This window comes from Chiroxiphia lanceolata, chromosome 3, assembly GCF_009829145.1.
Source record: "Chiroxiphia lanceolata isolate bChiLan1 chromosome 3, bChiLan1.pri, whole genome shotgun sequence".
Lineage (NCBI taxonomy): Eukaryota > Metazoa > Chordata > Aves > Passeriformes > Pipridae > Chiroxiphia > Chiroxiphia lanceolata.
In genome coordinates this window covers 35,208,247-35,351,784 of record NC_045639.1, presented here as the reverse complement: position 1 = coordinate 35,351,784, position 143,538 = coordinate 35,208,247, and the positions used below count along the sequence as shown (strand labels likewise).

At 39.3% G+C, this 143,538-nt stretch overlaps 5 protein-coding genes across 12 annotated transcripts; 2 read left to right on the top strand and 3 right to left on the bottom strand.

Moving 5' to 3' along the window:
• Positions 1–10,235: 10,235 nt before the first annotated feature.
• Positions 10,236–40,905, bottom strand: MEMO1 (mediator of cell motility 1). 2 transcript variants are annotated; one of them, XM_032683248.1, is made up of 9 exons: positions 40,772–40,905; positions 28,809–28,890; positions 23,326–23,394; positions 21,267–21,379; positions 19,803–19,914; positions 18,687–18,829; positions 17,449–17,525; positions 12,266–12,370; positions 10,332–10,951 (listed from the first exon to the last, which is right to left on the bottom strand). In XM_032683248.1, exons 1-9 carry the CDS (start codon positions 40,830–40,832, stop codon positions 10,820–10,822), a joined length of 894 nt encoding a protein of 297 aa, XP_032539139.1. In that variant the 5' UTR covers positions 40,833–40,905; the 3' UTR covers positions 10,332–10,819. The 2 variants fall into 2 exon arrangements, with proteins under 2 accessions (XP_032539140.1, XP_032539139.1); XM_032683249.1 differs by lacking the exons at positions 18,687–18,829; positions 28,809–28,890; positions 40,772–40,905 and having other exon boundaries at positions 10,236–10,951; positions 23,326–23,383.
• Positions 40,906–48,797: 7,892 nt separating this feature from the next.
• On the bottom strand, positions 48,798–55,134 carry DPY30 (dpy-30 histone methyltransferase complex regulatory subunit). Of its 2 annotated transcripts, none has more exons than XM_032681943.1 (5): positions 54,982–55,134; positions 54,455–54,527; positions 54,327–54,374; positions 52,363–52,505; positions 48,798–49,090 (listed from the first exon to the last, which is right to left on the bottom strand). In XM_032681943.1, exons 2-5 carry the CDS (start codon positions 54,488–54,490, stop codon positions 49,018–49,020), a joined length of 300 nt encoding a protein of 99 aa, XP_032537834.1. In that variant the 5' UTR covers positions 54,491–54,527; positions 54,982–55,134; the 3' UTR covers positions 48,798–49,017. The 2 variants fall into 2 exon arrangements, with proteins under 2 accessions (XP_032537834.1, XP_032537833.1); XM_032681942.1 differs by having other exon boundaries at positions 55,005–55,126.
• A 3,927-nt stretch (positions 55,135–59,061) lies between these two features.
• Positions 59,062–98,654, top strand: SPAST (spastin). Of its 5 annotated transcripts, none has more exons than XM_032681938.1 (17): positions 59,063–59,569; positions 63,625–63,708; positions 64,955–65,038; positions 70,585–70,680; positions 77,351–77,538; positions 78,532–78,665; positions 78,993–79,086; positions 82,350–82,424; positions 83,500–83,571; positions 84,085–84,160; positions 84,468–84,559; positions 86,123–86,202; positions 86,996–87,038; positions 87,678–87,757; positions 89,613–89,683; positions 91,564–91,604; positions 93,019–98,654. In XM_032681938.1, the coding sequence occupies exons 1-17, from the start codon at positions 59,161–59,163 to the stop codon at positions 93,139–93,141; spliced, it is 1,842 nt and encodes a 613-aa protein (XP_032537829.1). In that variant the 5' UTR covers positions 59,063–59,160; the 3' UTR covers positions 93,142–98,654. The 5 variants fall into 5 exon arrangements, with proteins under 5 accessions (XP_032537832.1, XP_032537829.1, XP_032537827.1 ...); XM_032681936.1 differs by having other exon boundaries at positions 63,622–63,708; XM_032681940.1 differs by lacking the exon at positions 70,585–70,680.
• Positions 98,655–102,728: 4,074 nt separating this feature from the next.
• On the top strand, positions 102,729–121,645 carry SLC30A6 (solute carrier family 30 member 6). 2 transcript variants are annotated; one of them, XM_032683018.1, is made up of 14 exons: positions 102,729–102,797; positions 105,434–105,520; positions 106,137–106,221; positions 107,702–107,744; positions 109,983–110,048; positions 110,445–110,525; positions 111,962–111,997; positions 112,838–112,932; positions 113,633–113,681; positions 115,608–115,727; positions 116,024–116,126; positions 116,435–116,482; positions 117,061–117,129; positions 118,841–121,645. In XM_032683018.1, exons 1-14 carry the CDS (start codon positions 102,795–102,797, stop codon positions 119,231–119,233), a joined length of 1,278 nt encoding a protein of 425 aa, XP_032538909.1. In that variant the 5' UTR covers positions 102,729–102,794; the 3' UTR covers positions 119,234–121,645. The 2 variants fall into 2 exon arrangements, with proteins under 2 accessions (XP_032538909.1, XP_032538908.1); XM_032683017.1 differs by having other exon boundaries at positions 118,736–119,907.
• A 1,924-nt stretch (positions 121,646–123,569) lies between these two features.
• QPCT (glutaminyl-peptide cyclotransferase) lies at positions 123,570–137,466 on the bottom strand. The gene is made up of 7 exons (XM_032683020.1): positions 137,167–137,466; positions 133,194–133,340; positions 130,566–130,847; positions 127,943–128,116; positions 127,012–127,111; positions 126,433–126,549; positions 123,570–125,236 (listed from the first exon to the last, which is right to left on the bottom strand). Exons 1-7 carry the CDS (start codon positions 137,275–137,277, stop codon positions 125,091–125,093), a joined length of 1,077 nt encoding a protein of 358 aa, XP_032538911.1. The 5' UTR covers positions 137,278–137,466; the 3' UTR covers positions 123,570–125,090.
• Positions 137,467–143,538: the final 6,072 nt, after the last annotated feature.

The window sequence follows — 143,538 nt, the reverse complement described above, 5'->3', positions numbered from 1 at the left end:
ATGTCAATAATTACAGTGTCTTTTTTTTTTTTTCTGTTTCCACTGAAGGGGTAAAGCTGTGATTGGACAGCTAACAGAACTGCCATCAAAACACTGAGATTTCAGGGTACTAAAAAAATGAAAGATATCTAAATTTATCTAAAAAGACCATTTAGATAAATTAAATGTTTTCAAACTGGTTGTATCTAATGACACAATACCTACTCCACAGGTATTTCCACCACTGGCAGAAGCTATATCAGAACTGGCTGAGATTACCTGAGAATTTGGGGCGGTGACCAAGGTCACACAAAACTGATCAAGGGTAAATGGAGTGACGAGCTTAATAAAGGGGGGGCAGAGGAGCAAAACAGCTGCAGACCAGTTGGCTGAACCTCAGTGCCCAGAAAAACACTGTAAGAACAAACCAGGCTACTTGCAAACACATGACAGGTACCAAGCAGATGAGTGATGGCAAATGCAGATTAATGAGGAACGAATATTTCAAGCTTTTTAAGGTTCCTTCTGTGAGACAATAGCAGTGGAAACCGTCATTCTACACAAGCAACTGATGTGCTTTGACTACAGTAAAGCTTTGACATTTTCTCACGTGATGTGCTTCTAATGGGAGGTGAGTTGAGCCAACATGACACCATCATAAGTGCAGTTCAGAATTGGTTAGAAAACTTGTTTCTAAGAGTCATTGTCAGTAAATTTCTGGTCAAACTGGAAGGATGCATTAATCGCTGAAGCCAGCCTGTGGTACTACACTGTATCTTCATTAATGGATACTGAGTTCCCAAAGTACAATTATTAAATTTGCAGATCGTTGTTAGGGTAGAAGGGCTTCCAATACACAGGAGACAGCCTAGGAATTCAAAATGATCTAGCCAAACTGGAGAAACTATCTACAAAACAGAAGGCAGTTTGATAAGGACAAGAAAAAGTGCAAATCTGGCATGGGTTTCTAGATGAGCAAACATTTGACAAGGCAACACCTGGCTACAACAGTTGTTCTGTTGAATTTAGGTGTTAGCGTGTGTCACAGTGACTTGCTGCTGCAGGAAGGGTGAGCATCATCCTAGGTCACACCATGCCGTGGTAAGATGTGTGAAAACAAGAAGTTACACTCCTCCATGTTTGGCACCAGTCAAGTCTCAGCACAAATGAGTCATTTGGGATGCTACAGTTTGAGGAAGTGTTGTCCAGCAGCCTGGAGGAAAGCAGCAAAAAACCTAGTCATGGTGTAGAAAAGGATGGAGATAATTCGGGTTGTTCCTGCCAGGGAAGGGAAAAATGAGAGGAGATGCAATAAGGTTTTCACAATCAAAACCAGCAGCTGCAAAGGAGAAGGGCGAGTTTAACAAGTCTACTGGGATAGGAAAACAAATGGGATTAAATTGCAGAGAAGAGATCCTAACATAAGTGCCCCCCATGCCAGGGGACGGGGGGTCACCTTGGAGAAACACCTGCCACAGGCAATTTACGTTTGTGCATCTTGAATGAGAGATGGGGTGACAGACCTCCCAAGCGTCACATGATGTAACACCACTATCTCTCCAAATGCCTGCAGGCAAGCAAAGACCGTGACAGATGTGGTGGAGGTCATTAATGTCTTTCTACTACCAGAAGGAAGTAAAGTATCATAATTTCTGCTATAAAGATGAGGAAACTTCAAGCACAGATCCTGCTTGGACAAAAGTTTGGCCTTTGGTCAAGCATGGAGCTGGGCAAGAAGGCCAGTGCACTCTCATCCAGAATATGCAACCCTGTCACCAGGGATCTGGTGGAGCAATTGCCCAGTTGGAATATGACTTTCAATAAAATTATCAGGGTTCATTTTTGTGTCAATGCTTTGTTGCTCAGGGAAATATTTATGAAAAACATTGTATTTCATTTACAGAATAGTTTAGAAACAGTTTAATCCCTTTCATGAGGTGTATACATAAGAGAAGCCTGAAGATTTCACTGCATTCCATTTATCTGGAAAATTGATGTATCCCTCTTACTCTCCAAGGGGGTCTTTTTCCCCCCTGTACATTTCTTTCCAGAGTTATACATTGCAGAAAATGAGGTATTTGCCTGTTACGCCGAAAGGAAGAGGGCAGTTAAAATCAGACTTAATTCTGATTTGTAGATGGGAGGGCTAAAGCTCTGACCTCCCCTAAAAAAAAACTCAGGAGGGCAGAAACTGAGAGCTATTCCTAAAATATTCTTACAAAGCATTTTTGTGGGAGCCCAAACCCAGCTTTCAGCAAAGGAAAACAAGGGCTGACAAAAACCTCGTGATCTGAAGGAGCTGGACCCTTCTCACAAGACCTGTTAAAGTTCTACCTCATGGATCAAGCCTGGCTCCAGCAGAAATCAGAAAGGACTTTTGAGATGATTGTATCAAACCATGTCTAAACCCCTGTAATCCCTCTATCCCCCATGTAATCCTACTAGAAGAAAAATTAACTATTTAGAAATTGCAGTAAAAACTTGTGTAATTCCATAATTAACATAACCCGTCCCCTTCATTAACATGTCCAACCTCAGATGCCTTTAAAATAGTGTTCTCGTGTTCAATAAACTATTCCAGTTCCCCCATACTGGGATCGTGTTTAGCTTTTATTTTTCAGACCGCCACTCATTTTGAAAGCTTGTGACGAAAAATCCCCCATGGCAGTGACTGTACAAGTACCTAACTGCGCTGTATCAGTGAGACTGCAGCCAGCAGATTTAAGCGATGCAACTATCCACATCACTTGGTGTGCCCAGGTGTGATCTTCCCCAAAGGTCAAGAGGGACATTAAAAAACTGGGGGTAGCCCAGAAGGTCTGGGGAGGGGGGGGAAAACGGCCCAAAATGGTTATAGGGTTGGAGACTTTGGCACGTGAAGAAAGGCTGAAGGGACTGGGTTCATTCAGCCTAGTGAAGTGAGGGCTGAGGGGGATTTCATTCCTGCCTTTCAGTGATAGACATATAGAGATGGTGAAGGCACTCTCTTCATGAGCAGTCGCTGTGATGGACAGTTAAGTAGTTTCAGGCCAAATGTTGTCTCCAGACACAAGAACTTCTCTATTGTGAGACTGACTAAAGGTTGGGATGGGCAACCTGGAGGTATAGGGAAATTTCCCTAGATGGAACACACTGGGCTTTGTTTGGCAATGCCCTAGATCACCTAACCTAAGGCTCTGCTTCCAACATGCACAGGTACAACTGCTCTCTCTGGCCATGGTCAAGCTGGGTTTTTCCTCAGTTTTTGTTTCTCTCAGTACAGGAAGATGCTGGAGACTCCAAGAGACACTGTCTCTTAGCTCTGTTTTACCTTTTCTCCTATGGAGATACAGCTCGGCACTAGCAATAGCTGGCAGCAAAAGGGCATCTTTAGCATCCTGTCAGCTACACCCATGCAGAGCAACTATATACACAACACAGGCAGAGTAGCTACACTGTCCATTTTAGCAGGCATCCTCCTGTTCCTGGAGGCAGAGCTACACCAGTGCTAGGTCTGCAGTGGCATGTCCTCAGGAAGGACTAGTGATGGCACACGAGGAGGTGTCAAGGCCTGGATGTTCCCCGGTGACAAAAGCAACTCAGTAATGGAAAGTGAAGAACACAAATTCCAAGATTTCTTCCCTGCCCCAACTCTGTTCCAGCTGGAGATCTTGGGGAAGGGGGGGGGGCAGAAAAAAGTAGACATTGTCTCTTTTCTATTTTTGTCTTTTCCAGCCTGACTTTTTAGACCCTCACCTTCTGACTTCATTCTGGAATGCTGCTTAAGTATGAAATAAACTGGATCTGGCCTGAGATTTCTCTCCCAGATAAAAGAAACTCTAGTCATGGAAAAGCTCATATGTCAAGGAAATAGAACCTCCTTTTTTAAAGAACAAAACAATCCTGTAAAATTAACTGAAAGATCAGATAAACAAAACTTCTGCTTGGGGTTAGAAAGCGTGGACATTTGTCTCCAGATACAATTTGAGTGCATCTTCATCTCTGGTTTTGTTCCACTGCACAAGCAGCTAGTACTATCCTCCCACAGCCTCTCCCTAGGTTACAAAAACCGAGACCTGGCTCCCTCACCACTTTCTTGAGTGGTTCCAAATCTCCTTAACAAGTTTGATGTCTCCCATCAACTTCAGTGAGAGCTCGATCAGACACACTTATTTTTTCAAAGCTTGAAAAAATATCTATCTGTGCAGAGGTAGGATGCTCTAAGGTACATGGTCCAGTGGTTGCCTCCCCCTCCTCATGGGTGGGAACCCTCCACTTGCCAGGCCAAACCAAAGCACATGGACCAAGCTCTTGGAGTGCAAGGCTGGGAGATGTCACAGAGGATGCTCATATCCCTCCTGCCATCCCCAGCTCAGGCAGGGCAACAGCTCTAGCTACTTTCTTGAGCCCACGCTGCTGAAACCCATCAGACCATTGCCATCACCCTTTACACGAGCAGGAGCATGTGCTGAATGCTTCCCAACCATGATGCCACTTGCAGTGGAGCTTGGGAGAAACCCTTCCTTCCCTTTCCTCACACAGCTTGTAACCCAAACCACCACCCTGTCCTGAACTGAAGAACACCTTTCCTGAAACACCAAACAGACCAAGCACAGTAATTTGCACAGGACTTGCAAAACACAGACGGATTAAAGCAGAGCAAGTGGGCCTGGGCCCGGAGGCACAGTGGGAGCTGCACCATCGCTTCTCTTGGAGTGTTTGGTTACGAGTTTTGTCAATTGAAATATTTGTATGTAACAGATGCTGTTGCCATTTTTCCTGTAGTTTGTGACAGAGGTAGCTCAGGAGGTGATGATCTCCAGTGTGACTTATAACAGTTTGCATTTAAAACACAGTATTGTAGAGTCTCCCCAGCAGAGGGACTGCTGGAAAAGCGGCTTTTGGATATGGCCACAAAGCTCAGAACACACTAGAAAACGAAAGGCTGTATCTGATCTTTTAAAAATAAGAGCAACTGCTACTCCTGGAGGCCAGAGGTGCTGCTGCTTCCGCCGGGACGCTCACTCAGGTCTGTCCCGGTGCCAGCGCGCTCCGACACTGACATCTAGTGCCGGTCAGCCCTACCCCTCCCAGCACAGCTTTTCCCTGTTCCTCACAGAAACATACTTTTTTAAAATATTTATTGGGGTTTGCATTTTTTAATTACCCTGAGAATACTCCTGTGGTCTCCATACAGTACAGGTTTACACCTAACACATCTGTTATCCACTTAACTGGAATTATTTTCCCACATAATCCCAGTGCTTTGTAGTTGGCTTGGAAATATGTGAGGTACATGTCAGTAATGCATCCCATTGCCCTGCTGTCCATCTGATGGATGCAATGCTGGGCCCATACCAAAGCTAAGAGCTTATATAGAATAACTAAATCAGTTTATTTTAGAACAGCTTGAAAGCACCATTTGGTTACATCCCAGTCCTCTGAACAGAACATTCCTTATAATGCAGAAATGTGCTTTCTCCCTGAAAGTAGTTCTGATGCCAGTCAGCATTTCCAGACCAGCCATTTATAGCAGACATCTTACTGACGGATTATTTGTAACACAGGCTCTTTGGACTGTGATCATAAAAAAGTAGTTTTTATCAGTAAAAAAAAAAAAAAAAAAAAGCATGAATTCCAGCACTGATTCATCGCAGCTGAGCTTAAAGGCTCACTCTTCAAAAATCTTTATAACAATTGTGGAGACAAATGGAAAGTCATTTAAGTATCAGCTTACAAATCCCAGGGGATGCCCTTCCCTACCTGCCTGCACAGACCAGCAGCTCAGACAAGCCTCTGCAGCCCAGGCACTAAGATGCCAACACTCCACTTTGTGCTGCAAGAGTTCAGAAGAACAATAAACGCCTTTTACTAAGAAAGGGACTTCACCCAAGAGCACTACTGTCCTCAGTATCATGAAGCTACAGTCACAGGCTCAGGAAAGTAATTCCTCACTGCTTTAAAATTGACTAGAAAAAAAAAATCTGTGTAGTTCAGGTTTAGAGAGTTCCTAGTTTGAGGTTTAACACAATGTTTTATTCCTCTTGTCATTTAGGTACTTATATACAGACCAGATACTGTATCACTGAAGTCTAAAGTTTTATTACTGTCTTCATTCACAGCAGATTTGAGGCCCTGTTAATTCCTTTAATGAGATTTAAATACAGCTACTAGAATGAGGATGCATTTTTATCTGAAAAGAGTAATTATATAACTTTGTTTCCACAAGGTTTGAAAAAGGTATCTAGAACTATTTGTAGGGAATACATATTTATATTAGTATCAATGGAGATCACAGGGCTGGGATAATTATTTACTTCTCTTAAATCCACCAAGAACCACATCAACTTATTAACCTGGGGGGTAGGGGTGTCAATCTGTCACCTTTGAGTAAAGGCCAAGACAAAATTATTTATCTTTATAATTTAAAGATTTCAGCATAGGATTTTCACCCTTGAGTTTCAACAAACTGAGCTACACTTGACAAAATATTCCAGCATTTTTCCTCTTGGAAGTAGCAATAACAGGCTGCCCACCACTGCACCTGGCTGACAGCTGCACTGGGCAGTATTTGGCAGCATGCAGCTCTCAAATAGGATAGCAGAACAATTGCTGACATCAAATTTGAAAAGCAAAACTTTTATTCCCCATCTATGACCATTATCCTCATTCCTCCACCCTTTCCAAATGATCCAAGTCTCTACCAACACATCCTCCCACAACCCACAAGAAAACAAAAGGACATGCTTTCTCAATTTACAGATAATAGCACCACAGCATTTTCGTTCCTGGGGTACAAGCAATGGGAGAGATGTCTCAGACCCCAACAGCAATGCACGTACTAAATAGGTACTAGAAAGACATGAAGAATTCAGTGCTGAGTTTTCAGCTAATGCTGGAATAAAATAACCACCAAATGACATCAGACATCTGGAAGTTGTCTGTAGTGACAAACTCTTTTCAGAATTAGAAAAAATCAAATAAAAAAAAATGAAATTAAAAAAAGCTCTAGAGACGAGAGATTTTGCATTACTCAGAATAAAGTAATTTCATCCCCACAGACTAATTTCAAGTCATGTTTTGCAACCATCTATTGAAAAGGCCATGTGACTGCACTGTGGGTTCTGATGTTTCAAAAAATCTCACAGCTTTAAGGTGCAATACACTGGATCCTGAAATTCATTTTTGATTCACACTGAAAATCTTTTCATAGACTAGTTTCAAGGGGTAATTTTGGAAAGCTCTTCACTGAAGTAGGAAGGCAAAAGGTCATTTATACAAGGGATTTTAAACATTTCACCATGAATATAAAACTTTGGGTAGTTTTTGAGAGTGGATCAGATGTTAGCACACTGAACTCAATCCAAGGAAATAGCAACTGCAAATCATGGTGATTGATACCATTTCAAAGCCAAGCTTCCTTTGATGCAGAGGAGAACATTTTTCCTGAGGGAGTAAGGGGACAATTACAAACATAAAATGGCAAAGCCCTACATCAACGACCGAAGCGACATTCAAAAGTACTGGAAGGCTCTGTGTGCAGGAATCAAACAGAACAACTCCACCCCCATTTCAGCACTTGAAATGTCAATTCAAAATTCCCAAGTAAAGTCTACAGCAACATGCAGAACCCCTCAGACACAGCAATGAGCCCCTGGACTGGGAAACAGGAAGAGCAAGAGCTAGGCCTAAAAATGCAAGGGCAAACTTGGCATTTCTGAAGTGCCAAGTGCCTTTCTCTAAGAAAGGAGAACTGCACTGGAGTACATGTGCAGTTCAAAGAACAACACTGGATCAAAGCTACTCAAGTCATGATCTTTAAAATAAATAACAAATATAGCCAGACAAATATAGTCAGGATGAACTGTGGAAGGCTGAGAGTTGGAGCAGCTACACTTAACTTGCTCCACTCCATGAGGGGCTCGTGTTCTTGAACTTGGCTGGAAGCAAGAGGTGGCTCCCAGTGCCTGTAGAAGCATTCACTGTCCCGCAGAGGGATGCTGCTTCTGCCTGTGCTTCCTCCTGCTTCTGTTGATCTAAACACAAAGCCGTGGAAGACCCACTGTTCCATTTCAATGTCAAAAACGTTATACTGAAGAATTAAGAATTCAGTAGATAGTACTTGGAAAGAACTTTTTAGACTGTATTTAAAGAAAATAAAATCTATAAAGCTCCTTTGTGAACATGAGAACAGAAAAACAATGGAGTATTTTAATCAACATTTTTGCACATTTAACATTTCTCTAAAATGCCAACATTTTAAAATGAGAATCACATCCCTGTCTGGGTTTACTGCACCAGAAGTGTGGCTAAAGCTCAGTGATTCTACGCATAGAAGAAACTGCCACAAAAGGGAAGAGGACTGTGAATATTCAATATTGTCTAAACCGAAAACTCTTTGTCCCAACACACTATACTCAAATGTACATTTAAGTGAGAATAAAATGTGGCTAAGTTAAAACAATAGATTTGAGTGAAGATTATCTGCTTTTCCTCCTGACACATCTTAAACTAACACACCAGGAAGTCAACTCCTTCCAAGCTCACATAAAGGGCAAAAAAAATCTGAGTTCTTTGAAGTCGGGTATTTTCTGCTTTCAAACAAACATGGTTTTTACAACAAATCCTTCTCGGTTAGAGCAGATTCCACAAAGCTTTAAATTTCTGAGTGAGCTTCTGAACAGTCATGCTGGTTATTACTAGTAGGCACAGAAATTCCCATTTTAATTAGAAACTTTATTTTGAAATAGATTACACAGTTTACATGTGAAGTGCTTTCAATATAAGATATTTCATAACATTGTGTTGAGCAAAATGGTTGACCAGTTTCCTTGAAGCTCTTCCAGTTATGGTTTTTTCTTTTTCATTAAAAATATCTTACAGAACCAAGATGCAACTTAGGCATCTGTATTCAGAAGCTAATTACTATATTTACCTTAGGGAGAAAGTTAACTCTTCTAATTAACTATGCGTTTCAATGATGTTAAGCATTTGGCATAAGACTGAAAGAAACTTGACCCCCAATCAAACTTGAATTCACCAAAGACGTTTAAAAAAAATTCTTCCTGATCAAACTACTTTGTTAATAAGGCACAGTCAGACAAATATTTATAAAGACTGTCTACTAATTCAGTTTTACCTGTACAGCCTTCTTGCTGGTCTGTCAAAAGTAATCTCAAAGTTGTTTTCCCTGTCTGCTGCTGAGACATTTCAAGAACAAGGCAGAGCAATAAGGCAGCTAAAAGAACCAGTATGCAAAGGAGTTTGGCATTTGGGATGGATTCTGAACATTTTCAAAGTAGTTCATTTTATAAATGGAGCATTCACCTGCTATTATTAAAATGGTCGCCAACTCTGACAAGAAAAAAGAAGTGGTACAAGCAGAGGGTATTTAAATAGGAATAAACAGGATGTCTGGTATGCTTTCAGCTAAGACCTCACAGGCAGCAATTCCCACAACTTTCAGAGATAATCTAAATTGAATTCTGAAATTCCCCTCTGCCACTCAGAAAAGCTGAATGTACTAGGTTTCTTGACAGCAGGTGAAATATCAGGGAATGAAATCTCCATTTAGATAATGAGTCAATACTGCATCCTACTTTGCATTTCTTATTAGAACAAAAGGAAGTCTTCAGGAATGACAAATGAAATAATTACATCATTTTTTTGGCTGGAAGAAAGTTCAAGAACCTTTAAGATGTGATAATGTTTAAAAAAAATGAAACTATTTCTATCCACAGTCAAAGAATAAAAAATAAAAATGAAAGATAAAAAGAGAAGTCTGACTTTCCCCTCCCAAATAATCTTTGCAGAATAATTGCTTAAGCTTAGCACTGTATGGCTTCTGTGGCCTCTGAATGCCAGACAGATACTCTAAGAATTACCATTTTCAAGCTACTGTTTGTTTTCAAGTAATTTCAAACAAAAATACTGCATCTATTTCACTTCAGTAATCAAACTTAGCATAAAAATCATTAAAAGTATTTCTGATACAAATTTGTATCACATACTAAAAGATATTACTACATAGATAATTGTGAAAAAAATTAAGACCATACAAAAAAGTTATTCAAATTCTTTTGCTGAACTCATAGTGCAGGTTTAAGATTAAAAAAAAAAAATCTGTAAATGAAGTAGTCAAGAAATGTTGAATACAAAATACATTCTAAAGTATTTTACAGAATGGCTGAATTATCAAGCACAAGAACTGAGGATAAAGAATGTTAATGACAAGCAGCCACATACAGAACACAAAGCAATAAGTTTAAATCAGACTATTTTGGTTTGTGTAGCCCTTTATTAGCAACTAAAATAGAAGATATCTGTTGTACATCACGGGTAGTAACTGACTATATTGGAGTTTTATTATATTCTAATACAGGATAATTTATAAATGCGTTGTTTTCCTTTTTTTTTTCTTTTATTAAAAAGCTTCCACCCCCTTTTTCCGTTTACAACTTGCAAAACTATTCTGAAAGCAGAGTATATGTGCACAGGTCTGCAAAGAGTGCAAATTTAGGATATGGTAAATGCTTTATATGTTGTATTTGTAAGGACAGTCTACCACCATGCCTTCACAGCCATTATCTCTTCCCCAAAAAACAAAAAAAGAAAAAAAAAGGCAAATAAAAAAAAGCGCACAAAAAGTTCTTATACCAGCCTTCCTTCCATTGTCCTAAACAAGAAAGCATTTTTAAATGAGTTGAAACTAAGGAAGGACTACACCTACTAGAAAAGAACAGAGTTCTATTAGTTTGAGGTTTCAGTATACTCAAAGACCAGGGACTGTATCTTTGTAAGGGCTAGGCTGGGACCCCGTATACAGAGTGTGTGCAGGTGCCATCCCTGAGCATTCAGTGGTTCAGTGGACCATAAGTGCTCCAGCTGCATAACTCACTGAGCTGTCTTGCCAGTTTCGACACTGGCTTGACTGAGCGTAATTCAAAAATGAAAAGCTCATATTCATTCCATTCTTCTGGAGCTCGTTGATAGCCTAAAGAGAGGGGGGGAAATAAAAAGGGGCCATTAAAAATGGTATCAGTGAAATTACAACATTTTCTAGTTCTCAGTCTTTTCCCCCTGTTTTGGAGGTCCTCATAAGCTCATAATATAAGCACCTCCCCGTAATTTGTGGAACTAACCATTTGTGTGCGTTTTCGTTCACTGACGCTCCCCCCCACTGCATTATATACATTCATGCAGTTCTTTGAACCAATACTAAACAACCTTTCATAATAGGTCCCTCAGAAACAATGCTTTCAGTTCCATGGGGAGTTGATATAGACACAGAGATGTAATAGAGAAAACCCCAACACTATTAACACTTTTTAGATTGTATTTCTTCCATTAATGAAAAATAATGTACAAGGATAATTTATTAAAGCGTGACAATTGGTAAAAGTGAATAAACAGAATTTAGCTCTGATTCACTGCAAAACTAATCATTATCTGAAGGTAAGAGTTAGGTATATTTGCAGAGTTGTCACAGTACTAAATTTTGCGTCCTCAGTATTGATACTGCTCTTACAAGCTTCACTTCAAGAGGTTCCTCTGTATGTTCTCCATACAGACTACATTGCCAGTGAATTTTAAAAAAGTTAACATGCTTCCTGTTTCAGATTTGATTTAGAGTAAAAATAAGTGAGATTCAATCAGCAATATGACAAATCTGCAGCACTCCAGCAGTGATGTAAAGTAGCTGTGGACCAAATTTAGACAACTAAGTTAAGCCAGGTTTATGTCTGCACTGCATCACCAAAGCAGAATACAGTAAATAGAAAGTACCAGTTAATCTGAATTCTAATTGCTGTTAATTTACGAGTTAATGGTGCACTGCACTAATACTTACAGAGGCAATCTCTCACCATATTTGCAAAAGTCAAAAATGTTGCCAGACATCACAAGGCACTCACAATAGCTAGCTAACAGCAATACAGAAAAAATATATACGTGTTTGTAAGTACTGGTTTGAAGAGTAAGTATGTACTTTTTCAGGGAGATGGATTTATTTGTTCATTTTTTTTAAGGCCAAGAGAAAGTGAATGATTGCATTTCATTGAAATTCAAAAGCAATGTGGTGTACCTCATCTCCCCTAGGGAACTGAAAACTCTCAGCCCTTTTAAGAGCTGACGTCTGTCTATATGCAAGACATGGAAATTGGAGACCAAATTGAGAACATTTGGAAAAATAAATTAATTCAAGGTTTGTCATTTTAGAAATAAGGAATGCTGCAGCAATACTGTGTTTTAAACAAATGTAAGCATTTTTCTAAAAGTTACATTCTTCAACAAATCAAAAGTTACTTACATTTAATAACACTCCAATAGGATGTCTTCCACATATTGTATTATGGTATTTCTTCAAGTAATTGCTAAAAGATACAGGATCTAGCTGCTCTATAATGCTCATACCCTGAAAAAGAATCGTTAGCAATAATTACGTAACACATTCATAAGCAGATGTTTATATATCACCTATTTATTACAACAGAACAGTTCAGGAGGAAAAACCCTTCACTTTGTACCGAGGATATCAGGGAAACCTCAGCATGTGAGCTCTAGCTTGCAGTCATCTTGTTTCCATCCCTTGCCAAAATAAGAGTGCAGGAGCTCTTCCAAAGCTGTCCATGATCCACAGATCTGTGAAGCTATCTTTGCAGATACCAGTGAAGCTCATGCTAAAAGAGCTCATTCCGCAGACTAGCTGATCCCCACTCTCCAAGGGTATCCTACTTCCATAGGATTTGGTACAGTTACAACCAGACAAATTTACTAAAAGGGCAAAGCAGGAAGAAGTCATGCCTTCATCTCCTCTCCCTGGTAACAGAGCAAGCTCAGGGCCAACCACTTGCCTGGGACTCCTGTGAGTCCAAAAACCCTGGATAAACTATCGATAAGCACACATGCAATTCACACACAGAGCAAATGTAATGTATCCTAGACATGTCAGGCATGCAAGGCAATTGTTCTGGGCATGGGTTGGCCATCTGCTCAGAACATAAAAAAGCAGATCCAGAACATCTCTAAAGTACTATGAAGTTGTTGCACCACAAAAATGTAAGAGCCAGGAGATGATGCTTCCACTTTACATGAGACAGTCACATATATACATCCTTTTCTCCATCCACAGCAAGACCCATGATCCCATGGAGTCACACTAAGAATATCAGCACACATGTGGAAAACAAAACCTTCCACATACACAAACATTTGCATTCTTAAAAGCAAAAAGAATCCTACAACTCCAGATACAGCCTACTCTTACGCCATCCCACAGAGCAGATCAAACATAATGAAAGTAGTTTAAAGCAAGTCTGAATCAATTATTGTTTGGGTTACATCATGGCTTTGCTATTTTGCCTGTATTAGACTCCATCCTCTTACTTTTTTCCTTCCTCTGAAAATGATGAATTCCCTTCACCAGGTAAATGAGCTCCACACACTCAGTAATTCAGTACACATAGTTGTGCTGCTTCTGCTGGTAAAACAGGAAGGTTTTCCTTAGAGACTGGAAAAAACATACACTTTGCATGGGAACAATGGGAGGTTGATATCAGAAAGGGAGTTAAATTTCGCCTAAGATTTCTGCCATTCTCCCAGCCCCTGTCCCTATTTTTGGGAAAATGTGGGTGATAAAAGAAGTAACCACAGTGCAGGAAGCAGTCAGTCTGAAGTCTCCACCTCAAGAGCAAAACCTTCCAAACACTCTGCAAGGGTGTTGGCTGATCTGGCAGACACACTAATTATTTAGACTGGATCACAGCTTACAATGGAGGAGCTGGAGATTCCCAGGAGAGTCAGGGAGAATTTCAAAACAGCAACCATAACCACCACCTTTGTGTACTTTTAAACAGAAACAGATGTAAGATGAATTCATAGAGAAATAAATTTTATGGAAAAACAAAACCAAATTATGCTGACCAGTTGTTGGCAAGAGCTCATGTTTGGACCCCTGGCTGGTAATTACAGCAGTTAATCACTCCAGATCTACAGAACGTGAGTGCCAAAAAACTAACAGTAGGTATTCGCTAACTAGCAGTGATCACACAGATACCATTGCATTTCTAGAATTTACAAAGCATGTCTTTGAACTACCCGTTTACTTGTAAATCATACGTGTCAACACATACGTCCTGCTAAAGAAAGCAGAACCAAACCTGACTACATACTCAAGTGAAACTAAACATGCATAAGGTGCTTACTCAGATACTGAACAGTTCATGAGAATAAATTTTATCTCTTTGTAAATCCTTTCACAACCTTTCCAAAAAATGAAAATGGCTGCTCAATTGAGAGACTTGTTTTATAGTTGCAAGTCACTGGAACATACTGGGCAGAGGCATTTGAGCATTTGTCTCAAATGAATGGACACGGGTTTATGAGAATGCCTAGTAAGCCTATTTCAATGCACTGTTCAGCACTGCAAAACATTTAGAGCTATGTAGTTCATCCCAGAAAATGCTAACAGAGTTCCATACATTACAGACTGGAGAAAATCCATAGGAAATGGGTTTTAACAAATATCCTATAAGTAGTCAGTTGTACTGAACTTTTCAATCTTTTGGATTTAAAAATTGTTGTGGCAGAGAAGCAAAGACTACCAAGCTCATTTCTCAGCCTAAAATGGTATTGAGGAACAAAGGAAACATTTTTTGTCAGGTTGTATTTTTCTAAAAAGCAGAATTATGAAGCTACTAATTTTTAGTATTTATAACAACTCAGCCAGGCATGGCTTAGAACAGAGTTAAAACACATGACAAAACCCACATGATAAAAACGCAAACACAGTTCTGCAGTTTATCACACGGTTATTATGGCATCACATAGCAGTTGCATACCTCAGTTACCCAGACACTGTTAATAGCATCTACAATATCATAGCACAGTGCACTTAATATGATTAAAACCAGTTACATTTCTAAATATCATCCCTTAACAGGATCAAGCATCTACAAGCTTACCAAAATTACAAAAAAACCCAAAACACCCAAACCAACACACAAAACCTCCACCAACCTATAGGTTTATTTCACACTGTACTCCACTAATCCTCTGGTTGGTTAAATTAAAGCTTATTATAAGTCACTTCAGCTGCTTCTTCACACTTAAAAATATAAACTAGTAGCCCTCTAATGGAAGTAGAAACAAACTTGGTCTTAATACCATCCAGTCCAACTATCTTTGCATGTGTAGTCACTCAGACTGGAAGATAAACAACCAACAGGAAAATTACTGGTTGGACACAGCAGAAACCGCAGGGATCTGGGAGTCAGGCAGAGAGTCATTGTCTTGCATTATGCTCAGGTTAAGAAGCCTTCCCAGGCTGGAGCACTGTGGAAGGTCCTGGCATACTGCAGCAGCGCTGCAGAAGCCACCGGAATTCAGCAGTTCATTAGAGCTACCTAAGAAGCCACCAGTGCAGAGCATGGCTCCTGCACAACCACTGCTGGCTGTTCCTGCATAGCTTTCCTCAGTGACTGCATGGTCAGTATTCAGGGTAACAGAATCCTTCCATTGACTCACGTGAGGCATAACATTTCCCATATAAATAATATGCTCATATAAAATGAGCAATCTGGCAGTGAAGATTGAAGAGAGCTGTCTGCATTTTCTAGGTAGTCATAATCAAGAATAATTACACTTCAACAACATCTTACAAAATACTCCCCCCCTGCCTTTTATTTAAAAAGATGGTAGTTAGCAGGTTATTCTGTACAAACTATTGTAGACAAGCTACTCAATAACTCTTCGTTTGAGGATTCTTCCCTAAGGTACCCCCTATTAACCATGAAGTTTATTTACTTCTTTTACTGTCACTTCACAGAGTGCATTGTGGTGACAGTGCTCATATCAACAATTACCATGGAGAAACTGATGTCTGCCTAGTAATATTTACTACTCTGTATTTTTTCATGCTGGAGTCTAATGGCTCTAACTTAGAATCACAGCAAATAAAATTTCTCACCATGGTTACCAGCTTAGTAAAACTTCAATACCCAAAGTGTTCACCAGTTTTTATGCACTAGGTGGGAAAATCATTATGCACCTATATGCAAGGTTCAGTCCAAATAAGGAAGAGACCACTATCCTTCCACAAGGGCATTTCCAAGGCAAACTGATTTCATCTTAACCCAGAATGCCTTCCTGCTTACAAAGCGTTCAGCCTACTGCTTTCCTAGCTAGGTCCAATAAAATTAAGCCAATTTTAGTACTATAAAAATACTTTTTCAAACAGTAGACATGATTTTCCATGTCACAAAAAATGTAATTTCCTTTTGGTTGAATAACTACCAAAAGAAAGAGTTGGTGCAGCAATGCCTTTCCTAAAAGTAATTAAATGCCAAAGTCCAGTCTTGAAGCTTTAACCACAGAAATTAACAAAGGGAAACTAATGTTTGCTAATGCACTGTAATCTGCTCTCCTGCAAAAACATTCAGAGCTGCAAATTCTGGGATTCTGTAGAAAACCACTTGTATTGATAGAGAAAGCCATCAACTGACTACAAGAATTATTAAAAATGAGATAAACAGAATGAAGGCAAGTTATTTACTGTTCCTATTCCAGTAATGAGTAGTGGAAAAACAAAGATTAATATGGATACACAGAGAAAAAAACTTAAAAGATCCCTCCAGCAGATAGGATTTATTCCTTCAAGACAAGGAAAAAATTAATATGCCAGAAACAACAACAGTTCTCTCTTCTGACAGATTCTACAGAAATTACATAAATGATGCAAGCAGTTCTAAAACAAATTTTAAGATTATGTATTTCCAAAAGAATTACTTTTATTCGGTGCCTTAAGTATAGTCTTCAACATTAACCTTTTTTTAATTTAAAAATAAATCCTTGGCTCCTGTGATTGCGAAGGAAACACAACATAATTGGCATCATAACCTTTATGTATTTAGCATTCCTCTCAGCCTTTCACCAAACACAGAATGAAGTATGGTCTACTTCTCTTTCCCACCATGTACTACAGAGTAAGGGCCAAGGGGAACACTCCTACCAAGTATGGTGGTGACTCATTTTCCTGATCAGCGCAATCCCCTACAGCCTTTCCTCCTCAAAATGGACGTTGCTGAAACCTTTAGCACAATCACAATGCTGTTTCCATACGCAGGTATCACAGCTATCAAACCTGAACTGCCACAATACTCCATGCATGATTCTTACTGACTCTCAAAAACATAAGAAGGTACGCGGACAGGAATTACGTGACACTAGGGCATTTTAGGTAGGTGAACATGCATTTATTCTCATAAATTACTCTTACTAGATTATACCCACAATATAATTGTGTGCAGTCAGTAAAATGGAGGATACTAACTAAAAACGACAGCTAAGTTCTTATTGTGCTAAACAAAGGAAAATGATACATTCAATAAAATAGCTAATCTATAATATTTTGTTAGAGAAATTTCTAAAGTGTTCAAAGAAATGTAATGTACAGGAGAAATTTGTTAGTTAGTTCCACCAAATCTGAAAACTTACCATTTTATCTAGGTGCTCAATGGATCTATAAATTTCTCCTTGGGATTCATCATAGTAACTGTAACGGAACCTCTGACCTTGAAACAAAAATCATGTATAAAATAAAAAAGGGAAAAATTGTAGCTAAAACACTCCCTAGTACTTACTAAATATTTGAAAGTATAATATTTGTAAACTAGTAATCTTCATTTATTTTATACGTTTTAGCTCCACTGAGAAAATTCTAGGGCTATCATCAAGTAGCAGCCCAGAAACAAAGTAAAAAGAAAATACAGGATGGGTAGCTATATTCCTAAAGAGAAACCTACTACGTAGAACTGACACTGCAGTATCATTTATTAATTGCCTGTTATTGCCTTGGAATCCAATTCTATAAATTAAAAAGTAAAGCAACATTTCATTTCTCTATCCTTCTTGGCCAAGTCAACCATGGAGTCAGGCTACTTCTGCTTGCACAACAATACCCACAGTAAATGAAGGTTAAAAGAAAAAATTTATGATAATTCAATGAACAGTTCTAGATGGTTCATTAACCACAACAGAACCCAGGTCATGATATATACTTCCACCTACTCCACAATTCAAAGATGAGTAAAATATGCACTTAATTATGTAAGTTGACCAAAGATGACAAGGAAAAAAAGAAAGAAGGTCTGTTGCGTAACATATCTTTCTGAAGCAGTCCCTTTTCCAGCTACTACCACACTTAAAAGAAAAATAAAGTGTTAAAGGAGGACAGAAGTCAAGGCTTCTGGAGTCTTTTTAGCTCTGCCACCAAGATGAACTGGGATAGCTCTGGTGAGCTGGCATAAATACTCCATCTGCTATCTTACCCAGCAGTAAAACATACAAAACTTATTTCCGTCAGAGGAATGTGGCCATGTCCAGTGAACTTTTAGCTAATTAGTTTTGCAAGTTGTTTGAGGTGCTTAGAAGAAGAGTAAAAAGAGCAAGCAACTTCAGACAATTATTACATTGCAACAGGAAGAAGATGCATATAAACCCACACACCTTCACCATTTATTTCCCCCACTATACTGAAAACACATTATCACATCAATTTTTTTCACCTATCGTTCCAGATTTTAAAAAATCCTTTTATTAACCTGACAAAGGCATTTAAGTTTCAAAAATACATGTACAAGAAGTTAAAATGTTCAATGTTTAAAAAATACATTATTTGAAAATAACTGCAAAAGATTCAACATACTGTTATCATGAAGAGATATGAAACTTACCCCAATGGCAAAAGTCAGAAGAAACCACAAAGAGGTTACTAGGATCAGCTAGGTATTTACTGAAGAGTTTTCCAAATTCCTGCTCTTTTGACTCACTCAGTGCTCCGACCAACACAGGAATAATAGTAAACTCATCCTTATGGCTTATAAGCAAAAGAAAAAAGGTTGTAGTTCAAGTAACATCTGAAGATTTTTCAGGGCTTGCTAACTGAAAGTGCAGAATGTTTTAAAAGGTCACTATTGATTTGAAGATAGTAATTTGCTAAGGTCATACTAGGATGTTGTTTTAGAACCTCAAAGTACTTAAAACTTCAGAAAACAACACACACCCCCAAATGCAGTATTTAACTTTGCTGCAAAGTGAAAACACCAGGTAAACAAAAAGAAAAGACACAGTGAAATCAGAATTAGATTCAACTTGTATAGATGCTGCATGTTGGGTAATTCTCCAAAGTATATGAAATGTATATGAAAATGCTCAAGCTAAGTACCCAGGTGTATACTGATACTCCAAGGAAAACTCAAAATACAATGGAAGAAATAATAAAAATAAAAAGATGCGACCTGTACATGTGGGAACAACCCCCAACACAAATTGACAATTTTTCTCTAATGATGACAATTTTTATTTCATATACAGATCTGAAACAGCAGGTGTAATCAGAACCCTGATTTCAAAATTAGTATTAAACCTCTGAACAAACTTAAAATCCCACAGAAAACACCTATTGGTATTTGAAAGTCTTGCAAAGATGCCTTGCAAAAAATGGGGGGGGAAGGGGGGAGGAAAACGGCTACTGAGAAAGAGTTAATATAGACATGCTTTCATGAATCTATTTTAAGTCAATGTAAACCTCTCTATAAGAGGTGTTATAACTTCATCATTCAGGTGTTTGCTCTGCTCACTGTTTCTATTACAACAACTTATCCTAGTCTCTGACCCTCTCCTTACCAAAATTTTTACTGGAGTGGGGGGGAGTGTAAGCATTATATACCATACCAGGTACTCTATGCCATAAAATTCATTATTACTTCCTACTGCACTTAATATGTAGTTCAAACATTTAATGCAATGCACATAATGCTCATTCTTGTAGAAGTAATTAGCCCGAGTACCTTTCCATGGCTTTAGCAGTATAAGGCAAATGCATTTCAATACTGTGTTCATCTTCATCTGTCTGTAGGGACATACGCTCAAACATTCCAGTCTTCCACAATTCTCCATAAACTGAAACGAATTAAAAGATTAATTTTTACTACTTTATGTTTCTGAAAACTGCTACAAGTGAAAAAGCAAGCTACAGTGCATCTTTATAAGAACACGCCCACTAGAACAAACTACTTGCCTCCAAAGGGTGTCATCACAAACCACTTGTTTCTAAATAAATTCAGGATTAAAATGATATTCAAGTAATTAAGATACAAATGTAATTGATTCAGTTTACAAAATAAGTATGTTAAATCAGTGAACTTGTTAGTATATTGAGAAAAGTCTTGTATCATAACTGAAAATCCAAGTAATACAAATAAAACATGTTTGAAAATATACATAAATTTGCCCAGTCACTGAATTCTTATTTTCACAAACAGCACCATCATATATTAAAAAAAAATTGATCAGTGAAGCCATTGCTGGATGTGTTACTATTTAACACAATTTATTATTGACCAAATCATGAAATCTAGAGACAGCCAAAACTGGTTAAGTAATCCACATTTGCAAGTTATCTTTTCTATTCTCAAGTGTGCTTGAGAGTATTCAGAGTCATTTCTACATTTTGCAAATTATCCACTGCACGAAAAATTTGATGTAGGGTTGTGCCTCCTTCTTTACTCCTTTCATAAAGGAGTTCTACAAAACCCAAAACATTTCTTACCTAAGGAAATTTCTGCAGGCACTAGGTAGAAAGCCTGAATTATCTTGCTTAATCACAGTTACGATGAAACACAATATATCTGCGCTAATTAGCCCTTCTGAAAAAGATACTGTATTATACAGGTATACCTTGAAATGCATAAAAGTCAAAATATCAAATTTATCTTCATTGCACCTTTAAGCTTACTTCCAAAGACTGGTATTTCATGGACTAATGATTTTTAAGTTCTGCAGGTACTTTGCAAGTTAAAAAGTCACATGCAATAATGCATGTTCCTCTGTTATTCCTCTATCAGAAATCAAACTCGAACCAACTGAAGTACCTTTTTCCAGCCAGAATACTTCACAGAATAATGGAGAAGGTGTTTAGTGAGATATTCTTTGACAGTAACAATTTTTAATTTTTAAAATTCTTTTAAAGATCACTTGTCAAGTGATCACACACTCAAAATGGAAAAGATAAGCAAAAATTGAGAATTCTTTACTTATCAGGAGCAAGAGAGATATTATGGTTATAACACGACAATGCCTGCCACAGCCAGGATCTTTCAGTAGTTAGCTTTGGTTGCAGTAAAACCTGATTTGCACTTGTGTGCCACTTAAAGCAAGGAAGTGCTCAACAAGCAAGTCCTCAGCACTGTAGTACCACAGTTAATACTCAAGCCTCAGCAGTCTTCAAGATGTAAGCTTTATCATGCACTTACTCTTTTGGTCAATTCGGAGATCATACAGAGGTGTCCTGTAAATGTCCACACTGGAAAGTGCACATCGGGAGAGGGGCACGTGATGGGAAGGCCCAAGAATGAAAATTTTTCGGCTACAACAATTAACACAAAAGCCCACAGTTTAGATAAATGCAATTGTAGAGAGACCTAGCTTAGAGTAACAAGTTTAAGAAAAACATAGAAAGCAATACTTTCTCAAGGCTACAACTGTTTTACTCTGCTATCTGTAAGATCACAGATCAATCCATGGCTCAACCTTGCTCAGTATCTCAGAAATTATCATGAGATCAGTTCAATAATGCTTCCTGTAGCCTTAAATCTCTTAAGCAGGTTATACATCACAGGGCACTCAACAGCTAGAAATCTGTCTAACTGGATTCATTTGGAGGCTGAATGATGTCATACAGCCCCTCAGAACAGATTTTTTGAATTCTCTCCTTGGATCAACAGAACCTTCAGCTACACATCACTACACACCACCTTCAACAACTATAGGAATGCGACCTCAAACGATTATAGGTTTATCATCTATTCAGAGCTTTTCACTTATTTAGTTGATTAGTCTCAGTTCAGATTACACCAAATTAAAGTAATTCTCAAATGCTGTTTTTAATCTATCTGTTGCATCAACAACAGGGACTTGGACCTGCACATTCATAGCTTTAGCTGATACTGCAACCTTTCACACGTCATCATGATGTTATTTCATCAAGTCCTCAGTTCCTGGCTCTTGATTAGATGCTTAGGGTCTCCTGCCACAGGACTTACAAGAAAAAAGAAACAAAAAAATATAGGAAATTCAGCTTTTCCGATTCAGGATATCATCTTTTTTCTGGCACTGAACTAAAAGGATGGGAAACATGTAAAGTTGTGGGGTTGTTTTTTTTTCCTTTACACATGGAGTGTATTAGCAAGGTATACTAAAATACTATAACTTTCTGCAAAGCTAGTGAAAAGAAAATATCCAAACATGCAATAATTCAGCTCAAAGATGAATTCTAAACATTCCATGTGGTAAAACAGCAAATGATCCATAAAGTTCAACTGACTTCATGTCACTGAATGAGGGGAATGCAACTTGTTCTGGAAATTTTAGAGGAACTAGGTTTCTCTAAAACTTGTGTCTCACCATAAATTATTTTCACATAGTTTACAACAGTTTAGAAAGAATTAAACCCATTGGCTTTGGAGCATATTACAACATGTTATCTCATGAAAAACTAATAAACCTAGCCAGTTTTTATTTAGCATTGCAAAATACATACTTTGAGTAAATACTGAAGGTATATTAAATTTTTGCCATTAAAAAAATGTTGCAGTAAGCAGAACATAACAAGAATTATATTAACCTAAAATAACTGGATTCATATTTTCAGAGGCAGGCACAGACTACAGTAGCATGCTGGAGGTTTTTTTAATTTTTCTTATTTTAAACTTGCTAGAAACAAAAGTCCACCGAAAATTACTGGAATGAGTAACTGTTACTGACTTAAAATATTATATAAACACATGAGTCACTTTCTCCATAGAAGAAGAGAAACCTGGTAGTATTCAGCCCATAATCCTGCACTGAAAAACCAATGCAGAATCACGGTCAAATATTTTAACAGACTTAAAAAACAACCAAAACCTCCCAATGACAACAAAAAACCCCAAAATTAACCCAAAAACTCCAAAAAACCCCCCCAAAAAACAGCTTGGGCTTTTATAAAAGCAGTGGAATGTCAGTAATATACTGTTATTACCTGCAAAAAGGACATCTTTAAGCCCTCCCTTGTTATAATTACCAATAATTTCAACAAATTTTTGAAAATACTGCTTTACATTTTCTATTTCAGCAGTACTATATTTTTTTATTTTGTAACATCCAATTTGAACATTTATGATGTTAAAACCCAAGGGACCCATAAAAGTCTAAAAAAAGTACAAAATTAAAACCCGAGTACTTCAAGGTGTAAGAATGTAAAAAGAACATTCAACTTCTCAGAGAATTGCAACGACATTGTCTCCTGCTTTGCAAAGAAAAACTCATACTTACGTGATATTAGGATCCACTTGTTTGTAAGCATGGGCTGCACAAGATCCACAATACGTGTATCCTGCGTGGCTGCAAATCAAGGTGTATAAAATGTTAACAATGTTAAATATCGCTTAACATCTTAAATATGTTGATACTGGTATTAAATATTAATATCTTGAATATTTTTTGTCCCCAGTAAGCTAGAAATAGTAAGAGTGATCTAAAAGCCAACTCTTGAAAGAGCAGGAGAGCACTGCTGTAGTACTGATCACACAAGTGATATATTTGTTGAAGAACTATCAGTGACCGTTTACCGACCCATTAAAGAACGATCAATGGCCATTTGACAGTAAATAAATGTCCAAAACACAGCCCCTTCCATCACTCTTAAAGGACACTGGTGTGCAGAGTGCACAACTGCACATTATCAGAAGCTCATGATAACACTAAGTGTGCAGTCATGGAACAAGGGAATAGCAAACTGCTGGAGAAGGCTCTTCCATCCACATGGCAGTAACTGAAAACGATGACAGTAGAGGGGTCTGGCAAGGAGAGAACTATATGTTACAGCAGATAAACCAGAGAATAAAAATGCTCTGTCACAGAAGAAGAATACATGAGCAAGAGAGTGAATGGGCACACAGACAGAAGTGGAATGCAGCATGCTAGTTTTTACTGCAAACATGATACATGATTCATCATTTCCTATCACTCTGGTCTGGGGTCTTTCTTGACCTCTGTTCCTGTTTGCTCTCCAAAATTATTTTTAATTATTCTGACTACTTGTTTTAAATATCACATTAAAATCTTAAGACCCATTCCCTTCAAAACTGTTAGAAACCAGTGAAAATTCACTTTACACCACTAAAAGCATTAATTCCAGAGAACATTCATTTCCAAAGTCCAAGGTCAAGTGGTGCAAAAGAGCTCACAGTCACTCAGCAGTATGCCCATGTCACATCATCCCCTTGAGCTCATCTAGAGCACCTGCAACTCCAGGTCAATAGTTACTGCTTATTTTGAGTTGAGTATGTGCAGCAACACAACTACAGCTTTCCCAAGTCTCTTTACACAATGATACTGAGAATGATACATACTGCATGTCCTGGGACATACAGGATGTTCGAACATACAAGTTCCCTGTTCATAGCACAGGAGGATTTTATACGTATGTATGCTCACCTGCATCTATATTCATCCACAGAGTTGATACATGGAGCAAGCTATCCTCAAAATTACCCTGGGATTTTACTTCAACATGACTTAATCCACTCATTCTAAAGAGCTCAGAAGTAGCAAGGTATGCCACTTGACAATATCAAAAGAGCCTGCTGAAAGGTTTGCTCTGCTACAGGCTTCTTCTGTCTTCCACAAAAATATTATCAGATATATCCCACTTTACAGGTGGGGGAAAAAAAAAAAAAAGGTATGGCTAACGAAAAACTTTGGTGAGATCACAGGATCTAGCAATTCTGGAAAAAGATCCCAGCTTACATAATCTGCAGCTGAAAGGTCTCTTTCCTGACATTCCTGCAAGAAAGATTAAGGCAAATGTGGGACAATGTCTTCCGGAAATTCAATACTATTATGGAATACTTCAAACATGATGTCAACGTGTGCTGGTTTAAAGGTAAACCGGCAGGGGAAATGAACCCAACTCAAAAGACAGATTATAAGTCAGAATAACAATTTAATAATATAATACAATAAATACAATTTTACAGGCAAACAATTGGGTTTAACCCACAAAACCCAAATGTATAACCCAGCACCCTGGGGCATAAACAGAGTGGTGTTCATTGGGTCCCCTGAGTCCAAAGTAAAAGGAGAGGAAAAACCTGTTGGTGAGAGTGCTGTGTCGAGAGTGGTGATTGCAGTCTGGTTGAAAAAGTGGTGGTCTCAGTCTAGCTGAGAGCGGTGGTCACGCTCCTTCTCTGGATCCCACAAGTGGTAAAAAAGTCCCAAGACTCCAAGATTATATATATCCTCAGGTTCAGGCAGGAAAGCCCAGTACCTCCCTCAGGGCGGGGAGTTCCACAATGGGTGTGAGGACAGGAGCATACTCCTATCCTGCAGGCCTCTTAACACCCAGCTTATAGCCTGAGGAATCAGGCTGCTCTGGGCAGGTGGTGTAAGTGGTCTATTGATAACAGTTCCTGAGAAATGGTATGGAAGGCTATAGAATACACAGAATTGTATTGATGGCTGTGGCATCCCAGATTCGGAGCAGCCAGGACTCATTCGTCTGTTGCGTGAACTCTTTCCGAAGCTCACGTGGAATCATAGAATCAGCTGGGTTGGAAGGGACCGCCGAGATCATCAAGTCCAACCCTTGATCCACTACCTTGATCCACTAGCTGCGGTTAACTAGACCATGGCACTCAGTGCCACATCCAGTCTCTTTTTAAAAATCTCCAGAGACGGAGAATCCACCACTTCCCTGGGCAGCCCATTCCAATGCCTGATTACCCTCTCTGTAAAGAAATTCTTTCTAATATCTAACCTAAACCTCCCCTGGCACAGCTTAAGACCATGCCCTCTTGTCTTGCTCATGGTTGCCTGGGAAAAGAGACTAACCCCCAGCTGGCTACAACCTCCTTTCAGGGAGTTGTCGAGAGTGATGAGGTCTCCCCTGAGCCTCCTCTTCTCCAGGTTGAACAGCCCCAGCTCCCTCAGCCTCTCCTCACAGGACTTGTGCTCGAGTCCCTTCACCAGCCTAGCTGCCCTCCTCTGGACCTGCTCCAGGACCTCAATATCCTTCCTGAACTGAGGGGCCCAGAACTGGACACAGTACTGCAGGTGTGGCCTCACCAGTGGTGAGTACAGGGGAAGAATCACTTCCTTGGACCTGCTGGCCACACTGTTCCTGATACAGTCCAGGATGCCATTGGCCTTCTTGGCCACCTGGGCACACTGCTGGCTCATGTTCAGCTTCCTGTCAATCCAAACTCCCAGGTCCCTCTCTGTCTGGTTGCTCTCCAGCCACTCTGTCCCCAGCCTGTAGCATTGCATGGGGTTGTTGTGGCCAAAGTGCAGGACCCGGCACTTGGCCTTGTTGAACCTCATCCCGTTGGAATCAGCCCAACTCTCCAACCTATCCAGGTCCCTCTGCTTACCCAGAGATAGAGACTGAGTGATTATTTCTGGCTCTGTCTCCTCCGGTGGATGTGAAGGTCCTGCCTCTTTGTCATCATTCACTATACAAACTGATTTAGTCTTTGATTTCCTTTTCTGGACATGGGGGACTGCTATTGCTTTGGGTTGTCCTTCTGGCTCTTCAACGGTTTGTGTGGACACGGTGCCGGTTGATTTATTTCTTTCTCCCTCTGACTCAGCTGTGGTTTGGGTGGACGTGGTGCCTGTGGATTTGCTCCTTCTCTCCTCCCCCTGACAGCACTGTACCATGTCAAGTAGTGTCCGGTAGGCAGTGGTCGGGGCCCAGCAGGTTGCTGTGAGCTGGCCATCTCTGGAGCTGCCAGAGCATTTTCCCTTCACCAGTCTTATCATGCTAACAGGATCCTGCAGTTGTTCAGGGGTGAATTTCCAGATCATTGGAGGAGAAAACTTCTCCAAATACTGGCTGATGTCCTCCCACTTCCCGTGCCACTCAACATTATCCACTCCCAGGGCAGGCGCCCAAACAACCTCCCTAGAAGGCCCTGTTCTAACCCTAAACGTGGTGTAGACAGTACAGAGCAGACAAAGCAACACTAACAATAACATTATGCTGTCCTTAACATCAAAAGGGAACTCAATATTTTCAAAAACTGTTGTAGTAGGTCTGAAGGGGAAGAAGGAGGTGAAAGGCTGGAAACAACCATTCCCTCCTGTTCCCCCAAAGGGCTGGGTGCGATTTTTAATGAGGCCCCAGAGGTAGCGACCCAAACCAGGACAGGCAAACAAGACTGAATACACATTCACAATGAAACTCACTGCTTCTGATATTATGATGACATAAACATAGTATATTAATAAAGCAATTTTGATCCCTCTCCCTGGTCTCAAAGAGAGCATCAAAATAGGCAAATAGTTCCCCATCTGTGGAAATATGAACAGGCTCAAATACAACATCTATGTGAATACATCAAAGAACATGGTGATCAGGGAGTTTCTGTAACCAAATAGACAAATGCTTAAAATGAAATTGTGATTCTGACTTCTCTCTCTGCCCCATGTTGGGTGCCAAAAATGTGCTGGTTTAAAGGTAAACCAGCAGGGGAAATGAACCCAACTCAGAGAGACTATAAGTCAGAATAACAATTTAATAGAATAATACAATAAATACAATTTTACAGGCAAACAATTGGTTTTAACCCACAAAACCCAAATGTATAACCCAGCACCCTGGGGCATGAACAGAGTGGTGTTCATTGGGCCCCCTGAGTCCAAAGTAAAAGGAGAGGGAAAACCTGTTGGTGAGAGTGCTGTTGCAGTCTGGTTGAAAAAGTGGTGGTTGCAGTCCGGTCAGGAGTGGTGGTCTCAGTCCGGTCAGGAGTGGTGGTCACCCTCCTTCTCTGGATCCCACAAGTGGTAAAAAAGTCCCAAGACTCCAAGATTATATATCCGCAGGTTCAGGCAGGAATGCCCAGTACCTCCCTCAGGGCGGGGAGTTCCACAATGGGTGTGAGGACAGGAGCATTCTCCTATCTCACAGGCCTCTTAATACCCGGTTTATAGCCTGAGGGGTCAGGCTGCTCTGGGCAGGTGGTGTAAGTGGTCTATTGATAACAGTTCCTGGGAAATGGCATGGAAGGCTATAGAATACACAGTTTTGGGTTACACCCACACAGTGATGAACTGGTCCCAGCTGTTCTAACTAGGACACAATGCTATGTTAGCACAGGAAAACCATCATATTTAAGGTGCTTTTTCTAGTGTTTTCTTCCAACTCATAATTAATTGAAATGACCAACATACTTTTCTCATTACATCTCACCTATCTTCAGGAAACTGAATTCTCCCTAAGTAGTTCATACAATCCCTATTCCAGCTGTGGACAAATAAAAAACCCAAAGAAAACCAAACTAAAATAACAAACCAACCATTTTGGAAAACTGAATAATGTTTCATTACTTTTTGTTTTAGGCTTTGGTAAGTTTTGATTTGGGGGGCAAGAGGGGTGCAAGAGTTTTGCTTATTTTTTGTGTTTTTTTTTTTTTTTCCTAGTAGGTGTAGCTGTCCTACTCTAGAAGTCCATTGAAAGGGCTGTCACCTTTGAATAGCACTCCATCAATACACTTCTTACCCATCTTACTGGATCACAAATGAATATTGTGTCTGCAGTCCATCAGTAAAAGGAAATTAATCATACATCAAAATGTGCACGGATTTCTTCCATTCTATGGTATATTCAAAATGCTTATTAAAAAACTACACAACATTCCTTTCAGCTAAATACTAGTTTTTACCAATTTTGAAAATCAATCAAAACAAAGGAACAAAAAAAAGCATTTAACCGATCAAGTGTTAATATATATACTAAAAACAGATTTCAAACTTACGGTGCAATAATGGCTCTTGCAGGTCTTTTTGTGGACTGTACTTGAGAAAGCCACCCTTCTAGTTGTGCATTCAGCTGGGGTCCTGTGAAGAGACCAGGAAATACTGAAGCCACAGAAGAATCTAATATATCTCAAGAATTAATAAATAAAGTTTAAAAGTCCAGCAGATTTAAAAGTCATCTTAAACATTAAAGGTTGGGTTTAAATGTAAAAATAACCAAACAGAAAAAACAGCACCCCAAAAACCCCAGTGCAACAACAAAAAAAAAACCCAACCCTGCAATGTTAGAGGTTACAGTAGTAAAATTTCAATCTCCTGTTCTAGGAAGTTCATTTACTGCACATCCAAACACACACTTATTGTTTCTTGCTCTATGGGGACTAACAAACACACCATTTCACCACTAGAAAGGATGGCTGCTGATTTCAAAAGAGATGGTAACAGATGACTGACTCCTCTGATAACCATATTTGCAGAATTCAGAAGTAAAAGTTAAGATGACCTACACCAAGGGAGCCCGATACGGGAAGATGACATAATACAAAGGCCTTACATATTGACATGATAGTCAATGGCTACAGTAATAAATTCTTTACTATTATCAAGCAAGTGTAAGAGCAGAATACAAAACACACTGTAACCTGGAAAATCTGTAAATACACAGGAAAAAGCTAAAAGTGAGAAGACACCACGTTTATACTAACGCCTTCACTTCTGATCAATCAACATATACTACAAGTACATGAACACCTTGGCAACATTAACTTTGATAATTGGTCAATCCAGTATTTAATCTTTTTAAAACTAAATTTAAAAATACCTCAAGAAGTGTCAAATATTTTCAATTCAAGCATGACAGGTGATAAAAATGCCTTTAGAAATACAACAAAGAAACCCAATCAAACCACATTTTGATTATTTCCCATCACAAGAAAACTTTCTGATGTAAAGCTTGTCCTGAACAGGCAAGTCTCACAAATACAGTGCAACATTCATTATATTAAATAACACAAAGCAAGCTTTCAAGTAAAACTCATGCAGCTACTATTGTTAGAAGTAAAATACCATTAACAAAGAGAAAATAGATGTACTTTTTTCAGCAGACACTATGCTTTTGACAAAATTACATGTCAGCAGAGTTTATCTGTAAAGTTTGGTGCAGTCAGACACTTTTCTTCTTCCATGCACATTGTAGATTTTTCTATCTTCCCCAGGCAGGGAAACTACCAGCTTCCTGTTAAAGTCGAAAACAAATTAAGTATCTGAAACAGTTTCACAGATATGTTCCAAACAGTTCCAATCTCAAGCTGACAGCTCTCCAAAAGGCTGACAAGAACTACAGAGAGCCAGAGCAAAGATGTCAGCTTTTGCAGAATCCAATCAGTCACTGACCAGGCATAGCCAAAAAGCCTTCCCTAGAAAACCCGTGGGTGAAGGGTGGGGGTGTCAAAGCCACTGGTTTTTACACAAAACTTAAATCCATGTGCTTCCTGAGAAAGGACAACTTCTGTAGTTGTGAAGACTCCTATCTTGTTACATGAAGGTGAACTAATGCAAAACCATTTCCCTAAGCCTTCAATCCCTTGAATGCCTTAGTTACTGTCTAGAGCTCTAACAAGACAAAAGAGTGACACTGATTAGCCACTTGTCACTCCTGTAATACAGTGATTTTGTGAAATGATGAAATTGTTACAAAAAAATCACCACACATCGACTTGGTTCTACTGCTTCTGTTGCTTGGGGAAATTACAAGCAGCAGAGACATACTATAGAGATAAGGATAATGACATCTTAGAAAATGGAGGCTGTTGTGGAAGCTAAGTAAAAATAAAACGATCTCTCTATTTCCATCCTCTTTCTAAGCTACTAGGAGACTAACAAAACAGTACTCTTTTACAGTATTACCATTTTTATGTTATATACTTAAGCGAAGACACGAATCACCTAAAAAATTTTACTTCCTCATTCTCCCAAAATATGTAGAAGGGTAAGATACTTTCTGAATTAAGTTCTTTAGGAGGACACAGCTGGTTTTGTTTTGGTTTTTTTTTCCCCGAAACACTTACTACCCAGACTTGAACAAAATATTACTCTGCACCACCTGACCCAATCTCCTCAAAGAAGAGGATCCACAGGCAGCACAACAGCAGAAGGGGCAAAACTTGCCAGGCAAAGAGTGACCCTCTTCCCCAACAGGGCACTGTGCTTGGCCTTCCTCCATCCCTTCTTTAGCAAGGATTTTTGATTAAGGAGGTGGTTAAGGCGATTTGTCTTTGGTTGAGACAAATCAGGTAACTTGCTAAACAGTTTAAAGGAAATTTCATGATTGGTCAAATCTGCCCAGAACTTCTGATCTTACAGTGTAATAGTGGAATAAGATGTCCAGGTTTGCTCAGACTGCTATTACAGGCACACACTCTAACAAAGTAACATTTTCTTCTTAGAGGCAGTAAAATAACAGATCTGTATGACTCATGGGATGAAACTTCTGTCAGGATTTGCTTAAGGACCAAGTAACAACATCTGCTCTCAGATTTTTTCCCTTTAATGCAACTACAAGGTGTCTTTAAATAATTAACTTCAACCTAATGTAAACTTCCAACTTATACTTATCTGTACTATTTTAATAAAATACGTAATCAAATCTCTCAGAGAGAGAGAATGAAGAGTACAAAAACCCATCTGACCTTTTAGCTAAAGGGGGGGTGGAAGAGGGAAATAATCAAACAGCACCCACATGAACTGACAGGAGTGTGGCCTCCCTGCAGGTTCCTATGCTTACAAATACTTTAAGGGGAATACTCTAGAACTGTAATTTTCTTGTTACTAAATTAGCATCAACTTTTTCTTGAAGCACTCAGAGAAGTTTTTCTTCCAATTTCTCAAACATGAGCATGCTTAAGGCTAAAGTCAAAATATTTGAATTGGATATACAAAATATAAATAAACCCACACTATCACAGCAGTTATGCTCTGCCATATGGAATTGTATTATAGGAGATGAGTAGCTTCTTCACAAAGCGCTCTATAAGTAAATTTTTGTCATATTTAAATTAAGTTAAACTGGAAAAGTAGTATTTGCAAATAATCATCAAGACAACTGCAGTAAATATCCATCTCCTAAGCTGACCAGCTTGGACAATGTATGGCGTTGCCACCCACATATCCTCTTGCTGTGGTGGTGGGAAGTAGAAGAGGTCCCACCTCCTTGAGCCTCAGGTAGAAGGCCCAGCTTAAGAAAGCTGATAGGAGAGCAAGAGGGGGTTTAAGACTAACCCAGACAGGACAGAAAACCTTATGGATGCAATTTCTGGATGCAACAATCAATACACTTTAGCATCAATACTGTAAGATCAGACCTTTTATTGACAACAGGAAGATGAGGCAGCAAAATATGAGCTTTACTGAAGTACATAATATTAAGATCTGCATTTCAATCCTGTGAAGTCAGGTATAAATACAGTCACGTAACTGAAGATTTCTGACACTATTTGTGGGTATTTCACATCCTGTTTTATTTTGAAAACCAGCAGAAATTATGCCAAATTTTACAATAATTGCAAGCACATACCAGGTCTCCACTAGGCTTATTTTTACGATCAGCATTCTCTCATCACAAAGCTCTAGAGTAAGTAAGAAAGAATCCTTCCACGTTAAATGCCTGCCACTGTGAATAATAACACAAAGACGTGGTAGTGACATGGTTACGTTCATCACCAATTTACAGCTGTCATGGTCCAGGCTTTGTGGGTTAAGCCAAATGAGCACATTCTTTCCACAGCCAACCTCACCTTATCAATGAGGATGAAGTGCTTATATGCCAAGAGAATTGGCATTACACTAGGTTGAGATGTGGGAGGGGGTTTAGACTAGGGAATTGGATTTTGAGGATCTCAAACCATGACAACAATATAATGGGAATTTGCTCCTTTTCCGGCAGCCACCGTTACTTGTACAAAACATACATTTTAAGACTGGTAGGAAAAACTCAGTGTTTATTCTGAATCCTCAGTCTCAGTGAACACTTTTCTTACTGAAAGAGGATAAGCCTCAAGTGAAATTCGGAGCAGCACCAGGGAAAATTGCTCAGGTCTCCCTTGGCTGCACATGTACAGCACTTGCATCAATCCAAGTAATGCTGGAGCACAATGACACTAGTGCTGCAGTCCCCAGCCTTCACAGTTATACTTGACAGCTTTTACATTTCTCCTCCCCTACAGGAGCAAACACCTTTTGCTGAGTCTTCCTCAGCAAAATCTTTTAACTACCTTTATCAATAGATGAGAGAGTTTGCACCTCACGAATGCTTCTAATAAATATTACAGCATATGTGCTAAGAAGTAAGTCTTTATTCTTTTAGAGTGTTAGAAAAATCAAAGCAACAATGAAACTCCGGGGGCTGGCATGCAGTTAGTTTAATAACCGGAACAAAGGGAATTCTTCTCTCCACAGTTTTGAAGGGGAATTCAAAATTCAGTTGTTAGGCAAAATCCAATATGAAACATGATAGAGGACTAACCAGTTTCTCAGTTAAAAATGCAGAAAGTATAAGGATTTTTTCAAGAACACAAACCTCACTTGCAAAAAAAAAAAAAAAATCTGTTTCTTAACACAACAAAAGCCAAATCCTTGAATAAGAAAAACATGTTTTAGCTATGCAAAGACTAGGATTTCTCAGGAATAGAATGTGATTTCCAGCAACTCGTGCTGATGGGCACATTCTCTACTGCTAGCATATACTCTCTTGCAGTATTGATAAAATTAGAAATCAGACTATAAGCAAGTCAGAAATTTACCTAGGTAAACTAGGACCAGGGGAAAAAAAAATTAAGATACAAATAGAGATTACACTGATGCTACATAAATTCCTATTTATACACATTGTCATATGGAAATAAAAACACCAGGTAATGCTTGAATGGGGGGAAAAAACCCCCTGAAGCTACAACAAAGACATTGAAACAGACATCAAAATCTGCTTTGGTGACAGTTCTTACTTGCATGTCCCAGTTTTCCAATATTCCACTAGCTCTTGAATTTCCTTTCCTGAAAGTTAATAGGAAATTAAAAGATCAAACTATAACATCACTCATTAAGAATATCAACCAACATGCACCTACCTAACTTAATAAAAAAACTTAGCAGCCGGGTCATTCAGAGATCCAAACAAATGACCTTCTGTTTCATACATCTGAGAAAGAGATTTTGGCTCCAATACATGCTAAATGTAAATGGAATTTGTGAAAGTATTCACTAAGTGATACTTGCAGGTCTATTTTAATGATACCAGAACTACACCAAATGAAAGCTCTTTTTCAATTCCAACTGTACATTAAAGTTGAATCTACATTCTTTCCATGGAGTATTTTGATTTTGACTGTATTTAAGTGATTCAGGTAGAAATAATAGCCTAGAAACAGTATTTTGAATTATTCCAGTATATTTTTGCAGCATACAATGCTAAATAATACAGTCTGCATATTAATACTGTGTTCCATGTTTAATTCATGAGAGAGTCAGCAATGACACATCCAGTTTCCCCATAAAATGCCTAGAAAAGTTAAATGACCAAACGGAGAGAGATATTACATTTGGTATTTAACACTGCAAAGCAAATACTTTATAAATTTGTAAGACATTATGATTAGTCGTTCACAGATTGCAAGGTAAGCACTTAAGTTAACAGTTGTATTTGTAATGCTTCGGCTAATGTCACAACATTAAGATTTCACGATCAGTACATTAATTATTCTGCTACTGCAGAAAGCTCCTTTCACTACAGCAGAGATCATAGAGTCATTCCAGTTGGAAAAGACCTTTAAGATCATAGAGTCCAACCATAAGCCTAACACTGCCAAGTCTACCACTAAATTATGTCTCATTTCAGTGATCCTCACATGCTTTTCCCATGTTTTCCTGGATCCATTTATCTGTGACCATCTACAAACAACATGGTGATTCACCACTTTTATATTACATTTATGAATGAGCAGTGATGAGTTATTCCAATGTTGGGGAACATGCCAGGGGTTCTCGGCAGACCAGAGGAAAGCACTTTCATAAAGACTCTTTCATGACATAGAGAACATCTTCTTCAACCCCTCGTCTGCCTTCGTAGTCTAACCACACACAGTCACACACGTTACTCCCTTCTAATCACTTCAGCAGCTGCAGAGATCCAGATCCAAACACTACAGAGAAGGGTTTCTACTCTAAGTTAAGGTAGGATGCAGACATTGAGGGTCAGCAAACCCAGCAGCAGTGTTTGCCCTCAGAAACTGCTTACAAGCTTTCAGCGACATCATGGCAGAGCAGAAACAGATGTAACTAATGTACACACTTTAATGATGATGAGAAGTTCCAGCTCATGCCAACAAGCATACAAATGAGGGGATTACATCACTATTCATTCAAATGGTCTTCAGGGACCCCAAGCCTCAGAAGGTACAAATGAAAACATCCGTACTATTTCATAATCACACTGCTATTGCACGTTGAAGCTGCCTACCTTGGCATCAGAAAAAAAAATCAGGATTTGGTACAAAGGTAGCAAAAAAAAGCATTAATGCAGATCTTACTGGGGATTACAAAGGAGTAGAAGAGATCGCAAACATGATAAAATAGTGGCCCACTTTGAGGGAAATTTAACTTCTAAACCAATCATTCATGGCACACAATCCGCATAAGTTCTCCAAAGCATTTTACTTTCCAGCTGATCTACCCATCATCATGCAGACCTCTGCCCAAAAGACAAGGTCTAAATATCCCTGCCTGCATGACAGTCAGTTATTCCACAGATCTGGCATTTCTCGTCCAAACAAGTTAGAAACTCAATCCTTACAAATGGTAGCAACAAGATGTCACTGCCCACCTCCTTTGGGATTCTTTTACTGACAAGCCAGGGCAGCAGAAAACCCTGAACACAAGTATATTATTAAGTTTAAAGTCTCTTCAAACATCTACTGACCATTTACTTGACTGCTCATTAAAAAAAAAAAGAAAAAGCTTTGAAGACAAGAAGTGCAATGGTGTTTCAAGTCAACACAGCAATTACTCTGCCAACTCACATTTGCACTAATAAGCTTATGGAAATTAAGGTTCTCCTAGTTCAAACAACTCTGTTAGCCTGTTAGCACAGGCTAACAGAGCACATCTCTGGCCACTATGGCTTGGTCAGGGAAAACAGAGAAATAAGCCATAACTAAAACAACAACAAACTTGTTTTGCAGGGCAAGTTTCAGATCATGTAGTACTGTTATTTATACACACCCCCTCAATTTGATTTTACTCCTGTGACCTGGAAGAGCCTACTAAAAATCTTTGTCTTTTGCCCGTATCAGTGCCGTATAATAGCACTGACTGGGGAAAAGTTGAGACAAAAACTCTTATCACACACTTTCATAAAGAGCAGTACAGTATTCAGTTAGCACTTCCAGGAGCCAGGCAAGGCATGCCAGCTGCCAGCCAATGAGCCAAGTTAAGCACTTTAATGTGTGACATCTCACTTGTAATGGCATGCTAAACAGGAAAAAAAGATGCACATAGCTAATGTTTATTTCCATTTCAGGAGCGTATGGATTGATTCCCCACAGAACTGCCCAGCACTCACTGAATCTACTTACACTGAAGACTAAATCAGGATAGAGCATCCACACCCTGTCCTGCAAATAGTCCATGCTCAGGATAGCATGTTATTCCCATCATATTTCAGCTGCTCTTTTTGTATCTAGGAATGTATCTATCCTGCATTCAAAGCCCTGGAAAATTATGCCATTTTTGTTTCAAGTTGTCCTTAATCTTCCTCTTCCCCCTGCTGGTCAAAATCAATTTCTCAAGAGGTCTGGACACTAGGTGGTTGAATTAACGCAGCAGGAGTGGGACTTTCTTCCAAAAATAAATCTGCATGTAATATTTTTCACTACACAACAGTGTGATTTTCTGTTTAATTTTCTCAACAATCTATATGACAGTAGTGAAACAGGGTGACGTTTTCATTTACTTGGTATGCTTTTATCTCATTTTTACAAGTGTTTTCAGTGGCCACCGTGCACCAGGCTGCTAGTCCACAAAAGCAATGACATGTCACAATCCATTTTTAACTTTTTTTAAAAGCAGACATATTGATGCAAATCACAAATGAGGTTGTCTAAACCAGTGGCCTACTATCAGCAACAGGTATGTCACTATTTCAGTTAGGAAGCTCAGTTGTAAAGGTTCTCATACTCAGTGCTGCTGCTAAACAGGAGGAGGAACAACTGAGCAGACTTCATTGTTAAGTTTGTTGTCAGGCAAATGCTCCTGAGGTACACGTCTTAAGTTCATTAAAATGCTGCATGGACTGATGTGGAATGAAAATGAACTTCCCCACACCAAAAATGCTAGAGGAGAACGGAAGACAATAATTTTGGTTAAATTCTTCATCCTGAACTCACCTGCAGAAACTTCTTAAGGAACTTGCTTTTTAATTTTTTTTTTGTTACAATAGCACACTATGAACGAAGAACAGTTCAGTTAAATGGGCAGTTAAATGCTAACACCACTGTGAATTCCATCGTCTACTCCTTGCCACTTTCTCAGCTCCCTTGGGTAGGTAGTAGTGAGCTTTCCTCCCTGGGACCCACCTTTCTATCTAATAACAACAAAGTTGTTTACTTAGATGTAACATTCTAACATGTGAACATGCCTGGATGTACATAATTGCACAGCCAGTCTTACCTGCTCTACAGTGTTAATTAGCATCATACAAGTAGGCGGTGTATTTGTATTAGAATGTAGTTCATGTTTGTTTTCCAAGGAAGAACCTAAGCAAGGCATATCCCATAGCTGGATAAAGTTGGGGAGCAAGAGTCTAATTTCAACTGAAGCAATTTCTGTCCCATAGAAACGAGCAGTCTCTGAAGACAAGAAGCGGTATTTCTTCTAAACCCTCTTACCTACATTACACTGACCATCCATGAAGAGTAGTAGCTCGGTCTTGGTTGTGGCTTCACCTCTGATACTGCTTCCACTCCTGGACTGCACAGGAGCCACCTAATCCAGTTCAAGGATATCCTCTGGTCACAAAAGCTGGTTTGCCTTCTGGATCCATCATTTTTCTTCCCGGCTTCGGCTCTTCTTTCCCAGGGCTGACTTCTGAAGCCAGATCTCATAGACTTTTTTTTTTTTCAGCATAGCAATTGGTGCTTCACTTTTCAACCCCCTACCCAATCCAGCATAGCTCAGGTACCAGGTATAAACTGCCACTTAACAACCTCATCCTCACACAGCCCCTTTAAACTGTAATGATGTAATAATTTTGAATATCCTTCAAAAATCATGTTTCTCAATACCCTTTCAGATGGGGTCACCTTAACTACGAAGCAGGATAAGGGTAGCCAGGGCATCTGCTTGCCCTGTGCAGTCAAACTCAGCTCTGCAGAAAGAAAGCAGTTTTGAAGAAACAGGAAGCTTAAATGCTAACCAGTTTATATATAACACAGCAAATCACTTCTGGGCCGAGACAGTAAGCACAAAGAAAGGAGGAGGTAGGAGGACTTGAAAAGACAATCCCCAGAGAATCATGGGAATGCAGTGAAGAACTACCACAATTCAAACTCTAATCCCTGCCTCAGCTCCATCCTTGAAGCTATGCAGCCGGAAAGTAGATGGTAAAATCCACTTTCTTCAAGTAGTACAATCCAGGAGCCTGTGTTACAATTTTGACATAGCAGCTGACATGTGAGCTTGGTCTAAAATACAGGAAGATTTTAAGTCTATGATGAGCACATACCCTCTTGGTCCCCATTTGTTTTCTCTTGAGTTTTGATGTACCCTCCTAAATGGCACACAAAAATTAGCTTTCAAGCAACAATAATGAGTAGTCCTTGTCTTACTGAACAGACAGAATTCCTGCTCTCATGTAGCCATGTAAACAGCAGAAGACAGTTCTAAAGCAAGACACATAATATTCTTTTCTTGTTTAAGGAAACACATTTCCCAAAACTCTAGCTTATGCAACATCAACCACTTACCCCCACCGCAAACACTGTAAGAGTTACAATTTAACTCATAAGTACAGTTGTCATAATTTATTACAACATGATTCAGTTTGTTGGTTTTTTTTCATGCAGTGTGTCTGGGCAACCATCCCACATCTCCTCAGTAAGCAAAAGGCCATTGCTTTTCTCCCAAAAGCAATGGGAGAAACATGCTTTTGGATGTCCTATCACAAACAACTAGTACTGGCCAAAATAGTCACATAGACTTACCAGGGTATAGTCTAACAAAATCTGACAAAACAGTCCCACACAGTATCCATGCCCCTTTAATTATTTTTTTTTTTAAAAATAAAATTCTTATTTGAAAGTATCCATCAATAACTTGGCATGAAGTCCAACATCAAACAAACTTCAAAATTTATGTGTAAGGTCATGTAGCCATTCCATATTGCAAATAAGTTTTCTGCATAAATGAAAACATAAATAGCAGAAACAAGCTAGTGTTACCACAAAACTTCGATGTTTTGGTGTCCTTGCATGTCTTTAAACTTTTGACATGGGGTTTTTTTTGTTTTCTGTAAAGAGAGTACCACCTACCTTTCTAGACCATTGGGAAAAAATGTAATTGCAAGCTGTAAAAACCGCACGAAGATTTGAGACCAGTTTTCTAATGGACACAACCGTTATGTTTGTAATATTAAGTTCAGAAGGAAAACAATCATCCTCTATTGTCTCGAAACTGCCTAGCCACCATTTGAAGCCCAGCTATTTATCTCACAATTCGCCTCTTCCTGTGTTACCCTCCTCCCTGTATTTCTTTTCTTCTCTTTCAATTTTTGCCTCATACCTCATTCATCCATTTGTGGAGGAGAGAGGAAACTGCATCTATTATATATAGCCAAGAAAAGTGTATGACTTCTCACATCTAATTCTTCTTAAACGTCATTTTAGGATCCTGAATGTCATGCTTTATTGGGGTTTTTTGTGCCACTCTGAACTGCTCATTACGACAGCCTCTTGTTCATCTAGGCTCGTTCACCTGCAGTTTTGTAATCATCTTTACTCCCGGGGCCAGTAAAAGAACATCCCTTACAAATCTCCTTACAAACGGCTCTGAAAAGACAGACGTGCATCCTTTCCACAACTGCAATTCTGCCCCAAAACCCAACAAAACTTATTTCCAAACATGCGAGCTACCAAGACATTATTACAGGTTTCTGCCTCTTTTGGGGGGGGACGCTGAGGGGAGCGGTAGCTCTCCCTCCAAAGCACCGCGTCTTTCTTCCATTCTCCTACAAGTACCACATGTTTAAATGGACAGAGCCCACTCTGCAATACTGCTTAATAACTTTTCCCTACTGCCAGAGAAAAATCTCGGGAAGAAAGACAGAAGGTCGTCTTGGACTAGAAGAAGCGAAGTAAAATTTCCTTATTTTCACACCTCTTCACCTGCCTTCTAACCGTGCGAAACACCCCAGACGCGCGGTATTTCCCCACGGGGGGGGAAAAAAAACAAAAACAAAACAACAAAAACCCCCATAAGAGCACATGGAAAACACTGAGATCCGTCCGTGTGCTCCGACACCAGCGGAGCGCAACACTCGGTGCGAGGCACAGCACAGGGGCTGGGCTCCGACACCGCCGCCTCACACACGGGGCTGCGGCGAGCCGCGGCGGCTGCCAGGCAGGGCAGGCACACGAGGAGCACCGGGGGGAGGCGACCCAGCCCTGGCCACCACCAAACGCCCGTTTTCCGCCGGGAAGGGCGGCCGAGCCGGGGGGCACGGGGGTGTGCTCGGGGGGCACCGCGGCTCCGCCCGCTCCCAGCCGGTAACCGCGCCCGGCCCCCCCGCCCGCCATGTGCCGGCGGGGGCGGAGCCGGCGGCCCCTCCCCACGCCCGGTACCGGCCACGGCCCCGGCGGCCCCAAAGTGCTGATTCAGCGCCCGCCGCCCGCGCCCCGCTCCCCGCGCCCGGTGGCGGTACCTGAGGCCGTGTACCAGCTGCCGGCGTGGCTGGCCTCCCGGCAGAGCACCCGGTTGGACATCTTGGAGCCGGAGCCGCCTATGGTGTTCGGGGGGGACGCTGGGGGACGGGCCCGCCCGCGGCGGCGGCGGCGGCGGCGGCGGCGCTGCTCCCCCTCCTCCCCCGGCACGGCCCGGGCCCCGCGGGCGGAGGCGGCGCTGCCGGGGCGGCGCGGGCCGGGGGCGCGGGGCCGGGCACGGCCGCGGGGGGGGTCCCGACGGGGGGACGCGGGGACAGAGCCCGAGGCCGCCGCCGCCAACTCCGCGCCTGCGGGTGGGGGGGCGCGCAGAGAAGGAGGCCGCGGCCGCAGCTGGGTTTGGCCCCGCTCGGCTCCCGTGGACTAAGGGCCGCGCGGGCGCCGCGCCCCCATTGGGCACCAAAGCAAAAGCCTCGCCGCGATTGGCCGCTCGCACCCCGGCGGCCCCGCCCACCGCCTTGACGAGCCCGGCACCGCCCCGCGGGGGAGCGGGGCAGGGGGCGGGGCCAGGCGGGACAGCCGGCCGTGGATTGGGCGGTGCGTTGCCGTGGCGATGGGAGCCGTGCGCGCTGATTGGCGGGCCGTGTCTCCGTGGTGGCGGGGCAGATTCCGGGCGCGGGTCAGGCGAGGGGAGCGCGGGGGGGCCGGGGGGATACCCGGCCAGGCCCGCTGGGTTATCCCGGGATCTCGCGCCTCCGCCGCTTCCCCGGGCCCCGCACGGACCGTGGGAGCTAAGGGCTGCAGGGACAGAGCATCGTTTTCCAAAGGCATCGCTATCCCCAGAGGGGACAGGGCGTTTGCTGGGCTGAGGCTCCCTATTTCTGAATCAGGATCCTTCCCGACGCCTCCCTGCCCGTGCCATGGCGCCCGTGGCGCCGTGGCATGGAGCGAGGGCCGCGGGAGTGCAGCCGTATGGAAGTCTCGTGTCCTTCTCAGCCTCATACTTCCTCACCCTTTTAATTTTATTTTTTTTAATTGGTTTGGTGAATGGACCGCTGCCATGGAGACATCAGGCGTGGCCCGAAATAGCTAACGAGGCAGAACTGGAGAGGGGAGTGTGGCCAGTACTAAAGCGGGGAGGGAAAAAGCAATTTTAGCCGCTGATATGTGAGATGCGAGCAGGAGGGAGAGGAGCCACAACGGGAGGGATGAGGGGCCGCAGCCATCAAGGTCTGGAGGCGGAGTGGTGCTTTGTGGGGTGGAACTGTATGGGCCAGGTCAGGAAGGACATCCTTCGCCTGCCTCTTTGTCATGGAATACTTAAAAAAGTCCTCCAGGCAGTTATAAATGCATGCAAAATACAGAGGATTTCTTTTGTTTTGGTTTTTTGTTTGTTTGGTTTGGTTTTTGTTTACTTGGGTTTGATTTTTTTTTACGGTAAAACAAAGGAAACGAGGGACAAAGGCATTGTTTGCAGTATGTCTTGAAGATAAAAAAAGACTCCTTCTTCAGACATAATGGCTGACTTCTTTTTTATCAATGAGGATCCTCCTCTGCACTCCCAAGCTGCCTCCCAAGGCAGCTGAGGGGCACTAAGGACTGGAGTGTCCAATTAACAATGTTTGTAATAGGTTGTCATGAGGAAATGGGGGCTAACTATCTGAGCAAATGTCTAATGTTTTCACTGCTCTATCTATCCTCACGGTATTCCATTGTTATTTTACAAATAGTGTTTTGAAAAAGGTTAATGCGGATTATAACTGCTGCCTAGACTGGAAGAACTATCCTACCTGACTGTTTTAACATAAAACTATATTGGCAGTTGTAATACCCATTTATACTTCTCAAACCTTTTACATAAACTTCAGTACTGAGAGTAGTTCCTGAACTGATCCTTCAGTAAACTAATCCTTCAATAAAGTTAACTAAATGCAGCAGAGGATAAATTTCACTCCATGGAGAAAAATAAATGTTGTGATCATGTACTTTAAAAATGGGTCATGCCAGGACGTATTCAAGTTTTTGATGCGCCACTGTCCCACAGTCCACCAAAAACAGTTTGAGGAGGCTGCTAGGAGGAACATCTTAGGGGAAGTGGAGGTTAAAATTATTTTTAATTATCTGGTATTCCTTTCTTTTATTTAGAAGAAGGCCTTTCATTTTCTCTGAGCATTTTTGCTCCAATGAGATTAAAAAATAAGAATTTCTGAGTGGTAATCTAGATGGTTTAATAAGTAAAAATTCTTTATAAGTATTTTCTTCTGGGTTTCCTACCTTTATATAGTGTTTTTTTCTTCTTCAGCTTGCCTTTTAAAATTTCTTAAATATTTTTCTTTTCTTGTTACTGTATAACAGACTTGATTCCTTTTCTCCTTGTGCTTCCTTTTTAAGCTTCCTTCTCGCTTTCCTCATTAACTTTTTTTTTCCCTTGTGTGTAGTTTTTTCTCTCCTAGATTAGGTGTAGATTAGGATGAAGTTTTTACTGGATGGAACATGAACATAGTATCCGTGTAGATGCACAGGAACAGATGCTCGGTGTTAGCAGGTTACAGAAAGCACAGGCTTTTTTTTGCTAATCCTTAAGTTGTGGTATGTGCCATAAACACCATGGCAGCCTGGTGAATCCCCGTCCTTCTCTGTTACTGATTAGCGCTCTCAATACAGAGCCCAGGGAAGCTGGAGGACATCCTCCTCAGTTTCTGCATATTCCTGAGAAAGCTTGTCATCCATAGTACTGCAGGAGGAATTTCTGCTGTTTCCACCGGCAAGGGTGAAAATAGGATTTTAATTTGAACCCTATCACTGGTGGACATAATACCATTGAGCAGTGTTTAGTGATTTATGGGTTTATTTGTTTAAATTTCTAACAATCACCTCCCGATCATGAACTGTTTCTGTGTTTCAGGGCTGATGATGTGTTCCCTCAGTAGCAGATAATGTAAATGAAAGAGGCAGAAACAGACAAGCAGTCAGCTCTTCAAGAAGCATTTGGACAATGCTCTCAGGCACATGATGTGATTCTTGGGGATGGTCCCGTGTGGGTCCAGGAGTAGGATTTCGATGATCCTTGTAGGTCCCTTCCAACTCAGGATATTCTGTGATTCTGTGTTAAGTAGAAGATGGCAGGGCTGGGCTTCCTAGTGCTCGGGACGCGGAGGTATGGAAGGGTTCTAGCCACAGACTGAGAAACTAGGCTGAGCTTTCAGTGCAATGCTGTGAATCATGGGTTAGGTTGGGAGATCCTCCTGCTTCGTCCGTAATTCTTCCAAGCACTGTTTGTATGGGGAGCAGTAACAGGAGCACTTACCTGTTCAGAGCTGTTAGCTCTGTCATTTTTCTCTGATGTGCAGGGCAGAGCTGACACAATGCATGGACAGTCCCCCAAGTCTGCATAACCTTGAAGTACAGATCACTGCTACATATGTGTGTTTGTTGGCAGTTTGTTCCTTACCTGGAAGAAAAGCATGAAGGCAAAGGGTGCCAAGAGCGACTCACCAGTTAGCGTGTCCTTAGCATGCAGGGTTTTCCTCAAGTAACCCCCTGTGCCCATCTTGGATGACACATGTTTTCAGCTGGCCCAGCTTTCAAGGTCTGTTGCTCTCTCGGTTTTTGCTCCCATTGTCCTCTTGCACGTGGTTTATTTTGCATTCTTTCCTATCATGCTTTTCACAATGCCCGCTTCCTGTCCTCCCCTTCTCAGGAAGCCGTTCACTGTTACTTTAGGTTTTTCTCTTTACAAACTGTCATTTTGCATCTGAGGAACCTGCTGTTCCAAGCAGTCCTTCCTTCTGCTGTTAAAAACAGACACCCGCCGCCCCAAACTTCATTGTCCTTACAAGGGAAATATTTCCACTTCCTATATAGTGTAATAGCACCTGAGATAATATCAGTGGGTAATTATTCATCTTGTAAATACTTCTCAACCACCCAGCAGCCTTTTATAAATTTAGGCTTGTCTCGGAAAACGAGTCTATTACGCACAATTACAAAGCAAACTTTGAAGAGAGCTAAAAGCACATTGGGAATAGGAATATGACACATTCCTAGTCACTGTTGCACTAGCACTGATGTAAACTGCCCCATAATTATTCATGGCACATTTACATTTGAAGTCCTCACTTAAAACTGTATTTGAATGAGGAACATGAGCAGACACGGTGCTGATCGTCTTTTCATCATGGTAAAATGCCTGTTTCTGTAACAGCTGGCATTCTGTACTTCTGTGATCTAGGCTATGTAGTCACTCTTAAAATGAATCCTGACTATGAAATAGAATAGGAAACACAAGCTAAGGCTCAGCTAAGAATAATTTGTTATGTAATTAGTACAATGATAAGAATATATCAAAACCTGTACTCTCTCAAGCGTGGTAGGCATAGGGATTCTTCTCATATTTCCTTTCCAGCCTACTGGTTTCAACAGCTTGTATCTCTCAGAATTTTTCAGATTTTTCATTTGTTTGAAAGCAGCTGTTTTATTTCTAGAAAGTCTGTTGGGGAGAGAGAAGTTCTTTTGATCAGACTGCATTTACAATAGTGACAGCACTTCAATAAAATGGATAGCTCAAAGACATGTACTGACTTTGGAGAAAGTCCTTGATAAATTGGAGATGCAAAGAAAAAAAAGATTTGGCAAGTCAAACTGTATTTTTAGGTGGTAAGAGGCTTCAGAATATGAGGATGTAGAATCCTTTGATCAGAATTGCTTTTAGTGGGAAATCCTTTCTTCTGTCACTGTTCCCTTCAAGGTAAGAGATAATGTTCTCGGTAGAAGCAGTTAAAAAGGCAGATTTCAAAATACTCCATATGACTCATATATAATTCTTTCACAGTTACTGAATAGTAACTTCTGGATATTGGAGATCTAAAATAGTCATCTTGCATGGTATACTGTGGTATAAACCAGGTATTCCATTTTATTTTCTGCTCAGTTTTACTGCTATTTAGAGCATCTACTGACTCACCTAGGGTAGTGTGGAGAAATAAAAAAAAATAATTGTTCAAAAACCAAGAGATAATGGCTTTCAGCTATTTAGCAGTGGCCTGTCATACATCTGAAGTTGCCATTTTCAAATATTTCTTTAAGCTTTTTCTCTACATCTATTTTTACTCCCAAGTTAAATACATTTATCTTGAAACCTTCAGAGCTGCTGTTTCCTGTGGAAAAATAGTACTTCCTTGTTTCTGGATTCAGTTGGGATAGCAAGCATCTTTCAAGTCTCTTCACAGAATTTTCATTGGTTTGTAGTGGGGAACATTTAAAAGAAGTAAATGCTTTGAAAATTTGGACTTTATCATTATTTTTGTAACTGAGAACTGGACTATTCAGGTATGATCTGCTTATTCAGATAGTAACTTAGTACTTGTTCCTGTTACAGAGTATTCCCTGTGCAGCAGCTCTCAACTGGTGAAGCCAGTTTAACAAATAAAGGAAAATGGTTGCACTTTTCTTGTTGACTTGTCATACCTTTGCAGGAAGATTTAATTCTTAGGACTGGTGAGTTCACTGCTGCTAGTAACATTTAAACTTATTATCTCAAAGAAGGCTGCCCAGAAAAGCTGCTGTAGTAAAATCTTCTAACATCATCCCCTTGTGAACATGGCTTTTTCATTCTCTTGAATTAAATCTCTAGACTGGGTGGGAAAACAACAGCAGATGACATGATGTACCAGTGATACCAGCAGCTGAGTAGATGGCATGCTGCTGGCAGGGACAGCTTGCCTTAGGACTGGTACTGATGCTTTGAGATTCTAGGTTGGTCCAAGAGTTGTGTAGAAAGACAGTATTTCAAATTTTGTGCAGCTGCTTGACAAATGTTACTGTGAGAAGTTCGATTTCTTTGTATTCTGAATTCAGGTATGATGATATAAGAAAATTGCTCTGTCAAGGGAGGATTAATAGTGGAACTGCTTCTTTTTGTATGGTCTTGCACAAATTTTCAACATAGAAACTGGGGAGCAGCTTAGATTCCCCCTGCTTTTAACAATTCTTTAACAGTCTTGCAAAGTTGTTATTTATGAAAGCTTGAAATGCCATTTTAGCAATAAAAATAGCAGTACCAAGTCTTTATGGTGTCTCCTTGTCTGCACTTAAATGTTATTACTCATTCCAGAAAGTCAAAACACTGTTGTTAAAATCCTTTCAGTATCTTTTAAAGTGTCATGGTTTGATGGAGACTGCGTTCACCACAATGCAGTAGAATTAGTAATCTCATTCCACGATTTTGGTACATTTTCCAAAATAAAGTTTTTTAAGCTCGATTTTGGGTTTACAGACTTCTTTCAGCTTTTACTTGTTCCCCAATTTTACTGCTTTTAGACTGCACTAATTCAGTGTTTCCCTGTTAGCATACTAATATATATGTAAAATAGTGAGAGCCTTCCTATTAGGAGTAATGACAAGACCTCAGTCCCTGCAAGTTTGTAGACAATTGAAAAGTTAAATTTTTTTCCTCTGAAGAATCTTTCTTCTGGCCACTTTTACACCCATGCATCTAAGGTATTAAAAAAGAAAAGCTATGTTAAGAAAAAAAATCTTCAGATTACCATAGGAAAGTCAACTACATGTCAGAGAACCAAGGAAAATAATTCTTATTATACTGCAAATACAGTGTGTATCTACAAACCGTTACAGAAACAAGTCAAATGAGAGAGCCAAGTCTCTCTCATGTGAATTTATGCATAATTACAAAAAAATATGCAGCCTTTCATAGCACATGGAGAAAAACCAACCCTTGCAGCAAAGACTTTAATTTAAAGGTTTTAACTGCTTGCTATATTAAAGCAATTAGTTAAGAAACACTGAATGGAAAGGATAATGGTAAGATGGCAATATTAAAAATATTTTAATAAAAATTTAGGATTTTGATTAATTTAAGTACTCTTGGAGGCCAAGTTTGCCATTTCTGTGACTGTCAAAAAAAATGTTTATTCTTCCAGTCTGTGAAAAACAGGGCTATGCATAATCTGGATTCCAGTATCCAGTGCTAGCGAACGATGTTATGTATGGTCCTTGTTAGAAGTGTCAAAAAACAAAAATGGGAATTCGGAGGGCTGTCAATAACCTAATGAGTCAATTCTACAGTCATAATATTCTTATTTTCAGAGCTTTTATACTATTATTTGACAAAATAGTCTGTCTTAATTCTATCTTTTTCTTCTGATCCTGTCTTCTGCTGCAACTTATTATATTGTATCCTAAGGTTTGTGGCCTTTAGCTCTACTGAGAGTACAAGAAAAATAAACAAAGGGTCAGAAAAAGAGGTTATGAAAACATTTGGGAAGACCAAACAAAACCAAAAGACATCAGTAAATCCAAGGGGAAAAAATAAATCAGATTACTTGGTATTTTACCACTTAGATTAGGATTATCTTGGACATGAGAAAAAGACATCGCCTCTTCAGCCAGAGGACGGTTGGTTACTGGAACAGGTTCCCTGGCGAAGTGGTCACAGCACCAAGCCTGTGAGAATACAAGGAGCATCTGGATGATGCTCTTAATCATATGATTTAGATGGTCCTGTGAGCAGGAGGGAGTTAGACTTGATGATCCTTATGGGTCCATCCCAACTTGGTGATTCCATCTTTGACAGAGAAAAATCACTCCACCTAGGAGTAGCAGCACAGAGAACTGAATTACAGAACTTTTATAAGTTACTTCAAACTTTATTCTGTGTTTCAGCTAAATCCAGCACACCAGTCACAGGAGATCAATGACAAATGCTGAACAGCACATCTCACTAATGCCAATGTGTGAAATGCTGGCCACTGTCTGTAGGTGATCTATTCAGCTGCTGGATCTAATTGTTTGTTTTAACTAAACCCATTTCCTGGTGTTCTGAAGTAAGTCCTCTCCTCCCTACTTAATCAGTACTTCCTCAAAAGAAATTCTAACTGTTCTTCATTTGTTTGCTTTCTGTTTAGGCATGTTGTGTGTGGCGGGATGCTACATAAAAATCCAGTTAAGTCTATACATTTTCACCCATGTGATTCTCATCACAAATTGTTCCCCATATTTCCATGCCCTCAGGTGACGTAGCCCCATGGAATGATTCAGACTTTCATCCAGCAGTGCAGTTTCAGTACTTTATTTTGAAAGTCTCTTAATACCTAGTTTAAAACAAGAGAACAAATTAAATGTAAAGTGTTCTTTATTAAATAACTCAAAAGGTAAAGCAAACTGTGCAGTTAAGAAAGACAACAATGTGGCCAAAGGATTTTTACAGCAGAAAACAAACAGCGGCGAATGAGCATTTCAGTCTAGCAGCCAAACTGTCCTCATTTTTATGGAGCTAATTCCGGTCTTCAAATTGTGACTTGTTTTTTAAAAGATATGCTGCTAGAAATTCAATGGGATTTGGCGGTCTGTAAAGAAAAAAAGTAAATCAAAAACAATTATTTTTTGTTACATGAAATTAGGTAGCTGAAGAACTAATCACCATCCCTTAAAAGAAACATAACTCCTCCCAAACACTTACAAGCATTGATTTAGGGATGACTGACTACCTAGAGTGACTCTGAATTTCCAGTTTATGTCTAATGAGAAAGTTTTTAAAAAGGGGTCTTAGTCTCTGTTGGTTCAATATTACTAAATTGCTACGGTTATATACCTAAAACTAGGGTATAGTCTGCAAGTATAAATACGGTATGTAAATGATTAGATGTGACATGCATTTGCCTATTTCTTTGACTCATGCTATATAAAGTAAAACTGAATCTGTCAGTGCTTTTTTGCTTCATTTTCTTCAAGCGGTTATTGAGTAGCTTTGTGCATTAAAGTTGTTTTCATGGTTTCTGGCAACTGAAATGAACACAACAAAACTTTAACTTTGAGAAGTGCTGTAACTTGCAAGCAGTCAATAATAAACACTTTTGATCACTGGCCTTAGTTTGTAATTTTTTTTTTAAAAAAAGCTCCTCCAGCTACAGTGCATGAATCCTGCTAATCTGGATTTTGTCCACAGAATAAATGACAAACTTAATTTTTCCACACTGGGTCAGACAAAAGGTCTGGCAGTGAGCAAATACATCTATAAAGAAGCATAAAAAATGGAAGAAATGCAGAGAGATATTTTTCTGGCCCACCCTTTTGGCTCCCAAGCATGTACCAATTTCTGAGCTACCACCCTTAACAATCCGAGTGGATTCCTCTACAGCTTTGACCAGTTGCCTCTTGAGCACAACTAAAACCTTAATGTCCTCAACCTAAGGCAAAAAAAATTATGTAGCTTAATTATGTGACCTGTGAAGGATCAGCTCCTTTTGTTCCTTATAAATTTGCTACCTGTTTCACTTTATTTCATTATTGTATCAGAAGACATAATAGTCCATCCCAACTCATCATTTCTACACTGTTGTGATTGAATGATTCCTGATATATTCTCCCAGAGAAGTCTTTTTTCTAGATATCATTTATTCAAGTCACTCTGTAGACAGACAGTATTCCTTCTGACCACCTTGTCACTCTTCTTATTTTTTCACATTCTACCAGAATACAGGAGAGTTGGAATTACACATAATATTAAAAATACAAGAACATTATAAATTTAAATAATGACATAATGCTTGTTTTTTACCCCTTCAATTTCTAAGTACTACTATCCAGAATTTATTTTTTACTAGAGCAATGCATTGACATATATATGTAACAGCTTAAAAAAATGTTTTCATACAGGTAATTGTCAACTCAGAATCTAACATTCTGTCACTAGCATTTGTCACTACCCTCCTAGGTCTAAAATTTTCTGTTATTGGGATTCAATCTTTCGCTTTTTGCCATAGTTTCAATTTTTCTTAGCAGTCTTGAAGGTTTTATGAAATTCCTGTGCAATTACTTGCAATTCATCAACTTAGAAAAAAAAAAACCAAAAAAACCAACAGAAACCAAAACACCGATACCTGGTCTGTAAAACTCAGTCTCATTAACAAATTTTATCAGCCTTTTCTTCAAATTGTTATAAATTATACTTTCCATGATTCTAGTGTTGATCTTATTTCACCATGAAAATTCACTATTTACTTCTACCCTCTATTTTGTCCACTGACTTCTCCATCCATATGAAGACTTTTCCTTTAATCCCACAGCAACTAACTCTCTTTAAAAGCTTTTAGTGAATGGCTGTGTGAGAAACTTTTTGTAAATTTAAACAGACTGTATCATCTGCATTCCTCTTTATATGTGCTTGCTGACTCCTTCAATAAACTCTAAGACACTTACAACACCTGACAAAAAATTGTGTTGACTCCTCCCAAATACTGGCTCACTATCCTGCATAATTTCTACTGAATTCCAGACATAGCCATCAGACAGACTGGGCTGTTCCCTGAATATTTTTATATTCCTTAGAAAAAGAACTTGGCATCCATTAGTTACTTTCCACTTTGATTTTAATCAGATTATACAGCAGAGCTGATAGCTCAGTTTTCTCCCTCCCGAGGGGTTATTATGCTCCACTGAACAGCCAATTTGACCTGCCAGTTTGATACTGTTGGATTTTATACCTACACATTCCCCAACCTCTTCTATCAATGGTCCAGTTTCACTCATGTGATGAGTCCCCATAAAAAAAGCTTCTTCCATAATGACGATTTAAATAAATTAAAAAAAAAAAAAAAAGGATAGAGGAAAAAGCTAGCCTGTAACACAAGTATCCAGAGTGTAAGTGTGGGGTATGCACCTCACAGGTGTTTTATACTGAGTATGCAGCAGAACTCCCATAGATGTCAGCTGAAGATCTGCACACTGCTCAGGTGTACACACAGGGTGGACCTTCCTAGGTGCCTGATTTTGCCTAATTAGCTGTCTGTACTCTGCAGTTCAAATTCACAACTCCTTTTGAACTTAAGACACTGCTGATGATTGTTCTGACTGTAGGTGCCATGATGCCTTTATGGTCATCCATAACAGCTTTTGATTTTGTTATTTCAGTGAAATTGAGTGATGGTCACATGCAGATCTACTTGCCACTAGCAAGGATACACTAAAAGGCTCAAAATTAATTTGGCTAAGATGAACAGCTGTTTGCTCTTATTGAAGGATACCCTTCTGCATTGACTGGTAAGAGATTTGGGGCACCTGGACAGCATAATCTTCACTCAGAGGATAAACTATCAGTTTGCTTCTTGCTGTGTTGACAGTGCAGGGTCAGCCTGACTTCTTGGAAAGCATTTTAATCTCCAACAAAGACGCATGTCAGGCCTGATTTGTCTTGCTTTCTTTCAAACGGCAAGAACTCTTTATAATTTCACACTACAAAAATCTTCAGAACTAGAACAACTTCTTGCCTTACTTTTATAAGGTGAATTATGTGATAAAATTAGTAACAAAAATAACCCCGTTTTTCCCTCCACAACTTTTGCAGTAGCACACCTCATTGGGGGATCATGAATTAAATTAATAACTCTTATCATGTCATATGCACCCAATAAGCATGATAAGCACCTCACTGGGGAACACATCCTGCACAGCCAATCACAGTAATTTATAGGTTCATAAACCTGTTGTAACGACCTTCTTACAACTACCAGAACAATGTGTGGTGTGCAACTACCAGAACCATGTGCCTGAAAGGTGACGTACCGCCCAAGTTTGAGACCTACATTTTGCCAAGAACAGAAGGAACACTGAAGCATCTTACCTCTCTTTTGCAAGAACAGCAAGTCCCTGTAGCAAGATAGGTACAACTGTCTGATCCAAGTAGGCACGTGTGGGTAATGACTGAAGATCAACCTTCTGCTTTGATGTTTTCTCTGCATTTAGTTTCTCATTTTCTACTATCCTCTGAAGTACAAAAGAAAAAGCGAATCCACACTGATAATAGCAGCCACATCTACTTTGGAAGTACAAAATACCCATCTCTATGCAATTCACTGGCAATAACTTCTTTACATCTTCTAAGAAAATTTAAGTGCGTATTTTTCCTTGCACAAAAACCTAATCCAGAGGAGCCTTCTGTTAAATTCTTATGTCTTCGGGAAACAATGTTAGGAAGTCAACAGTTTTCTAAAACAGAAGACATCCAATCTGTATAATTATTATTTCTGCTTTTGCATTCACAGATTTGAATTCTACACCACTAAGACACAAATGACTACTAACAAGAGCAGTTTCAATTACATGGTTCCTGTATGCACGTGCTTCTAATACAAAATGCTAAAAGCGCAAGAAATTCAGGTGAAGTCTGACAAAGGGGACTCTGCTAAAGTTGAATACTTTGAGACCATGCTCTGTCCAAGTACAGATGGACACATTAAAGAAAATGCTTCCATGTGCTTTTTAGTCAAAAATCATCTTACACCATTAACTGTAGTTAAAAAATGATACCATACCACTGCCAGGAAACCAAATGTATTCAACGCAAGGTACATGAATCTACCGATACAGGACCAACATATCCAGGGAGACAAGTCATGAAAGATGTTTAAGAATAGTTTCTGCAAAAGCTTAGCACAGAGCAGGACCTAATAATGGAGGGAGAGTGAAGGCTTTTGAAGGAATTGTAAATAATGCCACAGAGGTAGGATAGGACTGCCCTGCTCTACTCTGTGCTGGTGCAGCCTCACCTGTAATATTGTGTGCAGTTTTGGGCACCACAATATAAGAAAAATATAAAGCTGTTGGAGAGCATCCAAAGGAGGGCTACTAAGATGGGGAAGAGTCTAGAGGGGAAGACATATGAGGAGCAGCTTGGAGGAGGAAGAGCATATGAGGAGGTCACTGGGTCTGTTCAGCCTGGAAGAGACTGAGGGGGGACCTCATTGCAGTCTACAACTTCCTCACATGGCAAAGCAGAGGGGCAGACACCAATGTCCTCTCTGGTGAATGGCATGAAGCTGTGATAGGGAAGGGTTAGATTGGATTTTAGGAAAAGGCTTTTCACCCAGTGGGTGGCTGAGCAATGAATCAGGCTCCCCAGGGAAGTGGTCACAGCCTCAAACCTTACAAAGTCCAAGAAGTGTTTTGACAATACCCTCTGGCATACGATGTGATTCTTTGGGCTGTCCTGTGCAGGATCAGGAGCTAGACTTTGATGACTCTTGTGGGTTTCTTCCACCTCAGAATACCCTGTGATTCTATTACTCTAATCCACAGTTACCAACAGCAAGAGAACGGACTGTATCTATTCCTTCTCAGCATAAGTAATTAAAGATAGTTTGGATTATTCTGATGCAAATTTTCTATTGACAAGAATATGAAAAGAATCTTTCCCTTTGATACTTCCACAGAAATACCATAAACTCCTTCTATTCCCCTCTCTGTAATAAAAGTCCAGATGGCTTTTTTTGTGGCATAATAGATTATACAAATGTATATATATCATAGATAGTGACAGAATAGATAATGATCATAAGATACTTAAAAAAACCCACCATCTCATTAAAAGGTGCATTATTTACTTCAGAACCATTTACTACAATGGAAGCAATACAACAGAAAATATATACAGCCATTTATGCAAGGGATAGGTATCTATTGGCTTGATTTCCAGCTAACTTTCTTGGGAACATTACAATTGCTGAAGTCAGACTCAAGACTCAGTTTTTTTCCCTTGATCAGGAATGTGACTTCCACTGTACTTTACAACAACAACAGCTTTGTTACCTCTACATTTTCAGTGAGACCGTATTCAGAATGCGGATTTTCTGGAACCTGTAAAATAACAGATGGTCAGCAAAGAGAAAATGCTCCTTTTATTCACGTAGCATTATACACATAAAATATTGCAATACCTGTGGCTGTCCCTCCATAATCTGTTCTCCCTCCATGATCTGAAAACTGGAATTTGCTGGACGTGCAGAAAATCTTGGAAAGCAATAAAAGCACCGGTTAGCAGGCTGAGATGGAGCCCAGTGTGAGTTAAGTGACACTGCATCACTTGGTTACTAATGGTTACTAAGGCACAATTACGAGAGTGCAGAGAGAGTTCTTCTGCGCTCCCCCCGCGCCAAACTTGAACGCGTTTTTCCCACACGCAGAGCCGAGAAGTGCCTTAAGGTTCGGGGCAGGTCCCCTGAAGAGAGCGCTACCAGGACTAGGAAACACAGCATTCATCCCCGTGGGAAGCCGGAGACACCTCTTATCTTCCGTCCGTCCGTCCGTCCGTCCGTCCCACCCTGCCCGCCACAGCGCCGCGAGACCCCCCGTGGGCAGGGCCGGGCTGGGGCCCCGCCGCACCTCAGGCCACGTACGGCCGCCGCCCCCGGCCGTGCCCCAGGCGCCCCGCGGGGGAAAGGCGGCCCTGCCGCTCGGCTCTCACCGGCAGTCGGTTCGGGCTCTCACCGGCAGTCGGCGGGACTCCGGGACTCTGGGATCGGCGGGACAGCAGGAGCGGCTCCGCAGCAACCGCGGCCGCCGTCGCGAGTTGTTTTGACGTCAGTGAAGCGGCCGCGCCGCCACCGCCCCCCGCCGCACTGCGCGTGCCCGGGGCGGGGGAAGCGGGGCGGGAGCTCGGGAAGGGCGGTCATTCGTGAGTGTCTCGTGGGGCGTCTGTGGCTCTGAACAAACCTTTGAGAAACGCTGGCGCTTGGGGGCTTTGTGCTACAGAAGTGTGCTCATCGTCAACGCGGTTTGATGTCTGAGGAGCTCCCTGTGATGGTCACGAAAAATAACTGCTGAAGTTAATGTGGAACTGAAAGTGGGGATTTGTTAGTGGCATAACCTTCCAGAGCTGTGTAGAATGCGGTTTTCACAGCGATGACTGTTGGCCGTTAATTTTCTCTCTGTAAACAAAAACGCTGCTGCTCAGCTTTGTCCAGGTACCGGCTTTAACCATCCTGTTCCGACTGGAAGCTGTCGGAAAATGAAAGAATCTGTTGCTTTTGTAGTTGTTGCGCTGTTAACAAATTGTACCGATGCTAGAACATCTGTGCCTGATTTCTTTGTTTTTATTAGGAATTAAATTTGAGGAACAACTTCTTTACATTGAGGGTGACAGAACTCTGAAACAGGCTGCCCAGGAAAGTCGTGGATTCTCTCTCTGAAGACATTACAAACCCACCTGGATGTGTTCTTGTATCACCTGCTCTAGGTGACCTTGTCTTGGCAGGGGCATTGGACTAGATGATCTCCAGAAGCCCCTTCAAACCCTAACAATTCTGTGATACTGTGATCTCTTTGTCTGGTAACATGGTTTGTGCTAGAGGATTAAAAAGGCCTTAAGAACCTTTTTATTTTTGACTCGATGAAGTAGTTACATTCCTGTAGTCTTTTTTCTTTTTCTTTTGAGAAAACCATTTTTGTTGTTGTTTTACAAAAATAGGTCTCTTTTTTTTCTGTCCTTGCTGCAGTAATGACAGTGCGTATGAGTGACTTACCTGATGCTCTTAAAAGATGAGCGACATAGAGAAATAATGGTAAATGCCATGTTTTCACTAGATTGTGCTCTGATATAATAATCTAATAATGGTAATGATTAAGTATCTGTACATCAGTGAACTCGAAACAACCATATTTACAGAACTGACAATGTTACCAGTGTGATGAGCAGGCTTAAAAATTTGTGTGTGGTCAGTCACAGATTTGATACTCAACTGAAATATTTGGAATTATAGCAGAACTGCATACTGTCTTTGCATCAATTTTAGTACCTAGTGCTGGCAAACTTAGCTGATGTTGAGGAGGTGAGGTGAAAACACAGAAGGCAAAACATTTGAGGTTTTTTTCTAAAACTTAAAACAGGAATACAAACAAATTCTTAATGTGAAGAGGTATAAGCTTTTCGGTCCGTTTTGAGGCTCTCTCCTAATTTTTCATGAGGTTCTAGCAATGACATTTTTGAGAATTGCATTTAGAATACTTGAAAAATCCTTGTACCCTTAGCCCAGTTTCCACATTTATGTATTCTCTATTATATTCTGGTTTTGTGGTGATGTTGTGTTGGGAGTGAGAAAAGGTTTCCTACCTTGACCTTTTGTGCAATGGTAAATTGTGGTGTTGGGTTAGTTGCATCTTTCAAATTCCTATGACTGGAGTGTTTGCCTGCTCTAATTCTAAAACCTTTAGCTGAGATACCAGACCGAGGACTCATGAAATACAGGAGGTACAATCTTCAGAGCAAAGTCAAATCAGGTGGATGAGCTGATCCAACAGTTGTCCACTCCAGGAAATGAGGTTTCACTTCTTCATCCACCCCTTGCTGATGTCCATCAGAACCCTTGCTGAGCCAGAACATTTCACTAAGCCAGCAGAAAGCCATCCAATGGTCTGATGAGGTTTAAGATTTGTTTGTTGGGTTTTGTTGGTTTGTTTTTTTTTTCAAACTAGCATTAATCTTATGCCAGATTATTAATTAGAATATCTCACAGACAAGACCAAAGACTGCTAGAGCCAGTTTAATGTAGGAGGGTAGGGAGATTCAACTTGCAGATTGCTCAAATATTTAATAGCCACAATAGTAAACTGATTCTCTAGGTTTTCTCACAATTTCTGACTGGTGTCTGCTTCTGAAGCTGTGTTTTTGGTTTAACATGATGTTATTCCCCTAACAGGTGCACTCCTTTATTGCCGTGATACATTCACATGATTTACAAAGGTGTCATTCTAAATTTTTTTAAAAGTAAAAATAACTGAATAGATTGACCAGTCAGGATTTACTGAGGTACACTGTCTTCTATTGTCATTCAATCTGTCCTTGTTAGTAAACTTATTTCTTCACTAGCTTTTTGATTTTGATCAGGAGTGGGATGATACTTTAGACAGTAATGAGATAATAAAGACAGTAGTTCAGTAATCTGTTGTCATGGGGCTTATTTCACTTCACATTTTTGAATGCTACTTAGTATTAACTCGTCTTGAAGCTTCTGGAATTTCTTTGATATTCCAAAATTTTTAAAGCCTTTATATCGGCAAATGAGATTTTTTTTTAAAGTATAGTTAAGTATACTGAAAAAAAAAGATACTGAACTTTGTTCTGTCATGAGTGGACTGGAAAATACTTCAGTAATATTTTCATAATAGAAGTACATCATCCTTCTTACCAAGTACAGGAGAAAAATACTTGATGTACATTACTACATTTTCAAGTTAGAGACAGGTTCACTATCTCCGTCTAGTAATAGTTCTAGGTCATGAATAGTTATTTTATATTTTAATAAAATTCTGTGTTTTATACAGTAAGAAAATAATCGGTTCTGTCATTAAAACAGATCACACAGTCATTTAAGAAAATCAATACACATTACCAAGGGAACTAGAAGTAACTATACAAGGCATAAGCAAACAAGAAAAAAACAGTAGTTTTATAGTAATTTTGGAAAAATAAATAATCATAATAAATGAAACATGACAGACAGCAGTGATTTCAGTTTGGCATGTCCTTTTAATTAACACACAGCACCAACTGCAATTTCTTGCTATAAACTGGGGAAACTTGCTTGTGCACTGAATTATGTGTCTACTCTTTGGGGACTCTCTGGGCTACTGTGTGCAGTTCAGAGGTGTAGGAGAGAGATGATCTGTCATAATTAGCATCAGGAACTCAGTATTTTATTTGTAGAACAGAGTGCGTGACAAAGCAAAACAACAGCAAAAAAGATCAACCAATGGGCAAGGCAACCAAAAGGGGAGGAAGACCGAAGCACAGAGGAAGGGCCTTGCTACGCTGTTGAATAAGCACTAGGCACAGAACGTGGGAATGCTGTTGTGTGAGTGCCTCCCCTTGTTTCCTAGACCAAAGGTACCAAAGCATTTTTAAGGTTTGAAATAACCAAAAGAGTAGAGAGCTGGAGGATCTGTCTCATTAGTGGAGACACAAATAAATAAATATTATAGCTGGGAAAATAATTGACAAACAAGGACTTGGACAACTGGGTGATCACTTTTTGTAACGAGGGTGGTAATAGAGTTCAGATTTTTTTCTTTTTCTTCCCAGGACGAAGTATCTATAATGTATACTGAATTACATTAGCTCCCTCTATGTGAGCAGACAGCCTGTCGTTTCCATTACAGAGATGCGGAGCAGACAAAGCACGGGAGGACGCTCTCCCAGGGGCAATTCCAGGCGGCGGAAGCACGGACACCGCCAGTGACTGGCTGCCACACGTCCCTCCGTGCGAGGGAATTCCCCGGGCCCTCCTCGTGTGCCTCTAGCAATGACTCCCGGCGGGAGCGACGCCAGGGATCCGCGCTGCACTGTGCCTGCGGGGCGGCTCACGACTCCAGTCAGAATAATTAATCCTATTAAATTATTCATCCTCCGTCCACTCCGTGTGTTTCCATGTGCCGACATCTAACGGCCTCGGCCTGGAGCAGCCTTGATTCTCTCCAGGCACAGCGCTGGAAAGCCCCGCCCCACTCCCGGCCGGGGCCGCCCGCATCCCTCCCTCTTTCCCTCCATCCCTCCCCCTGGGGCGGCCGAAAGGGGCGTCGCCGCCGCCGCCGCCATCGCCATGGCCGGTTGTTGTCAGTCCCTGGCAGCGGGTTATGGCGACGGCGGTGAATGAATTCTCCGGGCGGCCGAGGGAAGAAGAAGGGCTCAGCCGGCTCCAGCTCCGCGCCTCCGGCCGCCGGCGCCTCTCCCTCCTCGCCGCCCGGGCCGGCGCCCCCCGTGCCGCCGGCGGGGGCGGCGACGGCAGCGGCGTCCCCGCACAAGCGGAACCTGTACTACTTCTCGTACCCGCTGTTCGCCGCCTTCGCCCTGCTCCGCTTCGTCGCCTTCCAGCTCGGGCTGCTCTTCGCCTGGCTCTGCGAGCGCCTCTCCCGCGGCGCCCTCATGGCCGCCAAGGGCAGCAGGGCCGGGGCCGGCGACGCGCCCGAGCCCGGCGGGGCGCCCGAGACGGTGCGGGCGTGTCACAAGCGGGCCTTCGAGTGCATCTCCATGGCGCTGCGCATCGACGAGGACGAGACAGGTAGGGAGGGAGGGGAGCGCCCGCGGCTTCTCCAGGGTGCGGGGGGTGGGCGGGCAGGGCCTTCGCGCCCTGTGCTGGGGAACCGCTTTGAGCTGAGGACAGACAAAACCCGCTCGTGTGATGGATGCGGCCTGCGGGGGGGTCAGTGCGGGAGGGAGCGGGGAGTGTGCCGTGCCCGCTGCCCGCCCGTGCCCGCATGCGGTGGCGATGCTTTGGCCCCGGCCCGGTCCGTCCCCGCCGCAGCCGGCAGGTGCGGGTTGGATCAAAAAGCTACGGCTCGGGCTCGTTCCCCACGCAATGCAGGCCCTTGTATTTCGCCCCAATAAAGTTTTTGCTGCGGAGGTCTGGGTGAAGCGGTTAAAAACTGGGGCGAAAGACAGGGTACGTGACTAACAACCCTTAGGTTTCAGCAAGCCCGCCGGACAACAAAAGCACCAAGGACAATAATAAGGGTGCATCCTTTAATACAGTGCCTGACAAATGATGCAAGTGGTGAAGCGAGTCTTCAGGAAACTTGACCCCCAAAATGCCCATTTGGAGTTGTCTTGACTTTTAAAGAAAGAAATACTTACTTGTATTTTGACAGGTTGTTGGGGGGTTTTTTTATGTTTTGCTTAAGCTGTTTGACACACTCTTGAAAAACCTAAAAACCTATCACAGTGTGACCAGAGGATCTTAAGGAAGATGTTTAGGGTTCAGGTAAATAAAACACAGGAGTGAAGTACTGGTTTTTATGTTTTGTGGTTTTGGTGTTGTGGTTTTTTTTGTTGTTGGTTTTTTTTTTTTTTTTTAAAACCAAAAACATTTGCTACTGCATTTGATTTAGCCATTTACTTTAAACACAGCAGCACAGTTCTGTCAGCAGCCAAAAGGCAGGCCTTTAAGGGCATGCTGTGCTGTTTTTTAAAATTCTCTGGAAACATTGGAAGACCTTATTCTACACTTTTAAACTGAGCTTTAGTGAAACTGCTGTCTTAGAGGAGGACATTAAAAATAGAGGAGTAGGCCTTCAATAGAAGCTACATGCTGAGAGCACCATAAAAGCGAGGGATGTGTCTTGCTTTGCGTTGACAATTTGGGAGTGGCAGCAGCAAGCTCTGGGAGAGAAAAAAAACCCTACCATGTGCAGTAAGATTAGTTCAGAACAGATGTACAGTGAGAGAGCGCTGAGGGTCATAGGAGCAAAGCATGAAAGAAGGTGAGGTAACTTAAAGCTTCAGTGTTGTTGATGATTGCTCTGTGAGGAGTAGCCAAGTCTTATATTATCAGATACCTGTTCCACTGTTGTGACCTATAACTGTTGGTGGTTTGGAGGTTAAGCCCTTAAATATCAATTTTAATCCCGGACTTGCTCTGTAGATACCTTTAGATTTATTGTATATGAATTAGCTGCACAGGTCATACATCTAATAAGATCATTTTTGCTGCTAATGGGAGCAGTTGCACAGCTGTTACAGCCCTGCAATTGCAGTATACATTTCACTGAGAAAGAACTCACTTTGCTTTAATGCATAGATTTGCTATTTCCTTATCTGTTTTTGCTGGAATGTATGTCTATCTTTGATTTTTTTTTTTTTTTTAAATGTGTAAATAAGCTTTTTAAAGCTTCCACTAGAAAACCATATGTTAGGCATAGTGTGTGAAATGGTTGGAATTTCTGAATTGTCTAATGTCCTGTTAGTTATGTGGTGTTTTTGCTGTTGTGGAAGCTGTGCACACTTCAGTAATTTTGATAGCACTTCTGGTAATTTTTTGTGCTTCTGAATTATTGCGGCAGTTATTCTTGTTTTGATATTTTCACAATCAAGCTTAATATCTTTTTCTGGGACTGAGAAGGTACATGTGTTGGGTTGACCCCTGCCCTCAGCTAAGCATCTATACAGCTTCTTGTTTCCTCTCCTCACTGGGACAGGGAAGAGCATAGGAGGAGCAAAAGTTAGAAAAAAAAAAAAAGTGAGAAAACTTATTGAGCAATGGCTGCCTTGGAAGACAGCCCCCATCCAGTTATTCACCTACACAAGATTTTATTGATGAGGATTATATCGTATGATACAGAATATTCCTTAGGCCAGTTTGTGTCAGTCATCCTGCCAGTGTCCCCTCCCAGCTTCTTGTGAACCTCCAACCTACTCACTGGGAATCTAGTGTGGGAAAAGGAAAACCTTGAGGTTATGTTGTTCAAGCAATACCCAAACCATTTCTCTGTTATCAACACTGTGTTAGTCACAAATCCAAAACACAGCAGCATTTGGACTGTCTGTAGAAAATTATCTCCATTCCAGCCAGACCCAATACAGCTGATCAGCGACTTCCAAGAAATGTGACATTTATTGTATTTTTAATGTCAGAATCACTGAAAACTAGTAAAGCATTCTGTGTGGAGTTGGAGCACAAATTTTGCAAACAGCTTACTGTGGTATAGTGCTTTTAAAACTTTGTCCAGTTATAAGCTGGAAGTGAAGTTTTAATGACCTTGGCATGTTTGCAGCAGATACTCAGAATAGCAAAGGAAGTCAGGCAATAGCAGAGGAGGCTGGGATCGTGACAAATTTGATTTCTATTCAGCTATAATCAGCATTAGATTTACACTGCAGTCAAAAATGTTTCTATGGGTGATGGGGAGAAGAAACTTAAAGTAAAAAAAAAAGGCTAAAAAGAGGATCGAAGTCACTCAGCTTCAATGATTTGATTTCTCTAGCTTTGTCCTAAACAGTCAGGATATATGAGGTGGTGAAGAAAGGGCAGTAATAAAATGATTCCCAGGGTGTGTGATGTTCGTGACTGTAGGAAGGTGCTCCTGTGCTTTGTGTTGGTAAGAAGAGCAAAGCATGAAATTATCTGCACAAGGAATCTTGCTGAATGTTATTATTATGAGGTTTTGCTTCTGGAGAGGAGCAAGAGAAAACCCTGAAGAGGATTCTAGAAATGTATTGAAATATTTTTACAAAATAAATTTACTGGAAAAGTAGGTTTGAGACTGAAGTCATCAAAAGATTTGAGTGTGGAACCAACACAATCACTGGTAACTGGCACTTAGGAATAGTTTTGTGAAATGTAATGTCATCTGAAACTAGAGTAATGATATCTGAAGGTTTCATTGTAGGCATTTTTGGTTTTTTCTACTGCTTGTAGCTGATCAGGTTTAACTTGTAATACAGAATGTGCTATATTCCTCTGTGGAAAGGCATGCTTAGTGTGACATAACTACCTTGCAAAAGTGTGTTTCCATATGCAGGCAAATATCTTTTAATGCAGAGTATTTATGGAAGGGGAGCAATATGGAGTAGATATTAATAGGTCTTCAGTGGTTTACTTGCTGTTATGGTGTCATGTAGCATAGGTTAGGCATAGCCACGTTCATGGTTATATTTGCTGTAATACCCATTTAGGATGTGACTGGTACAGAGGCGTACTCTTAATTCTACTTGCATTGTACTTTGTGTTAAAGTTGACACACAACGTGCAGTACAGCAGTTTCATAATAGGATAAACAAAGAAATACCCTTATGGCAAAAGAACCGCTCTATACAAAAGTTAACAAGAGGAGAAGTGTCTCATCTCACTCGTGTAGTGTCTTAGACTTGTTGCTTTTCTTCTTGAGCTTCTCTGCTTCTAGTGCTACTTTGGTATTGATATAATCTATCACTGGATGGTTAAGAAGTACATCTCTATTTGCTGTTCCAGAAACAAAACCTGTTAATTTCACCATTTCTGTTGTGAATGAATTTGTATAGGTGAGATTTTTTACCTTGTTTTGTTTGTTTGGTTGGTTGGTTTTTAAGGGGATTTATCTTTTTAAGGCAGATGAAGAATTATTCTTAAAACAGGCAAAAGTGATTTGAGGCTGGTGTAGTACCTGTTTTTAATAGAAAATCTTACTTGAAACTTAAGTAGATATAAAGTTGACAGTGTCCCTTTAAGAGTTTCTTTAAATCCTAGGATTTTGTTAAAATATCTCTTCCTTCCTCTTACTTGTTTTATGCAGCATTATATGGAACCATTCCTAAGCTTTAATTCATTACAGAAAATAATGGGTTCACTTCCTTTTTAAGCAGGACAAAAGGAACAAGCTGTTGAATGGTATAAGAAAGGAATTGAAGAACTGGAAAAAGGAATAGCTGTCTTAGTAATTGGTCAAGGTAAGCCAGTTTTGAGTTTTGTGGAACAGATTTTGATTTATGAGTTCTTCAAAGTAAGAAATCAATATTGCTAAATATGGTAGGTGCTAGGAATGGTCTGCTGTATGAATTAATTCATAAGAGTGTTTCTTATTCTTGTTTTAACCATAGGTGAACACTGGTCCGTTTCTCTGTTCTATGTCTATAACACATGCAAATTTTGTTCCAAATATTTTCAGACTCTCCAAAATCATAAGCAGTTCATGAAAATCCTAAAGTAAAACACTTGATTTCTTATATAATGGGAATGCTGAAACACTGAGTTCTGATTTGATTTGCCAAAGTTGACAGTTCATGTTCTCACTTATGCAGAATTTTATATTCCCTTCAGTATAACTTAAAAACAAACCCCCCGATTTGGAATGGCCTGATATTGTGTTTCTGAGTAGCTTAGGCCAAAGTAGCTGAACATTTCCAACAAAAAAAAAAGCCATCTCTGTATATGGAACCATTTTAACCTGTAGTGCAGAAGCAGGTATGTACCATAGAGATACAGATGTAGTGAAGGACTTGCTAAGAATTTGTCCTCAAAATAATGCTGTAATTATAATAATAACTCAAATCACCCGCCCCAACCCCAAACCTGTAAGTGCTTTTGCAGACTGCTATTTTATTCCTCAGCTATGTTTAGAAGTGTATGGTGACATGTTGCTTACAGGGCAATACCAGTGGCATTTGATACAACCTGTGTAAATTGCACAGTTTTAAAAAAAATAAAAAACTTGATTTGGACAGACAGTATTTCTTAGGAAGAAGTGACATTAATGTCTAATTCTATGTGTTTTGAAATGTAAAGGGACACAGTCAACTGAATTTAAATCTGTTAATTTTGCCAAAGTGAGATCTTTTTAATTGTACTTGCCTCTCAGTCACTTTTCAAGCTTTGTAAAAATCTTTTTTTATTTGACTTCTCTTCAGAGAAATGCAGTGACAAAAAACATATATTAGGTCAGCATGAAATGTTAGACTAGATGCAAAGCAATGTTTGGGTTACCACAGCTCTATGAAGCAGATAGAGTCAACTAACTTTAAATTCTTGATTAAACAGGAAGCTTTAGAATTTTTTTCATTAGTTTTGTAACAGAGTTTCTTAGTGGAGGGAACAGATTAGGGGTGGGAGGAAGAGGAGGGAAGACTGGGTATCAGTATTTTAGCACTTAAAGTTTATTTGCCAAATTGTGTTTTAACGTTGATTTTTCTTTGTAAGGTGATCAGTGTGAACGGGCTCGACGTCTCCAGTCTAAAATGATGACAAATTTGGCAATGGCCAAGGATCGCTTGCAGCTTTTAGGTACCAGTTACAATTCATGACTTTGGAAAGTTTGTAATTATTTGCACAACTTCATGTAATGCATTCTTCTAAAATATTACTTTGATTTTTAAAGGGAAGGAGTCATTATCTGTGTAGGGTCTCTTTAGTTTTTAGTTTAGAGTAAGTGCTGTTGATGCATTTTAAAAATGGAATTTCAGGTATAAAAGTAACTGGAAAGTCTTTGTCATAGTACGCTTGACTCGTAAAGTCAGGAAGTCTTGTTCAACTGTTGTTGAAATTTAGGATTTTTGCATTGGAACTGTAGTAAAACTTGAAATATTGATGATCATGAGTGCCAAGTGTGCCTCTTGTAAGTGTAACTACTTCATCTTCTGTCAATTTTACTGTCACTTAACACAACATTTTGCCTTGCTATTTGTATATAATAGTAATTCTTTAGCATTGTGTAGACCATAAGGTTGTGAAATGCTAATTCCCTTAATTTTTTTCTAGTAGTGTTCTATTTTAAGACTAGCAGGTAAGGTACTTTTCAGAAGCATAGTGTTGTATAGTTTTAATTGTATTAAAATTAGGCACTCTATATAAGCTCTTAATGGATAGAGTAAAACAAGCAGGATTGGAAATTGCATCTTACTGTGCCCGGTAAACAGGCACAGATTCCCCCGTCAAGCAACAAACCCACAGTTTTGTGCAGTGCATCCTCTAAACTGAAAACTTGGGAAATGCTTTTAATTCAGTCAGTAAAATGAAGATAAAGATGATTTTTTTAAATTGCTTTCTATGGATGAACTAACAAATGTCTGTCAGTTTAACTTGCATATCTGCAGCTTTAATCTTGCACTCTGTTGTTTGGTGCTCTACTAAGTCATTTTCCTAGGAGCATATAGAGCAGACAGGAAAGTTCGTGTTCTTTTCTCCTCTTATGCTTTGTGACTGTAGTCCTAACTGGTGATTGACAGGGAAGTTGTGACAAACACAAGAAAGTGAGTCCCTTTTGTTTCCCTTGAGTTCCTGATGTCCTCAGAACGTCTTACAAAAAGTTGAAGGGAAATGGGGTGAAAGAGGCATGTGGCTTCTGTGCTCTAATATGGATGTTTGTTGGTGCAACCTTGGTATGTGCAAAAAAGATATTTTGTACTTCTTAGGGTTAAAGGCTGACTTCTAGAGGTAATAGAAACTAGGGAACAATAGACAGAAAGTGATTACATGCTGACAGTCTTTGATAAAATATGACTTGTTGCAAACATCCTAGTTGCAAGTAACTAGAATTTCTTTTAAAAAATTTGCAGTTCTTTGAAACTTGAAGTAACAGTGTCTGTATTTTGTGGGTATTGCTTCATCATTGCTTGTGTTATCACTTGTTGTGATCTGACTGAAAAGGAAAAAAGGTAAACATCACAAAAAACCTTAAAGTTGAAGTACATTGATCCAGACATGTTATCACATGCTATTTGTTTGCTTCATTGAGAGTGCGGATTGAAAGGCAGACAAATAGAACAGTGTTTATTGCACAAGTTGATATAAAATATTCTTTTATTTTTACTTTTATATTATCAGAAGTTTAGTACTTTGTTCTGCCTAGGTTCTTGTTTGGTTTGCACTGAGGATCTGCTTCAAACAATGTACCTGAGAGCAAAATTTGGATAAAAAAGAGTGAGTGAAATCATGTGCCCTTTAGGAAGGAAAAAGATGTGTTTTGGAGAGATATTCCAATGGATTTAATTCCCTGCGAGTTTGATCATTGCAGATCTGTTTGAATAGTATTTTTATACCATCTAACCAACTTTCAAGTATTTGACAGCATCTCTTTTTATTACCTTATATGTAATTTTACATGGAGTTTTTGGAAATGTAAGGTCATCTAGAGTTGAATTGCCTGTGCAGTTCTAAACATAGCTTTTAGCCTTTTACTTATAGTAACAGATATTTGGAATTTTAAAGTGACATAGAGAACCTTTTGTATTTGAACTAAACATGAGGCTCTTGAAGCTCTTAAGGTTCGTAAAGTGATTTTTCCTATGAATTCAACTCATAAGATCAGAGAGTAAGTGTTTTCCTCTAGCCATGTGGAATTTCTCCATTTCTTGAGGCAAAATAGGCAAGTCCCTTATTGCACTAGCAGACAGGATAAAACAAACTTAAAGTAGACAATAACATGAAATATTTCATCCCACCTGCTAGACAGAGTCTGCTTAACTGAAATGCCATCCAGTCAGTCAAGTTACATTGGTAATACATAGAAAGTGAAAATTAAATCATATGGATTATAACTGCCCATTGGAAGTGCTCAGTGTCTTCATCCTTTTTTGAAGTGTGTTTGTACATCAGCACAAGTTTAAGTTGCAAGACCCCACTGACAGGAGTGTGATAGTTGATCGCACACGTGTATTATCGCCATGTGTCATCACACCACTAGTGCCTTTTAATGTTGCAAGAGGGTGGAGCTACTTACCTTGGTTGATGGGTTTTCTATTTTGAGCCCTGTTTTTATTTTGAGTCTAAATTTCTGTATCTTACTCTGTTTGAAGCTGTAATATGACGCAGTCTGGAAGCTGAAGTTGCTACTGGTGTGTTTCAGAGCACCTCAAGGTGACTTGGTCGCTTTTGCAGTCCACTGACAGTATTGGGTGGTGCCAGCTGTCAGGGGACTTCCAAGTTCTATCATTTGCATTGGTGGCAGCCCCTGTTTTTGACATGGTTTTGGGTGTGTTAGTTGTGTGCTTGGTCAGATGAGTGCCTAAATCTTGCTCTGATGGTCTTCACAGACCTGATCTCTCCTGGATAACTTATCACTCACGTTAGTCATTATATTTGATATATTTAGAATGACAGGAGGATATTTGTTTTCTGCAGTCAAATACTCAGAACTCAGCAGTTTGTTGTTCCTAAAGATAGAGAACCACAATGTCCAGTGCAATACTGTTCTCTTCTAATGCTATTTGTATGTTTTACCTATTTGGGCTCTCTATTTCAGAGAGACTTTCCAAAGGGTGACAGACTTTTGTCACCACAAGTGCCTTTGTGTGTACTATGCATAGCTTCAGTATTTTGATTGAAGGGTGCACATGGCCCATAATTCAAATATCTTTCATCAGAATCCTCTTTGGAGGATATTGATACTCCTCAATGCTGCCCTTGTATACATAGGGGCTTCAATGGACACCTTTTGGGGTCCTCCACTGTCTTGGAGGCAATGGTGTTTTTTGCTTCAGGCTTGTGTTATAGGATGACTTTTTTTTTTAATTAGAAATCAGTTACCTTGAACTCAAGGTCTAGTGTTGTCTAACTAAGACAATGGCTGCAGTGCTGTTTATTTGGTAGGTTTGTGTCAGCATTGTATCATCAAGGAGAAATAATGAATGAGATTCTGTAAACTTTTTTTTTCAATGTCTGGAGGCAGAGGGAGAAAGCTTTTACATAGAAGGTGATGGTGTCCTGTTAATTCTCTGGAATAATATTTAATAGCGTAATTTATCTTTGATATTCTATAGGACCTTACAGCTACACTGTCACTAAAGAAAAGTGATATTTTTTTTTTATTATTTTATATGCAATACCAAAATTACATGTTAATATGTAGTGTGATGAGAAGACAGTGCGTGAACTGAAACTGGACAACACTTGGATTACACTTTTTCTTTTTTTTTTTTTTCATTGGAGTTCTGGATTTCCTGAATATGTAGAACTAGCTGAGCTATTGACAATTGTAGGAAAACCCCAGTGTCAAATTGTAGCTTTGAAGCAAATAGCATTTCCTGAATTCTTGCCCAGACCAGTTGATGTTGTTACAGTCCCCCACTAGAAAGCTTTTTTTTTTTTAAATGCAGCTATGTTCTCCAAAACTTAACTGATTATCTAGTATCTTAGAAAGTCTACTAACACTAATTGTGCTTCATAAGCTTCTGTATGAACTGTCCATTCCGATTGCATGCACCAGGCAGGGAGTAGACCATTCTGCTGTCTCCTTTGGTAGTGCTACATCCACTAAAATGGTGCACTGTCTTTGCAGTCAGTTGTACTTAAAGGACTTTCCTTACACCTCTACGGAGGAAAGGTTATTAGGGTAACTTCTTGGAAGTTGCAAAGCTTGTGGTTGTTTGTAGGCCATTCTTGTGTGACTAATATTTTTTTGTTTTACTGTGCCCAACTCTTCAATGCTTTCAATTTAAAACAAAGCTAAACCTTGGTGCACGTGCTAATCTTGAACTTAAGCTTTTTGCATTTGCCTGTGGCTTCTAAGTTTTCACCTAAACCTTATCTTGTTCCATCTGAATATTATTATTAAGCCTCATTATTATGAGGTGTAAATATATTATTCAGGGAAGCAAAACAGTGAATGATCAGGAGCAGGAAGAAGAAGAAAGGAATGAAGCAGAAAAACTGGAGAAAGATCTGTAACAGATAAAGAAGCATAAAGAAGGAAGTGCTCATGCTTCTTGTTTGTATGATGTACAAGCAATGACCTGCAATGGCAATTCTTCCTTCAGTCAGGGCATTTATTATCTTGAGTGTGCACGTTTTCAGTGGAATTTGTCTGCTTTTGCAGTATGTACTTTTATGTTGGCAGAGGACCTTGCTCTTCTACTTGGCCATCTCTTTTCCTGCAGCTTCTTGGTACTGCTATCTCTTGGGGGTGAGCAGAAAAAAAAAGGGGAAGGTAACAAGAGCTTGGCGATGTATGCCTTGCATCCTTACAAACCATGTCTTGATTTTAAACCCAGAGGATTTTTGTGAAATAAAGGTGGGAGAGGCAGTAAAGTGCCCCAAAAATAAGGGCTGGAGGTTTTAAACTGCAGTGGGAAAAGCAGGAGTGGTAGCTGAGCTGCAGAGAACAAGTAGTCCTTAATTATTTTTTTGTGTTGTTTTCAGCCTTACACATCTTTTACTTATGGTTTGGCTGGTTTTCATTACTTCTCAGAGTTAATTTCTTTCTTCCTAATCTTTAACTTTATAAGTGTTGTATTCAGATGTTTCTTTGGTTAATATTCCTAAAGAATACAGTTTGCATGACAGTTTTATTGACATAATTTCTAAGCAGTTATATTTCTAAATAGAGATCCTAAAAGACATAATTGTAATGTATTTATGTTGTTTTGCTTGAAGTTTGAGGTTTCTGTAAAATGTTTACTGGCTGTTACTACTTAAGTGAAACATTTAATATGCAAGGAAGTGATGACTCCTTGCAGTTGGTCAAAAGTAACACCTTGGGGAGGACTTTGAGAAATGGGTTATCAACACAAATATTTAGTGAAGTAAATAGATTCAATCATGAACTTGGCTTTGGAAAAGTAACCACAATCAGTAGACATGGAAAGATTGTTGTAATTAACTCAGCCGTAAATGGTGAGTTTTAAAGCTGTTTTCAGTCATGCTCGTACTAACAATTTTCTTACAAGTTTGCTAAACGTTGTAGAATAGTTAGAAATATTCCTTTTATCTTTAACTATAACAAAGCCAAACTTGACATTTGTGTGTTCAACATACATAAATTTTCTTGGTTCATTTTTGGTTTTTGTTTGTTTATTTTATCCTTTTTCCTCCCTCCCCCTCTGTCTACTATGTAGAGAAGCTGCAGGCAGTTTTGCAAATTTCCAAGCCGCAAATGGAGGTCTATAATGACAGTACTAACCTGGCATGCCGCAATGGACATCTCCAGTCAGGTGGGTTTGGTTTTACCAGCGCCTATTGAGGGGATGTCTCTCAGTTTCTGGTGTATTACAGGGAAAAATAATGCAATGCTGTGTGTTCTGGTCCCACCAACTTTAAAGAAAAATGGTTTATATTTCTGTTTTTAAAAGCTTTGTATAAAATACATGCCATCCTTTCCATGGCTTTGACAACACTGTTTTATTTTGTAGTATTCAGTTCTCTTACAATGACTGTCTTAGAATTCAAAACTATTTACTGAAACAACATTTTTGAAAATATTTCTTGTGTTATATTTTTCAAGGAATTAATTTAAACCTGTTTTAGAAAGTGTCAACGTTGGATATGTAGGTTATATATTGTGCCTACATAGATAGTTCTTCCTTTATGATATTGTGAGAGTGAATGTGCATTTGCAGTAAGCTACTTTAAATTTCAGGGGTTTTTACACTGAGAAAGGGATACACAGTTAAAACCAGGGGGGGCCACAACAGCTTTTGTGTTTTGTCAAAGAACATTGTTTAAATCCTTTCCCAGGAGACTCAACCAGGTATACTAAAATAGCAGAAGTAAACTTGCTTCTCCATACAGAAAGAGTAAAGCTACTGGGAGGTTTGTGAATTGCCTTCGGTGAGTGTTTTAAGCCAGCAGTAAGCTTTTGTCACAACTGTGATTTCAACTGGTAATTCATACAGTAGACTACAATGAGGTTAAATAAAATAGAGAGCTAACAAGCATCGGAATTCATAAGGCTTGTCTAATTGAGTTAAGAGCAGTATTAAGTTTTTAAAGTAAGAAAACTGAAACTTAGTGTATACCACATGCTTTTCTTCTGTTTGGTTTTTGTTGTTGTCTTTTTTTTTTTTTTTTTTTTTAGATCCGTTTCTAGTTCTGAAGTCATCTTACTGTTTGGTTTTATTCTTTCCAAGGTATAAGAAGTTAAAGTACTGTGTCATGTTAGGCACCTTTACATTACTGTATGTGTGGTATTTTTGTTTAACTGCATTTGTGAAAAAAGTTTAGTTAAAATGGCTCTTCGGTGTAAGTTCTTAGGTACATTGACATTGACAACTCTCTACCTTAAATGATCCAGAACAACTCTTGTCTTTTTAGCAGACTGGCTAGAGACTGAATGAACAAGTACATACATAGACACACAAAAGTCTATAACATATTCTATTTAATATGAACAGCTTTTTCTTTAAACTCTTTTTATAATATTTTATTGTACCTTTGTCTCAGTGTGTCTCAGAATTGGTTACTGCAGGAGAAGGTTAGACTGAACTTTCACTCTTAAAACTGTTATTTTACTTAATATGTTAGTAACAAAGCATAGAGCATTCATAGGCATCTACTAGAAATTAAGAAATATTTTGCCAGTTCTTTGGCAGGCATTTGTATTCACAGAAGGTACTGTAGCAGAAGGTGGTCACTGTTGGTAAACTTGTGGAAAGTGATATGAGTCAATTTACCCACTTGGAGTCATACTCCAGGTGAGTTAGAGAAGACGAACTACTTTTGCAAAACTGTGAAGGAAACGGTAGTGAAATGACTGCAAAGAGCCATGGCCTTCTGGGAATGCATTTTTCTGAGAGTCTTCTCACTTTCTGAAAAGGAGTGTGGGCTAGCAGAGGTCATGTACCAAACTCCATGGGATCTGAGGAGGAACAGAAGGGCTCAAGAGCAGGTCATAAAAAAAAAATTAAGTACCAGACGTCTACTGATTTCTGATTTCAAGAGGCTTGTTCCATTTCATTTTGCCAAAGGTAGACTTTAGATTTATAACTTGTGGAAGTCAGATCATTACCTAAAGTACAGAACTTTTCACGCAGCTGTGGGTCCCTGACAGTACCATGAAAGTCCGCCTGTTAACAGTTGTCTGAATTTCTTAATTGGCTGGTGTCTGTGCTGTTGTGCTTGCTTTTTGTGTCTCTCTTTTTGGGGTGTGGGAGGAGGGAACCTTGTTTGTAAGAACATGCTGGTACTACACTTTTTTCTTAAAAGTAATATATTGATTGTGCTTCTATGTGCTAATCATCTTGCTGTTGTTCTTCCTTTGTACATGGAAAATGGTATTTTCACACAGGCAGCTTCAGTAATTCAAAACCACAAACTAGATGACAAATTCTTAGGAAGCTGTACAAAATCAGTTTGCAGGCTACTTCAGATAAGAGAACTGCTGTTATTGAGAAAGTAGAGGTACTTCAGAGGTACTGAGCAGCAGGGCACTGGCATAGACTTAGTTTTCTGTCTACATAAAGTATTACCTGTGCTGTTGCCTAAAAACACGAGGTTTTTAAAAGTCAAGGATTTTATGAAGTGTAAAACATGGTCATTCTTAGTTTTAACATCAAGAAAATGCCTTTTTGCCAGTTCTTTGGTCTAAAATTGCTTTGCTTTCTTTCATTTGCCTTTACAGACCAAAGTCTTTATAGAAGTTGATTTTAAATGGGCTTGGAAAGGAGATTCTGCCAGTCTTGTCAAAGGCAGAGTTTGAGTTTTATGGACTCATTTATTGGGCATAGAGTACTGATAGTATTACAGTAATCCCAGTGTACCATTTTACATTTAACATGTAAATCTCAGCAGGATGTATGATCAGAGAATGCATTAAGTTTCTCTTATTTACTACAACGTGAACACTGTGCAACTAGCTAGTATTTTACCTCAGTTTTCACATGAAGGATTTGCTGGCTAGTCTTTAATAGTAGACATATATTGGCAATGTTTATCCAAGTGCAAAAGTTCTACTAAAACTGAATTTTTAAGGAGTTTCCCAAGTAGAAGAAAAAGTAGCAATAAAGTAATTTTTAATACTATAATTTGGCAACAGCAGATCTGACTGGTAAGACTCTGACAGTTCAAAAAGAAGAATAGCTGTCTTTCTGACCTGGGCAGCTGTACTACCATTTAAAATATGGAACATGTCCTTCTTAGTTGCTGAAGCTTTCTGTTAGGTAGCTTTTATTACTTAACTCTACCTATTTGAAAAATCTGAATAGAATATTTGAAAGAATTGCTGTTTTGAGGGCTATTGTGAATGCTGATTCTGATGATCAGTCTTGAAATTGCTGCAAGTTTAAAGCAGTTAAAGATTTTTTTTTTTTTTAATAATTACTTACATAAAGTTACAGACAATTCTAGACTGGAGAAGTTTTTTTTCCCAGTGTGGGGTCCACAGACCATGTACAATAACTCCTCTTAGTCACTTTACATTGGTTATCAATAGGCATATGTAAAGAATTTCTGAGGAATATTTGCTGATGATATTTAAGGTGTCACAACTAAAGGCTGGAAATTGTTCTGCAATACTGGAATTGCTGTTGCTAATTTTAATTTAAACTTTCTCTTGGATGCTTAAAAAGTTATAGACTAGTAGAAACTTCTTTATTAAAATCTGCTTTAGTCTAGTTTAAATGCACAAAAGAAAATATAATTGGTTCACTTCTTAGAAATATAAAGCATGTTGTTATATTTTTTAAATAAATGAGTTACAGCTGCATGTTTTTCAGATTGGTTTTGTGTTTCCAGGCACTTAGTATAATCAAGCTTCTTTTAAAATTGTTCAAACATATCCATACTTTATTTTATCTTTAAAAACAGTTTAATATAATAAATATATTATATAATTTTAACATTTCTCTTTGGAAGGGAGTCTGAACTTGGCACCTATGTCTGCAGCTTAACAAAATTTAACCAAAAGAAAACCCCAGGCAAAATTTTGCTAGTTGCTTGTTTGTAATTTGTTTGTGTTGTGTATATATTTGGATGGCAGATTAAAATCGAAGGGATGCTTTCAGGACCAGACAGCTATTATGTCTGTGTAATCCAGTGGTGTTAGCTTGGAGCTTTAAAGTAAATTCTGTCCAGAATTAGAGAGTAATGTCAAACTGATCAAGCCCCTGTTACTATCCTGTAAGTATATATGAAATAGACAATTGAACTGCTGAGTGTTTCAAATACGCTTGAAAAAATACCATGGTGTCTCTTTGCCATTAGAACTTACTTCAGGCACTTCATTATTGTTTTATACAAAACAGTGAAACATTTGGCAAAAGGCTGCTGGAGATACTGTGAAGGTTTTAAGGTCACGTGCTCTGTATTTTCAGTCTTTCAGTAGGTGACAAATACAAATGGGTAAGGAATGTGTTTTGGGGCTTTTGCATTTGTTACAGCAAAATATATATCTTGCATAATGAAACAGTGAGAGCTATCTGACAAATGATGTGCACTTAAACACTTCACACTTTAGAAACAGGGAAACTTTAGATAAACAGTAATTCTGAAAAATTTGATCACATTTTTATTTGTTGGTTCAATGACAATTTGTATATAAAATGAAGTTTCCCTCTGGAGTTGACGCTGAACAAACAACTGTGTTCAAGAGCTGTTCATCAGCGCTTCCTTGTGTGCCACCCATCAGGACTGACCACAGAATATACGTAAACTTAGTAGTCTCAGTCCTGGAGGTACAGCTACAGTAAATCATAGTTTGTGTTTAAACCTTTCTCTTTTCACCTCTTCCTCCCCTTGTATTTCCTGCTTCCTGAAATACTCTTTACATGTGCAATTTTATGATCCTCAAAATTGCAGTGTCTGTGTATTATTCTCAATAGGAGGGCGTAGTTCTGGGGAAGTGTGATAACTGAGCAACTGTTTAGGGTGAAGGAGATGAACAAAAACTACTTCAGCTTTTTGAAGCCTTCCCATGTTGACTTTAAGCCAGCTGTGCAAATGAGGTTGAGGAAAAAAAACCCGCAACAAAACTAAGTGCCACCTTTTGATTAACTTGGGCCAGTCAAAGTTTTCAGTAGCTAGATGTTTTAATAGATTCATATGCTGCTTTTTGAACTTTAAAGTTACTGAGTATGACTAAAGAGTTTTTGACTTGGAAATTCCTGTGTAGGAATGACTAAGTAAATTTAACCAACTCTGGAGCTGTGTGTGATTTAATCAGTAGCCAGTTTTGGTGGTTTTTCTTGTTTTGTTTTGGGTGGTTTTTTGTTTTCTTTTTTCAAGAAATATCTTACAGGTAAATATACTTAATTCTATGCTTCAAGTTCCCTTGTTTTTTCCATATTGATATATCTGCATTGTAGAAATTCTACATGTAGAATTTCTTTAACTTTAAAAAGGGGTAGATTGTGATGGAACAAAGGCTTTAGAAACCTTTTAGCCAGGTAGTTAAGGATACCTGCAGGCTGTGTAGAGATTTGCTCCTGGTAGTATGTTTAAAGAGGCTGAGAACATGATAGTAGTTAATTGATTCTTCCATGATACTGTTTCACTAAAGTATTCTATGAATTTTTTAAGCACAACATTAAAAATTACAACCCTTTTTACTTAAAGCATTTTTCACTGAATTGCAATGTTATGTTAAAAATACTCCAGAGTCATTAATTTCCTTAAAAATCAGAGGGTTTTGGCCTGTTCCTTAAAACAGATCAAATTGAGTTGCAGACTTCTAAAAACTTTGTGAAGAAACTTGTAGCTGAAATTCATCTTGAGCTTCCTTACCTCTGAAACCATATTTCTCATATCTAAACAAAAGGCTCCTTAGTCCTTTAAAAAGGGTATAAAATATGACAGTATTTACAGTTTTCATTGCAGACAACAGTACTGTACTAGACAGTTTCCAGTAGTGTATTCCCACTACAAAAAGTCTCCCATCTAATGCTGTTCTCTAATCATTAACCAGCCTGACCAACCTGCCTGCTTGTTGTAGCATGTTCTTATCTCTTAATCTCTGATTTGATGTTTTACACTTGCTGTTCCTGTGCCAAAAAACTTCTTTTTGTCTTATATCCCCTCTGGAGAATGTAGAATGTAGAAATCAAGTGCTATTTTGTTTAGACCAAAATGGCCTCTTGTAGTGTGATGGCTTGGGGCCAATATTTTAAGTTTTTCTCTGTCACCTGATTTGAGACTTCACTGCTTCATCATTGAGGTGAATTAGTAGTGTGAATGGAATGTTTGGTGGTGTTTAAATCGAATGTTTGGTGGTGTTTAAATCGAATGTTTGGTGGTGTTTAAATCAATGGTATAGTATATTTTAAGACTTAATTTTAAATGTAGGAAGGTAAGCTGCTTCAGAGCTGTCCATTTAGAATTTACTTACCCCTTGAGATTCCTAAAGTGAAAGAAAGTTGTAAGAAAAAACACCTGACAGTTGCTTGCAGGTATAACTATTTCAGTATTCCCAATTTAAAATGCCTTGGTGATGCCTCTGGAAAGTCTGGATAGTGTTAGCTAGAATCCAAAGTAACAAGCCTGCTAACACCACTTGAGGAATGAATGCTCTGAATCTAAAGGCTTGAAATTTGGGGATGATTATAGTGATAATTTTAGGAGTTCTTTGGCAAGAAGGCAGAAGAACACAAGCCAGAAGACTTTGCATTGTAAGGGATAGATGGTGTTCATCCCTTGATAAAAGGACTCAGTTATCTCTGGCTTTTCTAACATGGCTAACTAGTGTTCATTTTGAGAGCTCCTAAAATTTCAAGTCTTAACTTTAGGTGAAAGCAGCAGTTAATATCCCCCTAAAAGTACTTAATCTCTTTAGAAATTTGCATTATTCTTCTGTAAAACTGTATTACATGTTTCAATAATTCTGTCTTCAAGTTAGAGTTGATGGTAAAAGTATGACTGCAGCAAATGTTCTTATTACACTGGTTTTCTTTATAGAAAGTGGAGCAGTTCCAAAAAAGAAGGATCCCTTAACACACACAAGTAATTCGCTTCCTCGTTCAAAAACTGTTGCAAAAACCGGATCCACAGGCCTTTCAGGTCACCATAGAACACCCAGCTACAGTGGGATATCATCATCTTCTGTGTCTAGACCAGCACCCAATTCTGCAGCTTCAACTCACAAGGTATGGTAAGGATAAACACAGGAGTACTATTGAAAAATGAATGTAAGTTCCAGAATGAACACTGGATTTAATGCCTTTGTTGCAGTGTCGTAGCAGCAGAAAGTTTTGAAAAAAACATGAAACCCCTACGTTTTTTGACCAAGCCTCTTGAGCTAGGCTGCAGAGTGGATTTCAGAAATTGGGGGACATCGGGTGGGTGCATGGGCAAATGGATTTTAAATTTAATCACAGTAATAAATAATACTTGTTTTTAAAATTGCATGGGAAATAGAGTGAAGGCTATCTAGGGGGAAAATAAATAGCAGTATGTAAAGATAGTGGGAAAAAACCCATCTTATTCTAGAACTACAGATTTTTCACCCTGTGAGTTCCTACTCTTCTAAAGCGTTCATGCATGCACAGGTTGTATTGAAAAGCAAGTTATGGTTAGGTTGTGACTGAAACAGAAAGATATGTCCTATCCTAAGAATACAGAAAAATACAGCGTTTTGGTTGACCCATCTTTTTCCCTTCCATCCTTGTCACTCTCCCACCCCCATTCCTCCTACAGTAAAGTAAAATAAAGAGCAGAATGGACTGAACATAAAAGTGGTTAAAATGTTATTGCTACTACAATATGAAAGCTTTTAAGTGACCTGTTATTAAAATATGACAGCAGTAGAAATTCTTGCTCATAGTATGGAGGATCTGAAGTGGTTCGTAATGCTTATTTCTAGAATATGCTGAGGGACAATACTGTAATTAAATATAATGAATTATCAAACAAAAAAACCCCAAACCAAAGACTCCTCACCATTGATGCCTAAGGTGTTCTACCCATGGCTGAATATGATAATAGGATTTGTAGCAAAATACAGCATCAGAATATCTGGTATTTATTAATGTATTATGTTCTACTGGAGCAAAAGAAATGTAGAAGTTGTTTTGTTAACACTGTGCTTTTAAAGTATTGATCTGGTTTTTTTGTTTGGTTTTTTCCTTCCCCGTCTCCAGGCTGCTCCTAAAAACAGCAGAACAAATAAGCCTTCTACTCCTACCCCTGCTCCTCGAAAAAAGAAAGACATGAAGATATTTCGAAATGTGGACAGTAATCTTGCTAATCTTATCCTAAATGAAGTTGTTGATAGGTAAGTCTGAAGAAAATTAGGCTTTTCAATGCAGAAAATCAGTTTTTCGTTCAGTACAGTCTTGGTCCACTTGGAATGAAATTAGTGCCTCTATTTTGTCGAGAGGTTTTGGGAGGATTGTTTTGGGTATATTTTTTTTGTTGTTACTTTGGCAAAAGAATGAACATTCAGTTCAGAAATACTTCTCTTTTTAAATGCTTAGCAATGTAAGTTGTAGGTTTTCTTAGAAGAGTTCTGTATAAATAGTCAAGCTCATTAAATTAGTCAGCTGCTGCTGAAAAAGAGTATCTCATTGTTAGACTAATTAGTATTCCATTTCTTTGTTAGTGGGCCAGCTGTCAAATTTGATGACATCGCAGGGCAGGAATTGGCTAAACAAGCTTTGCAAGAAATTGTTATCCTTCCTTCTCTTAGACCTGAGGTAAGCAACTGGGTGTTGTTATCAATCTGTGACAGGATGAAAGAAATGTATTGTGCTTCACACATGAAGTGGTGATTCTTGAATCCTGTTCTTTACTAATCATGATTGCTGTGTGGTGATAGCCATCTTGGAAAAGGAGAATGTGTTAAAATACTATCATAAAATTCCTTGTCTTCTGGTTAGTCAACGCTGGGGAAAGTGACTGGGGCAAGAGCTTAAAAAGAAAACAAACTCCAAGCCAAAACCAAACCAGCAAACCACAACCCCCTAAAAAAACCCCAACAAAACCGCACAAAACAAACAAACAAACAAGAACAAACAGAGAAAAATCCTCACAGTTTTTGAGGCTGAGTGTTCCAGATAGCTATAACTCTGTGTCCAACCCTATATGGCCATGTAAAGGACAAAGACCCGAACTGGAAGAGTGAAACAGATGAGATCTGTATAAGTAAATTAGGTCATGGCACTATCTGATTGGAAAAATGTTATATTGTTACTGTGGTCATCCTCTCTGTGAGCATGTTGGTTAGACACACTGAATAGTTTATTCTAGCAGGAGAGGATGCAAAGAAGTGTAGTGAACAAGCAAGTACGCTGACGTACATAACAATTGAGGGCAGATTTCCTCTTTATTTGGCAGTGTGGAAATTGGTCATTTAGGCTTTTATTGATCATAGGTGGTACCTCAACTACTGTTACTGCCTAGATTCAGGCCTAGTCTATATACTACTGGAGTTTTCTAAGTTACTTAAAAAAAATCAAATTGGTCATTTTCTAGAGCTGGGCTTGCTAAAAGTGGCATGACTTTTGCAGAAATTGTGTGTGGTCATTTTCTGTGGTGCTCTGGTGAGGCCCCACCTGCAGTACTGTGTCCAGCTCTGGGGTCCCCAGCAGAGGAAGGACATTGGCCTGTTGGAGTGAGTCCAGAGGAGGAACACCAAGATGATCAGAGGGGTGGAGCACCTCTCCTATGAGGAAAGGCTGAGAGAATAGGGATTATTAAGCTTGGAGAGAGGGGGCTCTAGGGTGACCTTATTATAGCATTTCAGTACCTGAAGGAGATCTACAAGAAAACTGGAGGGGAGCTGTTTACAAGGGCAGGTAGTGACAGGACAAGGGGGAAAGGCTTCAAGCTAAGAGTAGGCTTAGATTTGGATATTAAGAAGAAATTTTTCACTGTAGGGGTGGTGAGGTGCTGGAACACGTTGCACAGAGAAATTGTGGATGCTCCATCCCTGGAAGTGTTCAAGCCAGGTTGGAAGGGGCAGCCTGGTCTGTTGACAGGTGTCTCTGCCCATGGCAGGAGAGTTGGAAGTAGATGATCTTTAAGGTCCCTTCCAACTCAAACTGCTCTATGATTCTATGATTATTGAAGCAAAATTGCCGTTTGTACTTTTTGTTTGCTTCTGGGTCTCATTTGTCACATTGACAGGTGACTGGAGTTGCTCTGGTTTTCCTCTTTCCCTTAATGCAGCTTCTGGTTTTGAAGCATCACAGGAAAGAAACCCTAAACCTGACATAGCATCACAGAAATATTAAGCTTAAGGAAAACTTTGGCAATAAATGTGCATGCTCTGATGCTGTTATGCAGAAGGAAAATGTCATTGTACCATCTCTGTTATTACAGTGCTATAGTATGTTAAGTTTGTTGTTTGGTAACACTGATAAATGAGGTGGGTGGGTAGGGCTTTGAGATGTGAGGCTGGGAGTAGTTATGGCTCTTTTCCAGTAACAGGTGGTATTTTCAGGTCGTCTTCGTATTACTATAGCTGGCCTTACCTCTGTGTAGGTTGAGATGTAATAGGGGCAGAGAATCCTGTGAATTTTTAAACTTTCCTTGGAAGAAGAGAGGTTGGTTTTATTCCTTGTAAATGAACATAGTAGATGTAGAAAGTATGGGGGGATATTTAGTAAATTAACCCTAGTTAAGTTTTAACTTTAATGAGTTTTGAATTCAGATTCATATTTAACAAGCCAATTAATGGTATTTTTGTAGGAGAGCAAGAGTTGAGGTGCATAAACAGAAAATACAGGCTGCAGTCATTTCAGCAGTAAGATGCTAGTGGAATGGTAGCAATTAGTTCAGACCATGATTAGTCGGTTAACAAAACCTGAAAAGCTTAATGTGTCTTGGTGATAAATGGCATTTGCAGCTGAACTGTGTAGGTGATGATCAAGGTGAGGAAGTTACAGATTTGGTCTGGGCTACGTGAACTTCCAAAGAATGATTTCAAACAAAAGGAGTCAGATAGAAAATGCACATGGTGGTATGCAGCATGGAAAGCAGAAACACTGGAGTGTTCACTTAGTGAATAGCCGGGTAACCACTTTTAGTGATCAGAGTCAAGCACAAACAAAATGCTGTGGATGATGAAATAACAGAGAAAATGCATGTTAGTCATGGTAGAAATACAACACTGGTAATGGAGCTATTTGTTTTCGTGGATATTGTGGAAAGAAATGCCTCCTGACAGAGCTGTTTAGACATGGGATGTATATACGAGAGATTCCCTACTTTTCCTTTTACTTGTTTGGTGGAATTATTAGAACCTGGAAGGGACGGGTGAGTGTGAGACTTGGAAAAGGAGCTCTGAAACTTTTGAGGAAAGGGGTAAAGACAAAGTGCTGGAGAAGACAGGCAACAATAATAACTAAAAGATATGTACTCTATGAGAATTTTTACACTTGCTTGCTGTGCTGATGCATGTGATTGGTGCTATTTTATAGTATAGGAAAGATGAAGCCAGTGCAAAGTGAGAGGGAAGAGATGACTATCAGTAGCACATAGAGGGAGTAGGTGGTTGTCAAGTAATATTCTAAATAGTTTTGTTGAAAGCTTGTCTTCTCAAGTTTCGTTTAATAAAAAAAGAAAGATGAAGGAGTTCTTCCATATGGAGTTTGTAGGAACATTGCTTTAGCTCTCCTACTACACACCTGCATTACCTCCTTTGTAAATGGAATTGATGCTTTAAACTTGATAGGCTAGTCTGTCTTGTGGACAGCGTTTTAAACTACTTTCACAGTGCATCCATGCACAGAACAATTGTAATTTAACTGTTGTGTGGGAAACAATAGTGGTGTGCATTAGGTCAAGTTAGTAACAGAGAGCATAGCTCTCCCAAAGCCTGTACTGTTGTGGCACTGCTACTGTTACAAGCACTGCACCAATGAGCCATTCCTCAGTCTTAGACCATTTTCTTACAAAGGCAAAGCCATATTTTATTTAAGTCTTTGAAGATAACTTATGATGATGTACTTTTCAGTTGTTTACAGGTCTAAGAGCTCCTGCACGTGGTTTATTGCTGTTTGGCCCACCAGGAAATGGGAAGACAATGTTGGTGAGAAAATTACTTCATGCATGAGTTGGTGGGCTTAAAATGTAACCAGGAAGGGTGGCTTTTAGTTTGGCTCGTGTGGTAATAAACTGTATATTCTTCTTGAGTATGTATTACGGTGTCATTTTATATACAAAAATGCAAAATTGTTCTTAACAGTGGATTTTATGGAGAAATACATTTTGAAAATGGGGAGGGAGCACAGTAGCAAGAAAGGGGATTGTCTCACGCGCTGATATGCAAAGAGTGTAAGGGCTGTTGAACTGTCTGGCTGCAGCTTGTTTTCTCAGCCTCATGTACTAGATTTGGGGAACTGGAGTGAAATGGCTGTGTATCAGCCAGGGAGCATTGAGTGTCCTGATGCAGCTGAGCTGGGCACATTGTCCTGCATCACGTGGCGTGGCTGCAGCTGCATACTCTCTTTGCTGGCACTGAAGCTGGATCAGCTCTGAAGTGCAGGAGTGTGAATGTTGAGGAGCCCACTTGGGCTCATCTGTTGTGTTTTGCATACTGGAACATAGTTGCTGATCACTAAAATTATACTGTATAACCAGACAATCATAATTACTTGAATATGGTGAAACTGTTGAAGAAAGTAGTCTGAATGAGCATTCTGACTGAACTGATTGTATTTCCTAGCTTTCAGGAAACCTAGTTTTTTTATAGATAGGATAAGGAGGAAAAAAAAAAAACCAACATAATTTTTAATGTGATTTGATCCAACTGCTGCCTTAAATTACCACCCGAGTGGTAAAGTTGATTCAAATGTCTACTCAGGATAAATTGAAAGGAGTTGGGGACTTGTATTCTTTAGTAAGCAAGTTGTACTTGGCTGTGGAATAAATGTAATTAGAGAAGTCTAAGGGAGTCTGGAAATTTCTCTAGTGGTTTGCCCGCTTATCTGTTCTTATTTGTAAGTGGCCTGTACAGACATTTTCTGTACTATTTACAAGGTGTTCTCTTTGAAAAAATAGGGTTTTTCAAAACCATCAATCAGGCCATGAATGCTTGCTACAGAAGGAGAGAACTATCTTCAGTGTGATGTTTCAAAAAGTACTTTTTTTCCCCCTCCTCCTAGGCCAAGGCAGTTGCTGCAGAATCAAATGCTACTTTCTTTAATATAAGTGCAGCGAGCCTAACTTCAAAATACGTAAGTAGCAACTGTAAATTATACTGATCTGAAAACACACATGCTTTAATTTGGGCTTGAGAAAGCTAGAGATGTCTGAGTCCTTGGTGACCTGTTAGCCTGTAGTGAGCATAGTTTTTAAAAAGTGACTTGTGATATAAAAAATTTCAGTTTGTGCTTGTGATAAATTAATGTCAAAGGTTTTTGCACTTTAGGATGACCCTGACTGTCCTGTAGATGAGTGTTTGTGGAGTATTTTTTCTTTAAAAAGTAAATTAAGTGGGTCCCAGCTCCCTTTAACTCTCTTAATTTAGGCACCAAAATTTCTTGACAGTTAACTGAATTGTGATCATAAGTGAAGTTGTAATGTTTCTTTTAAGACATATGCAATACTGAACTAGTGATATTCTGAGTGTCTATAAATGGACTGAGTGTGACTGGCTATCAGCAAGATTTTCTGTAGGCCGCTTATATATCTGTCTTGTAGTAAAAACTTTCCAAACTCCCTCCAAAACCAATTTATTATTGTTTTAGGTTGGCGAAGGGGAGAAGCTGGTGCGTGCTCTATTTGCTGTAGCCAGAGAACTTCAGCCTTCTATAATTTTTATTGGTAAGAAATGCCCTCAGAACCACAAATACTGTACTGACTGTACAGAGTAAGTCCATTTATGTATTGAACTTCAAACATGAAAATGGGTTTTGCTTGTCCTCCGTTGCAGTTTTTCAGCAAGATTTTTTTTTTCCTCTCCTCTGTGCTTGGTATTACATATTCAAAGGACAACACATTACACAAGCTGTCTCCTAAGAAATAAAGATCTGATCTCTCTTATGGAGCCCTCTGTTAGCAAAAGAACTTAGGCAAATATGAAGACTTTGATGTTGTATCCTTAATTAAGATGTATTTCTTTGTTTTTTAGATGAAGTTGATAGCCTTTTGTGTGAAAGACGAGAAGGTGAACATGATGCTAGCAGGCGTTTAAAAACAGAATTTTTAATAGCATTTGATGGTGTAAGTATTTAATCTTGGGTATTGTTTGATTTAGCTGAATTGGCTAATGTAGTGAGTGCCAGTACAAGCTATAGATCAAGTATAAAAGATTTGGCTGCTGGGGGCTTAGCTCTGTCTCCCTCCTTTTTTCAGTTGCTGTTAATTTTTTACCTTCTTACTGTGGTGTTCTGGAAAACTCAGTCTGAAGTTTAAGGTAGTAATCTAGACATGAGCTGAAATAATGGGTTGAAGAATGATGCACACAGGAGAAAGGATAACAAATGGCAATAATAAAGGAGCTTTGAGGACATTTGAGGATTAGGGAGAGTTGAGCGTTTTTCTTGGCATTGTGAGCTAGAGAAGACAGGGCACAGTAAGAATATATTTAATAGCATGTATGCATTACCCAGAAAGAAGAATTGGGCTTCAGAGTGGCGTGCACACACACAAATGAGTATCAGAATATTTTTCTGTCACACAGCACTGTTTTCTGGTATTGAATAAATTTAGTTTATGTTCCATTAGCACAGTGGAATATTGCTTCAGTGATGAAGCAATAGTAATGAGGTACAGGAGGAGAAGATAACTATATGGAGAGACAACAAGATAAGGAAAAACTCCAAAACTGATGAATCAGGACAATGTGACAATGACATGCAGAAATTATAACAGACACACACACAGTTTTCTCTTAGAACAAAAAGGGCAAATTAAATATAAATATTAAGTTAGCAAACTTTGCATTAAGGTGTAACTATATCATACAATATTTTTGTGGAACCTTTTGAACTTGGTAAGGTAGCAGTGAACTTAAGTCTATGAAGAATTGGGCACCAGGTGAATAAAATGTCTCTGACACCCAGAAGTTTTCTCCAAGGTGTGGAAGGTATAGGTCTCCCTATTATTGGGTATAAAATCAAGCCTTGCAACTGAGTGAATTAGGAGGGAAATTGGCTGTATCTTTCTGCTATTGAATAGCTTCTCATTTTGATTCCCAGATTCTTGCGAGACCTGTGTTAGATGAATCTCTGATCTGGTGTAGTGGTTCCAGCTATACTTTAAAGTTTTGATTCTCCCTCTGCAGGCTTCAAAACAGTGTTTGGTGTTAAAACTAAAACAGTAGAAAGTCTCTGGCTTTTAAAACATAATTATCTCTGGATGAGTAAACTTCTGAGTGCCTTTTATAGTCTCAGGTTTCTCCAGCAAGACTTGTCAAGCAATATGACTTGGGCATAGTATCATAGTGTCCAGTGTTTACATTATTTTTTTTTTCTTTCTTTTCTTTTTCTTTCTTTCTTTCCTCTCTCTTTTCTCTCTCCTCTTTTCTTTCTTCTGTCTCTTCTCTCTCTCTCTTTTCCCTCTCTTTTCTTTTTTTCTTTTTTTTCCTTTTTTTCTTTTTTCTAGTTTGACTTTACATTTATCTGAGAATATTTTAAAGATAGCTTAATGGGGGGAAAAAAGCACATGTATTAAGATCCCATCAGTGTGCTGAACACATTACAAGTGTCTAACTGCTTTTATTTTATTACTACTTACGTTAAACTGTGTAAACTGAAATCTATCTTGCCTTCCTACATTATACAGGTGCAGTCTTCTGGAGAGGACAGAATACTTGTGATGGGAGCAACAAACAGGCCTCAGGAGCTTGATGATGCTGTCCTCAGGTATCAAAATGTCTCTTACTTTTTTTGAATATAGTAATATGATGTTCATTATGAAGAACAGGTTTTGCTACTTAGTGTCTCGGTGAAGTTCTGGAATAAGTAGAAGCAAGGTTAAATTATTTAACCTCTCAGATACTTTACTCTTCTGTTTTGGGATACAACTGCACAGTCATGATGGCCTTGAATTGAAACAGCAGTACCTGTTGAGATTAAGTCTGTGCTTTTTAAATTTCTTGTGTTGCTCTTTTATTACTTGATCTTAATGGCAGAGTGAAGGAAAAAAATTGACTGGTGAAATCCAGTATTCCTTCTCTGTGAATATTGGACTTCTGATGTCCCATGCAATTACATATCTTCCTGTAGATTTGCCTTAGGACTTTTTGCTAAAAGCACTCATACTTTATTCTCTTTTCATTCTTGATTGAGGAAAATAGATATGTCAGCACTGTCTGTTCAAATGATTCCAAAGACTTTTTGTGTACAATGAAGAGATGCTTCATTTTGTTACTGGTAGTCACTGGTATTTCTACCTTTAGAGTGTTTCCTCTCTGGGAGGAGTCTTACAACTTCAAATAAGAGTAAGGTGACGCCAGTGGCTTGTGCATATTTTTTGTTTGGTTGTTGGTGTTGGTTTTTTTAAAATCTGTGCTTCAAAGCTCTACAATTTGGTAATGGAAGTTAAATTTTGACAGTTACCAAACCAAATGTTAGATCTGTATGTGCCAAAAGTTATGAAAGTGTGTTTGTGTGTGTGTATATGTATGGAGGGTTTTTTGTTTGGTTTTTTTCCCAGACGATTCACCAAACGGGTATATGTATCTTTACCAAATGAAGAAGTAAGTATTGTTTTCCATTCCTATTTCTCTTTTTCAGATCAATTTTAATAAAAAAATACTATAAGATATATTTATAAGCAATTAGCTTGCCCTCGTGGGTGATTACGGTTCTGTGAATTAATTTCTGGCCCAGCTTGACCATATGCACTGTGCTTTAATTCTGGCAACTGTTTTAAGTTTTTGCTTTTTTGATTTTTTTAAACTCATGCTAGTAGCAAATCTGGTAGTAGCTACTCAGTATGTCTTGGTTAGTGAGACGTTGCTTCCTGGCAGGCATGGACAAGTCTGAAGTGGGACTTGCAGGAGCACAGTTGGTTGGCTGGAGGAGAGTGTTTACTGCAAAAGATTAAAGTAATTTTCTTAATGTTTTTCACCTCAACAGCAGACCAGGACTTTTGATGCAGATTCTTATGTGTTTTTCTTGGAGTAGTTAGACCCTTGATCTTGTTATTATCCAGTCCCTATCTCTCCTCCTGAAGAGATGATAGTGCATAGTCTAATCACAAAAGCACTATAGGCAAGTTTAAACTGGTGAAGCACAAAACTCAAACTGACAAACATGTAATTTTGTTCTTGCAACACAATTTTAAGTGTACCGTGAAATTGAGTTTTACATCTGATAATTGTATCTTCTTTTAGACAAGGTTGATTTTACTAAAAAACCTTCTAAGTAAGCAAGGAAGTCCATTGACCCAAAAAGAGTTGGCTCAACTAGCTAGGTAAGTATTTTGTAGCTATACTGAATAAATATACTCATCAGACTGTTTGGTTAATTCCAGATGTAACTAAGGTAAATCATCAGATAGTGACAATATGAATTACATGCATTTTGGGAAGATGGTTTCCTGTCAGGCTGTATGAAAGTGCATATATATTTATATGTATGTATGTATACACACACACCCAGACAGGTTTCTAGTGTTGAAACACGCTCCTGAGTGGTTTCCTTTGAGGAGGAGGGAGGGGGCTGCTTCTCCACCCGTCCCCCAGGCAGTCCTGCTCTCCTCCCTGATGCAAACAGGCAGGACCAATTTTGCACTTGGCATGCATTTCAAATCAGAAGCAACTTTTCTGTGGTGGTCCATTGCTAGGTTTGTTGAATGTATTACCTGCGTAGCAGAGCAAGCACTGGATAGTTTTAGATTCTTTTCGCTTTCATATTTGACTGGGAAAATGTGAGTTAAATGCCCTTCCTGTTGTGAAACTGAGTTGGCTTATGTTTTTCATCATTAAGATTGACACTACTGCTTTTAGTCACCTAAATCTAATAATAGGTATGAAAGACGTTAGACTAAAAAGCAGGTAGAGCACCTAGGGCAAGAAAGAATCAAAACAGAGTGTGAAATAGCAAAAATATGCAAGTGGATGTACTTTAGTCTTTGTTCCTGTTTGTGGTAGTACACAGGACATGAGTACAGTCTTGTATGTAGCCTCTTAGTAATATTACAAAGGTTGATGTGTAATCCAACTGAACATATTCTCTCTGTATTTGAAGGTTGCTAGCTCAGGCCTCATTTAGGCTGCAGTAATAGCTAACTGGAGGAAAAAGACAATGTCTTGTATTCTAACTGCAAATTTATGAACCACATTACAAATGCAGCTTAAGTACACCTTTTTTTTAAAGAGTTTAGAGAAAATATAAAAGATGAGGGTCCTGCCTGCTTTGTTTTCCATCTTTCTTTGTTTTGAAAGAAATAGGTATTTAACCTCCTTCATGATTTTTTGTTCCTTTGTTCCTCTGCAACTTTTTCTATAAACTATAACAGATTTAATGATCTTCATAAGACTAAACTCTTGTTGCTGCAGCTAGCCACTGCTCTACAAGGGTGAGGTTTTTTTTGTTTTGAAATTTTTCTTTAGGTAACCTGTACTACTACTTTTCATTTATGTTGGCATGATGTATTGGTGGCTTCCTGGTTTAGTGGAGACCTTTATTCTGCAAAGTATTTAATCGGTTAACTTGGATATTAAATATAATTCTGGAAAAGCTCCCACAGAGATTGGCTCCTTGGATTGAATATTTTTACCCCCTACCTTGTAGTTCTGAGGATTTGGATGATTTGTATGACTGCCAGTTTTATAATAAAAACAAAAAACCAAACCCCAGGAGATATCAGAATTTATCCTCCTTTCAGTTCACTTCATATCACATCATATTTAATGTGTGGTATTGGGTTCTCTCACTGTACTGATCGGGTTGAAAGAGTACAGAACAGTTGAGGTTTGTTTGATATTAATTTGACAAATGTTGATAAACTAGTGGTAGGGAGTTCTCATAACAGAAATAGTAAATGTACTTGAGATTAGTTTTTATCTACAAATCCAAGCTGGTTGATACCTTTTTGCTTTTTCTAGAATGTTATTTGGGACTTGAAGTACTTTAAATTTAATCTAGGAAAGACTTAAATATAGATCACTTAACTAAAATTCACTTCTGATTTATTAAACTTGCAAAATAACATCAAAGTAATACTTCGAGTAAGTAACATTTTAATTATCTGCAATTATGTTTATATGGTTTAAAACAGGTTTTTATTTTTTTTTTTCCCCTCCTTTTCCTCACTTTCCTCAAAGAATGACAGATGGATACTCTGGAAGTGACCTAACTGCATTAGCAAAGGATGCAGCCCTGGGCCCCATTCGAGGTAAGCTGTATAGATTTTTATTTAGATTTTGAACAAGCTTATTGCCCTGGCATTAGAGATATTTTCTTACATCTTTATAATTCTTAAACCTCTGAAATTAAACTTTTCACATTGGATTTTAGTCTAGTTTTCATAACAGCATCTTTATAAGACTTCCCTTACACAAAACTCTTCAGTATCTCACCATGTGAAACAGACCATTCTTGTCTCTTAGGAGGAAAGCAGGGTGAAGTGTTTCTTGAAGGTTTATGGGACTTTTAACTAGTATGTCTTTCTGAGGTTGGTGTCAGTTCTGTTTTATCTAAATTATTCCTTGAATAGCAGTCTCTGATTGCATTATTTGTCTTGATTAAGGGTGCAAATCTTTTTCAACTTTAAAGGAAGGAAAACTGAAACAAGCAATTTTGTGTGTTTTTTTTTTTTTACATACAGTTTGAATGGCATAGCTGCTTTTATTTTTCAGTCTTCTTAAAGTGGAATTGTGATCCAGATCATAGCTGAGACTCAAATAGAGTTTTAAATATTTGTTCTTCATCTGACATTTCCAACTTTGAAAAAACCAATTTTAATGCGGATGGTTTTGTCCAACATTCCCTCTCTATGTTCTCTCTGTTCCACTAGCTAGTTATTATGTGTCCAGTAGCCACATCTGAAGGGGCTGATTTTGTTTAGTAGAGATCAGTAGTGGGGTTTTTGTGAAGAAAAGATTGTGAAGATTTGATATTAGCTCTCTGTTTGCAGCCATATCGTCCTACCTGATAGAAAAGTACTAAAGGCAGGCAGAGCAGAAGGGTTCTGTAATATCAGTTCTGTAATATTATGTGTTGTTGCAACCCTCTTAAATGATAACTGGGGAGGAGAGGTCTGTGCATGTTTGTGGGTGTGTTTGTTTTCTTATTCTTTCAATTTAGTCAAAAATCCTATAGCATGCAGTTTTGCCAGTGCACTATCTTTTCAAAAGCAGCTTTTGGAAAGTAATGTTTTCTACACATTTTCTTTCAGCTGTTGAGATTGTAAGGTACATCTTCCAAAATCCTGCATAATAACTGGAAACAGAATTGTATTAAATGCCTCTTATAGGAGACATCATATCTTCTAAGAATTTGAATATATTTATTTAGAGTGGTGGAACTGATAATGTATGCATTTAGGTATGCAGGCTTTACTTTGCTGACAACTCACTTCACACTAAAGTCCATTTTGAGAAGAGACCATGAAATGTTGTGCTGCATCTTTCTTCCACCTGCTCCTGGCTTCCGTATAAAACAATTTATTTTTTAAAATGTTTTTCAATGTCAGCCTTGCCAGTCCTGCCTAGATTATTTTTCTTGCACCCTCAGAGCAAAATGTTTGCTGTAATATGTTGATACCATAACAGCATTGCAAGTAAAGGAAAAAAAAAAAAGGTAAATTAGTGAATGATATGGGAAGGATTAGATCCCACAAGGGCAGCATAGGCCAAGACACGCTCCAGTATGCCCTATCTGATTTTATTTCTGTGTTCTTGGCTGACTGTTTCCTGAAACTGAGTAGGGAGTAGGGCAGTTCTGGGTACCGGGAATGATACAGGGGAAGGTAGCTCTTGTTAGCTCATGTACTGTTTCCCATACTTTAGGAAGAAGGAGTAATTCTGTTACTGCTTTGTACTGCATCTGCAGTGCCTGAGTGGGGGAGCAGCCTGGTTGAGAAGCTGATAAATGGGGAAGAAGGAGGCAAAAATACCATGTACCTTTCTGTACAGGAGACTATGTTGAGGCAGAAAGGTATAATATTTACCTGCAGAGGTTTTTTTCCAGATTAAAAGTGCTTTTAACATGTTTTATTCTTCAGAAGTGATGAAAGTTGTTCTTACAAAACTCACTGATCTTTTATTTTTACAGAATTAAAACCTGAACAGGTGAAGAACATGTCTGCCAGTGAGGTGAGCTGTACCAGCAGTTGTGTTTTCACCTCTGAATAAAGTGCATGCTCACTAGAAACTTTTAAGGTCCCTTTTTTTTTTACACATAGTATCATAGAAAATACCTAAGATAATTTTGGGGATTATTATCATTTTTGATCACTTCTTCATTAAAGAAAATTCTGTAGAAATAGTGATTGAATACAAGATCTGTCTTCAGATGTTTGAGGACATCTGTGTTGTTTGTTGGTTATCAGGCTTAAGAGCATCTCTTTTTCTGATAACAAGTCTCTATTGATCTTCATTTCAGCTGACTGTCCTGTCTTTTCCTTCACACTCAACTGCAACGTCTGTTACCTGTTAGATGCTGTCAGAGGCCTGGCTTTTATTTTCTCACAGTGTTACTCCCCCCGAACATTCTCAGAAGTATTACGTCAAATTGTTTCTACTCACTCCACCCCATATTTACATAAAGCAGGTTAACTTAAGGAGAGTGAGCGATTTTAAAACAGATTTGTCTGTGTATATGTATAATATTTATGTTCATTCACATGGAATGTGAACATCATAAAGAAAAATAATTAAGCTTGTCACCATCAGTAAACATCAAAAGAAAAGGTAGAGGTTGGTCCTGTGTACTAAAGTTTCTGTTGAAGTGTGTGTGCAAACCACAATTAAGTAGAGGAAAATGCAGCAAAACTTAATTTCTCAGTTGCTTTTTGTGTTTGCCTTGAGGTCGCAGCTAAGGCTATGAAAAGCTGAAAGGATTTGTTGCAAGAACTTGACAACATCTGTGATAATTTGTTGTGCTGCCCTCATATGTACCAGCTCACACCACCTAGTGAAAGGGAGTAATATCACACTCTCATGAGCTATTAAATAACAAGACAGATGTTACTTCTACCCAGGATAATAGTACGGTACCAGCTCACACCACCTAGTGAAACAGGAAGTAATATCACAGTCTCATGAGCTATTAAATAACAAGACAGATGTTACTTCTACCCAGGATAATAGTACGGTACCAGCTCACACCACCTAGTGAAACAGGAAGTAATATCACAGTCTCATGAGCTATTAAATAACAAGACAGATGTTACTATTACCCAGGGTAATAAAATGGTAAATACTGGTAGTCTTAAATTACAAGACTCTTGCACCAGGTCATAGAATCATAGAACACTCCAGGTTGGAAGGGGCCTTTAAAGACCTTCTAGTCCAACTTTTTGTTGGTCCAATCACATCTTCAGAACCTCCAGCAATGGGGACTCTGCCACATCCCTGGGGAGGCTGTTCCAGTGAATGACTCTTCTCACTGTAAAAATTTCTGTCTTACATCAAGATGCTTTGTTAGAAGTGAATACTAAAGTACTTCTTGAACAAACCAAAGTACATAGACCATTTATGATCCTGATGTCTTTCACTTTCTGTTTAGATGAGAAATATCAAACTATCAGATTTCACTGAGTCTTTGAAGAAGATAAAGCGCAGTTTGAGCCCTCAGACGCTGGAAGCATATATTCGCTGGAACAAGGACTTTGGAGATACCACAGTGTGAAACACTACTTGATGTGAAACAAAGTGCTGCCTGGCAAGCAGTTGGTGCAGACTACTGGAAAGCAGCCAGAGTTTACAGGACTTTACAGATATTTAAGTATCTGCATTGAAACTTGAGATTAAGAAAAAATTATACGATGTGAAATGTTTTCATCGAAGCCTCCTTGCCGTTTAGTGAGGATTTACACTCTGTAAGTAAGAGCACAATAGGACTTGAGATAAGATTCCTAGCAATCTGATTATGGTTTGAACATTAATATATGTATATGGTTTCAGTTGCAAGGCTCTGATGATGTTGATCATTGGAAGACCTTTTCCCTATGTTGTGTGTGTGGCTTTTTGTTTTTAATTTTACCATGACATTGGTGAACAATTAACATGGAACAATGATGTTCAATTGGAGGTTTGTAAACTTCAGTTCAGTTTTTGACTTTTTTATCCTTAATGTGCCAAATAAAACAATTTCCCTGTGCAGATAGAAAGAACAGCATTGGGGAATTATGATTATTAAAATGTAAAAAGCAGCTGGTCTGTTATTATTTGTCTTTTTGTTTCATTGTAATGTGACTGTATTGTTCACAGAACAGTTTTAAAGAAGACCTTTGATAGCAGAACAGCAAAACCACCCAACCCTTTAAAACCAATTCAAACTGTCTTTAAAGAAAAAAAACTAAATAAAAGAATAGACTAAGATATTCATTTACTGGCAGTATTTTCTCTTAATGCATTTTGTAACGCTTCCATTGGTAGAATGTTAGCTTATGCTTATAGTGTACAACTTGAGCCCAGCTGATGTTTGAGAGAGTAAGTGATGCTAATTGTCAAATTTCAGAAATGATGTGTTTCTACTCTGTATTTTGGTCTGTTTATGATAATTGAAAGTAAAATTTCCATTGTGATAATTTTTTTAATCTCCACATGTGCATTAAAATATGAGGCTACATGTTTAATACATGGCACACCTTAATGTTTTTATAGCTTTCATATGTTTAGGTTTATATATTAAAGTATGAAACACTCAACTGATCTGCTTTTTTAAAGAGAAACTGCATCTTTGTACAAATACTTGTTTTTATTATATAAATGACAAGCTATTAAAAAAACAAACTCTTAAGTGATAGCGTTTAAATACTGTAATAAAGGAAAGCATCTTTGCCTTTACTTCTAAAGGCCCAACATCTTGTTTACAAATTCTACATGGATTAAACACAGATATTTGCAAGGCAGAACACTAGTTCCTTGTTAAAGCAGGTTTGTGGGTTCTTTTTTGTTTGGTCGATTTTGGTTTTTTTACAACTCTCCCAACTTAGTGATATTACAAAAATGCATGTTGTTTACTGTTGTTTTAATTAAAATGAGTTACAAGTGTTTTTTGCTTTTGGTCTTGACAGAAAATTTGTTTTTAATTTTTCATTTAACTTATTTTTTGGAACTGCGCACCTAAAAGTTGACTTTAAATAATATATTATATGTATATATGAAAAAAACCCCCTAGCTGATAGATGCAGTATTAGTAGAGGACTCTGTGCTCACTGTGTGGTATTGAGTACTAAGTAAGCAGAAATTGTCGAACTTCTGAAATGCACAATGCAATATGTTTGGGATTCTGTTTGTTTTTTTTTTTAACCTGAGATGCTTTTAACTGATCTTAAGGTTAAAAGCAATCAAATGAGAGAAGATTGTGTTACACTAGTATGCCTTTTGAAGTAGTCTAACCAAACCACTTCTAGCCTTCTAAGAATAGGACTCTCTCAAATGTATGTCTGACGTGAATGAAACGTGTGACTTCTGATCCTCTGATTCATTTTTCTGGAGAACTGAGAAATGCTAAAAGATTTTGGATTCTTAAATCTCATGTCTTGCTTTGCCTTAGTTCTGCCTTCAGTAGACTATCTATGTTGTTGGAGATTCCTGGCTGACTTGATCCACACTTATAATAGACTTCATAGTGCTAAGCATGACTCTTACTATAGTATTAGCATCTGCCAAATACCTACAGCTAAGAAAGACCCTTGGTTGTTCTATTCCTAAAGCTTTTGTAACCTTTCCTTGAGATCCTTTGCAAATGAGAACTTTGACGGCTACTTTGGTTTTGAGTGTTCCTAAATGATTATTACAAACCTCTTGTTTTCCTCCATTTAATTTTGAGGGTTATACTGGTTATTTATTTCAAATACATACTTATTGGCATGTGATGGGTACCTGAAATGTTGAGGTAGAAGCTGCCATCTGCTAAAGTAGCACCAGTACGCAGCACAAAGGGTCAGAATCACAAGCTGCTACTTCAGAAAGAAAAGCCCTTTCACTGCTTTGTGCAACCAGTTCAGGTCAAGAGAATCTGTGCACTACTTTTTGGTTGTCTATTATGACCTGATTTCTGCTTAATGGGTAAACTACAGCTCTATAAATTAGTGCTGGAACACAGTAAAAAGAACAAAACTTTGTTCTGCAACATCAATTTGCTCCACAACTGCTGGATTCTTAGCCCATGACCAAGTGCTGTTTAGTTCATAAATCTCCTTTAAATGTCTTGTCTTATGCTATTTTCTGAATAGTGTCTTTTAAGAATAATTCTGTTCCTCTTTAGGCATTATCTTGCATCTTCTTTCTTGTTTTACATGTCCCATCTCAGTGATTTTGTCTTTGTGTTGGATTAACTGTGTATAAGAGCAAATCTGAGTAAAACAACCAACAAAAAAACCCCACTAAACACCCCTCTCCCCCCAAGCCCCCACCCAAACCTCAAATTACCTGTATTTCCCAAGTCTGTAGTACATATATAGAACTTTGCATCTATATTTTCCATAAAATCAAGTTCTGTTCTAATACAGATACACAGGACAGCAGCTTGGGTGCTTTTAACCTTTGCAAAGACTGGTATTACATTAGCTCTCTAAACCGTCTCTTCCTTTTTTTTTTTTTTTTTCTTAGTGAATCTGCCCACTGCTATTGGGTGACTTGACCCACTTTTTTGAGTTGATTGGGAAGCAGCTTGTCTGGCTTTCTGCAACTGTGTTTTACTGGCCTTAAGTGTAGCAGTTACTGGAGGGAGAAAAAAAACCCCAACCAATCCAAGCTCCCTGTGTTTTTTAGCAACTTTCTTTATACATCTTTCTCCTTCTATTAAACAGGTTCCTGCTTTTATTAAGGAGGAGCAGCACCTTTTGTCTTTCTCCATGTTGGAAGAACAATGTCTCCTCAGACTGCAGGTTGCTACTTTTATTGGCGTAACAGGAGGGAAAAACTCAAGCACTGTAGAATGCTCTTTCTACTTAAAATGACAATTCGTTATGTGTTATGATGTCCCCATTACTAATGCTGACTTTTATGTAGACTACACCAAACCTGTACAGATTGTGTCCTTATGGCTAAGACAAAACCAACACAGAATATTAAATTAGGGTATTTATGCACATATAAGTCTCTCTGTCCTGTTAATTTCCTTAGACTTTACAGGGTTTAGTGTATTAGAAATAGGCATTCTGTCCCTGAGACGTTTACCTGACTCTGCTTTGGACAGTCAGTTGCTAATATAGTTCTGTTGAATATGGCCCTGCAACTTAACTTTAAGTACATAATAAACGTGATAGTAACACTTCAAAATGGAGAAGAATGGGATCTCTAAACTGAGGAGTGTTGTCACTGCATTAATTAGAGGCCATTGCTGGTTTCACTGTTAGATTCTCTCAAATGTTTTTAAAATGACAGTTTTTATACATATAACTCAATTAACCTTACCTTCTGGTGTAGAATAAATAGTATTTTTTCTATTCTAAACAAATGGGTTTAGAATAAATTGCTTGGCATTGCTGTCAAGTCCATCTTGTGAAATTTAAGTACTTTTTGCTGGGAATATTGAAGTCAGATATGCTGGCAAATTTAACTGAGACATCTGTTCTGCAACTGGAAAGCAGCATTCTCCTTAGGGTTTCCTTAATCACCTGTGGTGAGACTTTATGCCCTAGATTTTCACAGTGTTTTCCTACCCAAGACATGGATAATGCATAGCTGTGCCTAAGACCTGCTTCTCCAACTACTCCAGCGCTTCAGTGATGCTTCTGCATGTGGCAGCTTTGGGAGGTGTCCAGCACTACTGCGTCTTAACCTGATTTTCATCCATTATCTGTGGCAGCCTCAAGCTTTTGTGATGTTTTTAGTTGTTGGGGACTTCTACCAGATATCGAAAATGGAATGAAGAGTAGCAAGCAGGTAGTGAATGCAAGTAATTATCTCAGTCATTGTGCTAATTACAGGCAGTTACATTATTATTTTCTCTTGAGCTGCTGTTTAGCGTTGAAGAATGTTGTCTTACTGACCTGTGTGTATTTTCATGTTTAGGATGATCTGCAGACATCCTAAGAAATGAACAATTGATGAGTTATTTTCTTCTAGAATCTTTTTCTTTCATTATAATTGTCAATATTTTTTTTTATAAATGTTGTAACTATAGTTCCGCAGGACAAGGAAATTAAGCTGCCACTTCCTGAAAATACAAAATCATTTTGTGAAGTATGGGGAAATATGTATTCTGTTTTTCCTTTGTTAACTGTCTTATAGTGGAAATTTCTTACCTTGTCAATAACTACCTCCTGAGTTTGGCAATAATTGACAAGATATACACTCCTCCAGTGGATTCAGTATATTGGCTAAACACTTCTTCAGAGGCTGTTCTTTTGATTTGCAAATGTTTGACATTATTTCTGGAAACTATGGTGATCAACCTTGTTTTGCTGTAAGACTTTCCTTGGCTTCATGAGATGAACTTAAAATCCTTTCTTCAGAGAAGCGGCTTTGAGGATAAAAGGTCAGCCTTCTTTGTAGTTGGTTAATACAGGCATGTTCTCAAAGATGCCAGGAGTAGCCTTTCAGGCAGGTTTTTTTACCATTAGAAGTGGGGAATAAAGTACTTTATCTAACAGTCGCACACCCATCAAAGGGACTGGGAACACAGGAACCGTTTATACCACAGGATTCAAATTTTTACTCATGTGAAGGGCTAGTCAGTATTTTTCAGAAATATGTATTAAAGTGACAAAAACCAAAGGTGGAGACAAAACAGCATACCCCACCCCCATTAAGTATATTGGACGACTCCAGCCTGGGATGGGGTTAATATTTGTATTTTGTTGTTTTGAAGCACTTTTATTTCATTGTTCTTTTAAGAATGTTTTCTGAAATGTTGGAACACCATTTTACTAATAAGCAGTGTAAAAAAGCATGATGAGCAGTCACATAGCTTTAGCTTCACAATAAAATGTTGCATTTGTCCTGTTCTTACTGTTTTCTTGTCTGTTTTTCAGATAAAATGTCCAAAACTAAGAGAATTTTCTTTAAACCTGAAGCCCATTAAATTGCTGCTGGTTTAAAAAAAAAAATTAAAAAATCAGATGTCGTATAACAGATGATGGAACAATAAATGTGTAAATAAATCAATTTCTAAAGGACTTAACTCAGGTTCTTAAAACTAATGTAAACAGAAGTGCTAATTCCTAAATAAATGTGCTGAACTTGAAAGTGTGTGCTTATCCTAGTCTTGCCTAGATTGTAGTAAAAACCAGGAGGTTTCACGTAACTGATTCTAGTGGTCATGGTGAAGTCCTGAAAAATTTGGAGCCAATTTACGTGGCTTCAAAATGACACCTTTTCTTTTGCTTGGGTGAGAGTGCTGCTGTTAACTTAAAGTTAACAATCTAAATTCTACACTTATCCCCATTTCCTTACTGCTTGTAATTCCACAGTCTTGAGGCTGTGTCTGGACTGCTAGGAACTATTGGGGTGTTACACTTGTACATCCCAAAGATAAGATGAATCAAACTTTTTTTAGAGTAATTTTAATATTACATATCTTGCAGCATTAGAGGGCTCTCAAAAAGCAGCCATGACCACTGCCTTCCACTGCTAAAACAAGCAAGCCAAATAAAAATCAATACAGCAATGAGGAAGAAAACCCAATGTTTTGGACTGAACCATGTGAGCTATTTCTGATTCTGTCAAGGATTAATTCCTTGGGATAGAAAAACATCAGTGTTATCTATGCAGGGTAATTATCCAGTGTCTCTTTTTGGCTGAAATGCTACTTCTTGGAGGTTAAATAGACTTCTGTTCTGAGGAGATGCTCAGGTAAACTAAAATCAGTGAAGAAGCAAGAGCCTGAAAAACATCCCACCACTTGCTATGTTGAAGTCTACAGAGATTATGTACTTGGCAGCATACCCTGGACTGAAGTATCTTGGACTCACTAAATCTTTCCCATTCCAGCAAGATGGGGAGACAAGGCTGCATGCCTGCTGTCAGATGCAGGCATATCTCAGATGAAAATCTGTTTATTTCTATATTTTAGTGCTCTAAGTTTGCCAGAGAAAAGTGAGGAAAACTAAGTTTAAAGTTGTTGGGTTTTGTTTGGGGGTTTTTGTTTTGTTTTGTTTTTTGACTCATGCCATCTTTCTGCAAATTTCCAAATACTTTGTGAGCTTGTAAAATGCAGCCTGTTTCCTACAAGGGTTCATATGGCTCTAGGAAAGAGAGAGTTATGCAACTTCATCTCTGAGTAATTTTTTATTCTATGTGTAGTGATAATACAGAAAATATTATGTAGTGGTGAAGGCAGAAGAATACAATTTAACTAAAGTCCACCTCTCAACACGTGATTTATTCCAGGTGCTGTGTTGTAGCTATAAAAAAAGGTATTTTTCAGAAATCAGCCTACAAACAACCTAATATGTTTTTACTAAATGCTTTTGAAGATTTCACTTTTTTTGGCAAGTATATACTGTAAAAACAATATATTCTTTTTAATACTGTAACTTCTGTTATTTTCAAATCTTCTAGCAATTTCTAAAAGGCCTAAAAATTGCCTCAGTTGTAAGACATCCTTGAAGACTGTTAGTTTTGTTATATACAGAAGGCTGGTATTAGCTGTGCTATTAGCTGTAATATTTGTCTTCTGAGAAGACACTTCTATAAATGGAGTTTCTAATAACTAACTGTTGGCCTCTTCTGGGAATATGCTAAGGCATGAAATAATCAAAAAGCCTGACAGTATGTCAGTATTGAAGTAACCAAACAACTTTGTATTGGTGGAGCAAATCATACAAGATAAAATGTGACCCTAGTGGTTCATGTTAAGTTCTGACTGCCTGGTTAAATTTGAATGGAGGCAGCAGGTGCAATTTGAATTCTCTTACCTGTCATGCAGATTCTATAGAGTGCAAAGCTTATTTTCTGAAAATGTTCCCAAAACTACTTCTGTAGACTGGAAAAAAATTGTTGATTACAGCCAACAGCTTAGAATGAAGTCTGGGACATTAAATATGTGTTTCATGGAATACAATTACCTATCCAGTCTGACAGTTGTTCTTAATTAACAATCCTGCGCCATGTAAGGACCAGATATCACTCTGGAAAATGAAAATTATTTTGGTTTTTTATCAATAATTCACTCACAATGCTTTGCAAATGCACAGGAACAGGAGATGATACACACTTAAAGTTTACGCAGAGCGGCTGGGAAACAAGACCATGGCTTGTTCCTGGTTTCAGTTGATGTACAGGCCTCTCTCTCAGCCACAGGCAGGTAAGTCTTCTGGTATGTTTTACAGAACAGATGAGATGCAAATAACATTTTTAACCACTTTAACTATGAGCACTAGACAACTGAATAGGCTGTTGAAAGAACAAAGATAGGGCAGTGTTAGAGAAGGTTGTATCTTAGTATGTACAATAATCTGTCTTATTGTAACAAACGTGGATAGAGCCTTCCTAAATCTTCGTTCATGAAGCCTAGCCGTGGTAATGGATCTGTCTTAATAAAATAGCTTGCTTCAATTTTTGTTCTTACCTCTTTTCTAATTGTTTTGCAAATGCAATAATAAATAAGCTGTTTTATGACTAAATCTTTTGGTTCATTAAATCCCATGCAGGTGTTTTACAACACAATTTCCCTTAAGAGAGCTATCTAAACTTCGAAGGTGATTTCTGTTCTGTATTTTGTTCTCGTGAATGCTGGTTCCATGTGAAGTAATCTTAGCGTGCAAATTCCTTCTGACAGAAACAATTGGGCACAGTTAAGCAGTCTGCTGGTCAGCCCACACGAGGGGATGGCTGTCACCTTGCAGTCCTCATGTCTTGGTGTTCAGAGCCTAATAGCAATAGTCCCTAGCAGAATCCTCCTTCAAAGCTTGCTTTCTGCTTCAGACTGCAATAGACTTTGGGATGTAGATTCCTCATCTGGACTGTAATGCTTCTAATGTTTTTAACATATTCAGGGCAACGGGAGCAGTTCTCAGAATTTTAGCACATAACAAAGTGACTAGATTTTCAACAGAGTTTCTGTAGTTTGGAGAGCTACTGTCCTTTGGGGGTTTTGCTGGGAAAAAAAAAATCCCTTCTGAAAGCTGTGTACCGACTGCCTTTAGTGCCCACTACAGCAGCAGAGTGAGTGCTGGCTGTGGTGAGGCTAGTGTGACTTCAGGTATATTTTTATACTGGGGAGCAAACACATCCTTGTAGAATTGCTGCAGTGGAGTATCATGACCACCACATCAGAAACCTTTCCTTGTGTTCTCGCAGGCAGTGAGCAGATAAACCGCAGAAATGGGGGGGGGGGGCATACAAGATACTCGTTTGAGGTTCCATAAGGCAAAGAGCCGAGTCCTGCACTTGGGTTACAACCCCATGCAGCACTACAGGCTGGCAGAGGAGTGGCTAGAAGGCAGCCAAGTGGAAAAAGACTTGGGTGTGCTGGTTGACGGCTGAACGTGAGCCAATAGTGTGCCCTGGTGGCCAAAAAGTCCAAGGGCATCCTGGCTTGTATCATCCATAGTGTGTCCAGCAGGACCAGCGCAGTGATCGTCCCCCTGTACTCGGCACTGGTGAGGCCACAGCTTGAGTACTGTGTTCAGTTCTGGGCCCCTCAATTTAGGAAGGGCATTGAGGTGCTGGAGCACGTCCAGAGAAGGGCAACGAGGCTGGGGAAGGGTCTGGAGCACAAGTCCTACCAGAAGCAGCTGAGGGAGCTGGGGTTGTTTAGTCTAGGAAAAAGGAGACTCAGGGGGATCTTATCGCTCTCTACAATCACCTGAAAGGAAGTTGTAGCGAGGTGGGGGTTGGCATCTTCTCTTAGGCAACTAGTGACTCTCAGGGGAGGTTCAGGTTGGACCCTAGGAGGAATTTCTCCACTGAAAAAGGGTGATTAGACGTTGGAACGGATGGAGGTGTCCCCGGAGGTGTTTAAGGAAAGACTGGACGTGGCACTTAGTACCCTAGTCTAGCTGACATGGTGATGTTCGGTCATAGGCTGGTCTCGATGATCTTTTTCCAATCCAGTTTATTCTGTGATCGTGACCACCCGTCCGAGCCCTTTTCTCGGATTCTCGCAGGCAGCGGGCAGATAAACCGCAGCAATGCGGTGCGGCGGCGTATATGACCCGCATCTCCCAAGGGACGTGCGTGGGCCGCTACTTGCGCCTGCGAAGGGAGGCAGGGAGGGCGGCTTTGGCCGCGGATCCCCCGGGGCAGCACGACTGAGCCGCCGCGGGCGGGCGGGCGCCGCTTCCGCCACGTGTCCGGCCGGGCCCTCTCGTTGCCGCGGCGACGGGAGCCGGCCCGCCCTTTCCGGCCTCGCATGGCGCCGTCTCTTCCGCTGCGGGGAGTAATATGGTGAGTGGCCCCCGCCGGGGGGAGGGAGGGGGTGAGGGAAGTCGTGCCTCGGACAGGGAGCGAGGAGGCTGCTGGAGGCGCCCCTTTCTCCGCCGGGGCGGCGGCGCCGCGGGGCGCCCGGGTTGGCGCGGCCTTTTGGGACCCCGGGGCCCGAGGGCTGCGCGGGGCGTCGGTGTCCGTGCGGTGCTTCCTCCTCGGAGCTCTCCGCCCTCCCCTCGAGCGCGGTCGCCGCGGGCTCTCGGGGCGGCGGCCAGCCGGCACCGCGGGCAGAGGCGGGATGGTGCCGGGGTCGTGGGGGCTGCTCTGCCGGAGGGGCGTCTCGAATGAGATAACCGGGCTGGGTCTGAGCCTCAGAGTTTTCAGTCCCCGGCACATCAGTCAGGGAACTGGGATTCACCCCAGGACAAGCAGGTTACAGTGCCCTTGCTCCCGTCTGTCGCTGGGAACACGGGGCTGTCACTCTGTGTCTCGCTTCCCAAAGAGGAGAAGTCGTTCTTGTGGGAACGACCGCTTTGTGTGCGGGTTCATCTGGGCGGCGAAATGTTCTCTTTCCATGCTGAGTATCAATGAAGTGACATCGGTGTCAATAACAGGTGCTGTCACCTGTTGGCACTGTCGGAGCAGACGCGGGCGCTCGCTGCGGAAACACTTCTTGTGCAGCTCTTTTAGCGCCACGCGGGGACCCTCAGAGGCTGAGGCGTGGGGCAGCTGCCCTCCTCGCCCGCACTGAGGTGTTGGCAGAACAGTAGGGTTTAGGGAAGCTTTAATGCCAGGGTGCAACACCTGCTGCGTTAGAGCTCGCTTGCGGGGTGAGCTGTGATTAGCATGGGTTTGCACGAGGTTCTCTGTGGCACAGAACATACAGCACAGCATCCTTCAGTAAGCAGGGAGATGGGGCATAGTGTGGCTGGGCAAGGCACATAGTGCGGGAAAGAAATGGGTGTGAAGGCAACAGAGAGGGCTGCGGAGATGGTGAAGGGCTTGGAGGGGAAGCCATATGAGGAGCGGCGGAGGTCACTTGGTCCGTTCAGCCTGGAGGAGACTGAGGGGAGACCTCATGGCAGTCTACAACTTCCTCTTGAGAGAAAGAGGAGGTGCAGGGACTAATCTCTTCCCTCTGGTGATCAGTGACAGGACCCAAGGGAATGGCCTGAAGTTGTGTCAGGGAGGTTTAGATTGGATATTAGGAAACGATTCTTCACCCACAGGGTGGTTGGGTACTGGAACAGGCTCCCTGGGGAAGTGGTCACAGCGCCAAGCCTGACAGAGTTCCAGAGGTGTTTGAACAACGCCCTCAGGCACATGATGTGATTCTTGGGGCTGTCCTGTGCAGGGCTAGGAGTTGGAATTTGGTGATCCTTGTGGGTCCCTTCCAACTCAGGATATTCTGTGATTCTGCAATACAGCAACCTTCATAGGCAGGCAGTCCACTGCCTGTTAGAAAAGCTTTCCAAAGTGTTCTGGCATCCTGCATGTCTCCGTTGAGAAATAAAATAATCGTGTAATGATTTGCTAGTAAAGAAAACAATAAGTGCCAGTGTTTTACCCCAGATGACCTAAACTTGGATCTGTAGTACTGCTTAAATTTTAATTCATGGCACACATATATTTCTCAGATAATGTAAAATACAGCTGTGTTGACAAAGATATCTGTAAGTTAATTGAGTTTGCTTTGGTGACCAGCCCATTAGGATATCTTTTTGTCTTCTGCTGGTAGTTAAGGTGTGATAGCTTAAAATCAAACCTTATTTTGTGAGCCCAAATTGCTGCAGATCACAGACCATCCATTGCAAATCCACAGATTTCTATTGCAAATCAGAAGGGCTTTTCACATGGAAAGCTTATTTCTTTGTGGGGACAGCGGGATGGAGAACAACTGACTAGAAGCTTGAGCCCTCTGAGGGAAGGGAGCCAAGTGGCATGGTTGATGAATTGTTTGCTCCCTGTCATGCTTTCAGGAGAGACACATAGCACCCCCTCATTCCCATCTCCTGTATGCACATACATCCCCTCCACACCAGGAAAGAGCTTATCTGCATGCCGCTGGAAGTTAGGAGATGGAGCACCTACAGTGACCACATCTACTGTGCATGATTAAGTTAAGCCGTAACTGAGCTTGTTTGTATCTCTCATAGTGTTATTGGCCTTGTGTCCACCACATCACAGATGATACTAGCATTGTTTTTATTTCTCTGATGGGTTCTCTTTTATAGATACACAAACAGTATTTTCCTGTTTAGTAAATCTGTTGGCTTTAGGTGGGAAGTATGCTTTGATAAAGAAAAATATTTGTGTTGTCTGACTGTCTGTAGTATTTTTATCTAAATAAAAGTTTAAACCCACTCTTTAAATGATATTTTAGTATGTTTTCCTGTAAGCTTGAATTGTGGATTATGTCTGAATGAAGCTTGATTCTAAGTAATTCATCATTTTCTAATAGAATAACCGTGTGAAATGGCTACCAAAATACTGTTGTATTTATTGTCTATGAGATATTTACTAGTTACACAAAAAATTAATTTTGAGTCTTTGATATAATTATGAAAATAGTTCACAAATGAATATTTTCTTTTTTGCTAATTTAAACCATGGCTTAAGTAAAATGTTTTAATTAAACTATTGAATTTTTTTTTAAGGGGACAATACATCTGTTCCGTAAATCACAGAGATCATTGGTTGGAAAGTTAACACATGAATTTAGGTTGGTTGTAGCAGATAGAAGGGTAAGTATTGCTTTAAAAAATCATCACAATAATAAAAAGACATTAGCTGTGATAGGTTAAAATATATTATTAAGTATATTTTGAAAATTATTCTTTGAATTTTCTAGTTGTGCTTAAAAAAAGAATCCAGCTCTGAAGCTGGATTCCTTCCTGTGCACTGTCCCTGTTGATTAGTGTTCTCCAGAATTATATTTACTGTGTTCAGTAGAACTCTAAACTGAATATGTGCAGATGTTTTTGGGGCCAAAGTTTCGGCTCAGAAAAAAGGAACCCATTAATATAAAGTTGTGCAAATCTGTCTTCAGAAGTCAGATAGTGTGTGCTACAATAAAATGCAAATGTTATACAGGGGTGATTTTTTTTTTTTAGACCATAAAGGTATTTTAAGCATGGTGAACAAGGGCTGTTTATAAATGAGTTTTGAAATAATCTATGAAGCTTAAAATAGAATAAGGGCTTGTTGTTCTGAAACGAGTGGTAAATTTTTGGGAGGGAAGAGAAGCCAGTTCTATTTCCATGATGAAGTCCTGCAATATTGTTTTTTAAAACCAAATAGATATATTTTTGTCTTGTATATTTTGGAAGATGTAAAATGCATATTTATTCTCATCAACAGTCCTGGAAGATTTTGCTGTTTGGTGCTATAAATTTAATATGTATTGGCTTCCTGCTCATGTGGTGCAGCTCTACAAACAGCATAGGTAGGTGACTCTCCGGTACTGAAGCTACAACCAACTACCATGTGTTTCTTAGCTTGTGAAGTTCCAACAGACTGAAAAAGCAAAGTTCAGCAGGTAGTGGAGGTAGGTGGCTACACAGCCAGGTTCAGAAAGAGCTTCCTTTTGATTTGCCACAGTCAGTTTAGAGACATTTTTCACAGTCAAGTGTGAATGAGTGAAAGGTTTTCCCGACCTGCTGGTTGTTTGCTTCCTGCAGTATCTTCTTCATCTTTAAGACTGAAATCCAGTAGCCTTTTGAGTTAGTCCTCAAACCTGTTCCTTGTATAAATAAATATCACAGGTGACATACAGCGGCCCTCACTTGCAGTTGAATGAAGATGTTTGTAGTGTGGCAAATGGCTTAGGCTTCTTTGATTCCAGGAATGCCCCTTTTCAGTGTTTCTGTGGTATGTTGACCTTGGCTGAACATTGCCCACCAAGCTGTGGAGAGAAAAAGGGAAGAGAAGATAAGATGGAAGACAGCTTTTAGGGTGAGATAAGGCACTTTACTAAAGCAAAAGGTTCAAAAGGTTGCACACTCATAAGCAAAGAGAAAAAAAATTACTCCCTATGTCCCATCAGCAAGTGATGTTCATCCACTTCCTAGGAAGCAGGGCTTCAGCATGCTTAGCAGTTGCTCCGGAAGGCAACCATTCTAATACCGAATGCCCTCCTCTTCCCCCTCCTTTTCTTAGCTTTTATATTTGAGCTGACATCACATGGTGTGGAATATCCGTTTGGTCAGTTTGGGTGAGCTGTCCTAGTTGTGTCCCCTCCCAGGATCTTGCCCACCCTCAACCCCTTGATGGGGGGGGATGTTGAGAGACAGCACTGATGCTGTGCCAGCACTGCTCAGCAGCAGCCAGAACACCAGTGTGTTATCAACACCTTTGTAGCTACCAATGCAGAGCAGGGCACTGCAAGGGCTGCTGTGGGGAAATGAACTCCATCTCAGCCAGACCCAGTGCAGTTTTGTATGTCTTCTACTTCTGAATAGGGACTTCGAGATCTTCTGTACTGAAAATAGAAGGTTGAACATTTTTAATTTTTGTCACAGGTTTTCTTGTGGTTTTGAGATAGGTGAGAGATGCAAAGCAGGTAAAAAATTCTGTTGAACCTACTTTTCACTGCAGTAATGCACATAAGAAATCTCCTGCTTTGGTGGGTGATGTGCTTTTGGAAGATCTCCCGACTTTTCTGTATTTAAATTCCTAGTCACAAATGTAATACCTTTTGTATCTGGGCATTATTACATGGTTTCGTGGAATTAGGATTGCCATAATCAGTCTGTTTGATGTTAAATATATTGGTGTGTTTAGAACATTCACAGAGACTGGCTCTATCAGCAGAGACGGTTTATATAGATAGAAGATTGATAAAAGCTGCATGAAAGGGACTTAGAATACAAGTGATTTCTGCATTGAAAAACTGTATTAATTTTTAATATTTGCTTTTTTTACAGCTTTAACTGCTTACACATATTTGACAATCTTTGACCTTTTCAGGTGAGGTTTTTTCCCATTTTGTCTTACTGTTCATTTGTGCCTGTCTTTTTATATTTCCATACACTTAAAATTTACTTACAGAAGCAAACACATGTAACTTAGTCATCAGTACAGAAACAGTAATTGGTTTAAATATAGAATAAGTAAGTATAAAATTGGACATCACAATAAATAGATTATAAAAAACACCATAGCTGTATTGAGAATGACTAGTAGCAAATCAGTTCAGTCATGGAATTCTCTGTGCAGATGCACGACAACATAAAACAGATACTAGCATCAAAGTGTCATGTGTTTGTTCACTCAGTGCATTTCCCTAATGCAGAGTCATTGATTTTGAAGTAGCCCTCAGTTTTAGCATCAGTAAACAAGGAGTAGGTAATTGTATTTCTATTTCAAAAATATTAATGAGCTGAGTCACAGGCACTCTTCCCATGTGGTATTTGATATTTTTAGTGTCTTTCTTGTTTCTTAAGAAAATTATATTAAAACTACTTTTAAGTATGATAGTTCTGAACACTTTTGGTAATATTGGTAGTACAGACGTGAAATATATTCAGTTAAATTAGTCTGTACTGCATTAGAATTGTGATTTAACTTTAATGAATCTCATATTTTTCTTACAATTTTGTATCTGCTGAGTTTTGTCATCTTGACCCAAAATACCTTTTTCACCTTGGGGGTTGATGTTGTATTTCCTATTTGTGTAGAATTTTAGTTTTAGGAGAAGATAGAATACCCCTGACAACTTTTCTGGGGTTGGACTAGAAGATTATTCTAACTCACAGCGATCTCTTTCAAGAGTTTTGATTTGCTCTAAGGGAGAACAATGCTCAGTAATTCTGCTGCAAAAATCAATTTCTGGTTATTTCATTTTTCTCATCTTCCTGGTTGTTTATAATAGTCTTACTGAGTATAGGAATTTGCTGTTTTGTGTATGAGCAGTATTATTTCCTCTGCTTTTTCTTTCACTCGGCACAGCTGGGGATCAGGTTGTGAGGATGTGATTGTTCATCAGCTGTAGGGATCAGTTCTTGATCCAGTCTGATTTAACATTGTCATTAATTATGAAAGGACTGCATGAAGGCAGAGATGGCATCAAATCCGTATGGATTCCTGTTTAAAAAAACTGTCCAAAGGAGTCAATAGAGTTAAAAATAGGCAAAGTAAATGAGTCTCATCCTTGAAAAATTCAGGCTAGTACCATGGGGATAAAATAATTGGAATTCTAGTGTTAATTATGAAAGAAAAACGTGGAAAGAAGATAGTAAGGAAGACCTGTGGCTGTCAATGAATGGCTAGTTAGATTACAGATTGTATACATCAGTGCAGCCAAAGAAAGTAAATCTGTTTTGGCCATACATGTAGAGCAATTAGACTGTGACAAAGGCAATACTTGGCCGTGGCCTGAGACTCAGTCTAGAGTGCTAAACTGAATTCCTGGTGTATCTCTAAAAGACGAGTTGAGTGGAAAACTTCCTTTGCTTTTTTTTTTTCACTTTTCTTGCTGATTTCTTTCTTTTCACAGTCTTGCCGATTAGCTTCCTTCTTATTTAAACGACCTTTCTCAGGTTATGGCATCTCTAGGCAAGTTCAAAAAGCAAATGCAAGGGGAACATTTACTGGGTGTCTAGTTTGATACTTTCCCTGGCTTTTGCTTTGTACTTTTCATTACTATGTGTGATACTGGACAGTATTAAGAAGATTTTCTCAAATCACCTTTGCCTGTTAGTCAGATTCTGGGGTAGCTGGTCTCGTATGCTCCAGGTCCCTTTCAGAAAAATTCATGGAACACATGCAAATTAAACACTCGTTATGCTATTTTGTGTCAGGGTCTCAGTGGAAAAATGCATTGCATTTGGAGTTATGGTAAACTTGATTTAGACTGGGTTATGTTCTATATTGAAGAAGGTTGGTGGTAGCCTTTGTAAGCACAGCATGCCATAAGGACAGCGTTAGGCTGTCTCCTGGTCTAAGGAATTAGATGGACTACCATTCTGCCTGCCCGTTTTATGGGACCAACTGAGACATCACTGTGCAGTCTCAACTTTATTCCCAAGCACAACCTTTTCTGGATTCACTAGGACAGTCACTGTGACAGTGGTGGAGGTGTTGAGTCAGGGTAAAATGTGGTCATATTTGTTTGTGGAGTTCTGATGGCTCAAGTGTATTTGTAGATTGTCCAGTTTGTAAAGGCTGCAGTTATTTATCATAGTCTAATTCTCCCCCTTTTTTCAGTTTGATAACATGTCTAATAAGCTACTGGGTAATGATGAAGAAACCCAGCCCAGTCTATTCATTTGGGTAAGTACTAATAACAAGATCTGGTGTTTGATAATGCAACATTTGATATGTTGCTGACTATCATTGCCTGGATCCCCTAACAGCCATGAGTAATAATTTGTGTGTGAAAGAACCCAAAAATAAGGAGGGACAAGACTGATGTTGTAAAGAACAGTTACAGAGTAGGGGAGGGACAGGAAGAAGAATTAAGAAATACTTAATTTTAAGCTGTATCTGGTAAGTGGCGTATTGACTTAAAAGAAACTGAAAATAATACCCACTCTGTAAAACTTCCCATTTCTTCTCATCTGTCTGCTTTTGAAGGAATTGGAAAGAGTAGGTCTATCCTGCTGGTTACTGTATGGAAAAGACTCTGTTTGATGTTCGGTGTTCCTAAACTTAATTCTCAAATTTCAGGTTTGAAAGGTTTGAAGTTCTAGCCGTATTTGCATCTACAGTTCTGGCACAGCTTGGTGCTCTTTTTATACTGAAAGAAAGGTAAGTTGTGTACTGTTTTCTTTAATTTTTTGTAATGTATGAAGATATTCTTCACCTAGAGGGTGGTTGGGTGCTGGAACAGGCTCCGCAGGGAAGTAGTCACAGCACCAAGCCTGACAGAAGCGTTTAGATGATACTCTCAGGCACACGCTGTGACTCTTGGGGATGGTCCTGTACAGGGCTAAGATTTGGACTCAATGATTCTTGTGTGTCCCTTCCAAATTGACATAATCTGTGAATCTGTGATTCTGAGATATGGTCCAGATCAAGCAAAAGCACATGCATTCCAGAAGGGCTATTTTAGAGATATTTTAGAAAAAAATTAAAAAAAATTTTTTTAAATATTGCTAAACCATACCACTTACTCACATTTATTACTCTACATGTAGGGTTTAGATCTAATGATAGGAATTGATAAATATAATTAAACAGCTCTCAAGAGAAAGTTTCAATGTCTTTAAGAATGTATTTTTCAAAAATGTTGGGTAATTAACTTAATGCATTTCCTTATGCATCTTCACTTTTTAAATTCATTAACAAATAAAACTGTTTTTAATTATTTTTTCTCTTTTACTTCTGCTACTTTGTGAAGTAAAGCAGCTATGTAATATATTAAGAATCTGAATGTTTAAACTATCAACTGCTTCACTCCTGCAAAATTTGCTCATATATTAATTTGACATACCATCTATGATTGGAAGCATTTGTGTTTCAGGAGGTTAGCTTAAAAAATTATTTTAGTGTTTAAAGATGAAGAGGCTTTTGCTAACATCTGGAATTTAAAACTGGGCAGTGTAACATCCCTTTTTCTATTCAAGGGCTCTGTTTTCTTTATAAAGGGCTATGTTAACAACTTAGCGATTTTATACTATAAGGTTGGTCTGTTGTACTGACAGTACACTGGAATGGACCCACTGTCAAAACCTCCAAATTTTCCCACATCAAAACTGATAGTAGGCTTTTCTGTTACATCTCATTTGGTAATTTACCAGTGCGTAAAAAAAAAAGATCAATGTGTCTTCCACAGTGTCCAGTGTCTACTTTATTTGACCTTACTTAGTGAGAGGCTGTAAGTCAGAAATTTCAGACTTAGTTTTTTGTGGTCACCAACAGTGGTGGTGGTAGCAGTAGCAGTATTTCTTGCATGTTCATTTACAAGCATCTTTTTATCATGTAGGCAGCATTCATGGTAGGTAGCACCTATGTAGCACAGTTTGGAAATATTTGGAAAATCTAAATTACATCTGCTTTGATTCAGTGTTAAATGCTTTCATTGCTTGTAAAAATTGCTGTGTTTATCTAAGCGATTAATTTTTTTCAGTGCTGTATCCATTAGTTTTTGTTTATGAATGGCATATACAGAACTATAAAAATACGCTTCAGGTTTCAAGGTTTTACTGTATGAACATAACTCAAATTTTCAATTATTTTTGTAGTGCAGAGCGGTTTCTGGAACAGCCTGAGATACACACGTAAGAAATTATTTTGACATGTAAAATGTGTCTGTGTCCCTTTATGTTTCTAATTCTTAATCTATCATGTGTTAGTTATGCAAGTACATTCAACACCAAATTGCTTTTGCTACCTTGGCATTTGTTTCAAACTATGTGCAAGCTGTATTACGAACAGTTTTTTCAAGGTACAGTTGAAATGTAATTCTGATGGTCTCTTAAATAATGATTTAACTATATGTTGCTGGGTTTCCTAGTTTAGTTACTCTCATTTCTTATCGAGACCTCTTAGGAGGCCTGGTATGTTGAGGGGAAGGATGCTGTGGTCATGAGGGAGCTGAAGGTGTTGCAAAGGTCATGAAGACTATAAAGAACGTGTGGAAAGGAAAAGAAGGTGTTACATGGCAAAAATCTGGGACATGGGATGTATGGCGAAGTTGTAGTTCTAGAAAAAGGATAGGGGAATACTGTAGGAAACTAAGCTTTTTAGCTGTGCTGATGAGGGGACAATTTATTCATATCTTCAAAGGACAAACATATGTAATTAGTTAAGAACTGTTATTCAACATTAGGTACAGCCTAATGTGATAACAATAATGTACAAAGTTCAGCAATCTCATATAACCCTTACAGTGGTAATACGCTGCCAGTTACTAAGCATTACACTAGTTTATCTTACTCTTGTTTTCAGCCTCAGTGAAAAATACCAAGCAAAGTATTTTGGTATTGTTTCTAGTAATTACAGCTTGATGTAATTACTGTAGTTTTACTATACATTTATATATATTTATATATAGTTTTATATAGCTTAATGTAGTTTGTGATGGTGTGAAATTAAGGTACTTATTTTCCCCTCCCTAGGGGCCGACTGCTGGTTGGTACTTTCGTGGCCCTCTTTTTCAACTTATTTACAATGCTTTCCATTAGGAATAAGCCTTTTGCTTATGTCTCTGAAGGTATGTGATTAATTAAACCATAACAACAACTGAGATAAGATTTTAATGTTTGTATTTTTATTAAGATATAACTTGTCTGGTAACTTTCTTAACTAGGGGGCATATATTGCTATTATAAGCTCATGCAGTTTAAAATTGCCATCTGATTTTCAACTCTAGTTTGCTTATAAGGCTCTGAGTAGAATGTAGTTGTTAATATGATAAATAAAGGGTCATTTTAATGTTGAAGTATCCTTTATTTTCAATCTTTTGGATTCAGCCAGTGAAGGTCATCTGACAGATAGCAGAACTTGAAAGACATTTTATGGATATATTAATGGATAAAAATAATGTAATAATTCTTCTTAATAGCCCTTTTACATTTTTCATTGTGAGTTAGGCTTGCATTCATTCCATCTAACTGTAAATTGCTTATAGTAATAATTATATATTATACATTCTACTTTATCTTACACAAAAGGTAATGGTTATAATCTGCAATTGTATTTGTATTTAATCAGTTCAGATTATTACAAGATGGGTGTTTTACTTACTGCCTGGAAAAGTCAGTTTGGGTTTTTTTCACATGCCAGTGAATCTATTGAGATACATTTACTACTTCACAGTGTATTTATTGGATTCTTTCCTTAAAATAAAACTTAGGTACTTTAAAATGGATACCTTTACTTGTAGTAACTTTATTACCCTCTTTCTTTTGCAGCTGCCAGCACAAGCTGGCTTCAGGAGCATGTCGCAGATCTTAGTAGAAGGTAAAGCTTTATACTCTTTTTCAAAATTGCTAGCTTCTGAAAGGCAATGTTGGTTTTGTGTGTATAATTACAATTTGGATAGGTATTGAGGCATAAACTGTTGTATTAGAGCTTTTAAAATAGCTTTACCTACTCTAGATTTAGTGTATGAACTCTGGAGCAAACATTGTCTGCCATATTTCCCAAATACATCTTTCTGGATATTTTTCCTTTTGAATGTATGTGTTCAGTACATTGTATGTAATTCTCCTTGAATGAGACGAGGAGAACTAGCATTATCTTGTACATACTTGAACTGCATTTCTCAATATTCATTACCTGAGTGATATATTTTGTAGTAATTTGTGTTTATTTACTGTGTGGCCTGGGCAAATGACTGAGATGGTTGAGTTTAAATATGATATATGAAACAGGTTACTCACAGAAACATAGCTATGGAAACTCCTCATCTGTCCAGCAGGACACTGGAAAGTCTGTGTCTTCCAGGGACAGAAGCAGTGTTGCTCATTCATCTTGTCTGTTAACTCTCTTGCTTGTATTGGATATCTGAACCATTGTTTGCATATAATTTTGTCAGATGTCAGAAACGTTTATTTTAATCCATACATGTTCTTCCAAGTATCTGTCAGTATCGAAATAAGAATGTTAAAGTATACTGTAAAACATGTTAACTGTGCTTCAAAGTCCATCTGTTTCTGGGTGTTGTGATCTTTTTACAGTTGAGGAAAGCAGAGAACGCTGACTCGTTAAACAGAATAATTGATATTATATGGACATCAGAGCCAACTTCTGCAAAATAGCTTTGGAAGACTAATAATTGGGTTGCCCAAGTACCTGGAGTTTCAATATAAAAAGGAAAAAAAAAAGTTGGATAGAAATCACAGACAGCAGTAGAGTTTTTCTTTTATCAGTATAGAAACATGGTGTGATGAGGAAGGACACTGATGGGTAACTTGAAGGGGTCCGAGATCAAGAGTGTAGAATTATTACAGGGTTTTGAGATAACCTGTATACAATTATGCCAATAATAATAATTAAAAAAAAAGAATTAGTATGTATACAGCAGCTGTTTCAGATGCCTCATGTGGAGCAGTGCTGATTACAAAATATCTGCACCTGTATATAATTATGTTGATTAAGATTCTTACAGGAGCAGGCCAGCACATGATGTCTAAACATAGGTTGGCTCTAAACAGAACAACAAGATGTTTCATTTTGTCCCTGCCTTTAAATTTTCCATGACGTGACATGCAGTTGTATTAACTGGGAAGTACAGAACCTCCTTTCTCTCTTCATTTTCCCATTGATAGGAGATAGCTATAAATAAGTAACTTTTCCCAGTGTTCCCTCATGGGTTTTTTTGGTCTCCTCTTATTCAGCTAGCTGGTCTCCTTACTCTTTTCAGACTCCATGAATTAGTTAGCTTTGGCTTTAGAACACTTTTGCACAGTATGGTGGCAGATGGATTGTAGACTAGTGATATGCAAACCCCTCAAGACTTAAATATATGTAAGAACAGTATCTGAACCTGTAAAGTACTTGTGTTGCATATGGCTGACACAGCCAGCTGAGTTACCAGAAAAAAAGAAACTGGCACAAGATGTGTATTTTAATGTGTAGAAAAACTGCATAAAGATTAGCATAATATAATGTTTTGTAGATGGGGAGATAGATTTAAGGCATATTTTTTTTAAGATGGAGGAGTCAAGTATTAAATATGGGAAGAATATGACATGGATCTAAACTTGATTAATCTTTGCTGACAGCAGCCTTTAAGCAGAATTAGAAGGGCCTTTACAGTTGTCATCATACGCTGTGACAGCAAGGTGTGTTTGAAGTCCAGTGCTGAAATAGTGGGTGTAACTTTTGGGTTTTGAAGTAATGATGAACAGCTGGCTGACAGCTGCTTTTCCTGTTTTGTTACAGTATTTGTGGAATCATCCCAGGATTAAGTAGCATCTTTCTGCCACGGATGAACCCTTTTGTCTTGATTGATATTGCTGGAGCTCTAGCTCTGTGCATTACATATATGCTCATTGAAATCAAGTAGGTACAGTTGTTGTTTTAAAAAAGTTACTCTTTTTGTATCCAGTCTGTGGGAAAGTACATTTTTTACATGAAAGGAATGATCTCATCTAGAGCTGTATTTTGTATGAATGGCATTGCAACTCCACAAATGCATTTGCCTATTTTCCAAGATGTATGGTTCAAACGAGATTAGTATGTGTAATATTCTATAACTGTATATAACTTAAAAGAATAAAAAAGAATCATAAGAAAGTTATCCTGCCTTTCAAAAATGTAAATAACAGTTTTTCTTTAAAATTGCTCTTTCTCTCTAGCAATTATTTTGCTGTAGACACAGCCTCTGCTATAGCAATTGCTTTGATGACATTTGGTACCATGTATCCCATGAGTGTCTACAGTGGGAAAGTGCTACTCCAGGTAAGGCACTGTCACAAAACAATGGGTTTTGTGATTTCGGTTTTGTTAAATGTCCTCATTAAAAAAAGCAAACAAACCTTAAAATCTGTTTTAAGCATGTGAATAGGAAGTGTTCCCATGGAAATTTGTGATGTGCTATAAGAATTTTAAAGGCAGTGGAAATACGCATCATGAAGTTATAAGAATTTATTGTTTAATGCCATTGGTTTCTTGTGTAGGTAGACTGGGCTTAAAGGCTCTCTTATTTAAACAGGGCCAATTAGTCTTTGTTATAACTTTTTCTTTTTTTTTTCCTCTTCTTTTTGAAGACAACCCCACCTCATGTGATTGGCCAGTTGGATAAACTTCTTAGGGAGGTAAGCCAGTGTATAATACATAGCACAGTGTGCACAGCAAACTAAATAAGCATTCAAGAATGTGAAGAGTTTTTCCTAGTAGTCCAAGAAGATTGCTAAAAAATTATTTTTTTAATATTATTTTTTAGCTGCATGTAGAAAATATGAAACTTGCTTTCAAAGATGAATAGTGAAATTCAGGTATCTGGAACAAATCTGTTCAAGTAGTGAAGTCGGTTTTTATTTAAATTTGAGCTACCACTGAAGTGGTTTACAAATGTGAGTTAGAGGAGGAAAAGGAGTACAGGCAGCTGTTGACTTACAGCATGCTGAGTTGAGAACATACAGCAGTTTGTCAGCAAGAGTTATTTGAAATAAGTTCCTTAAATCTTTTTTTATTGTTTTGGATGTCTAAGGATAGAAAAGTAGTAGATGAGCAATAGTGGCATTAGCAGATGTCATCTGTTCTGTGTATAGAACTTTTATTTCACTACTGAAAATTATGTATTATTCAGTTATGTTTGCATAAAAGTACATTTCTAAAGGGACTTGAAACTTATAATTTATTTTCATATTTCTGGATGTTTGTGTAAAATTAGGTTTCAACTTTGGATGGTGTACTGGAAGTTCGAAATGAGCATTTTTGGACATTAGGTTTTGGCACTTTGGTAAGTCATGTCTATTATCTTTTTAACCTTTAAAAAAAAAAGTCATCAGTTGCTACATTAAACTTTTTATTTAAATAAAGATATTTCTTCTAAAATCTTAACTATAAAAAAATTGACGGAGTCAGTATGCAGTCCTTGTGCTTTATTGCAAAACTTCTCTTCCCCTGCCTTTTATATTTTTCAAAAGCCTTGCTATTGGGTAATATTAATGTATACTGCAGTTCTGGATTAAAGCATGCATTTTGCAACTATAGAATTTCTTTTGTATTTTGGCAGTGAAGAAAATCCCAAACAACAGCAAAAACATTTTTCAAATGGTGTGTTAGTGTAAATGTCTAGGAAAAGAGAAGAAAACTGTAACCCTTCAGGTACTAAAAGTCTACAGTTGACAGTAGGATTGTATTTTTTCAGCATTTCTGGGGGAGAAGGTAGAACAAAGCAACTAGAGATGTGTACCAATAAAAAAAAAAGAAGGGTTTTTTGGTTTGGGTTGGGTTTTTTTGGTGTGTTTTTGTTTGTTTGTTTGGGTTTTTGTTTGGTTTGGTTTTGGTTTGGTTTTTTTGTTTTGGTTTTGGGTTGTTTGTTTGTTTGGGTTTTTTTGCTGATACAGAATGATCACACAGAACTTGGTTATTTATAAGTTGATGCAGGGATGTTGTGACAACTGGAAAATTAATACTCTTAGGATATTTCTCTACTTCTGAATTCTTCCAGTATGCTACCCTTCTTAAAAAAAGAAAAAGGCTGCAGTTCCTACTTGCTGATGTGAAAATAGCTTTCAGTTTACTATTCTGTCACCCAAAATACTGGATCACTGCATTGTTGGATTGATGACAGATATTTACAAGAACTCTGTGTGCATATTTAGCTATTGGCATCTTCCAGATTGTAGTAGAAACCTCCTGAGACCTGGATATGTTTTCAGCTGCACCATCTGATGTAAAAATGGCTTGTACGGCACAAACCGTGAACCATGTTCTTTATTAAATATGTGCTGAAAAAGCATGTGAGGGGTTCTGTGTTGTGTCCTGCTCTCTTCTGCAGCAGTAGATGAAGGTCAATGAGATAATGTTACTAAGAGGAAGGTAGGGGGAGCCTGCAGTTACATGCACATCCTGGCACATCCTGGGAAAGCTCTAGGCCTGAGCTCCACACAGCCATTGCCTCTGTTCTTGCTGATGGTCCCCATTTGAGCCTGTTTGCCATGCACATTGTCCTCTTGCCTGCTCCAGTAACACAGTGATGACACTTTTGCCTCAATTTGGCATATGAAGTTTGTCTGCACTTTGTTCTACTTTTGAGCCATTTTTTCTCCCCAACTGTTGTCTTTCCTGCCATCACATGTTGTATTGTATAGTGTGGTTTTAAGACTCACTTTTCCCGAATTATGATCTTGATATACTCATAAGAGATCGAAGCATTAGGAAAGATCAAAATGTATCATAATTATGGAAGTATGTATTAAAGTTCTTAATTTAGTCAGTAGTCTCCACTGCAGAAGGTCTTGCCATAATTCTCTGCAGGATAACTTACTTCTTCTTGATGCATAGAGAGAACCTTTATTGAAGTAACAGTTAACAGCCAACTTATTTTTGTCACTTTCTAGGCTGGATCAGTACATGTCCGAATTCGGAGAGATGCAAATGAACAAATGGTACTTGCTCATGTCACTAACAGATTGTACACATTGGTCTCTACTTTGACTGTTCAGATTTTCAAAGATGACTGGATCAGACCTACCTTATCATCTGTGCCTATTGCAAACAATATCCTGAACCTTTCGGATCATCATGTTATTCCAATGCCATCTTTGAAAGCTGTTGATAATTTGAACCCTGTTACGTCCACTCCAGCTAAGCCCAGCAGCCCACCGCCAGAATTTTCTTTTAACACACCAGGCAAAAATGTGAGTCCAGTCATCCTTTTAAACACTCAGACAAAGCCCTATGGATTGGGCTTTAATCATGGATCCACACCCTACAGCAGTGTACTCAATCAAGGACTTGGAATACCGGGGATGGGAGCAGCTCAAGGATTCAGGACTGGTTTCACAAATGTCCCAAGCAGATATGGAACTAATGCTCGTGGTCAGCCCCGACCATAATAAACACCGTTATTTATTGTACTTAAGGGTATTGACTTAATTCTTTTATTACCCAATTTTTATAAACATTTGGAATGTCAGATCATTCTAAATGGCTGGGAACAAGTGCATTGTTCATATTCATGAAATGGTTAAATTGCAACTTTTTTTCTTTGCATCAGCCTGTGTAATGCCACAGATATTTTTCAGACTTACGATACTTTACAAGTAGTTTTTATAGAGTGTCTATTTCTACTCATCTTTTTATCCACTTTTCTTCATTCATCCAAGAATGTATTGAGACATAGCACAACTCCATAAGAGAGTTGAATTGTGACCAGGTAGCATTTTTTTTTCTAATGCAAATTGCTTACAGAAATACAAGTCCCAATTTTCAGAGATGTTTTGATTGCTTTATTAAACCATCTTTCGGCAAAGTCACAATTAGTTTTTGGTTGCAGAAATCCATCAATATTTGTATTGTGACCATTGTGAAGACAATCTGGCATTTCAGATTGTAATTAATTTTGCAAGACCATGTTTTTACATTTTTATTGATGCCTTTATAGAAATTCAGATGGTTCAGCAACCATTTTCTAGTTGTAAGTATTTCATATTCATCTCTGATATTTCTTCTTTTTTGGTTTAACTGCAAAATTATCTAGCAATATACTGGGAAATAAAATATTTAAAACCTAAAAGATTTTACAAGCACCTCTTTTTTACAATTAACCCTATTTAGGATACAGAGCAGATGACTGTATTGTTTCTGAAGCCAGTATTTAATTTTTGACTATGGAAAGTATTCTGTGATTTAATTGTGACTTTGTATTTTTCCTCTTTGTATTTTTTCTCTAGTTTCAGGGGGAAAAGTATCTGTTTATATTCCTAGTTTATATCCAGAGTGCAGATTGGTGATCGCTGAGAGTTCTTAGTCACTGCTGGAGTGCTTGACCTTTGGGTCATACTTGGAATAAGACCACTTACCTTGTCTCTGCTTTTGCATTACTGTTCTGCTGTACATCTAGATGGCCATATTTCTTCAGGGCCTTTCTCAGATAGCTCTTTCCTCTGACTGTTTCCTTTTTCTTCACTGCTCTGACAACAGGGAAAGGCCTTTTAGAAATACTTCAGGTTTTTTCTGTTCTCCTGTGTGGTATCTATCTTATGATTGCTCCTCTGCCCATTCTTCTGCATCTCTTGGCTGTTGAGGAATGGGTTGCCCATTCCTGTTGTTTCACTTGTAACTCAGGGTGCTATATATTGGCTTACACCTTGTTCATTTGTATACTAAGTGGTCTCTCCCTTTGTCCAAGGTGGTTACATGGAGCTGGAGTATCTCAGGGATTCCAAAGATATTATGTTACCTGAAGATAATGGCTTTGATAAAGAAATCGTTCTCTTGTACAACTCAGTGGAGAAAACAGTCTTCATTTTAATTTTAAAGATCTGTGGCCTCTTCACACTGGCTGAGGATTTCTTTTTCTGCATAAGAACACTGCATTCCTCTTTTTTTTCCCCTCCCTCTCCATTACCTGTGTTTCTCCAGCCAGTGCATGGAGAAGGGTGTCATTCCTGCAAACTCTTGTAAAAGCAAGGTGACATTCTGCATTATGGTATCTTGTGGGGATATTTTAGACTGGGAGTAATGTCCAGGCTGCTACTGGGATACAATCCATGTAAGTTACAAGTAGGGAATCTAGTTCTGTACTTCCTTTGCAGCGAGAGTGACAATTTCGTTGCTGTTTTAGAAAATGTAAAGACCTGGAAAACTTGCATTTAAAGATTACAATGAACTTATAAAGATTGGCTCTGTTTTCATGAGGTCAGTATTAACTCAGAAATCACCTCTATTTCGTTACCCTGTCTTTCTGTGTCGTCTATTACATGTGCCATTGCTGCATGGAAATTCCTGAAGTACAGAACACTTGAACAGATTCTCTGTACCTCTTGGGTGCTGAACTAGACTGCACTTTCTACAGCATCTGCAACACCTTAGAGCCAGCAGAATGTTTACAATATACTACTCTTGTGTGGCCTATTTGAGAATTGTTCCTTACTCCAGTTTCATAACCAAACACGCGCCCTTTTTCTGACATTTTCAATACATTGTATTATATTGATTGCATGCCTACTTGTTTTTAGTAGAAAATTAAAGCTCCATTTTATGAAGCTGATCTTTTATTTAAAATCAGAAGGGAGGACGAGAATCCCAGAACTCTGAGTGCAATATAATCACTTTAACAAAAATATTTTTCAGAGTGATTGTTTACAGTATATATCACATGTGCAAATGGTAAAGATTCTTTTAGAGATTAGAACAGCTTTTTAGCCGTGTTATTGTTGTGAATATATTAAGAATATTTGTTAAATCAGCACAGAGTAAAATGTCTCCTTTTATATGAGGAAAATAAAGTCAGTGTAATTCTTAAATGACAAGGAAAAAGTGGTAATTTGTGTACAAGATTTTATAGTTATCTTTTTATATATATTCATTGTTTAAGTGATGCTCTCGGGTGATACATTAATCTCAATGAGCAGATGCATCAAACTTCAGAACTGTTTTGATGGATCTGCTACCAATGTTCACTGGGTCCTTGGAATAATTCTACAGACAGTATTTTTGCTGCATTTTGTCTTTAACTGTATTTTGCTCTTAGGTGGTCACATCTAAATGTTTATTTGCTATGTAGCAAATAAGAATTGTGAATTTATATCATCTTCATTCCTAATGATAGGAATACTGCCCCAGCTAGAGAGAAAAGAGGACTGGTACTTGCTGTCATTTCTATCTGTCAGAGAATTTGGCATCCTTATTCCCTTAAGTTTTTTCAACTTGATTGAACAGGAAAATTTCACTTTTAGGTAAATGCATCAATTAGAGAGTTTGAGGGGCATGTACCGTTATTCAGACTTAAGATTCTTGTGAGCAACTGTGCTGTCCTGATACAAAAGGAGCCAGAACACCTATTACAGTATAAATAACTAACATAATATGGGTTTTTTTTGCAGCTTTACATGTTGAGTTTTGACTCCTGAGTTCATTCGGTTCTGCATTCCCTTTACCCAGGTAATAACCACATATACCTTTGGGAGGACAAAGCCAGTGACAGTGTCTTGTGGATGGTAGCCTGATGATTTTTATTCCCTTCCCTTTGACTGAGATGTGACAAATCCTATTCAAGGAGAGAACCTGTGCAGCAATTCTGCTCATTAGATTAGTTGAAGTTGCTCTTTTGATTTCTGTCCCCTGCTGCCACCATCCAACAGAGACAGAAACTATGTGGGGATAGGTTCTTCAGTATAAAGCCTCTGTCTGAATTCTGAATTGATTATCTGTCCTGTGCTTGTCCAGACCCTATGGATCTGGATACTTGGTCATATTCAGTGTTAAAACTGAAGAGTAGAAGAGATACCAGTCCTGGTCTTTTCACTTGTATTTTTTGTTTTCTGGGCATTTTATCAAATGGCTTTGACTTTCTCCTACCTGCTTGTTCTTCCCTGCCTTAGTAACCATGAGAACCCACCTTGCACCATGTCTTTGCTTTACTGACTGCTTCAGGTTCTTGTGCTTTTGCGAGTTTAGATTCTTGGATTCACTTGGTTACTGGGTTGATATAAATTTTCCTTCCAACAATTATTTTTTAAATGAATGACAGAACATATAAATTATTAAGATGATGACCCTCCCCTCTTTAAATATCCAGTTAGGAGATGACCCTCTTTTCCTGTACCAAAAAGAACCAACCCCAAAACCCAAGGTGGAGGGTGGGGGGGAAAAGGAAGCTTTTTCATGTTTTCTTCACATTTTGAGAAACATTGATTCATATTTCACCAAACTGTGTCTCATTTCTTTGAACTGAGTAAATTTGGTGTACTACAAGGTTAAGTTATGGTTTCAACTCAGTCTTAATAGAGATTTTTAAAAAAAATAGCTTTTCCCAGTTATAACAACCCTCTGATCCAGCATTTCATAATGAAGCCTATTTTAAGGTAACTTTCAAATTTTTGAAGAAGCAGAGCAGCAGTGCACACTGCAAATGTGTACTGCATTTTTCAGAGGCCCTGTAAAGGATAAAGTACCAGAAAAGTCCACCAGAATAAATCAGCCACACAAACTCATGTTTAATATTGCTGTATATAGCCATTCTCTTACCTTTTTTCGCCATGTAGGAGGGTGAGGATGGTGCCTTATACCACTCAGAGTATTCAAACTTTAGAAGATTTTAATTTTGTTTTTTAAACTATTTTCTCATGGGCTGCAGTAGAGGAGAATATGATTGCAAGGAGTTCAGATAGCTTTGATATATTTACACAGATGTACAGTAATACCTGAAAATAAACACATCTGTCCAGCTTTTCAGAATTTTCATTGTATTCTGTTTCAGAACTTGCATGCAAAACAAACATTTCTCACAAATGTTAAAGCGATGGGAAAATATAAAATGCGTTTATTTCGTCTTGAGCAACCAAAATCAGATGGAATTTAATTTTCAGGCTATCCCTAATACTAAAATTTTACAAATTTTCGTTGCTGTAAATGTATATTTCTGTTACAGCTTTAAAATATGGATGTAAATATTGTCTTAGGCTCAGAAATGTTTGCTTTAGGAAAATGGTAAAATACAGGCCAAATCTGACATCCTGACCTAAGTCCCCATGGCTTATCTCCTTTTTAAGTCTCTTTGCTCAGGATAGAACTTCCTAAGGGAAGAAGTTCAGAGGAGTAAAATACTGACTTGTTTTCACTCAGTTCATCTTCCACCAGCTTGATATTTTTATTTTTTTCTTCAAATGCTCTTACCTTTTTCTCACCAGTGGAAACCATAATTCTGTGAGTAGCTTCTGAATACTGTTCTTTTGGCTTCCATTGATTTCATTACAGGCTTTCTTTTTGCTAGTGTTACACTAAATTTCTTGAATAATTCCACTAAGGAATGTAAAAACACAGGGTTGCTAAATTGGTGAGTATCTTTTTGGTGCCTAAACTACTGTTTTGCTTCTAAGTAATTTTATTTTTGATAGCACTTTGCCTTTAAAATGATTGTTTCTAAAGTGATCATTTGCCTAGTATGATTATTTCTGTTGTGGTTTGTATTAAAAATGGCAGGTGGGTGGGGTTTTGGGGTTTTTTTGGGTCAAACTATGAATGATTCTCATGTGATTGAATGGTGTGTGCTGGGGCATTGTTCCCACACACCACCTGATCTCTTTATATCTCCTGTGTTGCAGTCAAAGCACAATGGAGTGTTACCATCACTCCTCACCACCATTCTCCCTCAAAAAGTATCCAACAAACAATTTGGGTATTGCTCTGTTTCCTGGTGGCCTGCTGTCTGCAGAGCCCTCGTAGCCCTCTTTGTAGGGGAAGGAGGAGAGGGAGCAGAGAGACTTAAAAATCACATCCCATTTCAGGATGAGGTGATTTAGTTCAACCCAAAATAGAAGTCTGTTTTAGTGTGATCTTTTAGTGCATCTTTTGATAACGTGGCATACATTTCCATTGCTGAACCTCGCAAAAGTTGGTCATGCCTTGTAAAAACTGTATCCAACACTTAAGTTGGCAGGCATCCCTTCCTGGGATCATAATATGTGACAAAAACCAGTGATAACAATCTGGAAAAATTCTGGGTTATTTTTTATTCAGAGGTAAGACATGGAAAGATCAAATTCTTTCCAGGCTGAACTAGTTCTTATTTAATGCTCTCTTATTTGGCTACATGGAACATTGGGCCAGGAACAGCTGAATCAATAATCAGTCTAGCAAGAGCTGTCTTATTTTGCTTTGCTTTACTGCTCTCCAGTTCAATTAAATAGCAAATGTGAAGGTGGGCAAACAGTATTTAAAATGGAGTACAATTTGTTGATGTTTTGTCTATCACAGGTTGAGATATTCCAGTACAAACACTTGTAGGATTTTGTTGAGATTGTCGATAGTGGTTTTGTCAAGGTTTTCTTCTGTGTCCTCCATGGTATGCCATACTGCAGGAAAAGGGGATGGAATCAGATGTAGGACTGGAACTCCTGTAAAAAGACAAGAAGACTATTTCACTTGTCTTCTCCGAGAAACATTGGAGAAGTTCTCTTAAGCCAACTGATATGTCGCCATTTAGCAAGAGTCAGGTAACTACTTAATAAACTTCCTTTATAGGGTGTGTCACTGCAGCTTCCTTTTACCTTCTCTTATTTTGAAACTTGTGGCTGCATCCTATCATTAAATTGTGTGTTCCCTAAAACTATCACCTTCCTTTCCTTTGAGTACTTTTGCCTCCTTTTATTTTTAAGGCACCTGTAGTTACTTGGTGGGGTTTTTGTTTGAGATTCTTTTCATTGTAGGATGTTTAGGAGCCACAGAAGGGCAGAGAAATGATTGCAGCTCCTCCAACCGAAAACTGATTACCATGACAAATGATTGAGCATTTTAGAAGCATTTTTTTTAGTTCTCTCCATAATTAGTAAAGTAGGGTCTCTTATTTTTGCTCTGTAAAATAGAATCACTGTTATCTTCAGATAAGGAACTTCCACTTGAAAGGATTATACCACTGTATACTTTATATATATATATTATATATATATATACATATATATATATGCATCAAGCCAACTATACATAGTGCATCTTATAGATAAAAGGGGAATTAAATCAGACTTCAGCTTCCTGATCACTTTTGGGGGAGGAACACTTTTTTTTCTCCAGCCTTTTTCCTATTTTACTGCTTTTCTTCTCATTCTTCAACTGTGTACCCTTAAGGAATCCATTTTCCTCACTGGGTGTTGTGTTATTAGAAAAGATAAGGTGTAGTCATTGTTCTCCCCTATCAGCTTCTCCCATGTAGGATTTTTTATATTCCTGGACACACATAGGATGGCTCTGTTGGATTTGTTGGACCTGGACCCTGTCTTGATGTGAAAAATGAAAGATTTGTGGAGTTGGAGAGCCATTGAGCAGCAGACAGTAAGCACAACTCAGTGAAGAGAGCACTCACTTAGAAGTGGAGAGGTGTGGCTGCCATTGAAGCTGTGTTCCTGCAAAGTTATAATGGGTGTGTTTTATTGCTGGGTTTTTTTGGGTATGTTTTTCAAAGTTGTAAAGTTGGATTCAGAAGCCTCAAGTTGGGGCAAATAAGCTTGAAAAACAGGATCATATGCATGTGGCTCATTCAGTAAATTGATGTGTTTCTTACCGAACATATACTTTAAAATACAAGAACTTCCAGTACCTCTTAATAAAAATGGAATGTGATCATCTTCAACCAAGCCTCGATGTAAAGTACTGTGGAAATACTGTCCTTCAACAAGGTGATTCTTCAACAGATTCATGTTGTGTAGCTTTTGCTCTGTAATGCATAGGGACAGTGAGGCATGTTAGCACATTTGAATTATTTTTCCTCTCACAATGAAGCTTTTTCCATCAAAGAAGAAAAAGGAGTTGGTGACTGTCTTTTGCGTTTGTTTAGTACTTAGAAGACCTCAAGACTGGTGCTATTACCATCATTTTACACAAGTGAATACTAAAACACAGAAGTGAAGCAGTTCCCAAGAGTCACAGAGTGACAATCAGTAACGGACTCTGTTTTGTGGCTTCCAAGTGTCTGCGAGTCTTCCTCAGTTGTTTTATTAGTTAAATATCAAAATCTTCATATAGGTTTAAGATAAATGAAATTTAATGTTTACATTAGTAAATATTATTACTGTAAACCAGAAAATTTATCTAAAAATCTGATTTCCAGGACTTAATACACTTTGAAACTACACACTACATTTTGAAGTTCATCCAAAGCCCATATCCCTCTGCTTACCAATTGCTTGAAGCCTCTGAAACCATCGAGTAGTGTTTGGAAAATAATTGGGAAAGACTGGGTTTGGTGCACCAATTAAATCCAGTAGTACAAGCAGGTCCTACAGAAGAAAGAATCTTTAATATAGAAATCTTTACTACAACACCATCAACAGCAATGAGCTTCTTGGTTCCTGTATAGGTCATGACCAGGTCTTTGCTAGCTCTGGCCAAACGTCTGGCTTTTCTACCATGGTGCCTGAAGAATTTATTAGCAGAACATTATTCCAAACTGGCACATTTTGCTGTCTTTCTAAGGAGGGAAAAAGTAGGCTACTTCCCTGTTCCTCCAGCTGAAGCAGGCTGCCTTGCTTTGTTTGCAGTTTGTGTGTTATATCCCTTTAAAAGAAAAACTATGGTAGGTGGGGAGAAAGAAGAGGAAATTGCTTCTTCCCCTGAGAACAACAAAGTCTGTCAAGGGAAAGCCATTTTATGAGTCACAAGAAGCAGTGACAGAAGTGCCTCAGCAGTGAGTAGGGAATGTAGAAGGGAACAGACAACCAGAACATTAGTAGGAATCAAAGGGAAACAGAGATTGTTGTAACTTAGTACTGAGCTAGGGGAGATGTGTTCATAGGCCAATACTATGTGCTCTTTCCTTATCACTTTGAATAATCCTTCCTGAAGAAGGTGGGTATCCTAGTTTACATTCTAATACATTTGTGTATTTTGATTTTTCTATGACTGCTCCTTATACTTTCATGGGCAGGTCTAAGCAGATTCATCTGAAAAGCTCTTGCCAACTCTGTATTTTATCATATCTCATAAGCCTGCTTCTTCCTTTAACTTTGGTGGGTCCATGGTTTCTTGGGAATTTGGCCAATTACCTACAAATTAAATATTTAAAAAAATGCAATTTACTATTATTCATTAAGGAGGTGAAAGCCACTTACTATGCCCTGCAGCTGGTTTGTGGTTGAACCAGGTGGATGTGGAGTAGATACCATTTTTTGAGCTAAGTGTTTAGATCCATAGAGGGAATCGGAAGGGGACCACCGGACAAAGGCTTCTTCACCATCAAAAAAAATGAGCTGAAGTGAAAGGTCTGGTCTTGAAGTTGAGCTGGTCTGTTGGAGGAAGTTAGAAGTAAAATAATTGGCCAGAACGTTAAATAAAGGACAAATGCTGTAGCCATATAAGCAACATCAGTAAGGGTGTATTTTCAAGGTCCCTGATGCAAACCTTCCTTTGGCTGTTAAACACATTATGGTGTAATAATGGTAGTGATTTATGTAGCATGGTGACACATTCTGCAGTCTCGTATCATTTTGGTTCTGGTTAAAAGTTTCATTTCTGACTTCAGCAGACATGAGCTGAGTGTTGAGACAGGTCTGCAAAACTAGGTCGCAGAAACAGTATCTCAAATAAGGAGGAGACACGTCAGTAACAACACCGGATGGAGTGCTGATATTATTACTTGATTGTGCCACAAGGATTAATATAATTGCTACAGCTGTGCATCAGTGGAGGGAAATTATGTATTTGTGGAGTTGGTGGTTCTTTGAGGGACAAAGAGCCATTTTTCATTCATGAAAAGAATGACTATTTCTTTTTTTTCAGGGGAACTTGCAATCACTGAGGCAACTTTACCCTAAAACCAAAGCAGAGAGAGTGGAGTAGATATGCCCTTCCCTTTCAACAACCAAAAATATCACAGCACTAAAAACTGAGGATATATATGATAAATGTATTTAAGGTCACAAAAGAGACATCTCTGTGAAATTTCTTTCCCATGTCCCCTTCTCTCTCTGTCTACTATATGAAGCCTTGTTTGAACTGTAAGTATTTCCTACTAATCTACAACATGGCTAAACCCAGTTCACTAAATGAACAGTTTTGGGAACTGTAGTCTTCACAGTTGCTATAAATATTTTAACCCCTCTGAATTAACACTACTTCAAGTGAAATTGCATGATGTGGTTAAAAAGGTGGAGTCACTGGCAGCAGTCATGTCCTGTACGGGCTACAACTCCCAACTGGCTGGAGCTGATCCAATATAAACAGTAGTGGAAAACTTCTCTAAAATGTCGCTCACACAGGCAAGATTATATTGATTATGCTTACAGTGATATATTGATTACTGGCAGTGGTTTGCTGCTCTTTGTCCTTTGCACAGGACAGAGGTCTTTTGGCAGCGGTCATTTTGCATTACATTCTGGAGGAAACTTTATTGATGCCATTTGAGTTTTAGAAAGTAGTATTTGTGTTATTATTGCTGTTTAATGCATTTTAATAACATAGAGAGATGTCTTTGCCTATTAATTTTAAACTTACTGTATATAACTGGAGAAACATCAAACTAAAAATCACAGCTTCAAATCAAAGTATAAATAGATGTAGATGAAAACATAACAAAGTCCGTTGTGCTACCATGAGTAGAGCAAAAAGGTCATAGCTAATGTATTAAGCAGATGGATCCTAAAGTATATTTTTAACAGACTGTACAAATGGTAGCCTGTGCAAAGTAATTAACTGCCCTTTTGTCAAATGCTGTCATCTTACACGAAATACATAAAACAATTTTCATTGTAACATGATGCATTACTAGTGAAAAATGCCAGTCTTGAGAGTCAGTGTGCAAGTCGTTCTATAGATAAGCATCAGGCAAATTTATTCTAAATGAAGCTTCCAAATGAAAGCATATGTATTACAGGAATGTTTTGTTTTGTGATTAAAAATATTGGCATATTCCTAATCTTCTCATTCTTACATATTTGCATGTCAGAAGGCATCAAATCGGTTTCTGGAAAGTATTGTTGACAAGTAATTGTAATACCTGAGCTGAGTGTATTCCTGACACTCTGTAAAGTGTCCCTCACATTTGAGAGACCTTTTCCTGTGAAAAATCTGTAAGTGTATGAAAATTATTTTTTGTAAATAGTGAATACTAAACCAGTAGATGGCACTCCTGAATCTGTAATCCTACAGATTTGTAATCCTACAAGCTTTTAGAGTTTGTGGGCTCAACAGATTTTTATGCCTAGCAATTGCAGCACTTTGAAGCAGATTTTCACAGCATAGGTAACAACAGACTGATAACGTTATACTTGTTTCATAAATAAACTATTCAAATTGTGACACAGGAAGAAAAGCTTAAAATCCTTATGGGATTGAGGGACATGAGTGTCACTCTCCTGCACAGCAATTAGTTCATCTGTGTCCCAAAGCAGAATACAACTGAGAAATTTTAAAAATGCAAGATTTGGAATGCAACAAAACTTTGTCAATGGCCCTAGATGTTATTGGATACAACAGGAACTTCTGAGTAGGGTTCTGTGCATTTTAGCTTGAAAGTAGCAAGTCTATGAAGCATGTATTATTGATGTAAAATTTGCTATTTTTATATAGTGTATGTTTATTATATATACCGATCTATGTTCTTCTTGAAGTCAATGGGAGTTTTATCACAGACACAACAATCGGAGAACCAGGCATGCAGGTCGTGGAAAGAATGTGGAAGTGCCCTAAGTCCTATTGCTGTTGCAAAAGCAAATGCAAAAGAAACAAGTACACTACCTTGGTTAACTGAAGCTTGTTATCCAGGGCACGTGCCAACTCCAATATCATAGCACAGGGCACAGCTGAATCAGTTGCTCCTACAAACACTCTCTCCTGCCATTGTTGTCCAAAGAATTTTGAGTCGTAGTGGCAAGCAAGTACTAGATGGCGTTTTGCAGAGGGGTCAAGAGTGCTGATAATATTTGAAAATGTTTGATATCCATATGGTGTGTATCTCTGAAATGTATCTTCTTCAATTTCCCAACCAGCCTTTAATCTTTGAAGACGGTGCTTGATATGCTGCAATTATAAAAAATAATCAGATCAATATTGCTTGCTTCAGAAAGATGTTGCAGACAAATTGTCATTACCTAATTAATAGTGACACTTAAGCTTATTTCTGTAAGTTCATGATATTTTTAAAGGATAAATTTTATAGCAGAAAATGTAATGTCACTATATAAAATAAGTGACAGCTTTGCTAACTTAGCCTTTGACTGGCTCATTTGCTTTTCATTTTTCCCTTTTGACTCCTGTCTTCAGAGCCTGAAGGTGTTTTGAATTATGGCCCATTAATATGACACATTAAGATCTTGATCTCTGAAGTTTCCAGGCCAGTGTTTTTTTCATGTGTAACTAGAGCAGATTTAATGTTTATACCTCTTCAAACCTAAACTCATTTGTGCCCTTAAAACTCAGAATTGGCTGCAGAGACCTTGGTGTGGCAATTTTGACAATTACCACACAGAGATGCCACGGCATAATAATAAAAAAATACTCTTCGGTTTGGTTGGTTGATGTGAGGTGGTGGGGGTTTTTTAGTTTCTATGAGCAATCTGCCTTTCAAGTGACCTAAGTTGTTTAAAAGGCTATAAGAGATGATTCCTTTAAATTAAAGAAAGAATTAAACGTTTTAGAACAACATTTTAAAAATCAAATCCTCTAAGTGTAGCTCACGTAAAGATAAGAATTAAGACAGTAAATCTGTAGAAGAGATAATTTATTTTAGTTATCTTCCTACTAAAGAGAATACCTCTAACAACCCCAGTTATACTTCATGCAGAGTTCTGGCTAACTCTTATTAGAGGGACATCTCTGTTTCTCTGTTGAGCAACTTATTTTTATGGGTCCCTAGAGTGCTTCTTCAAGGCAGATTCCTCTTTCTTTAAGTAAACATTAGGAAAAGCCTCTAAGGGGAAAATAAACTTTGAAGACTTGTTCTGCTCTTAGTGAACTCAGTGGGAATATTGCCGTGTATTTTAGTGCTAGAACAAACTTCCATTTTGTTTGTGGTCACCCACTGAAAGCTTTTATGTTATTGTATGGTTTATCAGCTATCAGTAGGCAGAGCAAAGGATGTCTCTTATGGATTAACGGGAATATATAAGCCTGGATGGAGTTTCCAGTGTACAGCAGCCATGGTTGGCACTAGCCTTTTCCCCTAAAGGAGTCCGATGCTTTTTCTGTGTCTCAACAAAGAAGTGTCATCCATTTCAAACTCCATTGTGCTTTGACAATGGGAGACTCTTCTTTTTTTCCTTTGATGGGGGGTCTAATTTAATACATGCAGGATGATTCTATTTTGAACGTGATTGGTGGTTTTCCAGCCTAGGCTCAGCTATTTTTTTGTTTTTCTTCCTTTTCCCCTTTTGATTTGGCTGCCTTCCAGAGTATCACTAAAGAAACCACGAAACTAAATCTATAGAGATATGTGCACTCACACACACACACAAAACATAAAAAGTCTGCATTTTTGCAGTCTACCAATTGCAGAGTGGCAAATAAATTTATGGTAGTTAGAGTTGTCTTAGAGCTGTTGAGTCACTGCGTAAAGGGTGGATGAGGGCTAGTGAGATGTTGTGAATGTCTTCTAGCAAACTCAGCTGTACCATTGTTTGTCTCCTGCTTGGTTAATGCAATCCAGAGCCAGCATGGCACACTGTCCTGAAGATGGCCATGCTGTGAACAGAGAGCAGAGGTGCTGACCGGGCAGCAACCCAGTTGTGCGGCAACTCCTTGTGGCTCAAAGACAGTGTGCTGGAGCCTTTACTGGCTTGGGGTTAGCTGCAGTCTGGGCATGTTAGCCCAGCATTAGCACACTGCTGTGCTTGGGCCAGTGGAGTGAGCATGGTATGTGGACCAATGCTGCACTTTGTTGTGCTGGCCATTTCATCTGCCTGCCCGTTTGGGCCCCTCTGATCCCTTTTTTTGTTGATACATCCATCTGAAGGAAGACTTCAGAGGACTGTAACAGCACAGGACCCCTCTGGAAAAAGGGGGGTGTGTGTGTGTATGTATTTTATCCTCATGCATGGTCTCAGGGGATTTGAACCAGTGACCAAAAACTTGCTCATGTGAGGGAAAGGGCAATGGTTGTGTTGTACTTTGGATACTAAACCTGAGGCAAACTTTTTAATTTGAAAAAAAAAAAGTAAAATTTTTCGTCATGCTATGCAGCCCTGGGAAATAATGTCAGCTAAAGTGCAAGCTGTGTCATGTAGGCTCTATGCAGTCTAGACTTGAACAATGATAGAGTTCATCCTATTGAATGAAAGGAATGTGACTGTCCCTTTAGTGGTCACCAAAGGCATTACCAGAATATAAATAACAGATGTTCTTAGAGGTTTTCAGGAAGTGTTGTCTTACCTGTCGTACGAAATAATTTCCCGGTGATCCTGGGTATCTTTCTATCAGGATAGGGCGCAAATCGTTCTGCCACATTTCAGAAATATCTGTGTTTGCCACAACTTTTTGAATAGCATCAGAACCTAAAATTCTTGGTTGGTGAGAATACTGTAGAAGGCAGAGAAAAGGAAGACTGCTATAACTATTACTAGACCTTTTTAATCATAGTTTTCTTCAAAATTACAGTAAATATGATATATTGTGCTAGTTTGATTTACTCACAACAAAAAGTAATTTTAAAAAGTTATCACTCTGAAATTATTTGCTCTGTATCTTTTATTTCCAGGCAAAATATACTAATATTAAAAATATGTGAGCAAGTTCTACGTACCAGCTAGCTGTAAAACCTCAACCCATGAATGGGTTCTCTGTTTCCTAGTATCTTCATTCTACATACATGCATTCATGTCTGCAACCATGCCACCTTCAGCTGAAGTTTCTATTGAGACAAACACCAGAAGCTTTGTTTCTAGTGGTAATAATGTTTAGCTTTATGCTGTGTCTATGTTATGAGGTGCAGTACTGCAAAGAAATGCATAAGGTAGCTCATTCTCAGAGAGAGTGAAGCTGTGTCATTGTGGCCTCTGCCCACAGCAGCGGTATGAGTGTGACTACACAGCAAGGCGTGGCACATTTGGGGCTGTACTCAGCTTGGTGACACATGGGTTAACCTCAGAACTGACAGCTTGTCTCCTGTGACAACCATTAGCATGTTAGTTACCTCCCACAGGACTGCCTTTCTGTTGCCCGAGCACAGAACTTCAGGGCTATTTCAGGTGACCTGGAGTGCTGGAGGCATCCTCATGGGGCTCCCAAGTGCATGTCTTGCATGTCAACAGCTGTTCTGGAGTGGTAGGTGAATGCCAGATGGGATCCCCAAGGATATCTCAAATGCCCCTTTGGACACCTGGTTTGAACCTATCTGACCTCTAGCAGTTGTCTCCTCGGGAACTTCCTGAACCACTCCTGTTTTTATAGATTCCTATTTCAGGCACTATCATATCCATTCCTTATTTATATCATAGGGTCTTCCCTTTACTCCTGTCTTTCTCCTAATGAAAAATCCTGCTCTGTTTATTTATTCTTTGATCAGAACTGCCTTAAATGATTGATCACACTTGCTATCCTTCAGTGTACCCTGTCTACCTCATCCTTTTTGAGATGAGTAAGGGGAGAGAAACTGGAACATGAGCACACCATAGTTTAAACTGTAGGATAATGGTATTTTCTATTTTACTCTTTTTCTTTCTTCAAACTGTTTAACAGCTGACTTGCTTTTGGGGTGTTGCTGCGTCAAACTGACATTTTCATAGATATCTGTAGTCTAATGCCATCACTGTATGTGTTAGCAAAAAATAATCATTCCCTCTCCTTTTCCACTCACTCATGTGCATCATTTCACACGTGTCTGAAATACCAACTAAAACTCATGACCTGGCAAGAAAGTATCCTGACCTTGACAGTCAAGTATAATGACTTGTTATTTTATTACCCTGAATGATGAATATTGTTAAAAATGGGGTTTATCTCACTATTTGACTTCTTTTCTACTTCATTTGTGTGTGTACTGAGCAAAGCAGGTACAAGCACAAGTGTTTTCTCGACTTTACTGTAAAGATTTAATTCTGCCTTTCTCTTGTTTCCTAGTTGTTTATCTACATGTAGACCTTTCCTCTAATTCCATTTAAGTTTAGTGAAATTAAGCAGAGGGATGATGCAAAGACACCAAATCTTACTGTGCCAATTTTAATACAGTGTTTAAAGCTGAATTTTAAGACTGTAAGGACACCAAATTTTAGGATGTGCAGTTAATATTCTTAATGCTAGAAAATTTAGATATGGGTTAAAGAAAAATTGCATTTCGTCTGATATAAAGAACTTTTGAAAGTTTGGAAATTGTACTGTGGAAGTTGTAAAACTGTCTCTTGAAAGACTAGAAGTTTAATACAGTGGATTTAGACCAGTGTAGAAGAGGCACAGACAAGAGAAGATGTTGTCAGGGAGTTATTCTGTTTAGGAGGGTATAAGGGGAGAGAGAAAAGCTAAAGCCATGTGCTTCAGAAGAGTGTAGGAGGACAATTTAAGGAAGTTCAGAAAATATGTCTGCAGCTGAACAAGTGAAGGGTTCAATTAGAATGAGGAATCATCTTGCTTCCAACTGTAGAGCACTCCTGGTAATTGGGGTAATTGAATCACTTTGCAAAAAAATTTTTAAAGTACAAATGCATGAAAATACTTCAGGAGGGGAGGAATCAAATTCCATTTCTAATAAGGGAGATACCTTCAAATTTGGGAAGTGAAAGTAATTGCAAGAGTGGTTATGAAATAAGCAAAATAAGATCTGTAGGTGACTCATTCTTTACAGTGTTGCCACAACAGGGAGGCAGAACAATGTATTTATGACAGGGTTGTCACTAAACCTGTTGTACTAAGCTGTATAAAACTGCAAGACTTCAAGTTCTACAAGTAGCCCATGCTGACCTATAGGATTTTGAACTTCTGGCTCACACATTCCTTCAGGGATAAAGAACTAAAGTTGTCAAGGGACAACAAGTTGATGAGAAAGAGGAAGTGGTTCTTGCTTAGTGTGTGCACAGGCAGAAGTGTTCAGATGCAATGGTTCTGTGGTTAGGTGGTGCTACTGACAGCACTGGGGAGTAGAGTGACTAGTGGGAGTGGAATGAAATAAAGAGTGAATTGGTGGGACTCAAGGGGGCTGAGAAAAGGAGCACTCGGGCTACGTTCGTGTTCATTGACTAGTATGACTAAAGAATTAGCCTCACATATTCTTACATATATATGTACATATACATGTATTATGCATAATACAGATGTAGTCAATACATGAGCTATACATGTATATATAATAAGATATAATTAACAGAACAGAATGACAAAGTATCTCATAAGCAAACAACCCAACACTTACTTGAATGGGGAGTGAATAAAATCAAGGAGAAAGGGAATGACTAAGGGGAATTGAGTGGAAAAGTATGAGGGAAGCTTCATTTTGCCAGTTTGTCCTGGACTCTGATCTATTGGTGAAGAGAATGGTGCACTAGGTTAGTGGAGTTCAGTTGCTTCTGACTGAACTTTGAGTTCAGCTCTTCTACAAACACCTGGGGATGGGCCCTAGACATATATTTTCTGTTTGGAAATTCCTGAAACTTTTAATTGAATGTGATTTGTGGTTGTATGCTCTCCTATGTTTCATGTGGTTTAGTTCTTCACAAAGAAACTATGTTAGTGTTTCATAATGGACCACTGAGTTGTTACACAAAGAAATCTGTGGTTTAAGGCTTACTACTGTTTAATTAAACCTTGAGAGTGCTTTTTCACTGGTTCACATACCATGAATTAGAAACAATATAATATGGGTCTGCAACATATTAGAGTATTATATCCTTTCAAAACAATTTTGTAGTGGATCTCGGCACCATTCCTACTTGTTTTTCCTAGATACATGTGCATCACTGCTGGAAGAGCTATTCTTAAACTAAGACACTATCCTCTGACTCACCATAATCACAATGAAAATTGGAGTACAATAGAATGTTATATGGAATATGATTTCAGATTTTGATCGGTCTTGTCCTCTTTGGGTTTCCCTTAATGTCACAAACTGCCTCTGACAAAGCATATCGCTCTTGCTGCCCGGTCTCACCGAGACGTCAAACGTGTGAAGGCGGCTTGTTCTCTGCAGTCACCAAGCTCGGGGTGCGAGGAAAGCCGTGTCACCCACCCTCACCTGCGGGACCGGCCCCTTGGCTCCCGCGCCAAGGGCGACCCCCAACCCGAATTCATGTTGGCGCCTAGGGCAGGAGGGCATGAGGCTGTACCCCCGCCCAGCCGCTGACCCCTGCCCGCCGGGAAGGTGCTCCCCACCTCCACCAAGCGAGGCAAGAAGCGCCCGGGAAACGCAAACGCGACCCACCTTCTCCAGGGTCCACTGTGCTCCGGCGTCCCTCCCGAGCGCCAGGTGCAGGCAGGCGGCGAGGCACAGCGCCCCGGGCAGCCGGGGAGCGCCTCCCGAGACCCCCGCCATCCCTTCCCTCCGCCTCTCCGAGTCCCGGGGGTGGAAAGGGTAGAGCCGGCGCTGTGCCGGCGGAGGTGGAGGCGGAGGAGGGACGGAGGGAGGGAGGAGGCTGCTGCTGCGGGAGCGGCTGTGGCTGATGGAGCCGCAGCCCTGCCAGCCTCTCCCAGCCCGTGTGCCCTCCGAAATGAGCCCCGTCCCCGGCAGCACGTCAGCAGTGCCACGGGCCCGCTCCCCTCCTCCCGCCGCGCTGTGAGGGGCGGCGCGCAGGGACTCGTGATTCCCACTGTGGGAAAAGCCGGAGCCTGCGGCTTTCCCCTGAAAGCTGGTTTTGTGTTCCGAGGGGCGGCTCTGGGATGGGATGGGGGTCGGGGGCCCCGCGTGAGCTCATCGCGTTCGGGCACCGGTGGGAGCTGCGGGCGCTGGAATGAGGGAGGGCTCTGCTGCCGCTGCTCGGGCTCCTGCTGGGAACGGGCCGGGATCAGCGCTCATGGCTGATGGCCAGCTCGGAACGGATATTCGTGAAGGGTCTGACAGGGCAAAGACCTACAGAACTCGAAAGGGGTTTAATTTATTATTTTATAAGCTCTTCTTAATATCCTTTTTAGGCCTAAACCAACAGTACTTGCTAGAATCAAAATCCACTCTTCAGGCATTTTAAATCCTGTAATCATACTATCAACTACCAATGAAGCAAAATCTGTGGTGAGGTGGTATTTTGCAGTAGACCAATTAAAATTATTAAACCAAAGATACAAGTTTCTGAGCCTGTGATCCCTTCTTTATGTCATTTGACATCACCGTTCTTCCTCTACGATGTCGCAGAAAACATCTAATTATTCTGCATCAAAGATACTCCTTTTAAAGTCTCCAGTTTTTACATGTTTCTTAAAGCTCAGGCTCAATGCCAAAACAAGAGAAAAAAAAAAGATGAAAGAAAGGAAAGAGGGAGGGAGCAGGAGTAATCATATTGCTGCTCTCCAGCCTAATACTGGAAAGTCAAATCCTGGAAACTACAGCTTTGCAAGTATTCAGAGTGTCTACAAGGGTAATATTGGAGAAATAGGGCAATTTGTGATTTGCAGATTGTTGACCCAGTTTTCACAGATTTCCTAGAAAAGCTGAAGGATCTGTTGCCCAGCATACAGATAACATCTCTGGTGGTGATAGCTTTACTACAGGTTCAGCATCCTTCTAGCTGATACTCAGAATGTGGCTGTATCCAAATTTTTCATATATGGGAAAACGAAGAGTTAATTTAAATCGGTGCCTTTTTCTTTTTTTTTCAGTCACAAAAATACACTCATTGCTTTGTTAGGAAATTGTTCTAAATGCAAAGCCAAGTCACTGGTTAATAGGGAGAAATGGGCAGTCATTTGATTACCAAGAAAAATCAGCACAGTTTACAGATTTTTTGCAAAAGCTCTGGCATGTCAGCAGAGATCAAGTCACAGGAAATTAGTCTAAATCCAACTACCAAGATGACAGTGATCCCAACAGGACTACATGAAGAACAAAAATCTGTTGCCCCTCCATGAGATTTCCTGTGGTTGACCGTACAATCCAGATGCTGGGCAAAACTTTTGGCTGATTTGCCAGAGTTCTCATTTAGCAGAAAAAAAATAAATACAGTAGCAATAGGAGAATTCTGACAAGAATATAAGCTTGAGTCAGGACTTAGCTAACACTGTTTTTCCTGAAGGGATTGTGGTTGCACCCAGGGTTACAGTTCTTTGATAGATTACAAACTTGGCAAGTGTAAAGTCAGATTTAGGTAGTGTTAATATCACCTACATGGGAAACACATATAAAAGTGTAAGTGCTGGGCCAGATGCATAGAGAGATTGAATGGGATTTTTTAAAGGTGTTACTTTCAAAATTTGGAGTGGATATGTTGCCTCCCTCCTCCCCATAACTACCTCAGAAAGTTCTTTGCCTAATGGTATAAAGAAGACTGAGGGGAAAAAAAATCCATTAAAATGTAACAGAAATCGGAACAATTCACAGCTGAAAATAGAATTATGTAACTATTTTAAAAAATAATACACAAAGTTTAAAAAAATCAAAGTTGATGGACATTTTGTTTTTTCCAGGGATTTATAAGGGAAAAATGTTGTTTAGTCCTACTCCATACCACCTGATTGAAAAGGTGTCAACAGATTGCTAAGTGGTCATCTGTTCTATTTTATACAGTTAAAATAGTTGATTTATTAACCCGGAAAATCAAATAAAGGTAATCAGATGTCATCTAGAGGGGGAAAAAAAAGAAGAGAGTTTATTTGAAGAAAAGCATACACAATGTGTGACAGAATAATGTGTACAGTGCCTCTTCCTGTGCCCCAGTTGGTGTGACAGTGCCATCTACTGAAGTCCCGATGGACAGACGGTAGAGGCAGTGCTGTCAAAAGCTTTTCCTTCTGCTGACTCTCCAAGATATCAGCATTTCAGGCCAAACCACCTCTTGGAAGCTGAGGCCATGTGCTCTGTCATTACCTTGGCTATTAACTCCAGAGAAATGCGCTGCCAAATGCCGCGGATTTAATGCTCACCAGTTTTCTCCAGAAGGGGAACTCTTGCACCTTCCACCATTGCAAATGCGGTTGTGATGCTCGGCTTTTTCAACTGGCAGACCCATGGCAGGGAGAGCAGAGTGAGTGTGGTTTGTTTAGGTGGTTGGTTTGTTTGTTTGTCTTGAATCCACCTAATACAAGGTAATTTTGAGGCCAGGTTGGATGGAGCTTTGAGCAGCCTGGTCTAGTGGGAGGTGTCCCTGCCCATGGCAGAGAGGTTGGAACTAGTTGATCATTAAGGTCCTTTCCAACCCAAACCATTCTACGATCCTGTGATTTTGTGCCTGGGCTATGGCTGATTTGCCAACAGTGGTAATCCAGCAGTTAGAATATACAGGCTGAGATTTCCAGTGTTTGGCAGCCTGAGCTACTGCAGGCTCAGAAATCCATAGGCAGCTCTTACAGCCCAGAGGGAAAGGGTGGTGGGGCTGATGTTCACAGAGAAGCACAGGGGCCTGCAGGTGCCCAGTGCTCACGTGCAACCGGTGGGTTTGAGCTGCTGTTCATCCTGGTTAACTCCTCCACCACTGATCTCTAGAGGGTTTGGAACAGCCTTTATCAGGCTGTGGAAGCATTGCACTTGGTGACTCAGGTTGAAGAGATTCTGTTTCTATGGGCTGATGTTTTCACAGATGAAGTTTTAATAAGTGAAATGTGCGGGTTAAATGTAAACATTTATTTAGGCAAATAACTTTATTTCACAGTTGGTATGGTAGAATTATACATATATGATATGAATGAAGCTACTCATCTGGCAGATGCAAGGATCTGTGAGATCATTCCTTAAACTGATGGGGGTGAGTGAATTCTAAAAGGCCAATTACATGTAATTTATAATATAAGTATGTATTTTGTTTTCAAAATATATGTTTATACCAAGGTAAATTTTGATTCCATGCTTTTTTAAGTCTATACTAAACTTTTCACTGGTTAGTTGGAGTTGGATTTTGGGACAAAGTTCAACTAAGGGCTCAAACCAAGACGATGAGGTAATTCAGAGACATATCCACATTTCAGGATTTTATCCAAACCAAACCTGAACTCCTAACTCTTTCGGGGGAAGGGGAAGAAATGAGACAATGACCTGAAAAAAAAAAAAAGAAAAAGAAAAGCATTTTTATATTTTGTCCACAGAGATACTACTTCCTCTTTTCTCTTTTTGCAAGCATTTATTGCAGATCTTGCAAATCCTGAATGAGTGCATTTGCTATGCAGCATCAGTGTCAAAAGCAGTGTAAAAATAATGGCAGCATGTGCTTATGGAATTTCACAGACAAATGCACCACTCAAGTCTTCCAAGACATTGCTTTTTTTTAACCTAGTTAGAGGACATGAAAATAAAACATCAGATAGGTGAACAGAAATGAATATATTATGTATCCATTTTCAGATACCAATTATCCAAATGCTAGTGGTATTATTTTCTAACTGGAAAAACATAATGCATTTTTAGAGTTATAAAACAGAGTTTCCAAATGCAGTTTGTCTATGTAGACCTCGTTGTCCATACAGAATGAAAAACAGTTTTTGTTTATAAAAGCAAATAAATACGATAAAAGTTGCCCTTGTTTCCTGCTATCTTGTAGATGCAAGAGAGAGTGATTTCTAAAGGGCAGCTGGCTTCAGCAGGGAAAGCTGAGCTGTGAAAACAAGCTAACCATCTGAGGGAATGATGTGGGCTCAGAAAAAAAAAGAAACATTGATGAAATCCACAGGAAATCACTAATTATGATAGTCATAAAAATAACAAAACAGAATGCTCGCCCTGTCAATTACTGCAGACAAGGCTAATGATGTCATGGTGCTGCTACAGAGTCACACAAAGTCAGCTGTGCATATGGACAGATGTGTGTGCTGCTCTATACATAGATGCTGAATGCAGAGCTGCTTTCGGATGTGTTGTACTCAGAGATCTTTACAAACAGAACAGGTTTTGGATGCTTCAGGAATATTTGTGGAAAGTAACATTGGACAAATATTTACAGCAGTTTGGTTTATTTTGGCTGATATTTTCTTGTGTTCTGTAGTAAATTGATTTTAACTAATCCATCTTCTGATTTATGAAAAAGCAGATATTATGGCTTAGGGCAGCAAATTAAATGGCACCAACCCTATTGGATGGTAGAAAGCTGAGCTTCTTTACAAAGAAGTATAATCGTTGCCCAATGACTGTGCTAATTCCTAATATCCATCTGGTATTGTCCATAAACAGCTATTTTTAGGGCCGTTACTCAGAATGTGAGAAGCTTGCTGCACTTTAAGTACACTAGAGTATGTGTTGTGCTAAACATCAAAAATCATGTTTATGGAGGCAAGCTCTATGTTTACAGTGGTGGCGTGTGGGAGTCCCACTTCAGAGGAAAAAGGAAACTAAGATTGCTCAGTTATCTGGTGCAGAGCTTTGGCAAGAACATCCTCTATTCATGGAATAGCCTTCATTAAGAAGTCCCAGGGTGGTTTTTGGCATTCAAAACCAGTAAAAAGCAGAATCAACCATTAACTGCTACAGTTTCAGTTTAAAGTACTTCCAGATTTTGACAAGAAGCTGCATGCTAATTATTTATCTAATGAACTGGCTCCAATCAGAGCGCAGACCTGGTTACGTTCCGTATCAGCTGCACTGTGTAAAGGTCTGATGCAAAACAGGGTGAAGTAAGTGGAAAGACTCCCTTCAGTTTCAGGGGGTTTTAGGCCAGGCCTCAGGAGTGTAAGATGAAGGAAATGAGACCGTATGTTACAAACAGCGCTACAAATGACAAGGCACTAATCTGCTTCTCCATCTGTTTCTCGCTGGGCTGAGCATTTGAAGCCTTTGAATTTCTGTTGACAGTTTGCCTTTTCCAAGTGTTTTTTGTATGGTATATAGTTTAAACTTCAGCAACTTCCTATGGTAGTGGATATCATTTTAAGATTTGTACACAGAAATTGAATCCAATTCAAGAAGGACGATTACGGGTTGTCTCTTCACAGGGAGCTTTTGGACTGGAGGGAGGTTACAGATGCAGTTTTGCCTTGTGACCAGTTTTATTTGGTACTTTTGCTCGTTGTGTTTGCTAAGTATCTTGCGTGCAGAGATTTGGTGCTGATGCAAGAGTGGCATCATTAACGCAGAGCAGGAAGACAGGATTTGGGTGTATCAGAGTATTAGAAGGGGGGACTGAAACGTACTAGCAGACGGTGACAGTTACGTCCGAAAGGGCCTGGAGAACTGAGTTCTTGCTGAGCCGCACGCACGTCCGTAGGGGCTACCGGGAGGCGGCGGGGACGCTGAAAGCCCTTCCCAGCTCCCAGGTCAGCGCGGCCACGGAAAAGACCAGCGCGATGCTGTGACACACTAGGTCAAGTATTTCCTGTGCAGCGACGGAGGGCCTGCCCGCGGCCCTGGGGACACCCCCGCGGGGCTGCGCCGCCCCCAGCCCGGCAAGGTGAACCGGGGGAGGCGCGGGTGGCCGGACACACGGGCTGCGGCGGTCCCGGCCGGGCGCGGGGCGCGCCCCGAGGCGCCGCGGGGAGGGCGCGGGGGCTGCCCGGGCGCGCGGCCGGCGCTGGCACAGCCCCGGAGGGCGCGAGCTGGCGTCGACCCAGCCTTTGGCACGGCTGGAGGCGGCGGGGGCTGGGGAGGCGAGGGCGGCAGCGGGGCGGTGGCTGCAGCACGGAGCGGAGGGCCCCGCTGCCGGCGCCGTGCCGTTCCACCGCGCCCCGT

Excerpts from the sequence above, each read along its gene's own strand:
- DPY30 (XM_032681943.1), bottom strand. The coding sequence starts at position 54,490 with ATGGAGGGAGAACAGATTATGGAGGGACAGCCACAG. Across the intron at positions 52,506-54,326 it reads GTCTCACTGAAAATGTAGAG|AGGATAGTAGAAAATGAGAA; the intron begins GTAACAAAGCTG and ends TTTGTACTTCAG. Across the intron at positions 49,091-52,362 it reads GCTGTTCTTGCAAAAGAGAG|ACCGCCAAATCCCATTGAAT; the intron begins GTAAGATGCTTC and ends TTTTCTTTACAG.
- MEMO1 (XM_032683248.1), bottom strand. The coding sequence starts at position 40,832 with ATGTCCAACCGGGTGCTCTGCCGGGAGGCCAGCCACGCCGGCAGCTGG. Across the intron at positions 28,891-40,771 it reads CAGCTGGTACACGGCCTCAG|GACCCCAGCTGAATGCACAA; the intron begins GTACCGCCACCG and ends GTCTCTTCACAG. Across the intron at positions 12,371-17,448 it reads TTGAGCACCTAGATAAAATG|GGTATGAGCATTATAGAGCA; the intron begins GTAAGTTTTCAG and ends ATTCTTTTTCAG.
- SPAST (XM_032681936.1), top strand. The coding sequence starts at position 59,161 with ATGAATTCTCCGGGCGGCCGAGGGAAGAAGAAGGGCTCAGCCGGCTCC. Across the intron at positions 65,039-70,584 it reads GGATCGCTTGCAGCTTTTAG|AGAAGCTGCAGGCAGTTTTG; the intron begins GTACCAGTTACA and ends TCTACTATGTAG. Across the intron at positions 78,666-78,992 it reads CTAAATGAAGTTGTTGATAG|TGGGCCAGCTGTCAAATTTG; the intron begins GTAAGTCTGAAG and ends TTTCTTTGTTAG.
- SLC30A6 (XM_032683017.1), top strand. Across the intron at positions 106,222-107,701 it reads CAGCTCTACAAACAGCATAG|CTTTAACTGCTTACACATAT; the intron begins GTAGGTGACTCT and ends CTTTTTTTACAG. Across the intron at positions 110,526-111,961 it reads CTTTTTATACTGAAAGAAAG|TGCAGAGCGGTTTCTGGAAC; the intron begins GTAAGTTGTGTA and ends TTATTTTTGTAG.
- QPCT (XM_032683020.1), bottom strand. The coding sequence starts at position 137,277 with ATGGCGGGGGTCTCGGGAGGCGCTCCCCGGCTGCCCGGGGCGCTGTGC. Across the intron at positions 126,550-127,011 it reads TCAGAGGCTTCAAGCAATTG|AGCAAAAGCTACACAACATG; the intron begins GTAAGCAGAGGG and ends TATGCATTACAG. Across the intron at positions 125,237-126,432 it reads CATTCCATTTTTATTAAGAG|GAGTTCCAGTCCTACATCTG; the intron begins GTACTGGAAGTT and ends GTCTTTTTACAG.